Source organism: Tauraco erythrolophus, chromosome 20 (assembly GCF_009769465.1).
Source record: "Tauraco erythrolophus isolate bTauEry1 chromosome 20, bTauEry1.pri, whole genome shotgun sequence".
Lineage (NCBI taxonomy): Eukaryota > Metazoa > Chordata > Aves > Musophagiformes > Musophagidae > Tauraco > Tauraco erythrolophus.
The window spans coordinates 1,198,462-1,305,000 of record NC_141484.1 but is presented as its reverse complement, the minus strand read 5'-3'; the positions used below and the strand labels follow the sequence as shown (position 1 = coordinate 1,305,000).

At 64.3% G+C, this 106,539-nt stretch overlaps 5 protein-coding genes across 7 annotated transcripts; 3 read left to right on the top strand and 2 right to left on the bottom strand.

Moving 5' to 3' along the window:
* Positions 1-3,543: 3,543 nt before the first annotated feature.
* Positions 3,544-27,204, bottom strand: BAHCC1 (BAH domain and coiled-coil containing 1). The gene is made up of 26 exons (XM_086623898.1): positions 27,030-27,204; positions 18,854-19,037; positions 17,712-17,833; positions 15,554-17,275; positions 15,366-15,471; positions 15,035-15,243; positions 14,739-14,897; positions 14,129-14,322; positions 13,415-13,772; positions 12,606-13,331; positions 11,359-11,543; positions 11,099-11,235; positions 10,770-10,871; positions 9,728-9,842; positions 9,397-9,568; positions 8,918-9,082; positions 8,485-8,807; positions 7,997-8,104; positions 7,644-7,912; positions 7,472-7,547; positions 7,283-7,391; positions 7,076-7,198; positions 6,823-6,996; positions 5,172-6,325; positions 3,843-4,079; positions 3,544-3,750 (listed from the first exon to the last, which is right to left on the bottom strand). The coding sequence occupies exons 1-26, from the start codon at positions 27,202-27,204 to the stop codon at positions 3,544-3,546; spliced, it is 7,611 nt and encodes a 2,536-aa protein (XP_086480024.1).
* Positions 27,205-40,849: 13,645 nt separating this feature from the next.
* SLC38A10 (solute carrier family 38 member 10) lies at positions 40,850-74,929 on the top strand. Of its 2 annotated transcripts, none has more exons than XM_086623903.1 (16): positions 40,850-40,951; positions 41,996-42,113; positions 45,224-45,269; positions 47,175-47,268; positions 48,484-48,627; positions 50,290-50,414; positions 53,944-54,046; positions 54,852-55,034; positions 56,974-57,085; positions 57,277-57,383; positions 63,319-63,472; positions 69,752-69,925; positions 70,195-70,674; positions 71,250-71,357; positions 73,244-73,423; positions 73,761-74,929. In XM_086623903.1, the coding sequence occupies exons 1-16, from the start codon at positions 40,850-40,852 to the stop codon at positions 74,927-74,929; spliced, it is 3,399 nt and encodes a 1,132-aa protein (XP_086480029.1). The 2 variants fall into 2 exon arrangements, with proteins under 2 accessions (XP_086480029.1, XP_086480030.1); XM_086623904.1 differs by having other exon boundaries at positions 71,250-71,363; positions 73,247-73,423.
* A 2,513-nt stretch (positions 74,930-77,442) lies between these two features.
* NDUFAF8 (NADH:ubiquinone oxidoreductase complex assembly factor 8) lies at positions 77,443-77,802 on the bottom strand. The gene is made up of 3 exons (XM_086623929.1): positions 77,722-77,802; positions 77,529-77,639; positions 77,443-77,463 (listed from the first exon to the last, which is right to left on the bottom strand). Exons 1-3 carry the CDS (start codon positions 77,800-77,802, stop codon positions 77,443-77,445), a joined length of 213 nt encoding a protein of 70 aa, XP_086480055.1.
* A 520-nt stretch (positions 77,803-78,322) lies between these two features.
* On the top strand, positions 78,323-83,073 carry TEPSIN (TEPSIN adaptor related protein complex 4 accessory protein). 2 transcript variants are annotated; one of them, XM_086623909.1, is made up of 13 exons: positions 78,323-78,364; positions 78,493-78,565; positions 78,761-78,852; positions 78,989-79,082; positions 79,387-79,454; positions 79,610-79,688; positions 80,099-80,170; positions 80,671-80,868; positions 80,980-81,154; positions 81,456-81,569; positions 81,785-81,863; positions 82,007-82,141; positions 82,427-83,073. In XM_086623909.1, exons 1-13 carry the CDS (start codon positions 78,323-78,325, stop codon positions 82,916-82,918), a joined length of 1,713 nt encoding a protein of 570 aa, XP_086480035.1. In that variant the 3' UTR covers positions 82,919-83,073. The 2 variants fall into 2 exon arrangements, with proteins under 2 accessions (XP_086480035.1, XP_086480036.1); XM_086623910.1 differs by having other exon boundaries at positions 81,453-81,569.
* A 1,984-nt stretch (positions 83,074-85,057) lies between these two features.
* CEP131 (centrosomal protein 131) lies at positions 85,058-99,793 on the top strand. The gene is made up of 26 exons (XM_086623905.1): positions 85,058-85,234; positions 86,139-86,224; positions 86,968-87,082; positions 87,465-87,583; positions 87,745-87,858; positions 87,968-88,105; positions 88,425-88,542; positions 89,325-89,441; positions 90,415-90,574; positions 90,709-90,809; positions 90,936-91,118; positions 91,454-91,648; positions 91,754-91,891; positions 92,465-92,590; positions 92,685-92,801; positions 94,254-94,283; positions 95,447-95,549; positions 95,875-96,076; positions 96,386-96,493; positions 96,702-96,819; positions 97,000-97,074; positions 97,161-97,303; positions 97,586-97,763; positions 97,870-98,066; positions 99,496-99,556; positions 99,658-99,793. Exons 1-26 carry the CDS (start codon positions 85,058-85,060, stop codon positions 99,730-99,732), a joined length of 3,294 nt encoding a protein of 1,097 aa, XP_086480031.1. The 3' UTR covers positions 99,733-99,793.
* The last annotated feature ends 6,746 nt before the right edge of the window (positions 99,794-106,539 follow it).

Genomic DNA, 106,539 nt, shown 5'->3' with positions numbered 1-106,539 from the left:
TATGGCACAGCTGAGCATGGGCTCCTGGGTTGCCACATGGTGCTGGTGCCCAGCTGGTTCTCCTGGCTGTGCTCCTCTTGCCCCCTTCCCCAGCACCCTCTGCACAGGTGTCTCCATCAAAGGCTGATGCTCTTCCTCCCCTCCTCTTCACCAGGGCAAAGCAGGCATCAACCAAAGCACCGGGCATGTGTTGTGACTGGGTGCCAGGGCGAGTGGATTTGCTCCAGGGGCACCCGGCTAGTGTCGAAGCCTGTGGGGTGGCCACAGGCTTGTGCAGATCCACACACGCCTGCCCACACTCAGCATCCCCAAGAACGGGTAACTGTGGGCGTGATGGGTGGCAGTGACTGCTGTGGGGCACGATGGCACGTCCGTGGCCTGGGAAGGGGGTGCGCAGCGGGGCCAGGGCCCTCTGCCTGCTCAGGGCAGGTGTCACCATGCCACGAGGACACTGGCTGTGGGACATGCCGTGGGGTCAGAGGTGCTCGGGAAGCCCACAGCGGTGCCCAGTGCCAGCCTGAGGCCCCTGTGCTCACTGGCAAGGGCTGCCATGGTGCTGGCTGTATGGCACCGCAGTGTGGTGAGCTGCAGGGTGCTGTGCCAGGTTGCACTATGCCCGGTTCATGGTGCCAGGTTGTGTTGTGTGCAGGGTCACCATCACCTCCGTGCCAGGGCTGCCGTGTGGCCCCAGATGTTGATTTGGGGGTGCAGGGGAAGGGGTGGGTGTGCCCCCCTCCTGGAGCGGGGCACGGGAGGGGGGTGGGATGGGGTTGTGGCCGGGCACAGCTGCGTGTGCAAGCAAGTGTTCCGTGCTGGGGAGACGCAGCCCAGGCCGGGGTCAGGCCCAGCGCGGGGTGGGGGTCTGGGTGCCCCTTGGCACCATCCCCGGCAGCCTCTGCCCCTGCGGCCCAGCAGAGCCCCGTGCTGGTCCCAGGGGTCCTTCGGGCATCCCAAGGGCCGCTGCAGGATGAGTCCCCGGGGGGGCACCCAACCGGCGGCACCTGCTCTCGCCAACCGGCCGGCACCGCGCCCAGCTGTCTGCCCGTCTGTCTGTCCACCCGCCCAGCCCTCTGGGCACCCATCTGTCTGCGCAGCCTTCCCTGCACCTGTCTGCCCGTCCATCTGTCTGTCCCGCCACCCCTGCACCGCTCTGCCCAGCCTCCGTCTGTCCGTCCGTCTGTCCGTCCCTCCCCGCGTCCGTCCGTCCGTCCGTCCCTCCGTTTCCCCAGCCACCCACCCGCCTGTCCGTCCATCCCGCCGTCCTTTGTCCATCCGTGTCCCCGCCAGGGGGCAGCCCGGCCCCGCGCTCCGCCGCACGACACGACTTTGCGCGGTCTCAGCTCCGCGGGGGCCGGGCCGCGTGTCCCGGAGCCCCCCCGGGCCCGGGGCGGGGGGGGGGGGGGGGGGGGCAGGACGGGCCCCTCCCGCCCACGTTACACCGGCCCCTGCAACCCCCCCCCGCCCACTCGCCCCGTGTATCCTCGCACCGCCCCCGCCCCCCCATACCCCCCCATCCTCACCGCCCCCCCCCCCTGCGGCGGCCAGCGGAACGGAAAGGGTTAACGGCACCCGGGTGGTGAGAACAAAAGGGCTCCCCGCCAGCCAATGGGCGCCGGGCTCCGCATCCCGACACCCTCTGGTTGGCTGCGGTGCAGCCAATGGCGTGCGAGCTCTGCCTGTCCGTCTGTTCCCACGTGGGGTAGGAGAGCTCTGAGCCCCCCCTGTTTCCCCCCCGCTGCTGGGGACGGGTCCGGAGCGCGGCCGGCAGCTTCCTCCTGCCCGCACCCCCCCTGTATGCACCCCCCTGTATGCACCCCCTGCTCGCACCCCCCCCGTATGCACCCCCTGTATGCACCCCCCGCCCGCACCCCCTGTATGCACCCCCTGCTCGCACCCCCCCCCGTATGCACCCCCCTCCCGCACCCCCCTGCCCGCACCCCCCTGCCTGCATCCCTGCTGCCTGCATCCTGCCTGCATCCCTCTTATCTGCAGCTTCCTGCATCCTGCCTGCATCCCTCCTGTAGCATCCTTCCCCCCCGCCCCCGCCGCAGCCTCCCCTCCTCCTCCCTGCCCCCACAGCAGCGCCCTCCTGCCCGCATCCTGCCCGCATCCTGCCCGCATCCTCCTTCCATCCTCCCGCAGGCTCTCGCGTCCTCCCGCCCCTCTCCTGCACCGCTCCTGCAGCCTCTTCCTCTTCCTCCCTCCTGCATCTTTCCCACCCTCCATCTCCCCCAGCCCTACAGCTGCCCTGCCTGAAGCCCCCCCCCGCCCCATCCCCACAGCTCCGGGTCCCTCCCTCCGTCCCTGCCCAGGTCCATCATGCCTGCCTGCACCCCCCACCCCTTCCTGCACCCCCCACCCCTTCCTGCACCCCCCATCCCTGCCTGCACCCCCCCATCCCTGCCTGTACCCCCCACCCCTTCCTGCACCCCCCAGCCCTTCCTGCACCCCCCAGCTCTGCATTCCTGCTCCCCCTGCGAGTCACAGCCCCTCGCCCACCCAGGCCGGGGTGCCCCCCTCACCCCGTTGCCCCCGCACTCTGCATGCACCGAGCTGGGGCGGCGTCTGCAGGTGCCCAGCATGTGGGCACAGGGTCCGGCCGGCGTTGGCCACATCAGGAGGGAAACTGAGGCAGAGCAGCGCCAGCAACGGTTCATATATTTATTCATAAGCCAAGTTATCAATAAAAAAGTTCCATACTAAAAGGCCTTTACATAGAGTTTGCTGTTCATAAAACCTTTGTGTTTTTAATCCTTTTTTCTCTTTTTTTTTTTTTTTTTTTTGTCTCATTTTGTGGTTTTTATTTAGTGTTTACACTGGAAAAGCCCCCGCCGCCGCGCGGCCTGTACACATTTACAGCGGCGGGCAGCGGCGGGCAGCGGCGGGACGGGCCAGCGTCCGCCGGCACCGCGGCCACCCCGCTATTGCACTGGGGCCGGGCAGCGGCGCTGAGCCCCCCCCCGGGGAAGGTGGGGGGGGGGGGGCCGGGAGAGCCGCCCCACCGGCCCCCTGCCCACCTCCGTGCCCGAGCCGTGCCCGGGGGCCGAGCCCCCCGCCCTGCCGCCGCGTCCCCCCTATATACAGAGCTCCCCCGCTGTCCTCGTCCCAGCCAGGCTGGGGGAAACAGTGCACTGAAACGGAAACGCGACCCCCCCCCACACCCCTTCCCGCCCCGTATTATTATTAATTTTTTTTTTGTTTGTTTGTGTTTTTTTTTTTGTTGTTGTTTTTGTTGGTTGGTTTGTTTTCCATAAAACTTCCCGGAAGAAATACAATATTTACACGCAAAATAAATAGAACAACACACCTGATTTCTGCTTTACCTGCTGGCAAACAGTCAGAGGTACTAGGGAAAGTATGGCTTGTAGGGCACCCCCCCGCGCCCCCCCCTGCGTTGACATCCCCCTGGCACCCCCTCCCCGGCCACCCCGGGCTTTGCATAACCGCCGGGAAGGAGCCCCGCAGCGGAGGGGGTGCGTGGCGGAGGGTGGGGGGCTGCCCGTCCCCGTCCCCTTCCCCGTGCCCAGGGTGGGCACAGGGGGGTCAGCAGAGGATGGGCACCCCATCAGCGGTCACCAGCCGGCCTGTGGTGGGGTCGTAGGTGCCCGCCAGGTAGTAGAGGTCCTGCCGGTCCTGGTACTTCTTGCTGCGGGTCATCTGCTCGTAGTGCTCGCGTCCCACCACCTGGCACTTGTGGGAGATGGTCTGCACGTCGTTCTCGTCCTCGTGGCACGACTGGTACAGGGCGTTCTGCGAGGGACCACGCGGCATCACCGGTTGCCCCCTCCTCGCCGGCGTGCCAACTCCTTCCCCCCCAAACCACCCAGCCCCCCCCCCCTCACCTTGCCGTCGCTCTGCCGCTTGCCCAGCTTGGTCTCCTCGGGGTGGTAGAACCACTTGACCTTGACCACCATGTTGCTGCCCCAGGACTCCCACATGCTCTCGATGCGCCCGATGTAGGGCAGGTTGGGCCGCCCGGCCGAGAGGAAGACGGCGCAGTCCCCGATGCGCAGCGTCTCCTTGCCCCGCACGATGGCCTTGTAGAACAGCTTCCGCGCCTTCCCCTTCATGCCCCGCCGCTGCGGGGGCGAGGGGGGTGGGTCAGGGACAGCACATGGACCCCCAACCCCGTACGCGCCCGCCCTGCCAGACCCCGGGCACCAGGGCCAGCAGCGCCGAGCCAGGATGCTCCCACAGCACCCCGCAGGCACCTGCTCCCTGCACCCCAGAGCCACAGCCGCTGTAACTGGCACCCCGTGCCATGCACCCAGGCACCCTGCCCGCTGAACCCGTGCCGATGTCCCGTGCACGCAGGCACCCGGGTGCCATGGCTGGTGCACCCAGGCCCCCTGCCCTGTGCACCCATGCACCCAGGCCCATGCCTCATGCACCTCACTGCATGCACAGAGGCGCCCTATCATGCACCCATGCACCCTCTGCATGCACACAAGCACCCTATCGTGCACCCATGCACCCTCTGCATGAACACAAGCACCCTATCGTGCAACCATGCACCCTGCTGCATGCACACAAGCACCCTATCGTGCAACCATGCACCCTGCTGCATGCACAGAGGCACCCTGTCATGCACCCATGCACCTTCTGCATGCACACAAGCACCCTATCATGCACCCATGCACCCTCTGCATGCACACAAGCACCCTATCGTGCAACCATGCACCCTGCTGCATGCACACAAGCATCCTATCGTGCAACCATGCATCCTGCTGCATGCACAGAGGCACCCTGTCATGCACCCATGCACCCTCTGCATGCACACAAGCACCCTATCATGCACCCATGCACCCTCTGCATGCACACAAGCACCCTATCGTGCAACCATGCACCCTGCTGCATGCACACAAGCATCCTATCGTGCAACCATGCATCCTGCTGCATGCACAGAGGCACCCTGTCATGCACCCATGCACCCTCTGCATGCACACAAGCACCCTATCGTGCACCCATGCACCCTGCCCTGTACCTGCAGGCACTCTGCTGCACCCAGGGACCCTGCCCCATGCACCCGCACCCACGCACCCTCCACTCATGCTCCCAGCACCCACAAACCTGCACCCTGCCATTCACCCATACACCCCGTGCCCCACACACCGTGCCCATTCCTTGCCCCTGACGCCGTGCCGAGTGGCAGGTGCGGGCGCCGGCCATACCTGCGTGGGGTTCCCCGACCACCTCCAGAGCTGGCGCGCGGGCAGGAAGGCGGAGATCTTTGGCCGGTTTTCCACCGAGGGCAGGCGCTGCCTCCGGGAGAACTCTTTGGCTTTGGAGAAGCTGAGGGCCTCCCTGCGCTTGAGCTTGGCCTTGGGGCCGGCGGCGGCGGCCTTGGTGAGGAAGCAGCGCTGCGGCGCGCCGCCCTTGGAGCGCAGGGCCTCCGGCTGCGCCAGCAGCGCCGGCACCGGGTGCGAGAGGCAGGTCTGGAGCAGCAGCGCCGAGTCCTCGTCCTCGGAGCTGTAGGAGGAATCCTCGTTGTCGGAGGAGCAGAGGCTGGAGGTGGAGACGGAGCCGGAGCTGGAGGAGGTGGAGGAGCCCGAGGAAGAGGAGGAAACCGAGAGACGGGTCATAAAGCGCGAGGGCACGTCGGTGCCCAGCGTGCCCGCCTCCTCGTCCTCGTCCATGTCCGAGTAGGAGCTGTGGCAGTCGCTGTCGCAGTTCAGGGTGAACTCGGTCTGGCCCGAGTACTTCCGCAGCGCCAGCCCCACCGGCAGCTGGTGCATGGGTGCCCGCCCCTTCCTATCCTTGCCTGCCAGCGCCGCGTGGGCATAGCCGTGGCCGGCCAGGGGCCGCTCCAGCTTGGCCCCAAAGTCCTTCTCCGCCAGCAGCAGCGCTTTGCAGTTCTTGTTCTTGGGGGACGTCACCCCTTCGTGGTCCAGCTTCACCAGGTACTCGCTGCCCACCCTTCTCCGGCCGCTTTTGCCCATTTCTGCCTCCAGCCGCTCGGCTTTCTTGGAGCGCAGGAGTTTCTGGGCAGCCGGCAGCACCAGCCCGGCGCCGGCGCCGAAGGAAGCGTAGGAGCTGGCGATGCGGCTGAAGGAGTCGGCGCCGAAGCCGTTGCCGAAGACGGGGGCGGCGAGGTGGTGGTGGTGGTGGTGGTGGTGCAGGGGGAAGACGGCCTCCTTGGCCCGCAGCTTCTTGGCGCTGCCGTTCACCTGGAAGAGGTTCTGCAGCGCGGCTGCGCCTTTGCCCGCCGCCTTCCGCTTCGTCTGTGCCACCGCCGCCCAGCCCAGCAGCGGCCCTCCGCGCCGCCCCGACGGCGGCTCGCTTGGCACTGGCGCCCTCCCGCCCGACAGCACCTCCGTGGCTTTGCCTGGTGGGAGACGGGGGTCGGGGTGGGGGACAGTGGCTGTCAGGGAGGACGGACGGAGGCACAGACGCTCCAGGAGCATCTTTGTCCCTGCGCGTCCTGCCTCGCGGCCTGATCTCTGTTGCCCGGCACTGCGGTGCCCTGTGCCGTCCCCCTCCTCCATCCCTGGCCCAGCACCCTTCCCGGTGTCCTGCTGCACCCCACTCCCAGCCCCCTGCACCCCAGCTTGCTCTGCCTCCACTCTCCCTGCCTGCACCCCTGCCTGCATCCCTGCCTCCTATCCTCCCCCACCCCTGCATCCTTGCACCCTTCCCTGCATCCCAGCACCTCTTCCTGCATCTCAGCACCCTTCCCTGCATCCCAGCACCCTTCCCTGCATCCCACCATCCCACCACCCCTCCCCACATCCCGCCATCCCTCCCACCAGTGCTGCCGGTGCCATCCCCCTCGGGCACCCCAGGGGAAGGTGGTCTGCAGGCGGCAGCCCCCCGGCCCCGTACCACTTCTCTCCTTGCCGGCCGCTTTCTTGCCCGAGTTCTTCGGGGGCTCAGGGCCGTCACGGTGGTCCGGGCAGAGGCCGGGGGGCAGCTCGCCCGGGGGGGCCACGTCGCCGCACGACCGCTTTGTCCGCCGGCAGGAGCTGGAGACCAGCAGCGCGGGCGACGGCTCGGTGCCTGCAGGCAGAGCACGGGGTCAGGGCCGGCCCCACTGCCCCCCTGCCCATCCCCTGCCCGCAGCCCCCAGCCCACTCACACTGGATCTTGAAGTCGGGGGGCAGAAGGCGGATGTTGGAGACGGCAATGTGCCCCGTGTCCCCGTCGTCAAACTCCACCATCACCGCCTCGGGGTCATCCTCCTCCTCGTCGCTGGAGGAGCCTGCGGCACGGGGAGGGCCATGGGGCTGGGGTGGGGGTCCCTGACACCCCCCCGCCCCACCAGCTGCCTGCACCCACCCCTCACCTCGCACCACGTTCCCCGGGTAGAGGCAGCGGGATTTCTGGCTCCAGTAGGCGCAGACGCGGGTGCCGGGCGGGAGGCTGCGGCGCGACTGTGGCCGGACATCGAGAACCTGCAAGGACGCGGCGTGCTGGGCTCCGCAGGGTGAGCTGCCCCCCTGGCACCCCCCCGGGACCCCCCCGGCCCACTCACCGCCTCCTGCAGCAGCTGCTCCTGCGAGTAGATGCGCTGCCGGTTCCCCCGCTCGCCCTCGATGATGATGCTGTAGCTGGGGAGGGGGCATGGAGAGGGGGGGCTCAGCGCCCGCCTGGCCGCCCCGGCACCCCCACCCGCCACAGGGACCCCCACCCTGGCCCCCACTCACATGTCGGGGGGCTGGATGGTGCGGACGCTGCCGGCGTAGAGCAGGCTGTCCTCCTTGGGGATGAGGATGTGCAGCCCGTCCCGCAGATCCTCCTTCTGGATGGCGCAGGCGTGGGGCAGGGGGGAGCGGCGTCCCCCCCGTGCCACCCCTGCCAGGCAGCCTCCTCCCTCCTCCTCCTCCTCCTCCGAGAAGCTGCTGTTGTCGTCGAAATCGAAGTCGTCCTCCACGGTGAAGCTCTCCAGCAGTTTGCTGACCGCCCGGCCCTTGCACTGCGGGACGGCGTGGATGGTGGGTGATGGGCACGGGGGGGGTGCGGGGCCGTGCCAGGGCGGAGGTCCGGCCCAGCCTCTCACCTGCTTGGTGCCCACTTTGCTCTTCACCTTGGCCAGCTTCTTGCCCTTGCTCAGGATGGTCTTGGCGCTCCGGGGGGAGAGAGCCAGCGAGAGCGCCCCGTTCTTCCGCTGCGGGAGGGGGCACTCAGCGCTGGCTGACAGCCCCCCCATGGCGACCCCAGCCCTCCAGGGACCACCGCTGCCTCCCAGCCACCCCAGACCCTGCACCCCACGGGCCCATCGCTGTCCCGACAACCAGCCCCAGCCCCTGTGCTCAGCCCTCTGCACCCTGTGGTCTCATTGGAGCCCCCCCCCCCATCCCCTGCACCCCACAGTCCCTTCAGTGCTCCCCCAGCCCCCTCCCCTGCACGCCATTGTCCCAATTGGAGCCCAATCCCCACGGTCCCACCGCTGTCCTGCAACGACCCCAGCATCCCCAGCCCCTGCACCCACCCCTCTGCACCCCACCACCCACGGGTGCCCCCCACTCTCTGCTCCCCCCCACTCACCCTCAGGGCCGACTGCAGCACCTTGCTCTTGCGCGTGGCTTTCTTCAGCCTCTCGCCGGCCAGCCGAGCCCCCTCGTCCCTCGGACCGAAGTGCCGGGGGTCGGTGCCGGCGAAGAGGCTGCCGGGGGGTCCCGGGGCGCTGGGGCTGGGGGCCGGCGGCCGGAGACTCTCCTTGGGCTTCGCCTTCAGCTTCTTCTTGCTGCCCTCCTCACAGCCACCCGCCTTCCGCCGCGCCGGCACCTTCTCCAGCTTGCCAGCCCCCGGCTTCACCGGCCGCCGCTTGATCTTCACCTCACCCTCGGGGCTGCCCAAGCGGCAGGGTCCTGCGGGGGGCACTGGGCTCAGGGCACCCCACGGTGGGACGGGGCTCAGGGCACCCCAGGGGTCCTCGTGCCCTGTGTGCCCCCACATGCTCGCGGGGAGATCCCGTTACCTAGCAGTCCCTGCCTTTCCTTCTTCTTCTTGGCCTTTTCGTTGGCCTCCATCTTCACCACGGAGGACGGGGAGGGTCCGAGCACGGCCACCGGCAGCGAGGGTGGCAGGGACAAGCCCGGCTCATCGTCACCATCCTCGCTGTCCGTGTCCCCGTCGTGGTCATCTGCAAGAGGAGGGGGCAGCTGTCAGGGAGCCTGTGCACCCAGGGGTGGCCCCTGCACCCCCACCATGCCGAGGGAGATGCCGCTTCCCCGTGCAGGACGGGGTGAGCTGGGACTGGTCCCAGCCCCGAGGGACCACCCTGGCACAACTCATCCCCTGCCACCTGCTGCTGGATGCACCCTCCCGTCCCGGCCCCCTGCGACCTGCTCTACACCCCCAGCTCCATTCCAGGCTCTGCACCCCCAGCCCTGTGCAAGGGTCTGCACCCCTGGCCCCGTGCCAGCCTGTGCACCCCCGGCCCCGTGCCAGCCTTGCCTTTGAAGCCCACTGGCTGGTGGGGGTCAGGGTCCTGCGGTTGGTACTTGGCAGCTTTGGAGCTCTTGGGGCGCGACAGCTTCTTCTGGATGCGGCCGCCGGGGTTGGAGTCTTTCCGGCGGAAGGGGCTGATGCCGGCGGGCAGCCCTTTGCTCTTCACCTTCTGCTTCAGCTGCGACACCTTGTGAGCCACCTTGCAGGCCAGCTTGCCCTGCGAGCCGCTCTTCTTGCACCGCACCTTCTCCTGGGGGGCACGGGGAGGCTCGGGAGGGGGCCCACACCCCCCCGCCAGCCCCGGGGTGGCGTTTGCCGGTGGCGGGTGCAGACTCACCGGGGAGCCCTTGAGGCTGCCGAACGCCGCCTCGGCCAGCTTGCTCCTCTTCTTCTTGGGCTCGGGGTCCCCTCGCAGCTCGGCACACAGCAGGGACAGGCTGGTCTTCACCGCCCTGGCAGGGAGTGCGGCGTGGGCATGGTGCCCGCCAGACCCCCTGGTTGGATCCTGAACCCCTCAGATGGATCCTGCACCCCCTGGATGGATCCTGCACCCCCAGATGGATCCTACACCCCTGGATGGATCGTGCACCACCCCAATGGATCCTGCATCCCCTGGATGGATCCTACAGCCCTGGATGGATCCTGCACCCTCAGACAGATCCTACACCCCCCCAGCCACCGCCAGCTGCCCGCCTCCCCCCCTTCTTCCCCCCCCACCCCGTAACCTTCACTCGCTCACTAATGTTTTGTGACATAAAACCTAGAGATTAATTTTTTTTTTCTTCCTCTTTTCCCCCCCTTCCCCTCCGTCTTAATTGAAGGAACCATTTAGCGCAGATTTAACTGTTATTACCGAACCGGGGGGCGGGGGGGGCCGCGCGCGCACACGCGCTCCGAGCGTGTTTGGACTCGCTCGGAGGATTTATGCAAATGGGCCTGTCGGGAGAGGCAATTTGTAGCGGAGAAGGACAATTATACAGGGCCCGGGAGCGGGGAAACGGCTGCGCCGGGCGGCTAATGGGTAATAATAAAGTGCCGGCAGCGCCGAGCGCCGCTGCAGCGTGACCAATGGCTTTATACGGCGCAGATAAAGAGGCTTTTATGCAACGCTGCTCCCGCGGCCGGCGGCGGGCAGAGGGGGGGGGACACGGTGCTGCCGCCCAGCCGAGCCCCTCCGCCGCGAGCGGGGAGAGAGCGGGAACGCGCCGGAGCGAGCGGCTGCACCCCCCCGGAACGCGGTGGCGGACGGAGCGGGGATGCGATGGGGCGGCCCCCGAGCACCGTCGCCCCCGCGGCGGGATGGTTGGGCTCCGCCGCCGGCAGCAGGGCTGGTGGCCCGTCCCCGGGGACACGGAGGGCACGCGGCGCCGGTCACTCACTTGACCTTGCGGCTCTCAGCCCTGCCCAGCGTGCTGGAGTGCTTGCGCTTCCTCGGCCGCCCCGGGCCGCGCCGCGCCGGGCTCCGGGAGCTCTCGTCACGCCTGCAGCCGCGGCAAGACCGGGGGCACCCTGAGCCACGCGGCTGCCGCAGGCAGTGCCCCTCCGCCGAGCCGGGCTGAGGACGGCCCCAAACTCATCGCACCAGTGACCACCACCGCCGCCCCGCTCGGTGGAGGGCTCTCCCTCCCTGGCCTCCCCGCTGTCTCCCCCCAAGTGCCCCCCCCAGCCTCGGGAGCTGACCGGGATGGGGACAGGGACGGGGACGTACTCGTGGTCGTGCCGCCTCTGCAGCTTCACCAGCTCCCGCTGCTTCTCCTTGTAGCGGCGCTGGAGCTCGGCCAGCCGCATCCGCACCTCCACCTCCTGCGTGTTGAGCTGCTCGATGGCCGCCTTCAGGGGACACACCTGGGGGGCCGGGCACGGGACAGGGTGGGCACCACGCAGCGCCAGCAGCCTCGGCCCCGGGGCTGAGACTGGGCACAACTCATGCCACCTCCCGCCCCGGCCACCACGCGAGGAGACACTCACGGCCTTGGTTTTGGGCGTCCAGGTGTACTTGCGGCGGGGCACGCGGGCGCGGGGCGGCGGCGAGGCGGGCAGGGGGCTGAGCGCCGGGGGGCTGCCCTCCCGGCCGGCTGCCTCCACCAGCGACCAGGCGGCTGCCACCGTGGCCAGGTTCTGCAGGTTGAAGGCCAGCAGCTCCTCGTCCTCCCCTGCCGGGACGGGGGGTCAGCGGGGCCGGCGCCAGACACAACCCGGACCCCCGTGCTCCCCGCCATGTGCTCGTGTGCGCCGGTGCGTGCGCACCACGGTGGCACCGGGACCATGGGGAGGGGTGTTGGTGGGGCAGGGGGTGCCGCGGGGCCGTGCCATGGGGTGCCACGTGTGAGCGCGGCAGCCGTGGGGTCGCACGGGGGGGTGGCAGCGGGCAGGGGGATGGCACACAGGGCGCCGCCTGTGCACGGCACGGCCAGCATCCTGGGGCCGGGGGGGCCGAGGGGGGTGGGAGTGGGGCCAACGATGAACTCATCGGCGAGCGTAGCCAAGGCCGGGGCTGGGAGGGACGCGGTGACGTGCCCCATGTGCGGTGAGGGGAGCGGGGCCCCACGGCCACCCCCCCACTCCGCAGGGTCACGGCCTCGCGCCGCGCACGGCCACGGCAGCGCTGAGCACACGGGGCCCCGTCACCACGTGCCCGCGGCGGCGCTGGGGACGCGCCAGCACGAGGCCGTCCCCGCCGGGGCCCCCGGGATTCCCTGGGGAAGCCGAGCCGGGAGGGAATCCCGGCGCCTGCTGGGAGCCAGCGCTGGAGCAGAGCCCCGGAGACGGCTCCGGGCTGCGAGCGGGTCCGGGCACCGCACCGTACCGCCGGCACGCGCCGCGCCGCCAGCGCTCAGCCAACGCCGGCGCAGCCCCCTGCGCCAAAACCCCACGTGCAGCCCCCTGCTCCGCTGCACAACCGCGCGCTGCCCAGCCCTGCTTGTGCAAGAGCTCGTGCAAGAGTTGCATGCGCTGCACAGCCCCTCTTGCACACGCGCTGCACAGACCGTTGCACACGCGCTGCATGACCCCCGTGTCACGCACCCACTGCAAGACCCCTCCGTCGCACACCTCGCACGGCGCACCCACTGTACCCCTGCAGGCAGGGGCACAGCGGGCAGGAGCACCGGGGCACATAACCACAGGAGAGGAGGCACTGGGGGGTGGGCAGAGGGCGGTGGGAGAACAGGGCGCCACAGGGCAGGGGGTGCTGGGGGGCAGCGGGCACCGCTCACCTTCCAAGGCCAGGTCACAGCGGCGCCGGCGCAGCTCCAGGTCGGCGAGCTCGCTGAGCAGGGCGATGCCAGGGATCCCTGAGGCATGGGGGGCGGGCGAGGGGGGGGCCGGGGTGGGCTCCCTGGGAGAACCCAGTGCCGGCAGCTCCCCCAGGTCGATGCCAGCAGCAATCAGCGCCTCCAGCCCACCCGGGCAGCCCTGCTGCCCGCCGGGGCCGTCCTCATCTTCTTCGTCGCAGCTGCCGTCCAGCTCGGAGCCATCGCTGTCACCCTCCTCCTCCTCCTCCTCCTCCTCTTCCTCCTCCACAGCGGGGCGCAGCGGGGAGGCCCCCACCACGGGCACCGGGCGCTGCTGCTCCAGCACGTTCTGCTCCGGCGCTCCCTGAGCCGCCTCCCGGCGCACCCCGAAAGCCACCGGCCCCCGCTCCTCGGTAGCCTCCGCGGCCAGAGCCGGTGCCCGCTCCCCGCAGAGGGGTCCCGGGGTGAGGAGGAGGTGGTGGCGGTGCAGCAGCACCCCGGGACCCTCGGCCATCGTCCCCCCGGCCGGCGGCTCCCGCGGGGGACCCGGCTCTCGCAGCACCTCCCCGGCGGGGCTGAAGGTCCGGGACTGCTCCGGCTCAGCCGGCGGCGAGCCGGCGTGCATAGTGTCGGGGTCGGCCGGCTCGGCGGAGTGCGCCTCGGAGAAGCCCATGCCAGCGGCCGGGTAGCTGTAGCCGGGGGGCAAGTCTGCGGGAAAGCGGGTGATGCTCAGAGGGGACCCCCTGGCACCACGGCCACCCTCCTCCTCCTCCTCGCCGCCCCGGTCCTACCTGGCTCCAGGGGCTTGGGGTAGTCGCGGGGCAGTTGCCCCTCTCCGCGCTTGTCCTCGCCATCGCTGCCCTTGCTCTGGACGGGCAGGGGGCTGTCAGCCGGGGAGCGGGGGGCCACGGCAGAGCTGGCGGTGGGGCAGACGGGTAAAGTGCAGGGGGCCGCGGGGAGGGCCACGGGGCACTTGGCCGGGTGCCGCAGGGCCGGAGAGTGGCAGCAAGGGGACAGCTTGGGGGGCCCGGGGGCCGCCGAGGACAGGCCCTTGGCCGGGGGGTTTAAGGCAACTGCTTTGTGGGAGGGTTTGAGGGGCTTCTCGGGACCCCCGTCCTCCAGCTCCAGGGGCTGCTCCTCCGGCTTCCGCTGCGGGGGACACCCAGGTTGGCACACGCCAGCTCCACCGCCCTGCCCAGCGCCCTACGACCCTGCCCCACATCCCAACCCTGCATCCCACCGCCCTGCCCAGCCCCACAGCCCACCCCCTGCCCTGCCCCACATCCCACACAGCAGCATCTCGCACCTCCGCCCTGCATCTCGTGCCCAGTACCCCATCCCCTGATCCCGCACCCCAACCCCGCGTCTCGTGCCCAGTACCCCATCCCCATCCCCTGATCCCACACCCCAACCCCAAACCAGCCCCACATCCCATCCCAAACCAGCCCCACAACCCCGTGCCTCAGCCCCCCTCACCCCCCCGCCGCCCCTGGCCCCGCGGGCACCTGGACGTGCGCCTGGCGCTGGATCTCGAGGGCCTGGGCTGCCCGCTGCTGCTGCTGCAGGGCATAGAGCTCCTGCTGCCGCAGGAACTGCGAGCGCGAGTACACGGGCAGCTGCCCTGTGTGCTGCAGGTGGGCACCGGGACCCCGGCCCGGGTACATCGGGGGCCACAGTGACGCCTGGTCCATCACGTCGGCTGCCGGTGGTGGAGGGGGGGGGGGTCAACCGGGGACCTGCCTTGTGGTCACCCTGCAGACCCCAGCAGTGCCCACCCCCCACCTCGCAACCCCGGCAGCACCCACAGGGACCCCCTTCTCCCACCCCTTTGCCCTCAAAAGCACCCACAGAGAGCCCATCTCCCACCCTGCACCCCAGAAGCTGCAGGGACCTCATCTCCCACCCCTGCACCACCAAAAGCACCCACAGAGTCCCCCATCTCCCACTCCTACACCCCCAGCAGCACCCACAGGGATCCCACCTCCAATGACTGCACTCAAGGGACCCCATCCCCCCCCCCCCCGCACCCCCATCCCCAAACCCCCCAGCAGTGCCCCCAGGACCCCCCCAGTACAAAGCAGGGGTGCTCGCGGCCATCCCCCATCCCAGCCTCACCCAGCGTGTGGGGGGTGCCGTGGGTGGGGGGTTCGGTGGGCAGGATGACGAGCTGGGCGGGGGGCTCCTGGGAGAGGGGGAAGACGGGCTGCATGGTGCTGGGCATGGAGGCGGGGAAGGTGGGCGGCAGGTTCTGGTGCAGCGCAGGGTGGCCGATGCCTGCGGGGCCAGGGGTGGTCGTCAGCGCCAGGGCTGGGGGGGGGACAGCACCCCACTACCCACAGCAGCGGGGGGGATGGTGCCCAGCCAGCCCTGCTCCCACAGCCCCCCACAGCCCGTCTGCCAGCGGCACTGACCGTAGGAGTGTCCCCCCATCCAGATGGAGGGGCTGCGGGTGCGGGGCAGCCAGTGCGTGTGCGCGGGGTGGGCATGGGCAGCGGGGTCCCCCCCGAGCTGCCCCGCTGGCAGGGACGAGCCCCCGGCGATCATCAGGTGGGGGGTCAGCTCCCCGGGACACCCCCCGGACGGGTGCATCCGGGCAAACTCCACCAGGTCCTTGTTGTCCCTGCGGGGAGAGGGGGGGCACATGGGGTGTGGGGCAGCGTGCTGGCACCGTGCGCCGTGGGGACCAGCCCCGGCAGGCAGGGACCCCCCCGGTCACCCCGCGCCCCCCGACATGGCACTTACTGGAGCAGGAGCTCTCGCCCCGGCAGCCCCAGGCGCTCCTCGCAGAGCCTTCCCCGCTCCTCCTCTGCCTCCAGGTCGATGAGGTGCATGGGCCGTGCGGTGCCCGCTGTGCCGGGGACAGGACGGTGGCATCAGCATGGCACCGCCAGCCCCCTGCCACCTGCCCCAGCTCCCCGCTCGGGACCTACCTTTGATGCCAGCGGCCACCCGGCCCTGCCGCCCGGAGCCGCCGCCGCCGCCGTAGGAGGGTTCGGGTCGCCCGAGCGTGTCCTTCTGCCGCGCCACGGCCACGGCGATGCCAACGGGCGGCTGCCGCACCTCGCCCTCACCGGTGCCCAGCCCGTCATGCTCCCGGCTGCGGGCACAGTCCGGCCGCTCCAGCTCCGGCTGCCCCTTCCCCGGGGGGAACTTGGCATCCTGGTGGGCGCAGCTGCCCTTGACGCCCCCCAGCCCCACGAAGGGGGGGCCCTTCTGCCCCCCCAGCAGCGCCTGGTTGCTGTATTTCAGCAGGTTCTTCATGGCCGACACCTCGTCCGCGGCGGCGGGCACCTCCTGGCCCAGCACCGCGCCCTGAGTCATCAACGCAGCCTGCTGCAGACTCGTGCCAAAGGGGTCCAGGTAGGGCGCCTTCCGCTCCTCCGCCACGGCCAGGGGGGGCCCCTGGCCCTGCACGCCCCAGGGGGGCAGGGGGTGCCCGCCGTAGCCCAGGGCGCTCAGCTCCAGGGGCTTGCGCTTGCCGTCGGGGCCGGCGCCGGCCGCCTCCGCCTCGGGGTGCTGCTGGTGCCGGATCCGTGCCACCTTCTGGGGAGCTGGCACGGGGGGGGCGTCCTTGGGGGGGCCCTTCTCTAAAGTGCAGCAGGAGGGGCCGACCCGGACGCCCAGCGGGTCGGGGCGGGCGGCGCGGGAGCAGTCGGGCGCCGGTGGCACCTCGAAGTAGCCCTTCTCCAGAGCACCCTTGGGTGCCGGGCCCCGGCTGGCGAAGGGGGGCCCCTCGGCCGCCCCCCCGCCCAGGTACTCCAGCCCCTTCAGCCGGGCACCGGCACCCCCCCACTCCAGCCGCCGCTCCGCCGGGCCCTCCGCCTTCAGCGGGTGGTGGAAGGGGCCGCCGTAAGCGGCCGGGGGCTCGGCCCCCGCCTCGGCGTGCCGCTCCTTGCCCTCGGCGCGCTCCAGCCCGCCGGCTTCCGCCGCCACCTGGAAGGAGCGGCTCTTGTCCGTCAGGTGCCCCACCGAGGGCACCAGCGTGGCCCCGCTCAGCTTCAGCTCCCGGCCGGCCGGCTCCGGCAGCGGGCACAGCACCTCGGGGCCGGCGTGCAGCTGCAGGCAGGGGAAGGAGCCGGCGGCGGGGCCGAGCGGGGTCGGTCCGGTGGGCACCGCGTAGGAAACGGCGTGGTGCAGCATCTGCCGTCGCTCCACGCACTCGCCGTAGGGCTGCGGTGCCTCGGGAACGCCCAGCTCCCGCTCGCCCCGGCACGGCTCCTTGGCGGTGCAGCGGCCGGCGCGGGGCAGGGCGCTGCCGGCACAGCTGGGCAGCACGGCGCGGCTGGCATCGCCCTCCAGCCCCTTGGCACCCAGCAGGCATGAGGCCAGGTGCTTGGGGCGGCCGTCGCCGGCCCCCCGCGGGGGCAGCCCCTCTTTGCAGTGCCCCTCCAGCGGCACCGGCAGCACCGCCTTGTGCCGCTCCTTAGGGTCCTCCTCGGGCGGGCGCTCCTTGGGGTCCCCCTTGCCCGCCTTCTCCTTGCCCGCCAGGAAGCGGTCGTAGTCCTTGGGGGTCTTGGGCAGGGGTCCGGCCTCCCGCTCCCGGCTGCAGGAGCCGGCCGGGGGCCCGGGGGCGGCGCGGGCGATGCCAGGGAAGCCGTGGCTGGCGGGCAGCAGGGCGGGCTGGGCAGGCAGGTTGCGCAGGTAGAAGTTATCTGGAGGGGAGGGCGACGGGTGAGCCCCCCGCGCTCCTCCCGCCGAATAACGGCTCAGTCCGGGTGCCCGCGGCCGTGCCAGCGCTGGCTCCCCGCTAACGAGGGGAGGAGCGCGGGCGAAGGCACGGCCTAATTAGCTCCATTTCTCACCCAAACAATGTTCCCCATTAAGGGCCCGCCACAATATTGTGAGAAGCAAGAGCGGCGGCAGCGGCTGGGACGGGTGCCCACCGCCCCGCGCCCCCTGGCCCCGCTCCTCCCCGGGGACGCGGTGCCTGCTGCGCCACGGCCCCCCAACACCCCGCATGGGCACTGGGGACGGGTGCTGAGCCCCCCTACCCGTGCCTGGCTGGGGACATGTGCCCCCCGTGGGGGACATTGGCCATCCCAGAGCTTGCGGTGGCACCGCGGTGAGCACCGGGACCCCGGTACCTGCCTTTCTGGCTCTCGTAGAAGCGGTGCTGGCCGTAGAGGACGTTGCTGTTGCCATGGTGGTCCAGGTGGCTCATGGGCAGGAAGGTGGATGCCAGGCTCCCGGAGAAGCGGGGGTACCCTGGGCTGGTGGCACGGCGGTCAGGGGCACCGCACCGCAGCAGCCCAGCCATGCACCGCGCCGGCTGCCGCTCTGCCGGAGCCCGTCATCTCCTCCCGGCCAGGAACCCCCCCCACCCCTCCGGGAGCTGCCGCTGGGCTGAGACCCCCCAGACTCGTGGCAGCAGTGCCCGTATTGCGGCAGCTCGGCACGACCCTCGCGGGCTCGTCAGCCGGCGCGCTCGGGCGGGCTGTCCGTCAGCGGCAGGCGCTGCGCTGCCGGAGCCGCGTGCGCTGCCCGGCCCCCCCACGCCCCCCCCGGCACGCCGTGCAGGCCCCGGCACACCGGGAGCCAACTGGCAGCCGGTCAAACTACCAGCTGGGCCGGCTGCCAGGGCCCTGCGCCAATACCACCTCCCCGCTCCTTAACTCTGTCGGCCCTCGCTCCGGCCGCTCAGGTGGGGACGGGGACGCCGGCGTGCCGCGGGGCGCCGGGGGTCGTGCCGGGTGGCAGGGAGCCCCCGCTCCCACCGCGCTGGGGTGTCTCTTTCACTGGAGCTGGGCGCGCTGCCCCGGGGGGTCCCCACCCTGCAGCCTGCCCTGGCACGGGGGTCCCTGCCGCAGGAGGGGAGCACGGCCCCTGGCTCATCACCAGTGACACGAGCTGGCCCGGCCTCAGCCCGGCTCCAGGCACGGGGTGGGGGTTGGCAGCCTGGCACGAGCCTCTCTGGGCCCCCGTGAGCCCCAATCGCGGGGGGCTGAGCCTGGTCCCCATGGATGCCCAGGAGGGTCTGCGGGGCACGCTGCCCCCCCCGCTGCCACCCCGAAAGCTTCCTGTGTGCCAACCGCGTGCCCGTGCCGGCCGGCTGCCACGACCACCCCATGTGCCAGTGCTTGGGAGGTCCGAACTCCGTCTGTGTGGGCACTGGCTGGATGTCACCCGCTGCCACCTGGCAGAGCCCCAGACACATCCGGGCCACCCCGTAGAGGCACCCTGCCCCCCCACCACCCCGGGGTGCTGCCACCCGTCCCTGCCCCAGCACCCGCTCACCTTCATGGGAGTGCGAGAACCAAATCTGGGAGGTGCCGGAGTGGGGCCCGCGGAAAGCTGGCTCCGGGGGGGAGGTGGCGGGGCCGGCGGGGTGGCTGGGTGCCCCCGAGCCCAGGCTGCTGCTCAGGAAGCCCCCCATGAAGGAGGAGGCGGGCGCGCTCCCCATCAGGCTGCTGCCAGCTGCGGTGGGAGAGGAGAGAGTCAGGGAGGGCTGCCCGCGCCCCTGCTCGCCCGCCTGCCCCCCACCACGCTCGCTCCTGCACACTCGTGCACACGCACCCGCTGCAGGGCCGTGCACCGCATCTGCGCGTCCCTCGTGCGTGCACACTGCTTTAGCACGCGCGTCCCCCGTGCACACGCGTTCCCCGTGCACGCGCGTCCCTCGTGTGATCGCGCCCCTCGTGCACGCGCACCCCTCCTGTCCCCTCAGCCCCACGGGGCTCGCACGGGCACCGGGGCGCGCGAGGCGCAGCAGAGCTGTGCGAAGGGCACCGGTGCCCTGTCCTGCCCCCACGTGCATGCCCTGGGCACACGCGTGTGCCAGCACGTAGGAGGCTTTGCACAGGCGTGTGGTTCCCCACGCTGCTGCCCTCGCCCTGGCTCCAGCAGCAGCTCTGAGCCGCTGCGGGACCCCGGCTGCTCCCGGCACTGGGACAAGCGTGACCTCCCCGGGGCCCGGGCTGTGCCGTGCCACGCCGGGGCGAGCCGGGTCATCCCGCTCCCAGCACGGGCAGCTGCCAGCCGCCGCAGTGCCCGGGAGGGGGTGGCAGGACAGCTGGGGACACAGGGACAGCCGCCTGCGACTGGGGCAGCAGCTCCCCGGGGCCGGGGCACTACAGGGCAGGGGGTCACGGGGGCAGAGCCACATGTGTGTGTGCACACGTGTGTGCACGCGTGTGCAGGGAGGAGCCGGCGTGCAGGGAGCACACAGCTGGCACGGGAAGCGCAGGGCAGGGGGGCAGCCCCCACCCTGACCCCAGCGGCCTCCTCTGCAGCCCGGGGGCCGTCAGCACCCCCTGGAGACGCCCAGGCGGGTGCTCCCCACCCCGAGCCGTGACATCACGGTGGAAACACCGGAGCCAGTGGCCAGTGGGGGGGGAGGGAGCTGCCCCTTGGTGCACGTCCCTGTGTCCCCGCGTGTGCCAACGTGGGCAGCGGCTGCCTGCCCCCTCCTCGGTGCGGCTCGGCACGGCGTGGCGCGGTGCGGGGGAGCCCGGGCTGGCCGCCCGCCCGGCCGGGGCAGGAAGCACCGCTTTGCTCTCTAAGCCGGCCCACGCTCCCCGGCTAATCCCGCCGGGATGCCTCCGGGATGAGTGTCGGGATGTGGTTTCAGGCAGCTCGCTCCTTCCTGCGCCGGCCGGCCGGGGACCGAGCGCGGGCACGGCCCGCGTGGGCCAGGGGCACGGCCGCACCCTGCCCACGGCCCTGGGAACCGGCCCCGTGCGCCCCCGGTACCGGACACTGCCCGCCCCGGGTCCGGTGGGCACGGCCCGCTTGGCTGGACCAGCCCCGCCAACGCATCCCGGAGGAGCCGTGCCCGCTGCGCCCCGCTGCGCCCCCAGCCCCGGCCGTGCCGGGGGACCCCGCCGCGGGGCGCGGAGCCGGCAGCGAGCCGGGCGGCGGTGCCGGGCAGGAAGCCGAGGTTTCCAGAACGAGCCTTTTCTGGAAGCTGTGAAACAGGCTGTAAAAAAATAAACCGCCCCCCCCGATGGCGGCGGGGCCGTGCTGGCACGGAGCGTCCCGGCGGGGCTGGTGGAGCCGCGGCCGCTGCTCCCCGCGCCGCCCACCGCTGACTCACGCCCATGGGCACGGCCGGATCCCCCCGCGGCCGCGCCGTTCCCACTCGCCTCGCACGCTCGTGCCCCATCCCACGCTGCCACGGTTTGGCATGGCCTGGCACGGCTCGGTATGGCGCAGAGAGAGCAGCCCTCCACCCCCCAGCCGCGGTGCCAGTGAGGGCAGGGAAGGCTGAGACCGTGCACAGCTCATCTCACCCATGAGCAGGCAGTGCCAGGGCGGGCACAGCGTCGTGGGACCAGCTGCCAGCAAGGGGCAGATGGGCAGCGGGGTCCCACCCCGGCCCCCTCGCCACCCCCAGCAGCGTCACCCTGGGAACTCCCTGGCCGGGCTCCCCCGGGCCAGCGCCGTGAGTCAGCCCGCGGGCACAGCTCCAGCACCGGCGGCGAGAAAATGCCCCAAGCCGGGAGCCAGCGGGGAGGGAAGGGGGGTCCCGGCCATGGCCCCCAGCCCCCGGATGCAGTGACTTTGTGGGGGCTGTGGGGGTTTGGCACCTCGCACCCCCGCCAAAAACTCCGACAGCTCCGGCATGGCCACGCAAGCACCGCATTGGCCCCGGTTACCCCACAACCACCCCAGTACAGCCCGGGTCACCCCCCACTTGCCTCCATGCTGAGCTGGACCCCACAGCGTGGCTGCGCAGGGAAACTGAGGCAGGGGAGAGGGTGGGGACGTGCCGGTGGGTTTTGGGGCTCGTGGTGCCTGGGACCCCCCAAACGGGGCTGGGGGTGGCGGCGGCCGCAGGAAGGAGTTAAGAGGGAAGCGAAGCTGCTTCCCCCTCACCACCAGTGCCAAACTGCAGCAGGGGGTGGGTGTGGGGGGGGGGCTTTTTGTCTTGGTCCCAAATCGACAGCGGGTCACGCATGTGATGAGCACGCCAGGTCTCAGCACGCCAGGCCGACAGCACTGCGGGGGGGTACAGGGTGGGACGCTGGGCATTGATGGGACCAGGGCCGGGGTGGCAAGGGGTGCACCCCCCTTCCCCCCTCCCAATCCACTCTTCGCCCCCGCGCCGAGCACGGCACAGATGGAATGTGCTGGGAAGATGGAAAGTTTCGCCCACCAGCAAGCGGGGCCAGGGCAGGCAGGGGGGTCACGGCCGTGGGTGGGGGGTCGCTCCGGCCACGGCTGCTCCAGCCCTGCAGGTTTCTGGGCAGGGGTCCAGCAGCAGGGTCCCCCCTTCCCAGGGCAGCGCTGCCAGGAAAGGGAGGGGTCCCCAGTCCCACTCCCTGGGACACCCCCACCCTGCCCCTCCCCACGGCTCCGGGAAGGTGGGGGCTGCACCCACCAGCCCCCCCTGGGTGGAGGATATTTAGGGGCTCAGTTTCGAGGACGGGGGTGGGGGGCCACAGCCCCCCGGAGCCCCGGGCGAGGCGACGGTGCCCGGGTCCTGCGGTGGCGGGGGACTGTGCGCGGGGCGCAGGGTTGGGTTACTCCCTCGGCTATTTCGGGGCTGGAACATTCCTAGCGGGGCCGGGGCCGCACGCAGACGCCGGGAGCTGGCAGGGACCCTCCCGCACCGCGTCCCCACGGCCCAGCACCCTGGGGAAGGTGCCAGCCCGGTTCCCAGAGCCGGGCAGGGGGCAGGATGTAGCCCCCGGGCCCCTCCCCACATCCCAGCACACTCTTCACAACCCACGCGGCCCCTTTAAATATTTGGCAAATAGGAAAAAAGTGTAATATAATTTCCTCGGTGTTATAATTTAAGATTAATCCATATTGTTATGGCACTAAATAAATGCTGTAATATTGAAATGCAGTTCAAATTAGCTTGACAGAGTGCCAGAAGTGCAATTAAAACGTTACCCGATGGGTAATCACACGGCAGTCGCTCCGCGCTAAGTGCCACTCGCAAGCTGTCGGCTTTCGGCGCAGGGAAGCGCCGAGAGGCTGCGATGCGCGGGGCCGCACGCCTTGCACGCTCGCCGGGGCCCTGCCGGCTCACGCCGCTCGGTGCACGCTGCTTGCACGGGGCTCACGAGGACGGTGCACGCTGCCCGGTGCATGCTTCTTGCACGACTGACGCGCGCTGCTCGCGTGGCTGGCGCGCGCTGCTCGGTGCACGCTGCCTGCGCGGCCAGCACGCACGACTTGCACGCTCGATGTGCGACTTGCACGCTCGATGCACGACTTGCACATGCCACACACGCAGCTTGCAAAGCCCAGAGGCCATTTTGGGAGCAGCCGCGGGCCCAGTACAGGCTGGCACCGTGGGGAAGCCCAGGAGGGTCCCGGTGGTCCTGGTGTCCCACCCCACAGAGCCCCATGGGGGCCTGGCGTCCCACAGATGCCAAGCATGTGGACCCCTCCAGGGAACCCCCCGAAACTCAGGGTCCATGTTGACCCTGTATCACGTGCAACCCCGTGCAAAGCATCGCGCCTGCGGGGTCCTGGGTTGCCTGTGCACACAGCGGGAGGGAGCAACCCCGAGGGGCTGCGAGGATGTGTCCCCTCCTTTCCTCTGGGGCTGGGGGACCCCAGCACCCAGTGGGGTTGGATCCTGCCCAGGGCGATGCTGTGGGGCAGGCAGGGGTGGAGGGTGGCAGGGCAGCAGGCAGGGGGGCAGGCAAGGGGGCAGGTAGGGGGGAAAGCAGGGGGGCAGAGGGGCAGGCAGGGGGGCAGGCAGGGCCACGCTGTGCCCATCTGTTTCGTTTTACGGAGCGGATAAAGAAGAACTCCAAGAATGAGATTATTGGGTGAGTGTTTATTTACCACCGGGGCCGGGGGGGGCACAGCCCGTGTGAATCTCTGCAGAGTCACCGAATCGCCAAATCCTGCTATTTTTATTTTCCACCGTAATTCCCAGCTCGGCTGCTGCGTATCGCTGCCATCAGTGCCAGGAGAGGAACCGAGGCGGGGGGGGATGACACTCCGGGCTGGGGGGTTCCAAGGAGCCAGGGGTGCCTGGAGGGGCACCCAAATGCTCCGTGGAGCCTGTCTGCACCCCCAGTCCCCCCTCGGGGATCAGTCCTGAGCCCACCATGCACGGGGTGTTCGGCCCACGGAGCCTGGTGGCGGCACTGCCCTCAGCCCCCCAGTATGGGACCCCCCCCAGGTCACACAGCCCCAGGGGGGCAGGGATGGGACGCAGCCCGCGGTGCTGAGATCCCCCACACCCCCCCAGTTTGGGGCAATCCCCACATTTGCCAGCGGTGGCTGAGGCTCGCGGCAGCTGTCCGGATCATGCCGTGCGGCTGCTCAGGCTGCCCGTCCCCCCGGGCCCCGGCGCGCAGCGGCGTCTCCGCACGGATCCAGCTAATCGCCAACGAACAGCCGAAACCACGCCAGGGCAATTCCATGGGCTCTGGGGTTCTCCACATCCGCTCTTCCCACCGGACACGCGTGCACGTGCGTGTCCCCTCGGCCGCCCCGGCACAAACGCGGCTAACGAGGAGCAGACGAGTTAATCTCCAAATCTGTTTTAACTTTGACACCTACTTTTTAAAATGCAGCGCATGTGGCGGCGGGGCCGGGCCGGCACGCAGTGCCGAGAGCGGGGAGCAGGGAGCCCCCACGCCACGGCCGTGCCAGGGTTGTGCCGGTGCCGTGCCGCGGCCTCCCAGCCCCTCAACAGACCCCGTCTTCGGTCATTGATGAGGAAGCCACGATGTGGCATGGCTGCAGCGCTGGCACCTGGCCCATGTCGCCACTCCGGCCGGGGGGCACCGTCCCCACCTGCCCCCCGCCGTCCTCTCACTAGCCGCGCCGGGGAACCGCGCAGCGCCGGGCCTGCAACTTAATCCGAGGTGGGGGACAGCTGCGGGGTCCAGCTGGCCGCCAGCGCCACGCCGCCGGCTCACCGCCCCGGCCACCGCCGGGACGCACACCCAGGACGCAAACCAGCACCGGTTTGCGAAGCGGCACCACCGGCATCGAGCTGCACGGCAGCACCGTCGCAGCCGGGCTGCACAGCGGCACTGCCACGGCAGCGGCGGTGCTCCCGGCAGAGCCCGGTGCTGGTGCGAGCCCCCCGGTGCTGCTACACGTTGCAACGCACCGAGGGCTCCGCCGCGGTGACAAACAGCCCGGCACAATCTCAACTATATATTAATCCATAAAAACGTCAGGAGGGCAAAAATCGAGGCCTGGGTGTAAAGCACGCGCTCCGCCGAGCCTCTGCCGAAGTTTCCCACCCCCTTGCCCACGGCAGGGTGTTGGGACCCCGATCCCGCTCAGCGTGGGCGTGCTGGGACGGTGGGACCGCAGCCCTCAGCCGGGTTGTGCCCGCGGCAGCGCCGCGATCGGGGAGCAGCGGCTGCCCCCCAGCCCGGGCTGGGCTCCCAGCAGCTTCGGGGGGGACCCCATCCCCTCCAACCCCCCCCCAGCACCAAGCAGGGCCCCGGTTCCCCACGCTCCAGCCCCCAGTGCCGTCTCGCGCCGTCATTTGCATGGTCCCGGTGCCAAAACCAGACGCCAACCGAAGCATTTGTTTGCAATAACTGCGCAGCCCTGAATTATGGCTTTAATAAAATCAAGCTAAACAGTTTTTATCTCCCCTTCCCGGGGCGGCCTCCGGCCCCCGGCGCTCGGCAAAGGCTCCTGGGAGGTGTAGTCCGGCCCGTGGCCAGGAGCCATTTGGGGGGAGCGTGGCCGGAGCCCCCCCACCCCTCCGCGGCGGGTACGGTGCCCCCGGGGCTGCCGCACGCCGCACCGGCCACGGCAAACCGCGGGCTGGCTTTATATGCTGGGTGGGGTAATTATCAATCATCGGCGTTAATTACCGCTCCGCGTGCTGCCACGGCTCCTGGCCCCGTGGCACAGCCGTGCCGTGGGGACGCCGGGGTGCCAGGCCCGGGGACCCCCCCCCTCCCGCCGGCCCCGGCACCGCGCCGGGCACTAAATTATCGGTTTGATTCGCTCCAGCAACGTTCCCGTATGCGCTGGAGCCTCCGAGCGCGGCTCGCCGGGAACGGCTCCGGCTGTGCCGGCCCTGCCAAAGCCGGGAATATTTTTAGCTCTTTCTGTTGTTGGGTTTGGCTTCTCCTTTTTTTTTTTTTTAAATTTTTTTTCTTTTTTTTTTTTTTTTTAAGGCAAGTTTCTGCCGGGGTATTTTTAGCCTGATCCATGTTATTTTAACAACCGCCGTTGCATTCGGGCTCCCATGTGTCGCCCAGGCCCCGGCGGGCGTGAGGGTCCGGCTGCCGCCGCCGCGGGGACACCGCCACGCCGAGAAGCCAGAGGAAAGCCAGCGGCACCCCCAGCGCCGGTGTCCCCCGGGGATCCCCCCCCCCCCCGGCCACTGCGAGCCGGAGCAGGACCGAGCCCCCACCCTGGACCCCCACCCTGGGGATGGGCACCGAGCCCCCATTCAGGCCTCCCGCATCCCAAAGCCGGGGGGAGGCCAGGGCGGCCCCCCCCCCTCCAGCCCGGCGGTGGACCGGGGGGGGGGTGCCCGGCCGCCGCGCCGGGGCCCCCGGCACAAAGCGAAACCGCCCCGGCCGCGGGCTCGATCTCCGGCGCCGCCTCCCCGGCACCCCCCGGTGCCCCCCGCTTTCCGCCTCCTTCCAGGAGCCGCGGGCCCTCACCCCCTCCCTCCCACCCCGCACCGGCCCGGCCGTGCCCCCCGCCCTAATCCACGCACTAATTGTAATCCCATTAAAGCAGATATAATTTTATTAGTATTCACAGCTCATCAAGGCGGCGACAATAACCGGCGGCGGCGAGGAAAGCCGCCCGCGCCGGCGGGAAGCGGGGCGGGGGGGGGGGCCCCGGGGCAGCGCTGCGCCGAGCCGGCCCGCCGCGCACCGGAGCCGGCCCCGCTCCCGCTTTGGCTGCGGCCCGAAGCCCGGCGGCGGACCGGCTCCCCGCCGCTCGCTGCCCCGGCACCCTCGGAGCCCGCCGCGCATCCCGCACCGAGCCCGCACCGCAGACAAAGCCGAGCGGGTGCGCACGCCGCGGGGGCCGGATCCGACGAGCCCGGTGGCGGCGGCGCGGATGGCCGTGCGGTGCCGTGCTCGGCCGCGCTTTGTCCGTGTCCCCGGCGGGACACCGGCTGCGGCGGCGAACGCCCGCGCGGCGACCCCCTTGTCGCCCCCGACACTCGGGCGCTTTGCCGGCCCTTCCCCGCCGCCGCCGCACCACGGCCCCCGCGCATAACGGCCGCCTTGTTCGCCCGAAAAAGCGCTTCCTTGTTCAGGCACCGGGACCTCGCCGGGCCGGCCCGGGGGTCGCGCTCCAACCGCGCCAGCGGAGCGGGCAGGCGGGGAAATGCCCCCCCCCCCCCGCCCCAAACCCCCCCCACCCCATTAAAGCACCGGGCGCGGTGACAGCGGGATCAGCACAAAGGGGAGGCCGAGCCCCCGGTGCACCGGCCCCCCCCCCCCCCCCCCGGCGCCCCTCCCGGTTCCCCCGCGCCGCCGCCCCGGCCGCTCTGACCTGTGTGCGTGGCCATAGAGATGGGCGCCGGGAAGTACTTGGTGGGCTGGAAGTGTGCGGGGGGCTGCACGGCCCCGTGTGCCGTGCCCGCCACGCGCCCTGCGCCGTGCCGGTGGCCCGGGCCGCCCCGCTCCGACAGCAGCCGCGGCGGGGGCGCGAAGTCGCGGCCGTCCATGCCGGGGGCACCCACCCACCCGCACGCTGCCCGCGGCGGGGCACGGCGGGACCCCGACGCGGCTCCTGGGCACGGCGGGCGATCCTCAGCGCCGCGGCGGGCCGGGCTCGGTGGCGGCGTGCCGCGCTCCGCGCCGGGGCTGCCGGTTCATCCTCCGCTCCTGGCGCAGGGGAGAGAAAGGAGAGCGTGAGAGCGCGGCCAGGCGGGGGGGTACGGCCCTCCCCCCCCCCCCGTGTCCCTAGACCCCCCCGTGCACGACCCCCCACTCCCCCAGGACCCCCAGTTTCCCCAGCACACAGATTCCTTTTTCTCCGGTATCCCCCGGTCCCCCATTTCACCGCCGTCCCCGGAGCGCAGCCCCCATCACCACCCCCCCGCCCCAATTTCCCCAGTACCCCCAGGGCACGGCCCCCCCCCTCCCCGTTTTCCTGGTGCTCCCGGAGCGCGGCCCCGTCCCCGCCGCCCGCCCCGCCCCGGGGCACGGCCGCGCTCCCCCGGCCGCCCGGAGCTCGGGCCCGGCCGCCCCCGGCTCGCCGCGCTCGGGCCCCGCTGCAGCGCTCGCGGCTCTCCCCGCTGCTCCGGCTCTTTTCTCCCCGGTGCATAGGCCCGTATTTCCCCCGCTGCTCGGGCCCCGTTTTCCGCCCGGTGCACCGACCGTATTTCCCCGTTGCTCGGACCCCGCTTTCCCCGGTGCACGGGCCCCGTTCCCCGGTGCACGGCGCCCTCCTCGTCCCCGGCCTCCCCGGTGCACGGGACCCGTTTCCCCGTGTCTCCCCGGTGCACGGCGCCTTCCCCTCCCCGGTTTCCCTCCTCCTCCGGGTTGCACGGCCCCGGTTCCCCGCTTTTTTCCCGGTGCACCGACCCTCCTCTCTCCCGGGCTGCACGGTCGCCGCTCCCGGGTATTTCCCCGGTGCTCGGGCAACCCCCCTGCTCTCCGGTGCACGGTCCCGGTGCTCGGCTCCCGCCCGCCGGAGCCCGCCCAAAGCGGCGCGCAGGCCGCCCGGTGCGCCGGGGCATTGTTCTCGGCAGCGCCGGGGCCGGTGGGCCGATCCGGCGCGGAGATCGCGGCTGCCGGGGCCGGGCCGGGCCGCGGCGAACAAAGGGGCGCGGAGCAGCGAGCGCGGCCGGGGACCCCCGGTGTCCCCCACCCCCGCCGGGCCGGGGCCGTGCGTCCCGGGGGCCGCTGCGGGCGGCGGAGCGAGCGCGGCCGTATTGTCCTGAGGGGCGGCGGAGCGGCGGAGGGCATCCCCGGGAAAAAAAAAAAACAATACACGCGCAGCCGAATAAAAGGTGTTTGTTTGTTTTGTTTTGCCTTTTTTTGTTGTTGTTGTTTTGAAATAAAATTTAAGGAAAGCAATGGAAAAAAGGGAAATTTATTTTTAAGGTAACAAAAAAAAAATGTAACGCAAAAAATTTTAACGGTGAAGAATTTCAGGCGAAAACATTTAATGCAAAAAAAGAATTAATGCAGAAAAGATTCAACGCAAAACAACGTTTTAATGCACAAAATTTTAAAGGCAGAGATTTTTAATGCGAACGGGTTTAGGGGAAAAAATATTTCCATGTGAAAAAAATGAACGTAGAAATATTTAAAGCAAAAAACGAAGGCGAAAAATTATTTTAATGCTGAAAAACACGAATGCGAAAAAAACCCACTTTATTGCAAGAAAACGAACGCAAAAAAAAACCTTCACGCAAAAAAAAATAAAAACGTTAACGCGGAAAAAAAAAAAGATAGTAATACCAAAGCGCAAAAAAAAAAAAAAAAAAAAAAAATTAAAATAAACCCCAAAACAACAACAACAACAACCAAATCAGCCGCACGATCGCAGTTACTTACCGGAGGGGCGTTCCACGCGCGGGGCGAGCGCGGTCCCGCCGGCGCGGGGCGGCCCTGGCGGGGTGCGCAGCGTGCTCCTGCCGGTGCCCGTGCACTGCCCATGCACCGGCTGCTCCTGCAGCAAAGGGAACCGGAGGGGGGGGGGGGGAGGGAGGGGGGGGCGGGAAGGAGGGGGGTGGTGGGGGGGGCCGGGGGGGGGGGACCCCGCCGCGCCTCCCCGCTCACGCCGCGCACTCCGCCGGGCGACGCGCCCCGCATGCTAATGAGCGCGTGCCCCGCGCGCGCGCCCCGTGATTGGCCGCCGCGCGGCGCTCGCGCCCCAGCCGGCTAATCCCCTCCCCTCTCCTCTCCCTCCACCCCCCCCCCTCCCCTCGCGCTAGCCGCGCGTCAGCGCGCCCTCCCAATAGGCTGGCGCCCCGCCAAGGCGCCTGCCAATCAGAGGGCGGCAAGCGTTGCGACGCCGAGCGGCGGCGCCTAATTCAAGCCCGGCGGATGAATGGGAGGGAGGGAGGAGCGCGCATGCGCCGTGCGCCTGGGCGCGGGGCGGGGGCCGCGCTGCAGCGAGGGTTGCAATCGCGCCTTCGGTTGCATTGCAACCCCCCGCTGCAGCGCCGGCCGCGCCCCGCCCCCGGGCGCTGATTGGCTGGCCGCCCGCCAGCCCGCTGTCAATCACGCAGTGTAAACAAGGCGCTGATTGGCCGGCCCCCGCGAGCGGTGGTGACGCGCCCCAAGCGCGGTTTCAAGGCGGCCCCCGGAGGTCGGAGGGGGGGGAAGAGGGGGGGCGGTTTCCAGGCCCCCCGCCCCCCCCCCGCCGCTGGGCGGACCCCGAGGCCCGGGAGCGGCGCGGGGGAGATCAAAGGCGGCGGCGAGAGGGGATCGGGCCGGAGTCACCCACCGGCTCCGCCACGCTGCCGGCAGGTCCGCGGGGAGGGGGCCGGGGGGGTGTGCGGGGCTCGGGGGGCTGCAGTGCTGGGGGCGGTGTGTGCGGTGGGGGGGCTGCAGTGCTGGGGGGGGTGTGTGCAATGCTGGGGGGGTGTGCAGTGCTGGGGGGCAGCACAATTGGGGGAGTGCAGTGCTGGGGGGCTGCAGTGCTGGGGGGCAATGTGTGCAGTGCTGGGGGGGTGTGCAGTGCTGGGGGGGTGTGCAGTGCTGGGGGATTGTGCAATGGGGAGGGTGCGGTGCTGGTGGGGCCATGCTGTGCAATGTTGGGGGGCTGTGGAACGGGGGCTGTGCGATGGTGGGGGGTCGTTGAGGTGCAAGGTGAGGGGATGGATGCAGTTGGGGGGAGTTGTGCAATGTTAGGGGGTCGTGCAACGTTTTGGGGGGTGTGTGCAATACTGGGGGGCTGTGCGGTGCAATGTTGGGGGGCCTCAGCAGTGTGGGAGGGGGAGAATGCAATGCTGGGGGGCCATGCGGTGCAAACTGGGGGGGGAGGGGGGAGGCAGTGCAATACTGGGGGGCTACACAGGATAAGGGGAGCCGGGGGCTGTGCATCCCCGGGGGCCGTGCAGTGGGAAGGGGGGTGAGCAGGCGGCGGAGGGAGAGGAGCAGCGGGGAGGCTGGGGCCGGTACCGGCACCGGGAGCACCTGCCACCGCGGGTCCCCATTGGGGCACTGTAGGGTTGGTTTTTTTTTTCAAAATAAAAGGACGTAATTGATTGAAAATGCTCAAATAAATCCAAATAACTTGTAAAAGATATTAGATTACAGCGGAGCTATTCATTACGCCAGGACGACAATCAAGTTAGGAGGGTGAGCAGCCGGGGGACGCGGCACAGCCCGTGGGGACCCTCCGGCACCGCGGCCGCCCCCGCGCCCCGGCACTGCACGGACAGACCTGCGCACGCCGGGACGCACGGATGCAGCGCGCTCACGCACCCCCGGGGACGGGGCACAAGGACAGACGGCGGGGACAGACGGCTGGGGACAGACGGCCGCACCGCGGGGCACAGCCCCGGCACACGCGCTGGTGCGCAGGGACGTGCAGCTGCAGCGGGGAGCGATGCGCCAGGACACACGGATACACGGACGGAGGGACACGGGATCACACCGCGATCACGGACCTGGCGCGCGGAGGCAGCGCGTACCCAGCCCCCTCCACGGCTGCAGCGCAAAGGCTGCGGTGCCCGGGGTGAGCACGGCAGTGCCGCGGGCCCATCGCCTCCACCCGGGTGAGGACCGGGGCAGGGGCCGGGCTGCGGGAGGGGGGACACGCTGGGAGCCTCTGGGGACAGCCCCTCGCTGTCCTGCCGCCCCGGGACACCCCGTCACTGCGTGCCGCCCCCCAAAAAGCTCTTTTTCTTCCACGATGATTTTCCCTGCGGTGTTTCGAAGCCGCTGCCGGAGCACGGGCTGAGCTCTGCAGCTGGGTCCGGGGCTCCCCCTTTCCCAGGGGCACCCACAGAATCCTGCTGCGGGAAACCGGAGCTGGCCGCGTCCTGTCCGCCCGGGGAGCATCCTGCCATGGATGTGCACGGCAGCGCCGAGCCGCAGCCTACCGTCACTGCCGCACTCCGGGCAACGCGCTAAAACATCCTCCTTGGATCCGTCTCCATCTGGAAAAGCCAGGAAAGGGCTCCGGCCCGGTAAATAACATGACGGGTTAACCCGGCGCAGGGAGTCGTTGCCGAACGGGAGCGCGAGGCAAATCCCGGTGTTGGGGTCCGGTGTGCCGGCCGCCAGCAGCGCGGTGGGACGTTTTTCAGCTGTCGGTGGTGAGGGAGCACTCGGGAACAGTTTCTTACTGAAAAAAAAGAAAACAAAAAAAACGCCAAAAAAGCGGCTCTGAGGCTTTTCCTTCCCCCAGTGAGCAGCAGGGGGGAGTGGGAAGGGGCCAGGGAAACCCCCCAGTGCTGGGTGGGAAGGGGCTGAGCCGGGGGCTTGTGGAGCTGGGAGATGTGCGAGCCTTGAGCCTGCATCCCTGGGTACCGTGGGCAGACACCCTCCGTGGGTATACATCCCCCGTGGGCTTTAGCCCCCCACCATGGGCATAACCCCCCTCCCGTGGCCAGATCCCCCATGGATATGCATCCCTCGTGGGCATTAACCCCCCATCATGGGCATAACCCCCCTCCCGTGGCCAGATCCCCCATGGATATACATCCCCCATGGGCAGACCCCCCCACCATGGGCAGCCCACCCCTGCCTGGGCTCCCCAAGCGAGATTGATCAATGAATCGACCTCATCGTGGGTGCAATTAAAACCAATTTAATGACACCCCCTGCCCACCCCAGCCCTGCAACCGCCTTTGTCCGTGCCCAGGGTGGCTTCACCGGGACGGGAGACAAAGGGCGGCGGGAGGGGCCCATTGTCGGGGTCGTGCCATTGCACGCAGGGCATGGCACTGCGGTGGTGGGACCCCATCGAGGTGGCAACCTGTGCCGAGCCACCGTGGCCAGGCGCGGGGAGCGGGCATCCCGGTGCCCTGCGTGGCCCATCCCGGAGCTCTGCGGCACGGCGTGGCACTGCATGGCGCAACGTGGGCAGCTCGGCCTCCTGGCGCTCGGGGCAGGCGGGTTTCCAGCCGGCCGTGGTTTTGCCGGCGTATCGCGAGGCTACCTGGGACCAAGGGTCGTGTTTGCCGGCGCGGACGGAAAGAGGCGGCTCGGCGTTGCCGTCACCTCCGTGCCCAGCGTGGGGACACCGACCCCCTGCTCCGTGCTCCGGGGAGGATTCTCCAGGCGGGAGGCACGGGGGGGCTCGAGGAAAAAGGAAGGAACTTAACTGCCGTTAACCGTCGCATTGTGTCGGCCGCGGTCATAATCGGGTTTGGTAATGCCATTGCTGCCGCGGTGCGAAAATCCTGCTGGAAAATGTATTAGAGCAATTATCCGCCTCGCTCCGCAGCCGGGCGGAGCGTTAATATTCAATTTTGATGTGGAAGTCCTATTATGTTAATGACTTTGGTGACAAAAGTCGTTAATGGAAGACTTTTTCCTTTCTGGCGCGGCGTTAGCCGGGGTGAATACCGCCGCCGCGCCGGTGCGCGTGGCAGGATGGAATGGTGCGCGCCGTGAGGGTGGCAGGCCGGTGCTGGGGGGAGGGAGCCGGGCCCCCTCCCCTGGCTCCACACAGACCGTCGCCTCTTGGGCCCAGCATGGTGCCCACCGGTGCTGCCGGTGCACGGGGCCAGGCGGGAGGGCTGTGCTGGGGGCACGCCGGCAGCAGGGTGTGCCGGGGCCCCAAGGAGGGCGCGGGGTGGATTAGCTGCGCTGCGGCGCATCCGGCAGCGGCACTCCCTCTGCCGCAGATGCCCTCCTTTGTTCTCTCCCCGAGCCGGGGGAGATGCACCGGTGCTTCCCCGCCTGCCGGAGAGCGCGGCGGTGCCGGCCCCGGCACAGCCGGTATCCCTGCCTCCTGCTGTGACACCGGGGCTGCCCTCTTGCCTGGCTGCTGCAGTGCTGCTGCCCACGGTTTGGGCAACATCACAAGGCAGGCCTGGACGGACAGACGGCTGGCCGGCTCCTCCTCGGGCTGTGCCGGCGATGCGCGGGCAGGCGGCCCCAGAGCCGCGGCCCGAGCCCGGCCCCGCGGCAAAGCCGGCGGTGAGGGCAGCACCCCTCGCTCCAGCCATCGCCGGCCACCGCCGCGGCTCCCGGACGGCAGCGGCAGTGCCGTGGCCAGCATGAGGCTGAGCCCTCGCTGTGATGTGGCAGCATCCTGCCGCGCTGGAGGGGTTGGGACCATCAAACGCCGGAGCCGAGAGCTGCCCACGGTGGTAAAATCGACCATGACCTTCACCTTCCCAGCAAAGGGCTCATCTCGAGCAGCCGCGCTCGCTCCGGCCTGGGAGTGCCTCAACGCACCGGCTTTGCCACAAGCACGGGCCGGCCGCGGGCAGCCGTACGGCATGGGCACGTGGCCGGTCTGGCACTGGGGCGAGCTGGGAAGCGGGAAATTTTCCACCATCAAGGAGGGGCTGGTAGTTCCCAGGCACAACCCGGGGCGGGCTGGGAGGTCTGGGTGGCCCTTTTTGAGCTCCACGAAGGCTCCCGCCCGGCACAGCTCCCTGCACCCTTCCGTGCGGTGGGTGCTTGGCACAGCCGGATCCTGGCACACGGCTGCGAGTGCTGGCGCTGGGGGTCCGTGTGTGGCGCAGCTCCGGCAGTTGGGCTTTGCTGCCCGGACCCCCCCCCGACACGACGGTCCCTCCCGGACCCCGCTGCTGCCATGGCTGCTCCGGGCCAGCCCTGACCCACAGCACCGCCGGGACGGAGCCTGCAGGACCCAGCCGGGGCTGGGGCCGCCCCTCGCCACCGCCCCCCGGGCACCGCGGGCTCTCCGGGCCGGAAGGTGCGGAGCCGGTGCCCGCCGCCAGGGCAGCCTCAGCACACGGGGGCGGCCGGGCCGGGCCGAGCCTGGCTCCTCAGGGCTGCGGGGCACACTGCCGGGTGCCGGGGGTGCCCGGGGCACCGTGCCCCGGGGGCAGCACCCAGCGGCGCTGCGGGGCCCGGGGGTGCCGCGGGAGGCGCGTCACGGCCACACCCCGCCCGCGGGGCGCGGCTCCGCTTCGGTTTTCCCGGGACAGGGGGGCGCGAAGGGAGCGGCGGGGCCGGCACGTCCCGGGGCTGCTCGGTGCCCCCGGGCCCGGCGGCGGCGGCGGCTCCGCGCGCACGTGGCCGGGCCGGGCCATCGGCAGCCGCCCCGCCCCGCCCCTCCTCCCGCGCGCCCATTGGGCCGCCCTTCCCCCTCCCGCGCTCCCATTGGCCCCGGCGCCCTCCACAAACAAAGGCCGGCGCCCGCGGGGGGCTCGGCGCGCCGCCCTGATTGGCGGGGCCGCGGGGAGGGGGCGGGACGAGGTGGGGGCGGGATGAACGCGGCCAGGCCCCGCCCCCCGAGCCGCACCGGATGCCTTATAAGGGGCGGGGCGGGGCGCGCCCATTCATGCGCGCGGGGGAGAGGCGGGTCTACGGTTGGCTCTGCCCCCTCGCGGGGCGCGCCCGGGCGGGCGGGGCTCGGTCCCGCGGTGCGGCGCGGGAGGACCGGCCCGGTACGGTACGATACGGTACGGTAAGCCAAGCCAAGCCGCGGTGCGCGGGATCCGCGCGGCTCGGGCCGCGCCAGGGCTGGCGGGAGCGGAGTCCCCGGTGCCGCGGAGTCCCCGGTGCCGCGGGCACCCCCGTGCGCGTTGCACAGACACGCGTGTGCGGCTCTGCCTCCCGTGCGCGGCCACGCGTGGGTTGTGCTGGGCCGGGGGCGAGGGGCGCGGGGGGGGGGGGTCCCGGGGCTGCCGCCGGATTCGGCCCGTGCAGCCCCGCCACCCCCGGCTCGGGCTCTGCATCGCCGCAGCCCTGCGCCGCCGTGCCCACGGGGGTGGGTCGGCCCTGGGGACACCCGCCGCGCAATCCGCCCCACGGTGGGCACCGGCTGCCCCATGGCTCCTGAGCCGGGACATTGGGGTCTCGCCTCACCCCCTCCCCGGGACGGTTTGTGCGGTTCGACCCGCGCTGCTTCCCTCCTGGATAAATCGCCCGGGTAAATGGGGTCCGTCTCCTGCATTTTCCTAAGAGTGCCCATAAATTTATTTCCATTTCCAATCTGCCAGGTACTCGCATGACACACGGCGGCTTCCAGCCCGCGCCGGAGATATGGATTGAACTTTAGTCTCCGAGCAATTAAGGTGCCTGAAACTGCACTTCATTAATGGTTGTTATGCAATAAAACCGATAAAACTGCCCTTATTTGCAATATAAAAATGCAATTTGTTTTAATTTATGTTTTCAAATACTTGCCGGGTTCTTCCTGGGCTCTGCCAGGCATCTGTCTTCGGGGCAGGCCACGGCGGGGAGCGGAGCAGCCCTGGGCTGCCCCTGCAGGGAGGGGGAATACTGGGTGCTCTGGGTGCTGTGAAGGTGCAGACCCCCAGGTACACCCACCTCTGGGCTGTGGCGTGGGTGGGCTCTGCCCCGGCAGCCTGGGTAGGGGGTTCCTGTTCCTGCAGCCCCCAGGACCCTGTGCTAGGGTCCCCCAGCCTGCTGTGCCCCTCTCGCCGTGGGGAAGGGAGGGCATGGGATGTCCAGGGGCGCTCGTGGTCCTGAGGAAGAGCAGCTCTGTGCCCTGGGTGGTTTGTGGCACAGAGCCCCCAGACCCGAGGCTGCCACCGAGGTGAATTCTTGCAGAAAAACACCCATGAGCAAGGAAGGGGCAGGGGGGAGATGAACTCGGCTCTTTTCCTGGGACAACATCGCCCATGAGAGTTGCAAATCTGCCTCTGCACGGCTCTGCTCAGCACGGTGTGCAGGTGTGTGTGCACGCACAAGCATGTGTGCATGCACAGGCACCTGTGTGCACACACATGCACACCCAGCCCTGGCTGCGGCTGGACCTCCTGGGGGAGTTTTATGCATTTTCCTAAACTGGTGCAGGATCCCCAGCCGGCCCTGAGCCACCTTTTCTAATTACGGTAATTGTGGCTCCGGCAGCCTTCCGGGGCTGGTGCTCCGTGGCTCCAAATCCGGCTGGGAGGAATCTGGGCTGTGGGGCAGGGTTGGGAAGGGCTCTGGGGCTTCCCAGCAGCTCCGCTTCCCTCTCTCATGCTAACAAAATAATTGCGGAGCTGTGATGCCCTGTGCCGTGGGGCTGGAGGGCCCTGGTGCGGCAAACGCTGTCCCTGTCGCCATCCCGGTTGGCATATCCGTGTGCCGGTGGCTGGCCATGCTCTGGGGGTGCAGGGGGCTTCAGCGCTTTTCGGGGAGCTTTGTGGTGGGGAAACAGCTCTGGTGCTGCTGGGGATGGTCTGGCCATGGCCAGGACATGGACAGATGGCTGGACAGAGACCCCCTGCTCACGCTGGAGGCAGGATTTGGCCCTGGGCTGTTAGGATGGCTGAGCGGCTGAAGGCACCTGAGGAGCTGGAGAGAGCCGGGACGGGCACGGATGAGCCCCAGGAGCAGCGGTGCAGGAAAGAGGGGACGGTGCTGGGCAGGAGCTCCTGCTCCTGGGGCTGCTGGCATGGCTAAATAAATAAAACAACCCCGAGGAGGAGGCAGCAGCAAGCACGTGGGCACTGCTGCAATATCGGGCGGTTATTGCAAGCGATAAATGCGCTCGGTGGCTCGCAGGAGCCCGTTGGCCTGGCAGAGATCGCCCTTGGCAGCGCTCCCCCCATCCCGCGCCGCGGCCGGCTCCGCTTTCCTTCGTTCTAGCCCCCCCTGAATTATTTCTTCTCTTTTTCAGCCCGTCTCCTTTCCCGTTTGCCGAGCAGTGGCGGGGTGAGCCCCTGCTGATTATGGGGGGCAGGAGGTGGGTTGGCTGGGACGGGGACCCTCGTCCTCCTGCCGACACGGTGCGTGATGGTGCCGGTGAAGGGGGGTGTTGGGGGATCCCCGTGGCCTGCCCTGGCTGAGCCTGGCGCTCCAGGGGGAGATCGGGGCTCCCTGCAGCTCTGCGCAGCGCCCAGCTCAGGGGCCTGGTTGCATCCCCGCAGGACCACGCGCGGTGCAGATGGTGCCCATCTGAAGAGCGTGGCTGTCCCACGTCGCTGCAAGGGGACGCCGGCAGCTGGGCACCAGGCCACTGCAGGTGCCCGCTGGTGGGATGGGCTATTTTTGGAGGGGATGCATGTACCAACCGTGTTGCCAGGGCCCGGGACTGCGGTGGGATGGAGACCACCTGGCGCGGGCGGGGGCTGCAGGCCATGCCAGCCCCAGGTTTGCCCCAGGAAAGGGCAGCTGCCTGTCCCTGCCCACGGTGCCACGGCGAGCGGGGGCCAGCCGGTGGCACGGGGCCACGTGCGACCCGTTTATTCAGTAGCCGGGAGCTGACGGGTTGCAGGCGAGCGGCCGCAGGTGGTTTGGATTGCAGCGGTGCTGGGGACACGGCGATTGGAAACACATTGTCCTGGCAGTGCCGGCCAGCACCGCGCAGCAGCTGGGCAGCCAGTGCTGTCCCCAGCCCGTCCCAGTGACCCACACTGGTGGCTCCACTGGTGCCGGTGACTCCGTGTTGGTGCTTGTCTCAGCGGTGTGTGCTGGGGCTACCGTGCCCCTGAGATGGCACTCGCTCACCCGTGCTGGTGACAGGGTTGAGGTCCGCAGGGGTGGCAGGAGGGGGGCAGCTCCCCCAGCATCCCGTCCCATGGCACAGGGGCTCGCGGCCGGCCGGCTCTCAGCTCTCACCGGGCTCCTGGCACACAGAGGAGCCACCTGAGCCCTTTTTCTGCCAGCGCTGAGGTAGGGGCCATGTAACGCTAATTGGATCAACATGATTTCCCCTCTAACTCGCTGCAGATGTCTGCTCCGCGCGGGAGCAAGGTGCTCTCCCTTCCTTTCCCAGCCTGGCTGGCATCTGCCGTGGGCGCCCAGCGGCAGCTCTGCCCTCCCCGGCGGGTGCTGGGGCACCCATGAGTGACAGATGCCCAGCCCCAGCCACCCCCAGCCCGTGGCAGCATGCGGGTGCCAGGGCAGGGCTGTGGGGTGCTCCTGGCCCTGGGGCGTGCACATACATGCAGGGGGGTGTGCACGTGTGCACACACGTCCATGGGTTTGCACACGTGTATGGGGGGTGCCTGCACGCATGGGTGTGCGGCTGTTAGCACAGATATGTGGGTGTGCACGTGTGTTTGCACGTGTGTGCGGGGTGAGTGTGTGTGTGTTGCTCCATGCATGGGGCTGCTGGCCCCCCCCCGGCAGTGCTGGCCCCGGGGATGGCCCTGTGCGGGGGCTGGGGCCATGGTGGCTTTTGGGGGACACACGTGGGCCTCGCGACGTGTTCCTGGGGGCGTGAGGGAACCCTCACAGCACACGGGGGGTTCCCTCCTCCCCCGGGTCCTGTGCCTGGGGACTGCACCCCATGTCGGGGTGCCACATCCCATGTCCACGTACAACATCCTATGTCAGAGTGCCACATCCCATGTCCATGTAACACATCCCATGTCGAGGTGCCATATCCTATGCCCATGTACCACATCCCATGTCAGGGTGCCACATCTCATGTCCATGTACCACATCCCATGCCCGAGTGCTGGAGACCCAGACTGGGGCTCCCCCAGACCAGAGCAGTGACAGTCCCAGGGGGACCCCCCATCCCACCCCGGGCACATAAAGGATGCGGGCACATCCCTGGTGCGGGAGGCAGAGAAAAGCCGGTGCTGCAGCCGCCGGCAGCCCCCGAGCCCTGCAGCACCTGGAGGGAATTAGGCAGGCGCGTTCACCTCCCTGCAAACCTTTTGTAGAGCAAATTCCTGCGGTTACCCATTGCGATTGCTGCAAATTATACAAGCGCCCTGTGCTTCGTTCCGACGGCAGCGTGCACGGCGCGCGCCGCTCCGACCTGCCGCAGCGCGTGGCCCCGGGGAGCCGTCCACAGCCCCCCACGTCTTGCCTTTTATTTTTTTCCTTTGCCCAGGGGGCAGGTGGGCAGGTAGCCCCTCAGGCACAGGGTGAGTGGCCACCATGGCCATGCAGGTGCTGGATAGAGTTCGGCACACGCGGTGTGCAGCCACGGCACGGGGCTCAGGGTGCAGCACCCACAGCTGGTTGCCTACACACCACAAGGACCCTGGGGAGAGGAACCTGGGGGTGCTTGGACATCCCCCTGAAAGTAGGCTGATGGGGGGACCCTGCTGCGGACAGACGGACCCACAGCCACAATGGGGACCAGACCTGCTTTGTGCCTTGCGTGTGCACAGCTGGATGCATGCCCAGATGTGCGTACAGGGCTCTGAGCACCCGGGCGGTGCTGCCCCCAGGGCAGCCCATTGCCCAGGGTGCCCTCGTCCCAGTGCCACCGCTGCTGCAAGGGCTGCACGTGTCTGCAGCATGGCTCACGCAGTGCCACAGCCTGCAGAGACTGGGTTTGGTGGGCACTGACAGGGTCTTGGCCAAGCAAACACCGATGCAGAGCGTGGCATGGGCAAGGGGCCTCGGCCCTCTGCAGAGCCTGAGACACGGGGTGCAAGGCTTCGAACAACCCGCTGCTGTGAAGCTGCTGATCCTGCAGGATGTGTGTGCGTGTCTGCATGCAGGCGCATGCACCTGCGTGTGTACATGTGTGTGCACGCATGTGCGTTTACTTGCATGCATGCATGTTTGTATGCAGGCCGTGTACACGTGCATGCATGCACATGCAAGCCTTCACGTGTGTGCATGTGCATGCATCTGCAAGCATGTGGATGTGTGCGTGTGAGTACGTCTGTGCATGTGTGCATGCACGTGAATGCCTTCAAGTGTAGGCATGTGCGTGCATCTGCAAACATGTGGATGTGTGCGTGCATGTATGTCTGTGCACGTGTGCATGCATGTGCTTGCCTTTATGTGCACACACATGCGTGCACCTGCAAGCATGTGCATGTGTGCATGCGTGTGTGCACGTCTGTGCATGTGTGCATGCATGTGCGTGCCTTTACATGCATACATGTGCACGCATCTGCATGCGTGTGCATGCACGTGCATGCCTTCAAGTGTATGCGCGCTCACGCACCTGCAAGCACGTGGATGCGTGCGTGTGTGCACGTCTGTGCACGTGTGCATGCATGTGCTTGCCTTTACGTGCGTGCATCTGCACGCGTGTGCACGCACGTGTGCATCTGTGCACGTGTGTGTGCAAGCCCGCCCGCGCGCGTGCCCGGGGGCCACCCCGCTTCTCCTCCCGCCCCGGCTCTGCCCGGAGCAGCGGGCACGGTCCTCCAGGGCGGCAGGAGCGCCGCTCTGCCCCGCGCGTCTCGCTGCCCGGCCCCTCGCCTTCCCGGAAGCGCCAGCGGAGCAGCGGGACCCGGAAGTGCCGCTGTGGCCGGTACCGGTGGCGGGGGCGGGTCCCGCCATGGCGGGCACGGGCGGCTGAGGAGCCCGCGGGGGTCCGGTCCCGCCATGGCGGCGGCAGCGGCGGGTTCCAACTGGGGCCTCATCATGAACGTGGTGAACAGCATCGTGGGGGTGAGCGTGCTCACCGTGCCCTTCTGCTTCCGCCAGGTGAGCGCGGCACCGGCACCGGCACCGGGACCCCGCCCCGCCCTGCCCCGGGACCGGGGGCGCTCCCCCGGGGCGGCCCGTTCGCCCCGCGGGTACCGGCGGGTCTCGCCGAACCGAGCGGGCACGCAGCGCGGTCCCGCCGGTGCCCCTCGCCGCGCCGGGGTCTGTCTCCGGTGTGTCCCCCCCCCCGCGCTGTCCGCCCCCGGGCCCGGCGCTGGGTGAGGGGCGGGGGGCGGGGGGCCGTGCTGCGGAGGGCGGTTCGGTGTTCGGAGCGGTGCGGGGTGAGGATGGGCGGCGAGGGAAGCGCCAGGGATGGAGATGGGGCGTCTCGGGCACCAAGCTGCGTGTTTCCCTGTGCCACGAGGTCGCCAGGTGGTCGCTTCTGTGGGTAGAAGGGGAAAAATTAGGGAATTATCCATATGCCAAGTGCGGGTTGGCTCGGGGGCGTTTGCTGCCCTGCTGCCATCCCTGCGGCCGCGCCAGGTGGAAATACAGCGGAAAAAAGGGCGCCTGGCATTAAGGCCTGGCATCACTCGTGCCTGTTTGAGGTCACCTGCTTGGAAAGTTTCCGTATTTATCATCCCCGCTGCAGACGCGGGAGGCAGCGAGGCCGGCGGCGCCGGCGGGCACCTCGGGAGGCAGTTCCCATTATCCAGTGGTTCTTGTTAAATCAATTTATAACGGAGTTCGCACCTCGGGACGGGGAGCGGTCTCCGTGTGAGCCCGCCGAGCGCTGGGGGGTGAGCGAGGGGAGCTGTGGGAGTTCTGCTCCGCCAGCAGCTCCCAGTTCACTCTTCGGTGCTTAGACTGGTGCAGCTGGAAGCTGTGGGAAACAGGTGGCTGCTCCGCGTTGTCCTCGGGCTGCGGAGGGAGTAGGATTGAGCTGGTGCGCCACGTTTCTCCCGGCTGCTCCGAAGCAGGCACCGGGAAGCAGGCTGGAAGCGTGCGAGGGAGCCCGGCGGTGCCGCGGGATGCAACGGGGCTGCGGGAACCACCGACTTTCCGTCTCACCCTCGTCTCTTCCCGCCTCCTCTCCCGTTGCAGTGTGGCATTGTCCTGGGAGCTCTGCTGCTGGTTTTCTGTTCTTGGATGACTCATCAATCCTGCATGTTCCTGGTGAAATCGGCCAACCTCAGCAAGCGCAGGACCTACCCCGGCCTGGGTGAGAATTTCCAGCTCGAGGGCTTGTTTTGTTGTTTGTGTTTTGTTTTCTAACTGCGGTTTGACTCTGACCTCTTAATTTACAGCTTTCCTACTGATATTGTTGTAATAGCGACCGGTTCCTTGATGTAGTTCTCAATTTGCTTTGTTTCCCCCTGCCAGCCTCTCCCCCCTGCCCCGTGCCCCCTGGGCAGCGCTGGGGTTGAATTCTGCTCTCGACAGCGAAGTTAATGGGCGCAGAATTGTTTTGACTCCGCGGGGCAGGGGAGGAGACGCAGCGCCGACTGATCGAATCCCAAGTTTTCGGGAGCTGGCGTAGCGGGTGTCTGGTGTAAATTATTGGTCTCGGCACAAAAGCCGCCAGCTTCCCCACCCAGTGTGCTGCCGAGGACATCGGGTTCTGCCAGCGGAGAGCCTGGCACGGAGCTGGGGCTGCCTGGATGCGAGCGGCGTGCGCGTTTGTGGCAGAGCAGGGAGGAAACAGCGCGCCGGGTTCCAAGCGGCCAGGAAAATAAAAACATCTGCAAGATTCATGTGTGGGTTTTTGGCAGAGCCTGCCAGCCCTCTTCCTCAGAGCTCGTTGCCTCTGCGCTGGCGCCAGGGTTGGCCTCTGCTTGTGACCTCTCTTCTGACTCTGACCGGCCTGGAGGGGCAGGAGGAGGTGATCGGGTTCCAGTCCTCTTCCTCTGGCACGTGAAACAGCAGGAAAAGTCGTCTTTTATTCAGTTTTCCTCAGTTCTCTGGGGCAGAGAGAGCTGGGTGGCATCGTCCTTGGTAAAAGAGCTCAAGAAGCACGTGGCTCGCTCGCTGACCGTGGTGTTGGCAGATGAGTCTCCTCCATCCTCAACGTGCTCCAGGTGCTGCTGCTGGGCTGGGCGTGTTGGCATCTGCCAGAACCTGAAAAGATGAAGTTCTGTGGGCTCAGAGGTGGTGCTGGTGGTGCCGGAGGGAGCAGGGAGCCCCCCAGGTAGTGGCTGCTCCCAGCCCAGCTGCCCGGCTCGCCTCTCCGTGCCCCATCACAACACGTCTTTGTGTGCCACTTCCCCGGAGTACAGAGCGTCCCCTCCACCTTGGAGCGTCTCCCGGGAAGGAGGGATCCTCCGCGCTCTCTGAAGCCAAGGGGCTCGGGTACACAGAGGGCCAGTAACGCTTCTAAACTTCCTGGCACTGAAAGAAGTGCCTCTGCCCTGGGAGAGGTGCCACCGGGAGGGCCAGCCCGAGAGGAAAGGCAGCGCTCCTGTAACGCATCCTAATGCTCTGGGGCCGAGCGGCTCCACACAGGCAGCCTTTGTGCCCGGGGGCTCGTGCCCGGGCACATCTGCGTGAGATCCTGGCAGCCCCCGCAGCTGATCCCGTGGGAGGCGTTGGCAGCGCTCAGAGATGTAGGAAAGTTTTGCAGATTCAGCCGGGCAGTCCCTTCCGGAGGAGCACGGAGGGCGATGGCTGCGGCTATGGAAGAGCTGGGGTCGGAGCGGGCTGGTGCCTGAAGGGGCTGAGCTTTGAAAATATTTTGTTGTTCGCTGCTGTTCACCATCGCTGGGTGGAAGGGAAGGGTCTGGACAAGAAAGGAAGTGGGATTCCTGGACAGGCTTTAGCCAGGAGATGAGTTAACCCTTACAGCTGCTGAAGGTGGCCTGGCTCTTCGCAGGCTCCCCGGGCTGGGTACCGGCCCCGTCAGCAGCGCGCTGCGTCCCTGGGAGGCAGCTCGGCTCCGCTCCCCGCAGAGGGACGTGCGGGAACACAGGTTGCTGCTTCTGGTAACCACGCGTGGCTTGAAAAGGCTTCTCTGACTGCTGAGCAGATCAGTCCTGCCCAGCTTGTTAGGCACCTCCAGATCCCGTTCCGACGATGCTCGACCGTACGATTTATTTTGCAGCCATCGTCTCCCTCCTCCTTGAGAAGATATAAGATCTGATTTTTCCAGTGTCCCCCGATGGGGATGTCTGGGTAACATTTGGAGGCTTTTTCTCGTTAGAACATCTCTTCAGAACAGCCAAGGAGACCGATTGTTTCTCACATCTCTGGCCTCGCCGGCAGCCGGAGCTGTTATCCAGTGGCTGTTCCGCCTGCCCTGTCGCTGAGCCGTCGCCTATTTTTGGTGCTACCCCACATAACAGCTCTGGTTTATTTTTCTGCCGTGGCTCTCTTGCCATGCTTTTTTCTCATTCTGTGGGAGAACATCTTGTTTCCTTAATTTTTAGCTCAAGCAGAGTCCAAAGAAGTCAGAGTTTGAAATGTTGGAAGATGCTTCCAGAAGCGAACAAGATTTGTTTCCTGGCCCTCAGGAACGTGTGCTGTACCTGAGACAGGGCAAAGCAGGATCCAGGGGGGTGGTTTTCCTGTTGGACCACTGCAATTAGAGACTGGGAGAGTTGGGCAGTATGGTCTGTGTTTGGAACTGGAGGTCTCAATTCCCACTCTGCCCAGTAAGATCTAAAAATACAAGCGGAGTTTTCTTGGCATTTTCTTTTTAAGAAAAAACACCATGATTTGAAGACTACTGATCGTTTTCTGCTACAAGCTACAACCCAAGTATGAGAAGGGGAAAAAAAAAAAAAAAAAGAGCTCTTGGCAGCAGCCCTTTGGTGTGGGTTGTGAGCACTGGGTATTCTGGGTATGGGATTGAACGTTCTGGGCACCATCTCAGATCTCCCATCCAGCAACGTCAGGCGGTTCAGTTGTAGTGGGAAGATAAAAATAAAAACGAGAGTTTGGTTGGAATTTTGCACTGCAGTAACTTTTTGCCACACAGCATCTCACACATGCGTGTTTTCTCTGCCGCGCTGACTTTCTTTTAATGGTTGCCATGTGTGACTGCTACTTCGCACCACTTTTTTTTTTTTTTTTTAAATAGAAAAAAAAAAAAAAAGAACCTGCTTTCTGTCTTTCCATCATCTTTGCTCCTGTCTCATGTGGTTTCCAAGTTTCGGGGGATGTGTCTGAAACAGAAAGTGGGAGGGAGGGCGAGGGAGGCAGCCCCAAAACGCGACACCGGTGGGTTCCCGTGGCACTGCCCTTCGTCGCTGCTGTTGTTTAATTTTGAACTGATGCACGTGTTGCATTCTGGACTTTCCTTTGACTAACCACAACTCTTTTTTTTTTTCCTGCCAGCATTTCATGCCTATGGAAAAGCAGGAAAAATGTTGGTGGAGACAAGGTAAAATGCTGCTTAATTAAAACTGGGATAGTTTGGTTTTCTTTAATGAAAAATATTGCTCTGTAGCTTTCCGTGCCACGCGCTCGTTCCGTACCCTTCTGCCTTTCCCCGGGCCCAGGAGCCATCCCTGCCACCTCGGATTGGAACAGGAGCACAAGTGAGATTCCCCCAGCGCAGGTGTTGCCTTCAGCGCATCCCACCCGTTCCGGAGCGCAGACAGAAGCGCTTTCCAGACAGTGGGAGAGCAGGAGTCAGGGAGTGAACTCATCTCCTGCTCTGCTGTGAAATCATGGGCATGGCACTTGGGGCTGTTTTCCAGGGGCGAGATCCCTGCCAGGATTGCCGTGGGTTAGTGGGAGGGAGGGCGCTTGGCACCTCGGATCCACCCGTTAGCTGCTCTGGCCCTGCCCGCGCCTCGCGGCGGGCACCACTCTGCCCTGCGAGATGCCAGGCGTTAGGAGATGCCGTGTGGTGGGATCCTGTCTCCGTGTCAGGACAGACTCCGGTTCCTCAGGTGACCCCAGTGCAAGCAGAAGCTCCCTCGCAGGTCTCGTTGAGCAGTTGTGATGGGCGATGGGACGTTGTTACGGCGCTGCTTTTCCGGCAGAGACTCTTTGGTGGAGGCGTCTCGAGGCCAGGCCAGTCAGTGGTGCTGGCTTCGTCCCTCTTCCCAGCTGCAAACTGCTGCAGAACACCAAAAATACATGAAATATTTCTCAGATCTTGCTTGTCCATGCAAGCAATTGCTGTGATTGCCACAGGGATGTTATATAATTGGAACGGGGAGGGAAAGTGGTCCGTGCAATCATGACTGGGAGGAGAAGCAGTTCATAAGACAATCTTCTCATTAAAGTGTGGTCCCTTTTGTGGAAAGAAGCTTGGGAGCCGATTTGGTATTGAGACTGTCGTGGTGGGCCCCTGCTGCAGGAGGTGGGGCTGAGAGAACCTCTTGCTGGTTCTTCTAGACGTTTTTCTGAGAAATGAAGGAGCCCTCGCCGCCTCCGAGGTCTGGTTTTAATGTGGCTCCCAAGAGCCGTTAAACCCACGCACGCGTTCTTACCAGAGCTGCGTCTCTAGCCAAGACGCGAGGTGTGGACGGAAGTTTTCTGGTTTTTATTTTGCTGGGATTGAATGCAGAACTGGTGGCCTGTCCTTCACAAGCCCGAGGATAGCAGCGCCGTGCTCCAGCAGTGATGCGCAGCCCGCTCGTACGGCCGTGGGAGCGAGCTCGGAGCCTGCTGCATCCCTGTGGATACAAAACCTGGTTGCCAAACGTGTTTTCAGTGCGGGTTCAGCAAAGTCTGGGGCTCGTCCCCACCGTGGCAGACCAGGGAGCCGTGTTGGGTTGGAGGGTGGGTGTGTGCTGGGGCTGCTCTGCCTCTGAACACCAGCGAGTGGCTGTGCCAGATTTTCGACGTACCTGGTAGCTGTTTCTGTTCCAGTTCCACTCCTCTGCCTGTTCCGGGGTAAACGGGGATGCGGCAGGATCCTACACAGCCTTCAGCCGCTGTGGTTGGGTGCAGGATGGATGGAGACCCTGAGCCCTTGTTGGTGGTACCCCTCTGTCTTCGTGCTTCACCAGCTGTGTGTGTAGGGTGTCTCTTGCTCCCAGCGTATGGACCGTAGCGGTGTTCTCGCTGCTCACGTGCCATCGAGGGGGGTCCCACTGCCGCGAGGTGCCGTTGCTGTGGGGTCCCATCGCCACAGGCTCAGTCACGGCAGTCCCCAGCAGCATCTTCAGGTGTCTCTGCAGCAACCTTAGTAGTAACGAAGCCTTGTCCTCTCACGAGGGCTGTGTGGAGCACAGATCCACTGGGAACGTGGCCGCTGGCACCCACTTGCCCAGGAGCAGGAGCTGCATTCCGGGGTTCCTCCTAACCCGTGTGTGTTCCGTTGTTTCCGCAGCATGATCGGGCTGATGCTGGGAACTTGCATTGCTTTCTATGTGGTCATCGGGGATTTGGGGGCCAACTTCTTTGCCCGGCTGCTTGGATTTCAGGTAAATAAATCCCCACTGGATCACATCTGCGATGCAGACAGTGGTCCCAGTTCTTCTTGCATCCAGTCATGTTGTGCCTTGGATACAGCAAAGAGCGTCCGACCTCAGCAGGGCGCTCAGCAGCCCACAAGGTGTGGGGTCATCTCATGGTGGGCTTTCATGGCATGCCTTGTGCACAGAGTGCTTAGCTCTCTGAAGTCCTGGAAGCCCAGACGTGTGGCGAACAATCGGATGTGTCAAACCTCCAATAAGGCACTTCCAACAAAAGAATTCCTTTTAATTTGGTCTCTGTTCATTCTGGAGCAGATGATGCTTCCTGTCTCAATTCTTGCCCCGAACGAGTGGTGACAGACGGTTCTTCTGTCTGAGCTCTCACCTCCTTGCAGCCCTCTGCTTCAAGAGGGTTTTTTGGCCTGTCCCTTGCTCTTTTGGTGGCCAAAGTTACCATGTGCCTGCATCCCTTGCATCCCTTTTCAGGTAAAATAAGCCGTGGGATGACCCTGGGGTTGGCTGGTGGCAAGAGGTGCTCCCCGTGGGCAGGGGGGGTCTCGCTGCTCTTTCTGGAGAGCTGTGAGCCGGGATGGGAGCAGCAGTGCCTGGCGCGGGGGCGTGCAGGGAAGCGGAGTGGGCACGTGGAAGGATTTCTGGCGAGGCTGTTATCTGCTCTGCCCGATGCTGCTAAGCTCCGATTAGGGGACAGTGAAGTTTAAAAGATGCGTTGTGGCTGCAGCCAAATTAGGTATTAAGTTTTTCCAAGTATTTCAGAGTGTTCTCCTATAATAAATACCAGTGTGAGGTTTTGATTAATTTTCTGGATCTGGATTTTCAAGACCTCAATCTCTCATTTCCCAAGTAAGTTCAGTTTTTATTTAATTGCAAGAAAATACTGAAATAGCTTGTGCTGGAATAGCATTTAAACACTGCTCCCCCCCCACCCAGTACTTCCAGTTCAGGAGGGACCTGTCACACACTGTGCAGAGCAACAGTGGCACCCAGTGACTGTGCAAGCTCATCACAGACCCAGCTGAAGGGATGGCAAGCCTTCAGCATCAGGTCCTTAAATCCGTACGGAGGCAGAGTCTCCCATTTGAAATCCATCCTGGCTTTGCATTGTTCCTCACTCTGGAAAAATCAACCACGTTGGTGTTTGCCAGTTTGGTGGGATGTTTTGAGTATCCTCCGTGTTCCAGATCTTTATGCAGGTCCCTTTTCCAGGTGTCGGGCAGTTTCCGGATAGTCCTGCTCTTTGCGGTCTCCCTGTGCATCGTGCTTCCGTTGAGCCTCCAGAGGAACATGATGGCCTCCATACAGTCATTCAGTGCCATGGCTCTGATCTTCTACACCGTGTTCATGTTCGTGGTGAGTGTCAATGCTGGGAATGCTGTTTTCCAGTTGTTTCAACGCAGATGTCCCTGCTGAGACAGCCTGCAGGTCCAGCCTCACGTTTAAAACATCCTTCCTGATAATTGGTGCCGCTAGTGCCGGGCATAAGGAATGATATGGGTGCCCGTGCTCTTGAGCTGGTGAGGTGCGGACTGGGGAAACTGGCCAGCGAGTCTGTAAGCTGTTAGAAACACTGGGGACTGTGGTGGCACAAATAAGAATAGCCCACAAATTGGGTTGTGGTTTATTCTGCTTGTTGGCGTCTTATAATTTAAGACTCTGAACTTTAAATCAAAGGGTGGGAGATGTGGGGAGGAGTGCCTGGGAGCAGAAGGACTTTCATCATGCGTTAGTGTTTTGCCTTGAAAACCTCAATGCCCCTAATCCGCAGGGGGAAGGCAGTTCTTGGGCAGAACTCATGCACTTTGGGTGCTTTTTGCAGCTGATGGTTACTGCCTTCCAGGCTGCAAGTAGCTTTATTTGTTAGACACCAGCACTTCTATTTTTGAGCACTGAAAGCTTCCGTAAATCTGGAGTCTGGTGTGTGGCGTGTACTTGTTGTTAGACATTTCTAGAGAAGTTTCTCTTGTCTGAGGTGAGTGGCTTCTTGACCGTTTAGCTGAAGCAGGGTAGGATGAGAGTTACCTAAGGCTGGCCCCGTTTGGCTTGGCCAAGGGGACCTTCACGTGCTTTTTAACGACTTCAAGTTTCACCTCGCGAGTGCTCCTGTGGTTTGCTCGTGGAGCCCCAGCCCTGTCTCTCCCGAATTTTGGGACTGGAAGAGCTAGAAGAAAAGGGAGGTGTGGAAATTCTTTCCACTTTTTTTTTTTTTTTTTGGATAGGTCGTGCTGGGTCATGCTTCTGAGCTTGCCTCTGTAAGGAGGCTGGAAAGGGTCAATGAGTGTTTTCCAGGAGCTGTGCCTTTAAGGAAACCACAACATTTCGTGAGAGTTGGCTGCACTAGAACATAATCTCTGGGGATTAGAAAACTCCCATTCAGGCAATATTATAAACAGGCATTCAGACATATTTACCTTCTGTTTCCTGTGCAACCCAATGCCTGCCAGTTTCCCCATCAATGGCCTAAGAGCTCCCCTGGCCCCCTCTGGGTGCCTCGCTCCCCCCTTTCCCTGAAGTTTGTCATTGTCTTTAGTGAATGGGTGGTGTTAAATGGCTCTGGAGTAGTGGCGTGCAGGTGGGCTCCTGTTTTGGGAACCTTTGTCTCTCTCCACTGAGCAGGATTCTCCAAGGCAAGCGCAGCTTCCCGATGGGATTTAAGAACGTGTTTTAAAAAGTGCAGAAGAAATTACTGCGAACAGTAATTCTCCCAGTTAAATGCGTCGGTGGAAATGGTTCCACCCTGGTGCGTGCTGTGATGTCTGGTGGCATCAGGCAAGGGGGGGATGTCATAGATCTTGTAAAATATACCCCAGGATCCTCGGTGGCAAGGGGCCCTCGGAGGTTGCTGGGAGCTTCAGGAAAGCGCGTGGGTGGGGAGCTGGGGGGTTTGACTGGCAGAGCCCGGGCTGTGCCTCGCAGAGCCGCCAGGCGCTGCCTTTTATCCCAGCACCGGCGCTACTGGTACGGTGAAGTTGGTTTGGGTTGGGTCTTAACCCCTCTTCTTTCTCTTGGCTACAGATTGTGCTGTCGTCCTTCAAGCACGGCCTCTTCAGCGGGCAGTGGCTGCAGCGAGTCAGTTACACTCGCTGGGAGGGCATTTTTCGCTGCATCCCCATCTTTGGCATGTCTTTTGCCTGCCAGTCGTAAGTACCTGCCGTTCCCACTTCTGGCACTGGTGGTGTGCAATGGGGGCAGAGGGTCACGGCGATCTGCAAGGGATAGATACCAGCTGGTTTCCTATTCTGTTGTAATCAAAATATTTTACAGCCCACTGAAGTACAGCATCTCATTCAGTCGTGACCCTTTTGTTACCTAGGTGGGGGAGGGAGTTATATTTCACTTGGGAGTTGTTGTACTGGAGCAACACCAGATCCTCTGGGCCAAACAGATCCTCAGTGTAGCCCACGTTGCTGCTGGTACAGCTGCAGGAGTGATGAATTTCCCCTGTTTCTTGGAGGGAATGATTGAGTACCAGGAAAGGCAGCGGGGCCGTGTCGCCGAATGGCCGCAGGGCCCCCGTGGGGTGGCGTGTGCTCGAGGCTGCTCTGTGCTTCCCTGGATTTCTTTGGGAAGGCTCAGAAGGACACACAGGCGTTGTCTGTGGAGAGGTGTTGGCGCGTTGGCAGTTACCTGCTCTGAACGAGGGGTTCCGTTGGCGCGTGGAAGGACGCAGCGGCGGAGCGGGCGCTTTTCACCTTCCCAGCAGCGTTACCTTCTGCACCAAAACGGCAAGTGAGCGGTACGTGCCCGGCCAGAACAGCAGCAGACTGCAAACAGGAGTGTAAATCCAAATCATAGAATCATAGAATGGTTTGGGTTGGAAGGGACCTCAAAGATCATCTAGTTCCAACCCCCCTGCCATGGACAGGGAAATCCTCCACTACACCAGGTTGCCCAAAGCCTCATCCAACCTGGCCTTGAACACTGCCAGGGATGGGGCAGCCACAGCTTCTCTGGGCAACCTGTTCCAGTACCTGACCACCCTCAATGTAAAGAATTTCTTTCTTATATCTAACCTAAATCTGCCCTCTTTCAGTTTAAATCCGTTGCCCCTTGTCCTATCACTACACACCCTTGTAAAAAGTCCCATGGAAAAGACCATCCTCGCTTGGAAGGCTGGCAGGGTCGGGCTTTCCCCCCCTGTAGTTCCAGCAAGTGGGTAGCATGCCAACAGCAAATGAATGTGACAGATAAAATTTGCTCAGGCTGCTGTGTTACACCCACACGCAAGATCCAAATCATCATTTTCCACTTATCGGCTCTCTTGGCAGCTCGGTTCCTACTCGAACACGCTCCAGTCTTGCTGTTTAATGTCTCCATTACAACTGGCGAAGGGAATTGTGTTCTTTTACAGCTTTACCTTGTTAACATTTTAGAGTTTTTAAATTCCGGTATTTTTTTTTTCTTTCGGTAGCTGCACAATACCCAGCACAATTTTACTGGGAGGGAAATGGTTTGGTCTTGGACCAGTGTGCTCGTACCTAAATATAGGCTCCATTACAGCACTTATGTGGCAAGCCCAACCTAAAGCTGGGTGTTTTTTTTTTCCAAGCATCAGGGCAATATGCTGTCCCCAGCCCAGGCGGTCCTTATAAGCATGTTGTTCTCAGCTAGGTAGGTTTAATTTTGCGAACCCCTGAATCACAGTTTTAAAAATTAAGTAATTCTCACGTAAAGCAGAAATCCTTTTCCTGCAGCACACAGTAAAGACAAGTAAACACACGATTATTCCAGCTTGAAAAACCTGACCCTGCTTCACTCGCGAGTCCCACCGCGCTGCGAAAGCTCTCCTGGTGTTGCTCAAGTTGCAAAGTAGGTCACTCCTTCGCAGTTCCGTGGCGTGGAAATTCGCTGCGGAGCGGAGCCTGGGAGCGCGAGGGCTCCAGAGTCACCTCTGCCACGGCTTCCCCCAGCGACCTTGGCCAAGTCACTGAGCCCTCTAATTCCAGAGGATTCAGTAGGGTTTTCCAGGAGAAAACTTCTCATTTCTGGAGATGGCTGTTCTGGTGCAGATGGGTGCAAAAATGCTGAATTCACAGGGACGGGAAAAGCCAGGATGTTCGTTGCCTCTGTGAGGGTCGGGTGGCCGCAGGCTGGGGCGGTGCCGTGCACGGTGGTCCCTGCGGCGAAGGTGAAGAGCAGATGCTCCGAGGTGGCTCTGGCCGTCTCTGAAGCAAGGCTCCTTTCTCCGAGGCTGCTCCCAGTGCTCGTGCTGCCCTGCCTGCCCTCTGCTCGGAAGGAACCGTCCGCTCGCGCCCTCTTCGAGGCGCAGCGTCACGGGTAGCAGGGGACAGGCTCCCCGATCCTTCGCTGCCTTCGGGGCAGTCGTTTCGCCTGAAAATAAACCCCAGGCGTGTCGGGACGTGCTCCCTGTTCCATGCTGCTTGTCCTCTTGCTCTGCCTTGAGAGCTGGTGGTGGTCAGGAGGGCGCAGCGGTGTGTCGGGGGTTTCGAGAGATGCTGGGCTGGTCCTCCCAATCCAAGTTGCCCAAATGGGTGCTGCTAGGTGATCACAGGAGACCTGGGTGCAACTGGACTTCTCATGGCACTTTTTCCCGTGTTGCTGCTGCTGCTCCTGCACTGACACAAACGCGGTCCGGCCGTGCCATCCCACGCGCTGCAGAGCCTCTCTGCTTCCCTCCTTTCCTCTCCTTCCCGAGCCCGGATGTTTGGCTGGCCCCCTTTCCCCCGTGGGGCTGGGGCCATGGTTAATCTAGCGGGGGTCACTGTGTTGAGGGCAGGGGGGGATCCGAAACGGAGACTCCTGGGGAAGCCGATCTCGCTCCCGGCTGTCATGGTGCTGTGTTCGCAGATCCCGCGCGCGTCTCGTGGGTTCCTGCTCAGCTCCCTGTGTGCAGAACCGTTGGATGTTCAGGGATTAAGGGTCAGGGACTTTTCTGCTTGGCCTCAGCTTGACACACTTTCTGTTTAACGGCTTTGTGCCCACTGGAGCTGGGGACACCCCCTTCCCATCTAAGGGGATGCCTCCCCCTTCTTGTGAGAGTTACTTTGGTAACATGAAACCAGGGTGTAGCCACTTGAATTAAAGTAACAAGAGGTTAATGAGTTGCTAAAATATGCACCTGATGTCAAAAAGTGCATTCCACGTGCTTTCCAAGCCTGTAAATACCCCAAATCCTGCGTAATTGGCGCTCCCAGCTTTCTATGAAGTGAGCTCGAGCAGCAGCGCCGAAATACGACAGGCGCTGCATTTGGGTTGGTTTGTTTAACTTCTCTTTTAGACAGTGTGATGCTCTAACCTTCTTCCTGCTTTTGCTCTGTAAACACTGCGTTGCTTTAATTATCAGCATGGAGAGCTCCAAGAACAATAATCTCCCATGCGCCGCCTGGCCTGGTGCCACTGGTGTTCCACTGGAACAAACGGTCATTCATTTTGCAACACTTTTGAACCAAAATGTTTACATCACACGTTCAGCTCCACGTGGTGGGGTGGGGAGAGCAGGAATATTTTTGCAACACTTAAAGTTATGAGTGTTCTGAAATCTCTTGGCATTAGCAATATAAATTGTGGAATAGCAGCGAGTGTTTATGCTCCGTAGGGGGAAGGTGTCAGGGATTCTTTGCTGCTGGGCCGAGGCAGGGAACGTGCTGGAGTTGGGTTTTTCTCTCTTTCTGCAGAAGGTTTCCTGAAATAATTTACCCTTTTCTACAGTCAGGTCTTGCCTACCTATGATAGCTTGGATGAACCGTCTGTTAAAATCATGAGCTCCATATTTGCTTCTTCCCTAAACGTGGTCACCACCTTTTACATCACGGTAAGAAACTTCCCCTTCCCTTTCCTTGCCAGAAGTCAAGCTCCGGAGGGGCAACAGGGATGGTGATTTATCTTCACATGGGGCTGGTTTCTGCTTATCTATGTTTATTCTGAAAGATAAGTTGTTTTGCTGAAAGCAAAATTAGATGGGAGGCGATGACCCAAACAGTGCAGGAGGCAGTTGGAAAGTCCAAATTTTCAGCATGGCATGTTTCCTCGGGCGGAGGCAGAGAGGAGACCCAGCTCTGCCATGCTCGTCTGCCTTCCAGGGCCCAGCCTGGAGCTGGAGATGCTGCCCAGGGTGGAGAAGAGAGCTTCTTTCAGCCTGTTGCAGTTGGAAAGATGTGAAGGAAGTTGTGCCTTGTAAAGCACCGGTTGATAAAATCGGGTTAATAATTCCTGGGAAGAGCCTTGCCCTGTGAGCTAGGCTGCTGCATGGAATCGTTACGGCCCCTCCTTTGTCGGAGAGGGCCGGTCCGTGGGCCTGGCAGCAAGCAGAGTGTCACTGCTGTGTGTCACGGGCAGTGTCCCCTCGCTGCAGGGTCCTCCGTGAAAGCCCCCCTCGTATTTACAGAGAAACCTGCCCCTGCTTTTGGGAAGGTCCCGCTCCTCATTAACTGCCTGTCTCAGCTTTTGGGGGTGCTGCAGCTGGGGCCGCTGGCAGGTTGCCCATGGAGGTGGCCCCATGCTCCCTCCTTGGCTGGCCCTGACTCCTGGGAGGTCGCTGACCCCCAGGTCGTAAAGAGCAGACGTGGACGTGCTTTGGAGTCCAAGCCCAGCCGCTCACCTCCCCTCCTGCCGGACAGGTGGGCTTCTTTGGCTACGTGAGTTACACCGAAGCCATTGCTGGGAACGTCCTCATGAACTTCCCTTCCAACCTGGTGACGGAGATGATTCGAGTGGGATTCATGATGTCGGTAGCCGTGGGGTTTCCGATGATGATCCTCCCGTGCAGACAGGCGCTGAACACCCTTCTCTTTGAGCAGCAGGTAAGACCCTCTTGCGTGGCCAGGAGCGGCTGGCCGCCTTGGTGTGCACCTCTGAAACTTCCTTTTCGAAGGGCTACTGTGACTCTTTGGCTTCTGCTGCTGGCTGCTGACCTGGGCTACAAACATGCCTTGGTTCTGTGAGGCTCCGTTGGCAGCTGCATGTTTCTGACCCGTGGTAGGTACTCGCTGTCCGGAGGCACAAACCCTCGGCCGACAGGGAAATCGTAAGTGCCTGGTGCGTGGTGGCGGTGCAGGAGGAGGCTCACTGCAGTCTGTGAATCCTGCTCTGCAGAGTGGTGAATCTCTGGTACTTCGAGGCTCTTGTCCTCTCTGCGGAGGAATGTGGTGGGCAGAAGTGCTGCAGTTGTGAGCCCGAAGCCTGCTGATGCCCCGCCGTGCCCCACGGCTGCTGCTTCCCTGCTCCGCCGGGGATTTCGGCTCCCGCGCAGAACCGTCGCGTGGTTCAGAGCCGAGCTGGTTCTCCCCCTCAGAAAGAGGGAGAAATGTGCTTTTGGAAACAGAGGAGCCTCCTTATTTCCTGCTGCTCCAGCTGGCATCCTTTTGCTGGCCAACTCGGTCTTGCTTTGCATTTAGCTCAAGCTTCTGTTCCTGGCCTCAGAGCCCAGCCCAGCCTCGTTTCTTCTTGCTTCCGTGTGTGCCTTCTCATCTCTGCTCTTTTATTATTATTCTCATCCTTGCACCTCCGTCAGCAGCCCCCTGAGCCCAGCCTTCCCCCGCCCGGGTTCGGATGTCCCCTTCCTCCAGTGCCTCCCCTGGCTGCTCGGTGCTGGCCTGGTGCAGAAGCGTGGGGTGGAATACGGCCCCCATCCCACACGTTCACCTTTCCCAGGGTCAGATCTTCAGACAGCCTTTGTGACTATAGTTGGTCTGTCTGATTTAGACTGTAAGTCCCTTGTGGCGGTAGCGTGTTCTCCTCTGTGTATTGTACGGCACTAAGCATGCCGATGGTATTCAGTAAATAACAGTAAGAGATTGTGGGAATGTTCTGAGGCCTTTGTGTATCTGCATAAATAGAAACCTCTTAGGGCAGGAAATAAAACTTGAGCAATTTATAGCTCTAAATCCTGCCACTTCTGCCTGTGAGAAGCCCCCGGCTCTTTTCTCACGTCAGGAGGGCCTGAGGATGGCGGATGACGATCGGCGAAAGCCAGCGGGTGCACTGGAAGCGTTTGGGAAGACCGTGGCTCTCGCCTGGGCTCTGCTCGTTGCTCTTTGGGCTCTGAACCTGTCACTTTGCTTTCCTCTCCCACCCGTGCAGCCAGGAGAGCAGGGACCCGCTGGCTCTCCAGGGCATGTGGGCTCACTGGGTCCTCTGCTTTCCACATTCCTGCTCGGAGGGTGGGGATGGGGTGGGAAACGGAGGGCGTCTGGAAACCCTCCGGTGTCAGCAGCTCCCCAGCAGCACTGGTCATCCTCTCTGCTGACCAGCCAGGGTGTCTGTTGTCAAGTCGAAGGAGCTGGTACACGTGTTGTAATGCAGTGGGAACAGCCCTGCTGCTGGAGGTGTTGGGAGACACCTCGCTGTAGCAAAACCAGAGCTCTTCCCCCTGGGACTGTTCTCCCTCCTACCTTCTCAGCTGTGCCTCTTTCTCATGCCCTTGGCCTTGGGGCCGCTCGCCGAGGCTGGGCGGCTGCAGCGCTGGCACAGGGACTGGCACACAGCTGCACGGTTCACATCTGGGGCAGGATGGAAGCAGCAGGTTTGGCTCGGTGCCCCCCGTCTCTCTTGTTCCGATGGTTCCGATGCAGTTGCATGTTAAAACTGCTGAACCGTGTCTGACTGCCCCCCCCCAGCACTCCCCGCTGCGGAGACCGCAGCGAGGAGGTGCCGGAGCCTGCTGGGGTCATTGCTTAGGAACTGTGGGGTTCTCATGCAGGAGCTAAACTCGTTCTCCCTCTCCCACCCTTTCTCTTCCAGCAAAAAGACGGCACCTTCGCTGCTGGGGGTTACATGCCCCCGCTTCGGTTCAAAGCCCTGACGCTGGCTGTGGTGTTTGGAACCATGGTAGGAGGCATCATGATCCCAAACGGTGAGTGAGGAGCTGGGGGCCAGGGCTGGTTGCCTGACTGTCTTCTCTGCTCTCTTTTATTCACATTTCTGGGTGGGATGGCCAGGGTCGTGCCCCAGCCTGCCCGGGGGCTCGGACAGCCGCCACGTGCTGCTGCTCTGGCTGTCCTAGAAGAGGGGCCTTTGCTGACTTCTCTTCTCCTTCTTTGCCAGTGGAAACAGTCCTGGGCCTGACAGGTGCTACCATGGGAAGCCTCATTTGTTTTATTTGCCCGGCCCTTATTTACAAGAAGATCCACAAGAATGCACTTTGTTCACAGGTCAGTGCTGATGCCGCTCGACATCCCCCTAAGCCCTCTGCAGAGCCTGGGAGCGTAGTTAATTTGGCTGCAGCAGAGAAACTGCTCAGCACCTCCTCCAGCCTCCCCCTCCAGTCTGCCCAGTACAGGTGGGAGCCGTTCTGGTCGGCCGCTCTGAGCGGCGTCGCTTATGGGCGTGCAGGCAGCAGCCGAGGAGGTGCTGGCCCAGCGCTCGCCCCGCGCTGGAACACCGGCTCTTTTCATCCCTCTGGCAGCAAGTGAAGTATTAATTTAGTGCATAAAGTGCTGCTTCCAGTCCGCCTTCTGGTGGGCTTCAGGTTCTGTATCCGCAGAATGGGAAATCCAGGCAGCCTATAAAACCTTAACGGGCCTTACATCCCAACCTGCCTGGGCTGGGTAAAACAAACACGGTTTCTCAGCGATGCGGTTCTTGCTGCTGACCCTCAGCTTTCTGGTTTCAACCAAAATAATAATAAAAAGGAACACACACATAGAGGTGTTGCTTCAGGAACTGATTTTTTAAAAATTGGGGTCGTTCAGAGGCTGTTAGAACTTTAGCTTTTCCTTTTGCTCCAGTTTGAACTGGCCTCCTCAGGGACTGAAGCAAAGTGGCTCTTTGCTGGGCTCGATCTCTCTGGTTCTACAAATACTTGTACTTTTGTGGGGCTGAAGTTAACATGTTTGGGGTTTTTTCTAACAATAACTTAATCCAATGCTTTTCAGCAGGCCACTGCCCCAGCGTTACCAGTCACGACAGTGCTGGGCTGGGAATAAGGTTTTCGGCAAACTGCGGAGTCAGCAGGGGCAGAGCACGACATTTTTGTGGGTCCTACAGAACTAATGGCTTTTTCTGTGTTTAATGACTTGTGGGTTTGCAAATGTACGTGAAGTTTTTAAGCAAGGCGCATTTTTTTTTCCCCTTTCCCCTTACTTTCTCTGACACAAGGAAATGGTCCAACTTTCCAACTTTAACTCTGAATTCTGACACTTTGGTCCTAACTTCTTTGACTGAAACCCCAAGTGGGAGCCTGAATGCCAGCCTGGATTTTTCAGGGAGACAAAGAGCGCTTTCAAGAATTACTTTCTATTCCGGCCAAGCCAGAACGTTTCTCTGCAGTGCCTCGAAACTGCACTTAGGATGTGCTGAGCTCTTGGACTGGCTGCCCAGAGGCGACTGTCAGCTGCCCGGGGTTGAGCACTGGGGCCCTCACAATGCTTGACCTGAATCGCTGGTCACAAGGCTGGTGAAGATGTTTGTCCTGCAGAAATCTCCACAAAGGAATAAGGGCTTATCGAAAGCATCAGCCCCCAGGTTACCCTGGCATTTCAAGGGGCTGGTAACAAGCTCTCTAGCCTGCTCTTGAATGATCCATCACCTGTCAAGTTTGCATACTTGCTTTGACCGATGCTCTGAAGCGCTGCAGCAAGGGCACACTTGCCTTCAGGAACACGCTAGGCTATGGAGCACCTCCCTGCCTCCACTCCGGAGCCAAATTCTGAGCCCACCCTTTCCTCATTCCTCCAGGTCTTCTGCAGAGATTCATTTATTCTTTCCCCGAAGCTCTGTCTTTGGTCTCCTCCTTCATTCCTGCTTTTTCTTTGATCAGGCGCTCCACTCCATCAAAACATGCTCCTGTGAAAAGCGGCAGTCAAGGGGGAGAAGGAGCCAGCCCTGGGCATAGCTGCCCTTCCCTGCTTTTCCCTGTCTAAACACTGTACACACACGTTCTCCCTCCGTCCATCATCTCCAACTTTCTTCCGAAGCAGCAGACCTCAACGCCAGCTCTGACGCTTCCTTGAATCATCTTGACTCTTGCGGTGCTGCTGAGATCTGGCCGCTTTTGTCGGCCACCTCTGGCATCCAGCAGAGTCCCGCGTCGGGCAGCTTCTGGGGCTGGTGAGACACGAGGTTTGGGTTTACCAAGCTGGGAAGATGGTGCAAAGCGAGGCTTTACGTGTTCCCGTAAGGGTGCCGGGCCGTGTCCTGCTGCCCTCCGGCAGCCCGGCGCGGGGCACGGAGCGAGGTTTGGCAGGGTGCTGCTGAAGGTCGCGTTGAGGTCTGTAAACAGGGCGTTCAGCTTCCAGCAGGAAGGTGTTGGCTTCCTGGTGTTGACACAAGGCTGTCCGAGAGGCCCCTCCTAGGGCGGCCGGAGGTGCTGTTGTCCCGGTTGGGGAAGAGGAGCTGCGGAGAGGCTGCTGGAGGCCAGGAAATGACCCCTGGGTCTCGCTCCTGTGCGGATGGAAAAGAGATTCCCCTCTGCCCTCCCCTGGCAGCGCGGCGGCCGGCACACCTTCGCCGCAGGCGCTTTCGGTCAGGACAGCCCTTCGAGCAGCGCGGCGTCTCCGTCGGAGAAACCCGGCGCTGACCGGGGCTCTGCATTCCTTCGCCATGACTCTGTCCCTCCAAACGCTCCGTGTCCAAACCAGCACGGGTTGGAGCATGTCGTCACTCTGCACAAATGCAGCTTTTTTTGCTCCCCGCTGATGGCTCAGGCGTGGTTCGAGGAGATGATCTGAGCTGATGACACTTCTGTACTAAGTTCTAGTTGTCTTCTGGGAGGAAGGACGGCCGAGGGAAAGCGACCAGCAGAGGAAACGGCCGCGTAAACTTCCTCTCCTGAATTCCCGTCCGTGCTCGGAGAGCTGCTCTCGGGAGACAGGCCCTTGCCTTGCTGACCTGCCGGTTGGAAGAGGCTGCAGCCAGAGGGGTTGGCACGTCCTCTCGCCGCGTCCGCGTTGAGAGGTGCTTCTGGAGAAGGGTCTCTGCTCTCAGCGGGTTTGCCTTTCAGCGGTGTGGGGGTGATCCTTCCTGCGGGACCGCCTGCTGGCTTCGAACTGCTCTGCAGCATTGTCCCTCTCCTTGGAGTCTCCTTCTCTGGAGATGTTCCAAACCCGCCTGGCTGTGTTCTTGTGTGATCTGATCTAGGTGGTCCTGCTCCGGCAGGGGGATTGGACTAGATGATCCTTTGAGGTCCCTTCTTAATCCCTCACATTCTGGGATTCTGGGATTCATTGCTCCGGGTTCTCAGCTCTTTGTCTGGATGCTTTGGGGGTAGGTGGCTCCTCTGCCTGTGTTTGGTTCTTCAAGCCACCAAGTCCTTGCACCCCACGTTCCTCTTCCTTCGATTGCGAGATCAGCCTCGGTGGTCCCTTGAGTACACACTGCCTGGTTTTCCATGTCATAAGTATCTCCGTGGGATTAAGCCGAACTGTGGACCTCTTTATTCTGGTCTCCAGTTGCTTATGGGGTAGGTGAGGGGTGGCTACTGTTTCATGGGCAGCCCAGCCCCTGCAGTGCCACGTGTGCCCGTACCCACTGCTCTGGGAAGCTCACAGATGAACTCTGAACCATCAAAGAGGTTTGAATCCAAGGCATTCGAGTGTGTGGTTCCCCACTGAGATAAGAAACAACACAAATCCTTTTAACACGTTTAGTGTTTTCAGCCGTTTCCTACAGTTCCCTTCTCTCCCACGTTGCTACTAGTTCCTGTGGCACCAGAATAGATCCTCTTTGTGGCAACGCTCTTCCTCTCTGCTGTTGTTTCTGGAAGGTGCCAGAACAGCCTTCCAGTAGCAAAGTGCATTTCTGCCGGGGTTGTAGATCGTGCGATGGGGGGAAGCGGACGAGCTCGCAGCAGTGGCAGGGACCTGCTGACTCCGCGTCTGGCCCGAGCGGGATGGCAGGATATCTGCTCTTTGTGCGCCACACGGCAAGGCGGGGAGCAGATTCCACTTCTGTTTCCTTTGCAACGTCTCTAAGGTCCGGCCTCTGCCCCCTGGCCACGCTGCCCGTCCTTCGTCCCGAGCTGTCTCACATCCCGCCAGCCTTTTCCTTCTGCAGGCGTCTGTCTGTCTGCAGGGGTGGGTTGGGAATGGGGTCTCCGGGGCCCGAGGCACTGACGGCCCTGGCCCACGTTTCTGGGCGATCTCCCGCAGCGTGGAGGAGGGGAGGAAAGCCTTGGCCTCTCCTCCCTGCCCCGGGGATGCCAATGTTTTAGCTGCTTCTTTCAGTTTCACTTCTCCCCTTTATTTTCGGTTTTCTCCCTCCAGCAGCTCCCAGTTGTAGCGATGGTCCCCTGTTCCTGGTGTTTCTCATGCTGAAGTAGCATCCTTTTGTTTTGCTTTTTGCAAACTGGGATGTAAATGCTGCAGGAGGAGGATTCCGGGGGAAGAGGACGAGTCCCGTGGGATGCGGTCCTCTCGTGAGCTGGTATCACAGCCCAAGCCAGAACCACCAGTGCTCTGGGTGTTTCACCCACCTCTCTGTGTGGTTCCTACGGGACAGCAGCAGGATCGTGCCCCAGAGCAGGAGGTTTTCTCTGCAGACAGACATTTATACGGTTGGCTCATGAAACATGCCTAGCGAGTTGTTCTCGTCGGACGCGTGGTGGAAAAAGGGATGTCCTCTCCCTGGCAGCCGCAGTCAGCACGTAGGGAGCAGGGCTGGGGCTGGGAACTGGCAGAGAGCAGAGGGGGAGCAGCGGCACGCTGCCTGCAAGCTCTGGGCATCACCAGGGCGGCCGTGAGGAGCAAACAGAAGATGCAGTTTGCAGAATTGCCCCGGATCCTCCGCTGCCGTCTGCGGAGCTGCAGAAATAAGCCGGATCTCTGGCATTTCAGAGAGCAGAGTGTACTTAAGAAAAAGAAAAAAAAAAGGTGAGGGGGGAATTGCTGCATCATAAATACCAATTTGCTGCAAACTTTCAGCTTCCCAGCGTTGCAGAGGTGGTTTCTGTTCTGTGTGTGGTGGTTCCTGTTGCTTTCATGGTCTGTTGTGACAAGGGAGTTTGTGGGGAGACCGTTCCTAGCGGGGGGTGCCGCTTCTTTGCCCGCTCCCTTCAGCCCAAACTCTGGCAGACTTTCTCCTGCCAGTCATCCAGTGCCGTTGACGCGTTGACATGCAAACCGGGTTCCTCGAGAAGGCCCTTCCTGTGGCAATTGCAATGATTAACTAGGTAAAAATAATATATTAGAGTTTAATTAACCCCCCCCAGCCAGTGTTGTCAGCCAGCAGTCCATCCGCTCGGCTCTGCGCTGGGACCGCTCTCGTCTGGAGGAGCTGGCAGGCGTTGGGCAGCCCTGACACCGGGCACGGCAGATGCTGCTGCCGCGCGTCGTCTCGCTTCTCCTTCTCGAGTTACCCCGTGAATTGCCAGCGCTCCCAGAGATTTTTTTTTTTTTTTTTTTTGTGCAGTCAAAGGCAGAGAGTGTTTTATTCTTTCTTACGGCTCACGTGGAATTAGATCCTTTTAGATCAATTTATGTAGAAATAAATGTTCTTTTTGGTGGTGGTCACTTTCTCCTTTTTGGGTTAGAGAAATTCGTGGAGCCCTTCCCTCCACAGCATCCAGATTGTGTCTTTCTAGTTTTATTCTATTTGGTCTCAGGTTTCTGGAAATCAGTGAGGATTCTTGTCAGCTGCTTGAGCACTGGCCACCAGGACTCATGTGTGGACATCTTAATCTTGCTCTCAAAAATCAGAATTTTTAAGGGCTCCCTAGAAACCTTTCTGGGCTGTAGACAGGTCGGGCACCTCTGTTCTCAGCCAGACCTGATTTCATGGTGTTGCTGGAAATACCAGAGAATGAGTCTTTGCAGCTGGACTCTTGTCTGCCACATGCATTTTTCTGTCCTTACATCCTGTCCACTTGCCTTTGAGCCCTCCTGGTGCAGGAGTCGCCTTTTCAACAGCTTCCAGCATCAGAAACTCTCGTTCTTACATCTCTACATCCAAACACGAACCTCAGCCAAGAGCTTCTGTTTTTTCTTTTTTTTTTTTTCCTCTTAAATTTCTCTCCTCTTCTCTCCCTCTTATTGATATGTGTAATTGCACTGAGCTTTGAATTGTTTGGAGACACTGTTTGCGTGAAGAATGCCGTACGGAGCGGCCCCGTTTGTTTTGCTGTGCTAACTGAAGCTCTGGCATGTTGTGCAGATTATCCTGTGGATCGGCCTGGGAATACTGGTGATCAGTACATATACCACCTTGTCTGCAACGGAGGATGCCCCTGTGAAGACAGAAGTGGTGGGCTTGGAGCACCTGGATGGAGAGGAGACCAGAATTGACCAGGATTCAGTCAAAATCCCAGGTATGTGTCTGCTTGAGTTGTGATTCTCAGCCCTGCTCCCAGCTTCACCTCTTTAAAAAAAAAAAAAAAAAAAAAGTATTTTTTTAAAATAAGTGTAGTGGAAGCAGGGTCTTTTCCAGGCAGCTCCGTGCACCTTCACAGCATCCTGGGGGTTTTTCCCAAGAAAGGCTGCAGTTTTGCCTGGTGTGCGCTCCAGGGGTACCTTGTGGGAGCTGTTCTTTCGGGAAGGGAAAGGAGAGGTGGGGTGCAGGGGCTGGGGTCCCCTGTAAGGACCGTTCAGGGTAATGAAAGCAGCTCTGTGAGCGCAGCGCAGCGCCGGCTCCGCGCTGGCCACCTGTAGGGGGGTGCCAGTGGCCAAACAGGGCTGCTTTCACCATCGCTGCCAGCGCATTGTCCGCCGTTCCAATAACGAGCCATTCATCGCGCTCCAAGGTATGTAAATTTATGGGCGCTGACTTTTTTTGGTTGTGAGGGTATAAATTTGGGTTTGGTTCCCGCTCTGACAAAGCCCGTGATTATGCCTCAGCTTTGTTTACTGGTTCACGTTATTTATTATTTGTTTACTGTGGCCGTTGATGGAATTACGGCCGATCCCTCCCTTCCCCAGCTGCAGGCTTGCCTCGCAAGGCCATCGCTAGCAGGTGTCGCCTGACCCCGCGCTGCCCCTCATCTCTGGCTGCGTCCTGTTCCTTTATTTTATGTTTGTTTGGTTCTGCTCGTGCTGGTGGGTTGTTTTTTTTTTTGGTGTGTGGTTTTTTTTTTGCGTTCTTCGGAGGGCCTTGAAATATCCTCGCAGAGATTGAGAACGGAAGCGAGAAAGGGGCTTGTCTCTTCGGGAGATTATCCTCCCTCCCGGTTGTTGGCTCTTTTCCTGCTGAGCAGCTTTGAGTGTCTCCGAGACACCGGTGCTGCCGCCGATAACATTCACTCCCGGGTTGCTCCGTCCCTGGCAGCGATGGGGTTTTATGCGTTGGTGCTCGCGGTTCACCCGAGGCACACGTGCCTTCTCAGGCCCTGGCTTGCCCGTGAACTCGGAGCAAAAGATGCTCTCGATGCCATAATGGAGCACACTCAGCAGGGCTGGGAGGAGGGATGCGATTGAATTCTTCCGTCTTGGTTAATTTTGGAGCAGTAATGGCCAAAGAACAGCTGCTCGTTTCAGGAGGAGTCGCTAATGACACGTGTTCTTGTGACTGGGAAAATAAAAAAAGTCCCATAAAAGATGGTGTCCGCTGGAGTTTGCTAAATCTCTTCTCCACTTCTTCTCCGCGTGAACCGGGGCGGCAGAGCAGGACGCCTGCGGCTAATCATCGCGTGGCACAGCGACTCGTCGGTCGCCCTGCCGTACCCACCGCATGTGCCCGCAGCTCATCGGGCTTATTGCCTGGCACTTGCTGCTGGATTAAATAATCCTACCTGGGAGGAAGGCTGCTTTAGTGCTGTTGGTTCGTAAACTTCCCGGGGAGGAGCCGTGCAGCTCCCAACGCGCTGGTGAGCGTCTGCCCAGGGAGAGCTCAGCTGCCCTCCGAGTCCAGCGTGGTCCCTTTTGTAGCCAGGGGGCTGCTGGCTCTTCCCTGGGGAGCAGAGTCTGGCCTGGGCGCTCCATCCCCTGGGAGGAGGAAGAGGGATGGCCCAGGGGGGGAGACGGAGCTGGGCAGAGGAAGGGGGACAAGGACCTCGCTGGGTCGAGGGGAGGTGGCGGGTGGACGCCGGGCTGCCCCGGGAGAGCCGCTGCCGCGAACCGCCCCGCGCCTTGGATCCGTGCCTCCCTGAGCCTCGGCAGGATGTCGGCTTGACTAGCAATGAGAGGCGTTAAATGGTGCCCTTCTTCCCACCTCCGCGGCTCCCCCCTCATCCTCTCCCAGCTTGTTTTGCAGAGGCAGGAGCCTGCAGCCTGGAAAACACTGCAGCAGCTGCATCCTGTCATTCAGGGGGCGCGCAGGATGCGGGCTGCCCCGCAGCACCTGGGTGCCCTCGTCGGGCACATCTGCTTCGTATTCCTCGCGCGGGGCTTCGGCAGAAACACACGGCTCCTCCTTGGGCACCGGTGGTGGGTGCTCGGCCCCTTCCCCGGGCGCAGGGTGCCTCCGTGCCCCTTCCTCGTGCCCCCCAGCCCGGAGCTGCCTGGCTGAGGCAGACCTGGGGGCTGCACGGGGCCGTTTCCCAGCGCTGCCTTCACCGTCTGACTTTGGCCTTTCAGCATGTGCGAGGAGTTTTATTGGCCTCTTTGATGTTGCCGAGACCAAACTGTACAGACTTTCATTAAAACCCTGCCCCGTGGACCCCGGGATTATGAATATTAGAACATTGCCCTTTTATGTGAGCACGTATTGACCAGCAAACTCCGACTGGTGTTTTTACTAACGACACCCAAGTGCCCATTACAGCCCCTGCCTGTGTTGCGTGAGGTTTACTGTCAGCAGCTCTTCGGGAAAGGTATAAAACCCCTTTCAGAAACGTTCCGCCGCTCCGTGCCGCGTGCGCGTGTGTTAAAAGGTTGCTAAGCTGCCTGTGAAAGCTCATGAAGGCAATTATCCATTTAAAAAAAAAAAAAAAAAGCTAATTAGGCAATTTCTCTCTGTATTTGAAAGCACCCTAGAGGGTCTCATGGGGTGGATTAAGATTTTGTAATATTTTTCAGCTCCTTACTTGATCGTTGCTGCTTCATTTTCTTTTCTCCGGCGTTGTGCAATATCGGGTAACAAAGACCCGATTCACGCTCCTTGTGCAAGAGCGCCCTTTCCCCGAGAGCCCGCGTGCTGGGGACCCTTCTCCGTCCGTCCATCCGTCCTACTGGACGTGCTGGTCAGTGCTACAGGGACTGGGGTGAAATCGGGGTCTGCGTTTGGCTTCTCCGGGCGCGATGCCGAGGGCTCCTCCATCCCTGTGCTGCATCTGCGTGTTGGCCCCCGAAGGAGAGACCTGCCCGGCCGCGGGCTGCGTCCCCGCCGGCGTTACTGGCCAGAGCAGCCCCAACACGTGCGAGCCGTGGATTATGCACAGCTCCTCGGAGCTGCAGGAACAGCTTGGCTCCGCTGCGGCTCTCCCCGGTGCTTTGTGCGAGCGAGCTTTTAATAGTGCCTGTGACACAGAAAAGGAGCCTCTTGTAATTTGGGTTCGTTTTTTTCTGCTGCTGCGCCAGGAGACAACTGTGAACTAATTTCAGTGATGCCATTCGATAACCTTGTGAAATCTGTAGCCGTTTTGGGGCGGGGGGGGTGGCTCCTGGAGGCACAGCTGGGCCCGGGGGGCTGCGCGGGGCTCCCCGGGGAGGGCTGGTCACTGCCCGGCTCGGGGCGGGGGGGGTGAGGCTGCTCGGCACATTCGAGGGCAGTGGTTTGCCCCCATCCCTCTGGCCTGCCTCTTCCTCGTTTTCCTTGGCGTGAGCTCGAGGATCTCGCTCCATTTCACTGCGCCGAAGCAATTCAGGTGAGCCCGGAGCTGGATGGCCACGAGCAGGTCCTGAACCCCGTGTCCCTCGTCAGCCCTCGGACGATGCTCCGGGCATCGCTCAGCAGCAGGGTGAGAGTGGAGCCCCCCGAGCTCCCTGTGCTGTTCCCAGACCCTCCCAGTGCCTTTACTGGATCACCTTGGCTCAGGGGGAGCGCGGCGGGGCCGTCTCGCTGTCTCTGCCGACAGCAGGGTGTGCGGACGCGGCGTTTGGCTCCGGCCGTCGCTGCGGTGGACGAGAGCGATAGGAAAACCATGTGAGGAGGGATTTAATGCCTTTCTGGGACCATTGCTACTATCCGAAGCAGGAGCGGAGGGGGAAGGGAAGCTTTTAGGTTGCTAATCATGAAATTTTATTGCAGCCTGGAGAGGCTGTTGGCAAACCACAACACACACACGCACGCACGCACAAATCGGTCGCAGAAAGCCCCGGCTTCCCTGCGCCGCCCGGCGAGCGCGGGAGAGGAGCTGCCGAGGAGCACGGCGAGCCGGGGGGGGGCACCCCCTGGGCAGAGCCAAACCCTCCTGGTGCTGCCCGGTGCCCATTGCTGTAAGCCAAAAAGCTTTCACAGCATCTCAGCCCTCGCCCGTGAGGTCCAGCGCCGCTCGTAAAACACGAAGGGGCGCAGCGTTGCTGGGACGCTCTCCGCAGGGACCTGGAGGGCGGCGGGGCAGCCGGAGCGATTATTGCACATCCTGAGCAAAAATCCTGCTCTGCAAACCACACATAGCCCCGTACAGATTTCCCTGCAGCATGAGAGGTCGTTAACTCACGCCCTGATGATGAACTTAATTTTGTTTCCTGCTGAGCAAATGACGGCTTAGAGGCAGCTTTGTCTTATTATGGTGTGGAGACTTTTATTTTTGTTTGTGTTTTGGTCGTTTCGTGCATTGTTTGCAGAACGCCTAACGTGTGCCTGCTTCTTGATTTATGATCCACGTTTTTTTTCGGCAGCGGGGCCTCCGGTCGGGTCCCGGACCCGCGGCGGGTTTCACCTGCCGCAGGGTCCTCCGGCCAAGCCCTGCCATGCTCCTGGGGGGGCACTTGTGGGTTTAACTCCTCCGTTTCCCGCTTGCACGGAGAGCTTCCCCCTCTCCTTCCTTTTTGTTTCCCCTCCCGAACACCATCTCGCTGCCTCGGGTCGTCGCTCCCTTCGCCGTGGGAACGGCTCTGCCCGCGCTGCGATTCTCTGGATCCTCCGCTTTCAGCCGCGCCGCGCTCTCCTGCGAAGGCAGCCATCTCCCGGCTTCATGAACCAATTAACGAGAAACTTTTCCTCCAATAGAGTAAATAACTTTTTGCTGCGAGGCCAGAATTTAGCTGGGAACATCCGCAGCCGTGCCGAGCGCTCCCCTCGGCGGCCTCAGCCTCCTGCTTCCCAGGGCCCCCGTCCAGGGCTGGGCACTGGTTCCTGCAGCCCGTTTTTTCCTGAAAGAAGGAGTGTCCTGCCGTGACTTGCTGAACCCTGGGAAGTCCCTCAATGGAGAGTGGGACCCTTGGGTACTAGACTTGAATTTCTCAGAAAATCCGAGTCCGTTTCCCCTCCCACCGTCATTCCCAAACCAAAGAAGCTTGGAACGCCGGCCAGCCCCAGCGCACGTCCCTTCGACTGGGTGCGGAGCTCTGGGCCAGAGAGTCCAGGTTTCTGGAAAGGCGCTGGCTCCTTCTGGCACGGATCCCTCTGGGCCAGGATTTTGTACTTATTTTGTTGGTTTTTTTTTTTCTTTTTTTTTTCTCCCCCCATCTTGGGTAAGGCCCACGCAGCTGAAATTGTGGCAATCTCTGCTTTCCCATGAGTTCATCTTGTAATAAATCGCACCAGCCCTGCGGAGGGGGAGGAGAAAATTGAAAGATGTTTATAGAATTAATTCCCCAAAGGAAATCGCATAGGGGAGGGTAAAGGGGGGGAAGAGTTGAGAATTTTTTTTTTTTGTTACAGAAGATAGATTTTTTTTTTTTGTTGTTATTATTTTTTTCAGAGTTTGTTGGATGGAAAAAAATCTGCAGAACAACTTCAGTGCTGGGAAACAATTAGATTTCCTCCTCTGCTGCTCTTCTAAGGAAGAGTTCACTCCCTTTTCGTGCTGTGTGGGTTGTCTCCTGCCACCCTGGGGTGGGAAGGACCGTTCCCATCCCATGGGACGTGCCAAAAACTCCACGTGGTTACTCCAGCACTGAACCCAGTAACTGGTTTGACTGGGATGCGTCTCCCAGAAATATCCTGTCTCTTTGAGGGAGAGATGGAGGGATTCCCCCATCTCCCTTGGGAGTTTCCCCTAATGCCTAATGTTAAATCTCAGTCCTCAAACCTTGGTGCCTCCTGCGGGGTCACCCAGCTTTCCTCCCTCCCTCCCACCCGTCTTCCTTGCGCCGTTTGAAGGGCTGAGGAACCGCTCGTGTGCAAAAAGGAGGAAAAAAAAAAAAATTATCGGGCTTTTTGAGCTACTTTGCAGTGGGTGGGAGCAGGAGGGCGATGGTGGGGGGCTGCGGCTGGACCCCTCCTGGGTTTCTCCCGGTGCTCGGGGGTCCGGCGCAGGGAGCCGGGGGGATGCTACCATCTGGCGGCGTGGGCTGGCAGCGGCAGCCGGCGCTGTGCCTGCCTGCCTGGCCTGGGCTTCCGCGCTGGCAGCTCCATACAAAGCCACTGTAGGGAAAACAGACAGGCGACCCCAGAACAAAAGCCTCAGCCCCTCCGTACCAGCGCTGGGGGGAAAGTAGCTGCTGGGCTTGCGCTGGTGAAAGGGGGCTGCCGCGGACAAAGCCATTGCCTTGGTCCTGCCGGCGCAGCCGTGCGGAACCGGGTGCCATTAACTGCCGTGCATTTGCAGAGCAGAACCCGGCGGCAGAGGAGGCGGAGGATGACCGCGATAAACCGAAGCTGCTGGATGAGAAGGAGGAGATGGAGCAGCCGCAAATCAAGGTGCCCATGGAGGTACCCAAGAGAGAGGAGAAGGAGGGAGGAAAGCCGGAGGAGAAAGTGCAGCTTGACCGACCCGATCAAGGTAAGGAGGAAGCTGGGGGAAGGGTGGCGGCTTCGGAGCTGGGAGGTGTGCGTTAGAGGACTATTTCCCATAAAGATCCTGGTCTCTCCTTGTGGACTGAAGGTTTTTTAGTCTTTGATGCTCTCGAGGCTCGTGAGGAACGCAGCCTCCCGATGAGAAGGGCAGGGCTGAGAAGGAGCAGCAGGTAGCTGGGTGCTGGGTGTGCTGCGAACCTGCTGCTTTCTCCCACCGGTCTGGAGCCCCCTGACCCTGCCTGTCACCCACCCTAGGGATTGCCCTGCCCGTGGGGGAAGCGCACCGCCACGAGCCACCCGTCCCGCACGACGAAGTGGTCGTGGACATGGGGCGAGAGCGGGAGGAGTCCGACGAGAACAAGCTGGTGCCCGGAGGAGCCAGCGATCGTCTGCTTAAGCCTGCGCTGGAGGAACCAGCTGTGCCCAGTCCCCAGAAAGAGGCACTTGGCCCAAAACGAGGGAAGGAAGCGATTGCTGAGCACCAGCCACGGGGAGGGACTGACGAGCCCGCTAAGAATCCGAAGGACGTCCTGGAGGTGATGGTGCCGGAGGATGGCAGGCCGCCACTCAAAGAGCTGGAGCCAGGCAAACAAGTGCCGGAAGCCAAGGCGCGAGCTGCTGTGCCGGACGGGGAGAGGAAAGCTGAGGCTGCAGGTGACAGGGAGAAATCAAAGCTCCTGCTCCCCAGGAAGGCAGAGGAGGCTGCGAAGTCCGTGGAGAAGGAAGCCGACCCTGGTAAGCTCCCTCCGCGGTGGCTTGTCTGAACAAACTCTCCTTTTGACCTCTAATCCCCGCTGGAGACTGGGCAATTTGGTTATTCCTACCTACTTCCCAGTGTTTCCTTTTAATTTCATGAGATTAGCACGTGAGCGTGCACGGCCCCTTCGGCAGCTGTTGGGGAAAGGAGGAATCTGGTGGCTTTGACAGCCACTGTAATGTCTGTCAGACAGTTGTTTGCCAGCCTACTAAATGTCAGGTGCCGTGCTGTTCCCGTGCGTCTCCGAACTCACTGGGGACACGGAGCCGGGAGATCTTGACAGGTAACACATTGCTAAGTGCCCGTCTAAAAGCTCGTTAGGACCGTTCTTGCATTTTAATTGGCCGAGGTAGTTAGCGCTGGCGCGCTGCCACGAGTCTAGAAGATTGTGAAATATTTTTTTTTTTTATTACTTCCCGTGCAGTCATCGGGTTGAACGTAAACGGTGCCGGCTCAGGCAGGGAGGGACGACGCGATGTAGAGTCGTTTTAGGGAACATCTGCTGCCGGAGTGTCCTTCCTGACAGCAGAGGTGTCCGTGTGTTGGTCTGCAGGGGAAAAGCAGGAGCTGCCCCTCCCGGACAGAGCAGATCAGCCGGAGCCGAGGGAGAGCCGAAACATCGAGGAGAAGCAACAGGAGAACATGGAGAGCAAGCTGGAGGGTGAGTGTGCGTCCCCGGGGTGCGTGGCGAGGGGAAGGTGCTGAGCTCTTCCCGGGAGCCGGGGCTGCGCTGGCAGGATTTCTCCCTGCGGGAGGACGGTGCCAGCCAGCGCTGTTCCCGGCTCTCGCCAGCACATAGCTTTGGGATGGAGTCACCTCCGCCACGGCAGCAACTGGCGCCTGTCTCCAGCGGGCTGACGCCTGCGGCATAGGCTGGATGCTCGGTGCAGGCTGGACGTTCAATGGGTGGCACAACCCCCAGCAGGGCTCCCCGAGGACGCTGGCACCCGGGCCCGGCCACTCCCCGGCTTTGGTGGCTCCAGCACAGGCGGTGCTGCCCCGGCAAGAGCGCGGCTGGAGTGAAACCATCTGGGGGAGCCGGCAGCTCGGTGGGGAGGTGGGTGGGCATCGCCCTGCAGCCTGGCAGCGTGGGGCAGACGCAGGCTTTAGTGCCTGGGGAGACCTGGGCACGTAGGTGTGCCGGGGAGTGGTGGCAAAGCCCCGTTGGCTCCTTCCACGGACCGTCGGTGCCGGTACCCTGCGGTGTGCCCTTCCTCGGGCTGAGCTCGCTGCCTTCGCCATCTGCCTTGCGAGGCAGGTTGGACCCCAGCCCTGTGCTGGGGTCCCAGGGCGCTGCGCCTGCATCCTGGTCTGCAGGTGATGGGCGTTCGGTCCGATGAGTGCAGGCAGCGAGCGGGCTCCGCTCCTGGGGAGCGTGTCGCCCTCCTCTCTGTTTGGAGGCTACAGCTTGGGTTTCCGATTCGTTTCGTTCCGTTCTCCGTTGCAATGGGACTTGAAAAACCGGGCGTAAAAAGCCAGCGGTGGGTAAGGAGTGTGAGGACTCTTCATGCTTCAAGGCAGGACGAGAGGGAATGGCCTCAAGTTACGCCAGGGGAAATTTAGGTTAGATATTGGGAAAAATTTCTTTCCAGAGAGGGTTGTGAAGTATTGGAACAGGCTGCCCAGGGAGGTGGCGGAGTCCCCATCCCTGAAGGTGTTTAAAAACCGTGTGGATTTGGTGTTGAGGAACATGTTTTCCTGCCATGGGCCAGGCTAGACATTCATGTGGCTGAGCCAGGAGAAGAGACACCAGTGGCTTCTTGTCACTCTGGCTATAACCCAGGACTTGCCCTCTGAAAAGACCCAGCTCAGCATCTGTAGCTCATGTGTCGGGTCGATGTTTCCGTGTTGGTTTGTCGCACCACGTGGGTAGTTTCCCTCCGAGGGCAGCTCCCAGCACTGCACCTTAGCTGTTCCAGTTCCTCCTGAGACCACATTTGCTCTGTGTGGGCTTCTCAGGCTCGATTTAGCGGGGCTGAAGTCTTTGCAGCGCGCTCAAAGAGATGGGCCGTGTTCGAGAAGCCTGGCTGGTGCAGAGAGCTGAGCTGCAGCAGCACTGGCGCTTCCCCCGGCACCGCAGGCAGCTTTAAAAGCAGCTTGTCTCGCTCGGGCAGCCGAGTCCCTGGCTCTCGACCGACTTCTGCCAGTCCTGTCCTCTTCCAGCTCCTGTGCCAAGCAGCTGCTGGGACCCCAGCAGACCTGCTCCCCTGTACCTCTCCTTCACGGCACTTCTCCCTCAGCAGTTAAGGAAAGCTTGGTTTTGATCCCTCCACCGGAATCTTCTTGGGAGGGCAGCATCCTGTGTTAATGACCAGCCAGTCTGGGCTTTTGGCTGCCATCCTCCGTGGAGGTGTGCCGGAGCGGTGCCGCTGGCAGCAGAGCTGTGCTGCGTCTGTCCCTCCCTCCTGGCGAGCGGGCAGGGTTTGCAGAGTGGGACCTTCCTGCTGGGGAAAGCCCCTGCAGCCCCTCCAGCGCTGAGAGAGGATTAGTGAGGGGTTTGGGTCATGGATTTATTTTTTTTCTTCTTTCTTTTTTGCCCTTTTCTAGAAGCGGAGCAGGCGAAACTGCTTGATCACGCTGTGCTGCTGCAGGTGATCAAAGAACAGCAGGTACAGCAGAAGCAGCTACTTGACCAGCAAGCAAAACTGCTGGCTGTCATTGAAGAGCAGCACAAGGAGATCCACCAGCAAAGGCAGGAGGAGGGAGGAGAGGAGAAGCCGAAGCAAGGTAAGGACGTGGCGGAAGAGCGTGACCCCTCCGTGGGCTGATCACGGCTCAAAGCAGCTTTAGAAGCGGACTGGGAGAGATCCGAGTCCCTTGGGCACACGGCAGGGTCCGCTCCGCAGAGCCATGTCTGTGCCTCACCCTGGCCTCCGAGGTGGGGATCCCCGGCCCCTGATCGCAGGGATCACTCCCTGCCCCACGGCTCTCCTTATCTCCCACCTGGCTGTCGGTGGTGTGATCTCCTCTCCTGTCCCCTGTTGTGCAGAACGTGGTGGTGGGAGAAGGGGATCTGTCACTCGTCGTCAGAAACAGCTTTTACGTGTCGGTTTTTGTTCTGCAGCGGAAACGCAGCCGGAGCCCGCCGTGCCCCTCGCCAAGAGCAGGGAGGACGAGGCCCTCGGAGCTCAGCAAGAGGTTGCTGCGAAGCTGCTCAGCAAAGAGCTGCTGGAGCACCCTGCGCAGGGCCCGGGCAGGCAGCCCGCCGACCCCGCGGAGCAGCGCAGGGGGACCGCAGGAAAGCTGGAAGAGGCTGGGCACAGGCGTGAGATTCCTGGGGCTCCTCCCAAGGTGCCGCTACAGGAGAATGAGAGAGCTGTTAAAAACCCTGCGGAGAACTGGGATCCCCTTCACGGGGATGCCCAGCACATTCCAGCGGCCAGAAACCACCTAGAAAAGAAGCCCTTGGCGGAGGATTTGGGAGGAGATCGCGAAGCCAAAGCTGGAAGAGACGTCCACGAGAAGAAAAATTCCCTGAAAGCTGTGGAAGTAGCTACAGCTCCCATCCAAAGAGAACAGCTGGGGGCTGCCAAAGTTCAGGGAGTAGCAGGAAAGAGTCTGGAAAGAGACTCGGGAATAGACCTGAAAGCCAAAGCACTGAGTCAGGTGGAGCCCAAAGACCTGGCAGTTGTGCTGGACTCCTCCAGTAACAGGAACGTGGCAGAGAGCGAGCAGCACCTACGGGAGCACCGGAGAGGCGCGGGTGCCGAGGGAGCCGAGGGCGCTGGCGGGCGGCCGCAGGGCTCGCAGAGGGACCTGGCGGGCAGAGGGGAGGGCAAGGAGGAAGCTCCTCGGGCGAAGGTGGTGGACGTGGCCCAGGAGCCGCAGGGAGGTGTGCGGAGCAAGCAGAGGCACGGGGATGGGGGCATCGCAGACGATGCTGGGAAGAAGCCAGGCCCTGAGAACGCTCCTGCCCAAACGCCGGAGAAAGGAGCAGCTGCCCAGGGGGACCAGAAGCTGGACCACGATGTCAAACCGAACCGGGACCTGAAACTGCAGGCGGACCTGGACCTCCGCCGGAGGAGACGGGACCTGCTGCCTCCCGAGGAGGAGGAGGAGGAGGCTGCACAGGGGGCGGGGGTCTTCATTGGCCTGAACCCCCTTCCAGATGTGAAAGTGAACGACCTCCGGAGCGCTCTGGAGACACGATTGCACCAAGTTGCCGAGGGGGCTCAGCAGGTGGTCCGCAGCCGGCAGATCAAGCAGATGACGCCGGCGGACGGCAGCGTGTGAGCGGGGTGGTCGCGCTCGGTGGGTGGCTGCGGGTGTTGGCCACAGGCACGAGGCTGAGGAGCTCCGTGGGGAAGGCTCACATTAACCAGCTGGTTTTTTGGCTGCTGTTGCTCGGGCGGGGGTTGGTCTAAGCCAGCAGCACTTCGCTTGATCCCATGGGATCTCCTTGGACCCTCGAGCACCATCCGGGGAACCGTGAGCATCCCAAGGCTCTGCTGCGGTCGCACCTCCCTGCGTGGGCCTGCAGGTGGCTGAGGAGATGGCAACCATGAAAGATCCTCTGGCTTTCAGAGGTTGCCATCTGCCTCGGCTCCCTGCCAGGCCAGCTTCCGAGGACCTTGTCCGACATCTCGTTCGTACCGAATCGCCTTCTCCATCCGGCTCTCGACTCCCCTTTCAGAACCGAGGTCCGTGATCCCCCTGCCTGCTCCGAAAGGCTTCCCAGGTGCCCGCCCTGGCTTCCTTCGCCCAGGCTGCGCGGGGCATCTGGGGCTGCGGGAGGAGGGGAAGCCGGGCTCGCACATCTCCGGGCAAGGCTTTGCTCTGGAGCAGCATCAGAGCATGAGCTGAGGACCAGCATCACCAACTCCTTTGGTGTTCCTCTTGGAATGGGAGCCGTTAGTCTTGCATGTTTAGGAGATAGTTGTGGTTTAGGAGCCTAGTTTGGTAGAAACGCTGCCTTAAACGGGCACAACTGCTGCTGTTGTGCCGCCTCTACTCCCAGGGATTCCGTCGGTTGGCCGCACGCTAGCAATAACGCGGAGCTTTGCTCTCGCCGCCCTCCCCGGACACTCAGCTCCCAGCCGTGCTGTCAGGCTTGACTTCTCCTGTCCCAAGTGCATTATGAAGCTCAACCTGGGGGCTGCAGACCTCCCCCCCCAGCTCGATTTTTCTGCAAGAGGCAACTAATTTGGGAACAAAAGACGTGGCTTCAAAGGGTGGATGGGGGGTTGGCTCCAGCACACCTACCTCTGCTCTCTGGAACACGGCGGAGCGTTCGTTTTGTGCGTTCTCCCCAGCTCCCCTCCGTGCTGCGTTTCACATCCATGGATGTCAGTACTCCGCCCCTGGAAATGCATTTTTTGGGCAAGGAAGGGAAGAGCTTCCATGAGAGCCCTGGTTCGTTTCAAGCTCCCAGACAGTGATTCATCCCTCTGTTTTTTGGAGGTTTTTTTGGTTTTTTTACATCCTGACTTGCGAATGTAAGAAACTGAATCCCAAAGCGCTCACTAGAACGGCTGACATTTCCCAGCCTGGAGTCTACAGACCTCATCACTGTGGTGGTTTTTATATCCGTGTATCAAAGTGTCTTTGGCAAACTGGCCTTGCCGAGTTCGCGTCCGACGGGACCTCGTGGGTGGTTATCGGACACATGGGGCTGTCCCCCGGTTCTCTGCTCTAGTTCCTGCCTGGACCGTGAGCCTGTTGCTTGAAGGATGTCATCTTAATTTCTCATTAAAATGGCACAGAGCCGCAGGGCAACAGCCGTGGACCCCGGCGGGCTTCTTCAGGACAACCATCCCTGCCGCTTCCCGGTGGCTGCCATGGCCTTAACCCTCAGGATTCCCCCGTAGTCCAAGTGAGCTTCCCCGTTATGCTGCACAAGCACAAGCACCGTGCCAGGAGCCCGGAGCCGCTCCGCAGCCGGCCCGTGTCCGCGCCCATCGGGGCAGGGACAGCAGCGGGTGCTGGAGGGAGTCTGCAGGGGGGAGCCAGGTCCAGGCTATGTCCCCTGTGGCACCACCCAGCCTTTCCAAAGCCTTTCCAAAGCAGAGGGAGACGGAGTGGGAGCTGGATCTGCCCCTTCTTGCCCGCTGCTGCCCGCCAGGTGCGGCCTGGGCAGTGAGGGCAGGGCGAGGGCAGGCTCCTGCGCCACGGGGCCGGACCTGCCTGTGTCCGTGACGTGTGTTTGTTGGATTCGATGCTCCAGGACCAAAGATGCTCCCGCCATTCCACAGCAGCTGGGAACGGTGTGGGCTGGGAGCCGGCAGGAGCTGCGTGGCCTCTGCCTGCCCGGGACTGCGCGTTTTGGGACTGAGTGCTTGGCGGGAGAGAGCGGAGGGGAGGCTGAGCTGATCAATAAAATAAGCTGAAGCATTTTGATCCGGATTCTCATTTTTATTAATTAAAAAAAAAAAGAGATCAGTTCACCTTGCTCAGCCACGGGGTCGCGGCTGCTCTGCTTGACGTGTCGCCGGAGGAAAAGAGGATTTTGGGCTTTCTCCGGGATTTGCTGCCCTCGGACCCAGCCTTGGGGCGGGAAACGCCTCGTTTGCCGTTCGGGAGCAGCGGAGCCCGGTGGCGACGGTGCTGCCGTCCCGCACCCGCCCCTGCCTCCAGCAGCCCCGGAGCCCGGCGGTGACCGCGGCGCCGGTGCCGCCGGGCGGTGGCGGGGGGGGGAGCTCCGGGGGCTGCTCGGCGATGGAAGCTCAAACCGTGTCGGCTCCGAGAGGGTTTATTTTCCTGCAGCGTCTCCAGCCCGGTGCGCGGGCCGGGGGCCGCCGGCGCCGCCGTCACTTCGGCGTCGCCTTCGCCTGCAAAGAGCCGCGGTTCAGCGCGGGCCGGGGCGCCGCTCCCGCCCGCCGGCCCCGGTACGCACCGCCCGGGCGAAGCAGTCCTGCAGCGCGCGGAACTCCTCCAGGCAAACGTCCCGCCGCAGCTCCGCCGGCCCCGCCGCCGCCGCCGCCACGCACCGGCCGTAGGCGGCCGCCTGCGGGAACGACAGGGAACCGGGGCTCGCCGCGCTCCCCCCGCCCATCCCCTGCCATCCCGCTCCCGGTCCCCGCCCGCACCTGCTCCCCGCAGCCCGCCAGCAGCGCGGGGAAGCGCCGCAGCCGCGCCCGCGCCCGCAGCCACACGCCCCGGCCCGACATCGCCGCCGCCGCCGCCTCCTCACGGCCCCGGCGTCGCCATGGCGGGACTGCGGCGATTGGCCGCCCGCACCGCCCATCAAAGAGCCGGGCCCTGGTATTGGGGGGCCGGCGGACGGCCGCCCCCTCGTGCTTGTCGATAGGTGAATCGGGACGCCTATCAAAGCGCGGTGGGTCTCTGATTGGGTGGCGGCGGAAGGGCGTCCCCTCGGCCTATCGCGGGTTGGCCGGATTGGCCTGCTGGAGACGTGGATTGGTCGCACGCGGCTGCGGAGCCCCTAGTGATTGGTCGCTCGTCGCGGGCAGCTCTGATTGGCGGAGGTGCCGGATGTTTACTTCCTATTTCCCGCCCTTTTGCCGCCGGCGTCAGTCTCGAGGGTCACTTCCGCCCGGAGCTCCGCCCTTCCTCGCCTATGACTGGCCGAGCAGCAGCACCTCGTGCTCTCATTGGTGCGAGGCCCCTTCCGGGGGGCGGAGCCGCGAGGCCGCTCTCGGGCCGGGCAGGGCCGGTGCTGGCAGTGTCATGGCGGTGCCGCTGCGAGACCGGTTGAGTTTCCTGAGCCGGGTACGGGCCGGGCGGGGAGGGGAGGGGGCGAGGGGCTGCCCGGGGCCGTGACGTTGCTTCCCCCCCCCCCGTGATGTCACGGCGGTGACGTGGGTCGCCCCTCGCTCTCACCGCGCCTCCTCCCGCAGCTGCCGCTGCTGCTGCGCGGGACGGCGGACGACGGCGCCGCGTGCCCCGGGCACGTGCTGGAGGAGATCGCCGGTATCCTTCGGCGGGGGGGGGGATCGGGGGGGGGGGGGGGAGGAACCGGGGGGGACGGCGGAGGGCCCCGGGGGGGGGGGGCGGGACACCGGGGAACCGGGGTGGGCGGCAGGGGGCCCCGGGGGGAGCGGGGCGGGGGGGGGTGGCGCTGCCCCCGGTGCCCCCGAGCAGCACGGACCCTGAGCGCCGCCGCAGAGCTGTCCCGCGAGTCGCCGGGCCGCAGCCAGTGCCTGCTGGAGTACCTGCTGCGGCGGCTGCAGAGCCGCTCCGGCCGCGTCAAGCTGAAGGTGGGTCGGGGGCGGCTGCCGCGGGGCTCCCCCCCCCCCCGCCGCGGAGGGGCCCCCGGGGCCGGGCTGGCACCGCTGGGGGTGGGCACCGCGGCGGAGCCCGGGGGCTGTCTCAGTCTCGGAGCTTCGCCCGCAGGTGCTGAAGATCCTCCTGCACACGTGCGCCCGGGGCTCCCCCCAGTTCGTGCTACAGCTGCAGCGGAACGCGGGCTTCGTGCGGGAGGCAGCAGGTACCGGGGTGAGGGGGGGAGCGGGGATGGAGAGTGGGATGAGAGTGGGGAGCTGGGATGCAGAGCGGGATGGGGACGGGGGAGCTGGGATGCAGAGCGGGATGGGGACGGGGGAGCTGGGATGGAGAGCAGGATGAGGACGGGGAGCTGGGATGGAAAGCAGGGGGCAGCCCTGCGCATGCCGGAGAGCCCAGCCTGGCTGTGGGGGGAGCCCGGGGCAGCTCCTGCCCGCAGGGTGCTGCGCTATCCTGCCCCGTGCTGGGGAGCCAGGAGCCCCTCAGCCTCCCTGCCCTCCGCCTTGCAGTGTTCTCTGGGCCCCCAGACCCGCTCCACGGAAACAGCTTGAACCAGAAGGTCCGGACAGCGGCGCAGGTGAGTGCCAGCCCTCTTCTCCCCGTGCCAGGCAGCCTGCCCAGGCCGTGCCTGGAGCAGCAGGGCAGCTCTGCCTCCCAGACCCTGTCTTGGGGCCCGGCCGGGGTGCTTGGTGCTCCCCAGCTCTCGGCCCACACCCACGTCTCTCCGGGCAGGACTTGGCCAGTGTTCTTTTTTTGGATGCGCCGCTCCCGCAGCCCGCCGTGCCGCCTGCCCCTCCTCTGCCTCCCGCAGGTAAGCGTGGGCCCCTCACAGCCCACCCGCCTCCCGTGGGCCACACTGGCAGCACTGGTCTGGCCCCTCCAGCTGGAGCTGTGGGTGCACAGAGGGCCCCGGCCAGGGAAGCTGCTGGGGTGAGGGCAGGGTGCTGCAGGCCCCAGTGATGGGTGCCTGGGTGCTTCCTCTGTCCCACCGTGGGCCCTGGCACTGCTTGCTGGGGGATGTCCCACAGCCGTGGCCAGAGCTGCTGCAGGGTGCTGTGTCAGAGGGAGAAGCGTCCCTGGGGGAGCAGGGGGACGCTGCCCTCGTCCCAGCTCCTCCCAGCTGCCCCGGGCACTCCCCATGCTTGCGAGGGGCAGGAGCAGCAGTGGGGGGTGACCCCGGGCACCTGCATTCCGTCTGAACGTGCCCTGTGCCTCCCCCAGGCATGGGCTCCAGCCCCAGTCCCAGCGGCTCCTTGCAAGGATTTGGCTTCAGCAGCGAGAAGAGCGGCTCTGGTAAGTCCTGGCTGTGCCCACGCCTGGTGCCCCCTCACCCTGCGTGTCCTGCCAGGGGTTAGACCCGGCTCCCCGCCTTCGGAGGCATAACCTGGTTGCCGGCTCTCGGCAAGCGTTCCCGGCTGGCTCGGAGCCCCTTCATGCTGCGCCCCCTGCTTTGTGCAGCTCTCCCCTTCCCCGAGCCGTCCAACGGGCGCTGGGGATGGCGGCGTGGCCGTGGCACTGGTGGTGGGAGGCTGCACCGGGTCCTTCCCTGCTGGGAGGTGTGACAGGGACGTGGGAGGCCGGCTTGTGCCCCGTGGCCTGTCCCAGAAGCTCCCGGGTGTTCCTCGCCCCCCTTGCCCAGCCAGAAGCCCCTCACAGCCCGGCGGTGCCTGGAGCCCGGCTCCTCACTGCGGGCAGGTCCCCACTGCCCCCTTGTGACACTCTGCGAGGCAGTGGGTGCGTGGGGGCCGGGGTGGGCTCCCTGGGAAGCCCCTGACGCCCTGGCCTCTGCCCAGCTTCCACGGGGGAAGCCCTGCTCAGCACCATCCAGCGAGCGGCCGAAGCGGTGGCCCAGGCTGTGCTCCCGTCCCCGGAGGGGCCCCGGCATCGCCGCGGGGAGCTCCCCGAGGACACCTACCAGCCCGTGAGAGCCCCCTCTCCCGCCAGGAGCCCTGTGAAGCCACCAGCAGCCACCACAGCGCACAGCACCCGAGGTAGGTGACCCCTGCTGCAGGGCTGGGGCAGCCCCCAGGTCCTGGGGGTGGTCCCCACGAGGGACTGGGGCTGGTTTGGGGGTCAGCAACTCACTGCTGCCGTCCCCGCAGTGAGCCACCAGCCGGGGCTGGCCGGGGGAGGCTGGGAGGAGGCGGACAGCGGGCACAGCTCCCAGGACTCCTCGCAGGGGAACAGCGCGTTGAGCCGCACGTCGGATTCCTGCAGCAAGTCGGGCAGTGACAGCCACTCCGGGGCCAGCCGGGAGCTGACCCACACGGCCGAGAGGTGCGAACGGGGCCGCGGGGAGCTCCCCTTGCCCTGGAACCGTCTGAGATGCTTCCCTCGTCCCCAGGAACAGTTCCCTTGTTTTCCACACTGTTAATCCGAAGTCCCCTGGCACTGCTGGCTGGATTCCTCCTGGGATGTTTGGCCTCCCAGCCTGGGCAGCCCATGGGTGGGCAGAGCCACAGGCAGGGGAGCTGCTGGAGGGGGACTCTGCCCGCTGGAGGGTGGTGGGGTCTGTGCTGGGGTCTCCAGGAGGGAGCCGGGCTGGCCCCTGTCCCCACCGAGGCATCTCCCCCAGCAGGGTGGACGCCGACAGCCTGGGCGACTGCGTGCGGGAGGTGAGCCTGGTGTCAGCGCTGACCCGCGGTGCCAGAGTCTTCCTCACCAGGGAGGAAGCACAGCACTTCGTCAAGGAGTAAGTGTCCGAGGCGGACGCTCCCCGGGACTGTGGTTGCTGCAGGGCTGGGCAGGGGGTGCTGTGGGGGCTTTGAGGGGCAGCCCGAGCCCTTCTTGCTCCCCCGCCTGCCTTGGCCCGGACCTCTGGGGCTGAAATGCTGCCAGGCAGGAGGGCTGCCCGTGCCCGGCCAGCTCTGGGGGCTCGGGGTGCTGTAACCGCTGCCCCTTCGCCAGGTGCGGGCTGCTCAACTGCGAGGTGGTGCTGGAGCTGCTCAGCCGCGCGCTGGAGGACCCCGGGGACTGCGTCCGCATGGTGAGCGCGGGGCAGTGCCCGTTGGCGTGTGCCCGCGGCACTGCCCGCCCTGGGTGGAGGGGTGAGGGAAGGGAAGGAGCTGAGCCAAGCCGGGGCGTTGCGGGGTCTGCCCGCCGGGCTCAGCTGCGCTCTCCTGCCCGCAGAGGTCCATGTGTGCCATCTCCTCCCTTGCGTGCTCCGATCTGCTCTCCCTGGAGCAGATCTCCACTGGGACGCGGCAGCGCTTGCAGCAGCTCAGCCAGGGCAGCCCCGGCCCTGTCGCCAACCGAGCAACAAAGGTGACTCCTGGCATGTCCCCGTGCTCTCTCCTGGGGCGGGGGGCTCCCGGGAACTGGCCTGCCCGTCCTCAGGGACGCCCAGCTCTTGCGAGGGGTTCCGTGCATGTCCCAGAGGGGAGGGAATCATCCGCCTCCCCCGGGAGTGGGGAGCCTGGTCCCCAGGAGACAAGGCTGAGCCCTGGGACGGGGCACCGGGGCTGATCCCCACCACTGGGAAAAGGTCCTGGTGCCGATGCCCCTCCCCGACGCTGCTCTCACCCTCTCTCCGTCCCTTTCTCCTCCCAGATCCTGCGGCAGTTCGAGGCTCTCTGCCGCGGCCAGCCCTCCCCGAAGGGCACGTGCCCGGACTCGGACCCCTCCGCCCTCGCCGTGGGCTCAGCCCCGTGTGCCCGGGACCTGCTGACGGACATCCCGCCCCTGGCAGGCGAGAGCATCCTCACCCCCCTGAGCGCAGCCCCCCTGCCTGTGGCCACGCCGGCCCCCGGCGAGGACCAAGGGGTGGAAGCGGAGACCCACGGGCAGCCCGGTGCCACGGCGCCAGCCTGTCCGTGTGAGCAGGAGGTAGCGAGCAGGCTAGCAGGGGACACGGCAGATGCCACTGTGCCCTCCCCCAGCCTGTCCCTCTTCGCTGGCATGGAGCTGGTGGCCCGTCCTGCCGCTGTGCTCTGCCCGGGCTCTCCGCTGGCAGAGCCGTGGACGCTGCCGCAGCCAGAGGACAGGCAGACGGGCACAGAGGGCAGTCAGCAGCCGTCAGCCTTCGCCTTTCTCAACATGTAGCTGCTGTCAGGCTCCCGGGGGGCTGCGGGGGCTTCGCCCTCCCTCCCTGCGGGGCCTGCCATGCCATGGCCCCCCGGGGGCTCCTCTGCGGGCGGCCAGCTGCGCCCACATGGGCAGGGGTGAGGACGGGGGCCAAACCCCTGGCTTCCCCTGCGGCATCCGACTGCTCCGTGCCCCATCCCACAGGGACAAGGGAAGGGGGCTGCCGGGGGGACACGGGGTGTGAAATGGCCACGGGTGCCAAGGCTTTGGTAATGTTACGGCTTTTTTTGCCAGAAGTACCCAGTTTGCCGGGGCCAGTGGCAGGACGTGGCTGCTGGCACCCCCCCCTCTTGGCCAGGGTGTGAGGGGTGCGGGGGAGATGGGGGTTTAGGGACACCTCGACACGGCCATGGGGGCTCCTGGGTGCCCCCCTGCCTCCAGCCCCCCCTGCTATGGGGCTGGACAGGGAGAAGGTGCTGTCCCAGTGGGGCCCACCAATAAACCCCACGTTTGGGTCTGGGAACTTGTGGCGTCTTCTTGTGCCCTTGCTGGAGCCCCACAGCTCCCCCCCCCCCCGCCCCACAGCTCCCCCCCCCTGCCCCACAGCTCCCCCCCCCCTGCCCCACAGCTCCTCCCCCCCTGCCCCACAGCTTCCCCCCCCTGCCCCACAGCTCCCCCCCCCGCCCCACAGCTCCTCCCCCCCGCCCCACAGCTCCCCCCAGCCCCGGCGGGGCAAGCCCCGCCCCTCTCCCCGCCCTCCTCAACAAGCCCCGCCCCCTCCCCGTAAGCCCCGCCCCTCTCCCCGCCCAATCAATCTCTCCTTCCCCGGCTCCGCCCATCTCCCCGCCCTCCCCTTCCCATTGGCAGCCGCCACCCCTCGCCCCGCCCAACGGCCGAGGCGGGGCGGGGCGCGCGGAGGCGGTAGGCTGCGCGCGAGCGGGCATGGCGGGGTGGGGGGGGGGCGGGCGGCGAGCAACGACCCCCGGGGCTCGGCGAGGGCAGCGCCAGGGCCTCGGGTGAGGCCGGGGGCCGAGGCCGGGGCTGACGCGCCCCGGCCTCGCCCTCGGTGCGGTCCCCGCTGGGCTTGAGACTGGGGGGTCTGGGGCGTGAGACTGGGGGGGTTCTGGGGCTTGAAACTGGGGGGCCTGGGGCTTGAGACTGGGGGGGACTGGGGTTTGAGACTGGGGGGGCCTGGGGCTTGAGACTGGGAGCCCTGGGGCTTTAGACCTGGGAGGCCTGGGGAGACTGGGCCTTGGGAGCCTGGGGGCATTGGCGACTCGAGCCGGGGTGTTCCGGGGCCGGACTCTGGTCCTGAGCCATTGTCCTGGTGCCAGCCCGGCGTTTCCGGCCCGAGCCGTTGGTTTCGGCGTTGTCGGACACGTTGCCGAGGTCGCCAAGGGGGGGTGAAACAGGAGCTGCTGGGGGAAGGTGGTTTGGGGGCGATTTGGGGAGCAGTACGGAAAGGGATGAAGTGGCATCGTGGTGCTGTTTGGCTGCGGGCAGCACTGGCACTGGGCTCTGGGGGCCATGGTGGGACGGGGTGTAAAGGCCTAAAGCAGGGAGCGGGCCGCCTCCTGAGCTGGGAGTGGGGCTCAGCTCTCCCTGTGCCCGCGGAGAGGGCACAGCCGCTTCTGGACAGCTGCTTGGCAGAGGTGGGCAGCGCCTGGGGGGGAAGGATCCCTTGGGAGGTGCCTGTTCAGCATCGCTTCCCGGGGAGCGGGACAGAGGGGCTGTTCCGGGCTCACACGATCCTCTCTCCGCCACGGTCCGTACGGAATGGGGATCCCAGGGTGGGGAGAGGGTTTTTTCCCCTCTTGGTCGCCTGCTGGCCCCGAAGTGGGCATCGCCGCCTGCAAATGGGGCCGCAGGATATGGCATGGCCGGAACATTGGCTCAGAGACAGGAGGAGGTGACCGCTGGTGTCGGGCACCACGAGGGGTTCACCCGGCGCCTCTCCAGGCCTCGTGCCCAGGGTTCTTTGGCACGTGGAAACAACAGAGGAGGGTGTTTTGTCCCGTTGGAAAACGGTTCCGTCTCTGTGTGCCGTTGGCAGGAGACAGCTGGGAGCAGAGCCCGCGGTTTCCTCGCTGCTCAGGACTGGATGCGCTCCCGGTGCCCTCGCTCCTCCGTCTGCCCTGTGCTTCCAGGGGGGCCGCCATGAAGAGCACCCGCAGCGGCTCCTCCTTCCCGGGCCCCGGTTCCGGCAGCGCCGACCTGAGCCTGACGGGCCTCCCCGCCCCGGTCTCGCGGCGCCCCGGCAGCGCCGCTCCCGCCAGGCACGTGGCACGCTCCGTCTCGGTCAGCGCCGACGGCAAACCGAAGAGGAACGCTGTGGTGAGCGCTGGGCAGGAGGGTCCTTCGCCCCCCTGCTGCCCGGGGCAGGGAGACGTGCGGGCACGGGCGATGGGATGCCTGGGTGCACGCCCGCTCTCCCGGCTGCGCTGATCCTGCAGGATGAGCTCAGAGGCGCTGCCAGGGACAGGAGTTGGCACCGGGGAGGGCCCCGGTTCCCCCTGGAGCGTGTGGCACGGCTGCACATTTACGGAGAGCAGCCGTACCAGCTTCAGGAGGGGAGAATCAGGCTGGAGGGGCGAGCAGGGAAGCACGAGGCTTCACCCTTTTCCCTTCCTTGCCCTTCACCTCCCTGTGCCGATTTCCTTCTGGAAACTCCCCAGTTCAGAGTTCTGCCGGATGCTTTCAGGCCCAGCCTGTTCCTTGCCAAGCACCCCCCGTTCCTGGCAGGGCTGGCAGGAGCCGGGGACTCGGCGTCTCGCTGAGCAGGGGCTGCTGTGGGTGTTTTCTCAGCAGTGAGTGAGCCCCAGGGCCTTACTGGGCTCCATTAAGATCCAGCAGTGGTGAGTCTCTGTGCTCTTTGCTGAGCGATCCCTGCTGCCCTGGCAGTTCCTTTGTGCCCGTTCCCAGGGCGGGTAAGGGGCACGGCCCTTCTCGGCTGGGGAGCTCACGCAAACACGTTCCTGCTGGCTTGGCAGCAGCGCTGGAGCCCAAGAGGGAGCGAGGTGGTGGTGTGCTCTGCCTCCAGGAGAGGCTGGCAGCTGTGGGGATGTCGGAAACGTCGTGTCGGGGCTGTGTGGAAGGAGGTGGGAAGGGGAGCGCCGCCAGCAGTGCTATTCTGGGATGGCTGACTCACAGGGGGAGTCTGCCTGGGCCAGGCAGCCCCGCTCCACCTGCCCGTGCCTCCCTGTAACATCGCTGCTGAACGTGGCGCTCTGCTCCGCAGGAGGACGCGGGGTCCCGGGCGATGAACAACCTGCGGAGGTCCAACAGCACCACCCAGGTTAACCAGCGGGTGAACAGCGGGCGCAGGTACGGCTCCAGCCCCTGGCACGTGTCCGTCTGTCCCGTGGAGGCAGCTGTGAGACCCCCACCCTCTGTCCCACCTCTCGTCCCGTGGGGGAACCAGAGCCTTTCACAAAGGGACATTGAGCCCTGTCACACGCGTCGGGGGTCGCAGCCTGGCTGTGGAAAGCAGAAGTCTGTTATTTTGTTGGGAGTGTTTTTTTGGAAGGAAGGTCACTTGATCAGGATTTGGGGAAAGGGAGGGGATTTCTGTGGCTGGGAAGCCTCTGACACAAAAGACGCTCAATTTAATTCCAAGGGACAGCACTGGTGACTTCCAGCAGCCCCTCGTGGACCTTCCAGGCTGTAGCTGGGCTGCGTTAGGAGACAAAACTTCTCCTTCCGTCTCCAGTGACCTCCTAGGGCTGTCTCCGAGTCGTGATTTTCCGTTCTCTTGTTGCCCTGTGCCCATCCCTTTAACATACTCTCCACACGTCATGCTGAAATTTAAAGCTTTATATAAAACCAAATCACTCATGGATTTCCTGACTGCACAAGGATTCACCGTCCCTTTTCTCCTCCGTGTCACGCTGGCAGGCGTGCGGCGGGTTGTCAGAGTGCCCTGCTGCCATCGGAGCGTGCTTCTGGAGCAGCCCGTGTGGGATGGGATCCCTGCTATCGCTGTCTTGCTGCCACGTGTCTCCATGCAATATTAACTGCAGAACATGTGTTCTCTCCTCCTCCCTGCCCTCCCTGGGTTCGGGCTAAAGCTCGGAGCAGATGGGAGACTTCCTGACCTTCTTCGAGAGCGGTTCTGGGGTGAGAAAGAAGCTGGCAAGTCTGAGCAAAACCTCCCCGGAAAAGAAAACCACGTGGAACATCTTGGTGAGGACGGTGGGCTGGCAGCTCTGCTTGCCCGAGGAGCTGGCTGGGTTTGGTGGAGGGCTGGGAGGGTTTCCCTAGACCCGAGGATGGGGCGGTAGGTCTGCGATGGTCAGGCTGGTCCTTCCTCACCCGCAGTCAAAGCTGGTGTGGTTTGAATGGCTGACGTGCCCGGCCAGTCCTCCAGCCTGCCTCGGCCTTGCTCTGCCCAGGGCTTTGGTCCCATCACCTCCGTGCTCCTGGTGAGGCAGGCAGAGCCTGGAGGCCGCGGTGATGGAACAGGTTTCCTGTGTTGAGGAGAAACTGGCTTGTGAGGGCAGAGGGTGGTGCTGGAGGACGTGGGTTTGGCGCTTGGCCGCGCTTACGCCTGTGGACCCCGTGGCAGGACGACCAGCCGCGAGTGTTCCCGGGCCCCGCCGGCTCCCGCGGTGCCCAGCCGCCAGCGGGCATGAGGAGGAAAGAAGCCACCGTGCTCCTGGCAGCCAACTTCACCGCCAACAACAGGTGAGAGGGGCAGTGCTGAACCGGAGCCGGTCTGGTGCTGGGAGGAACTGCTCCGCGTGCTGGCGGTCGGGTGGAGGGTTGCAGCGCAGGGGGTGTGCGTGGTGCATGCTGTCCCCTGCGGATCCAGCGGCTCCTAATACCGCGTCTTCTCTCCGCAAAAGGAGCAACAAGGGCGCGATGGGCAACTGTGTGACCACCATGGTGCACAACAACTACTCCACCACCGAGAAGGGCCCTGCGCCCAAAAGCTCCAACCAGGCGCCCAGCTCCCTCAAGTAAGTGCGGTGAGGTCCTGGCGTGGAGGCTGTGCCCACCCCGTGTTTGTGTGCTGGTGTGGCACAGGAAGGGCAGGATGGTGCCAAGTAGCTTCATCTTCTTCCTTAGCAACGTTGTCAAAGCGACCTCGAATGAGGATGGTGAAGGCAGCAGCTTTGTGAAGTCTCAGAAGAATTTCTCCAGCAATAACATCGTGACCCGCAACAACAACAGGAGGACGGAGGTGACCGAGGAGGAGGCAGAGAGGTGAGGCAGGGCCGGTGGGAAGAGGCAGGAGGACGGTGCCAGGTGGAGGGGTGAGCTCCAGGGGAGCTGGTGCTGGTTTGTTCTTGTCCTGTGGGGCTCCGGATTTGGGAAGGGCCCTTCCTGGTGCACCCGCAGCAGCTGATTCACCCTCCCCGAGACTTGGCTCTGCGCTTCCAGTTGTGCTCATCAGAGGCACAAGTTCCTCCCACCTTGAATGGTCGGTGAGGAGGGGTGTGAGGGGACAGGAGGAGTCCCGGTGCCGCAGGATGGGGTGGTGCTGCCCGGCCGGTGGTCACGCCGACCCTCCCTCTCCCCGCAGGTTCATCCAGCGGGTCAGCCTGGCCGCCGTCACCATCCAGCGCTGGTACCGACGCCACTCGCAGCGGCACCGGGCGGCAGCAGCGGCTCTGGGGCGCTTGCTGGCTTCCAAAAGGGAGGTCAGTCCCGTCCGCCGCCTCCTGCCACGGACCTCTGACCCCGTGTCCCGCTCCCCTCGCTGCGGGGGGAGTTTGAGTCCCATTAGTCGCCAGACCCTCCAGCCCCGACCTGAGCTGTCGGGGGTGACGGGGCTTTGGCTTCCATCTCGCCAGCCCCGTGCAGTCCGGAGAGCTGAGGAGGGTCCCGTCCCGCAGAAAGGTGGGGGGAAGCACGGGTTTGGTTCCAGGGAGCGTTCAGGCTGGGAGCCGCCGGGCTCAGCACCGCACGGCTCCGCTCCACCAGCACCCTTCAGCTGCCAGCAGCTTGGCAGTCGCAGCACAAGTCCTGCTGGATTCTCATTGTCGCGGGCACGCTGGTGGCCGGAGGAGGGATGCCCCTCTCATGCCCTGTCTCAGCTCGTCACAGGGAATCAGTAACGAGTCGGCTCGTTAGAGAGCGACGACTCATCCGCAGCTATTTGTGTTTCTTTGTGTTGAATTATTTATCCCAGTAACGAAGAGTACCACAGCTCTGGCACGTGGGAGTCTATTTTTAAGCCTTGTCTCCTTGGTGGTTTCAGACCCAGATGACTAATAATTACGTTTAGTATCCAAAGAAAATAAGCAGCTCCAAAGTGAAGCTTTTCTCAGGGCTCCTCACCTGCATGGAGGGAAGGTTTGGGGGGATGGAAAGCCGGGATATGGGGTGACCTCAGGTGCGCTGTGCCCTTTCCCACTTGTCTGCTGTGGGTGGTGGGTGCTGGAGAGCTCTCAGTAACATTTCTGACCCTCCCCTCTGGAAGGAAAGGCAGCAGCGGATGGAGGAAGGGAATATTCTGGATTTGCATGAGAGGAAGGATGAGGAACGCCGGAAGATCCGAGAGGAGAAGGCGCGCCTGGCACGACGCGCCGCCATCCAGGTAGGGACAAGGCAAGGGCGTCGTGGTCTGCATGAGACCAGTTAGTTGGCATCTTCTCGCAAGGCAGCGAGAGGGCCTCTCGCCTGCATCTCTGGGGGCTTTGCACGAAGCAGAATTAGAGCCAGCCTTGGAAACGGAGCGCTCCCTACGGAGATGGAGGTGCCGTAGAGCAGTTTCCCGTTGCGCTCCTGCCAAGCCTTGGCAGCTCGTTCGGAGCGTGTGAAGACAGTGCTGGTTTCGATCCGGTTCTTGGGGAAAGGGTGACCATGTTGAAACAGAAAGACCGTAACTGCAGCTCCTCGGAGCGGCCGGGGATGAGAGTGCCCTGGGAAGGGGGCCGCCCTCGGGAAGGGGGTCCCGCCAGGGTGGGCTGAACGCTGCTCTGTGCCTGCTGGCAGGAGGCACCTCGTTGTCTTCGCCCCATTCTTGCTGCAGGAAAGGGCTGGTGCTCCTGGGGCGCAGACGAGGGACTGGCCCGGACTATGGGGAGTTGCCTATTGGCTTGCTGGATAGCTGAAAATTTAAAAAAAACCCTTAATTTCTCTTTGCCCTAAATGGAGTCGTGTTTCGTCAGGGGAGGGTCAGGGTAGACACAGCAGCGAGCGGCAGGAGGACAGCAAAATGCTGCAGCAGCCTCAGCGAACACGTGCTGGTGCCTCCCCAAACCCCCTGGGCTCCGCGGCGGCGCGGCGCTGGGTGGCACGTGGCCCTCGGGACGCGGAGGCCCTTTACAGAGCAGCACAGGACACTGTGAACAGCCTGGCAAGACCCTGGCCACCACCTCCCTTCTGCTCAGAGCTGTTGTTGTGTGCTGTCCCTTTCTCTAAGCAGAGTTGTCCTCGTTAACCCTTTAGCAGCAAGGGTGTGGGTTGTGGCTGTCTCCCAGGCCCTCGCTGGCACGTAAAGCAGCGCAGGTGTGTGTCAGAGCACAGCCTGTGCTGGGCAGGACGCCGATGGCTCGTCTGTCCCTAAGGAACTGCACCAGAAAAGGGCCCAAAAGGCCTTGGACGCAAAGCACTTGGCAGAAGAAGAGCTCGCGCTGGTGAAGGAGAGCAGAAGGGTGGCGAAGAAGAAGCCTGCCCCTGCGAGGAACGTCAGCCCGGCCGGCAGCGGCGCCAAAGCCAATAACGCTGGTGAGCCCCTTCCGTGGGTCTGCGATGCTTTTGGAGCGGCTGAGGGAGGAGGGTGGGGGGTGGTTCTCACTCTGGGGAGCTGCTTTGAAGGGGCTGGTTGGCTCAAGTGCCTGAGAACAGTCTGGTTCCTGCAGAGGCCAACTTCCACTCCGTAGCTGCAGAGCCAGAGGAAAGGGGCCTCACAGAGCTTGGCTCCGTGCCCTCGCGGGAGCCTGGAGCAGAGGACAAGCTGCAGGTGGGTCTGGCTTTGCCTCATGGGGCTCCTGGCACCAGCTGTTCTGCTGAGGTGGCTTTGGAGCCTTCGTTGACTTCTGGGGAGACCCAGCAAACTCTTGTACTGCAAAGTGCGTCTTGTCCCTAGGATGTGAGCTCCAGAGAGACGGGTGGCGAGGATCTGGAGACGGTGGTGACTGCTGTCAGCAGGGCTCAGTCCAAGGTCACGCTCAGCGAGCTGCTGGACACGCTCAGGCTGTTGGAGGAAGAGCCAGAGCTCCTGCCCCCACCGAAGGTCTTCAAGAAGGACAGATGTGCCTGGATGGATGGGGTAGGCAGTGGGCAGAGGCTGATCTCATCCACCCACAGGCAGTGATGGCTGCCCAGTGGGAGCGGGTTCCCTGTGGGCTGCCCTCTCCCAGTGCTTGCTGGGTGGTGGGGGGTGAGAAACGCAGCTGGTTCACTGCTGGAGAAGGCAGCAGAGATGTTTGGTGCAGCCAGTGCTTGGGCAGCTGAACGGAGGAGCCAAATCGTGGGAGGGCTGTGGCGGGAGCGGGGTGAGCCCAGAGGATAAGGCTGGTCACTGGGGTGCAGCGATGGAGAAGAGCCAGCACCTCTTCTCCCGAGCCTTCCCCTGGGCGCCCATCCACAGCTGTGTCTGCTCAGCAGGAGCCCAGTTCCAATTCCCTGACTGCCGATAACTTGGAGAAGTTTGGGAAGCTGAACCACTCCCCGGGGGTCCCCGAGGACGGGGCCCTGCTCTCGGAGGCCAAGCTCCAAAGCATCATCAGCTTCCTGGATGAGATGGAGAAGTCGGAACAGGAGAGGCCCAGGTCGGCCGCCTCGGCCACGCAGCGGGAGGTGAGTGCTGAAGCAAGACCCCATCTCTGTTGGTCCCCCGTCTCCTTGTCCTGGTTCCAGGTGGTGCCTACCACCTTTTAATCCGTTTTTTTCCCTCTGTTGCAGGGTCTCCTCTCGGAAGAGGAGCTGGCTCACTTGGAGCAGGCGTCGGCTGTTGCCACAGAGGTCACGAGCTCCATCATGAGGCTGAAGCTGGAAGTGGAGGAGAAGAAGCGAGCCATCAGCCTGCTGCAGACAGCCCTGGTGCGTGGGCCAGATGTGCTTGGTGGGGAGCGAAGGCCGAGAGCCCTCAGCAGATGTTTCTCGGGGCCGTGGCTTTGAAGCACGAGGTCAGGGCTCTGTGAATAGGGCTTCCCATCCATGTTCCCAGCGAAGTACTGCAGCCTTCCCGGAGCCAGTGCCGAGGAGCCGGAGGGCCCGAGGGCATGCCTTGGTCCCGGTCACTGTTAGCGTGGGAAAGATCTGCGAGGTCCTTCCCGGCCTGGCGTGGGCTTCTCTCCGATTTCTCCTTGCTGCCCGCCCTGATTTGAAAACCTTCCCCAAACTCCGCTCCCTGTCAGGGGCCTGACGAGTCCCGAAGCCCTCGGTCAGGACCTGGGCTGAACTCTTGTCCTGTGTCCCATGGGGGTTTGGGCGTTCTTGCCTACAGCGGGGTGGGAGGTGAGGCCCTGTGAGTACCAGGACTCTGAGTCAGCTCTGGTCCTCCGTGCTCCAGCCTGGCAGTGCCTTCCAGGCTCGGTAGTTATCTGCTGTGCACATGCTGGGGCTGCTGTAACTTCTCACGTCTTGTGGCTGTTTCTCCCCTGCATCCCAAAGGCTCAGCAGAGGGAACTGACTGTCCGGCACGTCAAACAGACCGAGGAGGAGCTCAGCCATCAGCTCAGGCTGCAGCGGGAACAGTACGAGGCAGCTATCCAGAGGCATCTGGCCTTCATTGACCAGGTAATCCCTCCTCCCAACTCGGACTCGTGCTTCTGAGGCCAGAAGCAGAGGTGGCTGTACCCTCTGCCTGATGCCCCTTCTCCGCCCTGCCCAGCTCCTTGATGATAAGAAGGTGCTGAGTGAGAAGTGCGAGGCTGTGGTAGCTGAGCTGAAACAAGTGGACCAGAAGTACGGCAAGAAGATCAGCCAGATGCAGGAGCAGCATGAGCTGGTGAGGGGGCAGGGAGAGCAGACGTGCCATGGCCAGTGTTGGTTGGTTTTGCTTAAATGAGGCCTTTGTCCAGAGCAGTACGGTCTCCCTCACCTCCGGCCGTTCTGGGGAGCCCTTCTCTGTGCACAGAAGGTCCGTGTCACCCGCGGAGCTTTGCCCTGGCTCCCCAAGAGGCTGCCGTCCTCTGCTGCCCAAAGCCAGGTGCGTGGGACTGAGCAAGAGACAGTGCCAGGTGCCAGGGAGTCTGCTCAGAAAGACCCTTCCCACACCTGCTGCTGTGGACAGAGCTCTCCCCTGGCTGGGGGGCGACTGGGGGATCTCGCTGCGGCAGAGGGGAAAGCACGTGCTGGCACAAACCTGATGCCACAGAGGAATTTGTACCTGTGGCCATATCCTCCCAAGCTGGGTGACCTCCATTCCCTTTGTGGGAGCGGGGCTGCTCTCGGAGCTCAGTGGGGATAAGATTGTAAAGGAACATGGAGTATATGAGCAATAGTACCCCAGGCCTCCGTGGCTTTTGCTGGGCTGTTGCCCTGACCACCACCCAAACACATGGAGAGCTGTTTTCCCCGGCGAGGATGTGCTGCCGGCTCGTGGGAGCGGCTGGCAGCTTCCCTCGGGACCATGCAGAGCTCCCTCACCCGCAAACCCGGCCAGCTCGGCTTGCCCTGTGCCAGGCCTGGCAGGAGGGCAGCTCTGCGGGCTCGCTGCTCTGCCACGGGGCTGATCCCGGCCCCGCTCCCCTTTGGCCTCATGGCCGAGCTCGAGCCCGTGGCTCTGGAGCGGGGCAGGCGTTGGCAGGGATGCCCTCACCAAACGGAGCGCAGGCTCGCTTTGCCGTGCTGTTTGAGGGTGAGTTTGGAGCCCAGCCGTGAGGAAGAAGCCAAGAGGAAGAAGCCAGCGCCATGTTGCTGTGCTTGGTGCCCCTTCCCTTGGAGGGACGGGGCTGGGTTGGCCGCTGCAGCCTGCGCAGGGCAGAGGAGATGCTCCATGGTGCCTCGCTCTTTGCTCGCAGCAGGGCAGCTGCAGTGGGAACAGCCCAGGAACCCTCCTGTGTTTGCTCTGTGCCCTCTGTGTTGGCCGTGCTCCCGGTGAGCCGGGCTCCCGGCTCTGCCCTATGGCTCCCTGCTTCCTCCGCGTGGTGGAGGGCAGCCACGGAGTAACGTTTGTCCCCGTGGGCATCCCCTGGTCGCCAGAGCAGGCTCCCGGCCACGCGGCACGCTCCCTGGCCCTGCCCTTGCCCCAGAGCCGCCGTCACCAGCGGTGCTGCCGGGCTTTCCTGTGACCGCCGGAATCGGCTGTGCCCCCCCCACTCCTGCGGGACCCCCGCCTGCCCTGCCCGCAGCGCTTGCCTACGGCTGTTTGGCTTTGCCCCTCTCCTCTCCCGCCGCCCCTCTCCCCTGTGACTGCGGTTCCCCTTCTCTCTCCATCCCCTCCTTTCTTTCTCCCCAGGTCTGGCGCACTTTGGGCCCCTTTTGCGAGGTAAATGTGGTCTTTGCTCTTTTTTGTGCCTTGCCCTGCTGCTCTTGTGCCCGCTCCGGCCCCGTTGGCACCTGCAGGCAGCGGGGCTGGGCTGGGAGCTCCCCGCTCCGCAGCAGGGTCGGCCCCGCGATGGAGCCCCTTTGCCCCGGGCTGCGTGCTCCGCTGCTGCCTGCAGGCTGTCCCTGTCTCCCCGTGCCCGTTTTCCTGCTCTTTTTTCCCTAAGAGCGAGTCCCGGGCTGCGCGGGCAGCCCCCTGCTGTTCCCCGCACGATGACCAGGGAACGAGCTCCTGGGTGCCCAGCCGCACGCTCGTCCTGCGGAGCTGTGCCGCGTCCCACGTCCTGCGTGCAGACCTCATCTGCCCGTGCCCAAACGGAGCCCGTTTGGCCAGGCTGGGCCTTCCGTCGGCCCGTGCCTTTCTCGCCAGAAACCCCAGCACAGAAGTACATGGCCGAGTGCGTCGAGCAGCTTTTTCCGACGGGAGTGCTGGGGAAGAGCTCCGTGGGCAGCAGAACGTGGGTGTTTCTCCAGCCCTTTTGCTGGAGAGGAGAGCGAGGAGATAGACACAGGCAGAGGAAGCGAGAGCCGGGGCTGTACCAGGGCTGTGCCACGGCTGCACTGGGGCTGTGCAGCCTTCGTGGCTTTGAAGAGTTTTGGGGTGCTGCAGGAGATCGGTGCCGCAGTGCTGGGAGCTGTGCCTGTCCGTCTGTCTGCCCTCCTGCCGGAGACTCTTCCATGTCAGGGAGAGGGAAGGTGGGAGAAGGTGGCATCCTGGCACACAACCACGTATCTGCTGGCAGCTGGGCTGCCTGGCACGTGAGGACCGTTGGCAGCCCCACGTTCCCCTCTCCCCTCTGTAGGTGCTCTCGTGTCTCAGCCACAGCCGGCAAGTGCTTTCCCAAGGGTTTTGCTCTTTCCCCTGTGCTCAAGGTCTGGGGGGTGGCAGCAGCCCCCTCCCATGAGAGAGAGAAGGCACTGGGAAAGCCTCGGGCTGCTTCTCCGGACTGGGAGAACGTGCCTGGCTGGGGCTGTGCGAGTCGTCTGCACGTAGCTCGGGCCGTCTGCTCCTGCCTGCGACTTCGCTCTCAACAGCCGGGCTCCCATGCTCTCGGGGATTTCCTCCCCTGGCTTATCCCTGAAGGTTTCCCGTTTGCTTCCAAACAGGAGATCAAGAAACTGAAGGAACTGATGAGCGCAACCGAGAAAATCAAGCGGGAGAAGTGGATCGATGAGAAGACCAAAAAGATCAAGGAAATCACTGTGAAAGGTGCGGGCACGTTCCCTTGGCAGCGGCTGGAGCTGGGCCGGTGTGGGGGTCACTGCTGGTCCGGGCGAGGGGCCGCGTCTGCAGGAGCTGCTGGTGGCTCAGGGAAGAGCTGCTCAGCGCGGGCAGTCTCTGCTCCCTGTGAGGGGTAGGGGCAGATGCCAGAGGGCAAGAAAGCCTGTGCGTGCTCGCCCCCCCTTTTTACCAGTCCCTCTTTGCCAGTCGAGGTGTTCGCAGCCTCCTCGCCAGCTGGCAGGGCCGAGGGCACCGGTGTTGGTGTCTGGACAGCCCCGAGGCCGAGCAGTAACTGTCCTTCCCGCTGCCCCAGGGCTGGAGCCGGAGATCCAGAAGCTCATCGCCAAGCACAGGCAGGACATCAGGAAGCTGAAGATGCTGCATGAAGCCGAGCTGCTGCAGTCGGACGAGCGGGCGGCCCGGCACTACAGCCGGCAGGCGGAGGAGCTGCGGGGCCTGCTGGAGCGGGAGAAGGAGGAGCAGAGCCAGCGGGAGAGGGAGCTGGCCCGGCAGAGGTACGTCATTGCAGTGGGGGGCTCAGCAGTGGGGTGGGGCTCACAGCATGGGGGTGGCGTCCAGCACCCTTGTGCCAGTGGGTTCCCAATATTTGCAGCAGTTAAAATCCGCAGGGAGCAGCCCCTTTCTCTCCAGCAGCCTGAGGTGGGAGATGCCAGTGAACCAGGGGCATCCTCTGGAGTTGGGCCAGCCCTTGGTCAACTGTGGATGGGATGGGATGGGATGGGATGGGATGGGATGGGATGGGGCAGGGTGGGGAGGTGGACGAATGCCCAAAGGCACATCCCTGAGGCTGCTCTGCCCCGCAGATGTGAGCAGCAGCTGGAGCAGGAGGAGCAGGCGCTGCAGCAGCAGCGGCGCCGGCTCTACGCAGAGGTGGCCGAGGAGAAGGAGCGGCTCAGCCAGCAAGCGGCCAGGTGAGAGGGCTGGCAGCAGGGCTGGCAGCAGGGCTGGCACCAGTGTCCGCACTGCAGCCGAGGGCTGGAGCAGCCCCGAGCTCGGGAGCAGTGGGTCTAGTTTCTGCTGATGGGAGGAGGGCTGGTGCTTGAGGGGGGCCAAGCCCGAGGAGGGGGTGGCGAGGCTGGGCCAGCGTGGACGTTGGGAGCTGGGTCCGTGTGCGGGCAGGCAGAGAGCGGAGGCAGAGGAGCTGCGGCAGCAGCTGGAAGCGAGCAGCTCGGCCGTCACCAGGGCGCTGAAGGAGGAGTACGCGAAGGAGAAGGAGGAGCAGGAGCGGCGGCATCAGGTCTGCTTTTCCTCTTGTCTCTGGGGCCTGGGTTGCTGTTCTGGGGTGCCAACGGTCTGGGCCCCAGCACATGGCTGTGGTGACGCATGCTGGCACCGCTGAGCCCCGTAGCCCCACCGGGGCGGTGCCAGGGTGCCGCGGCTGCCGGAGCTGAGCGATTGTCTTCTTGTCTCTCTGCAGGCAGAAGTGAAGTTGCTGAAAGACCGACTGGAGATGGAGAAGCAGGCCTGGGAGGCGAACTATGTGAAGAAAGAGGTGACGGCGAGGGCTGCCCTTCTCCAGAGGTGCCACCCTCGGGCTCCGAGAGGGATTGAGGCAGCGTTTGCCGTCTCTGTCCCCAGGAAGCCTGGCTGCTCTCCCGGGAGCGGGAGCTGCGCGAGGAGGTGAGGAAGGAGCGGGACAAAGAGATCGAGTTGGTGATCCAGCGCCTGGAGACCGACATGTCCTTGGCCAAGGAGGAGTGCGAGAGGGCAGCAGAGAACAGGTAGGGGGGCGAGGGAGGAAGGATCCTGCAAGTCCCAGCTCCTTGTGGCTCGTCCCCTTCCCAGAGCCCTTCTGAGCTCTGGACACTGGAGCTCGCGGGTGTGAGCAGGGTTAGCACTGTCAGGAGCGGCCGGTGGGGCCAAGTTTACCTCTTGCTTGAGGAAACAGCCCTGGATCTCCCGTGGGACAGATCCCCCTCTCCTCACCACTGTGTCGCGGTCCATCCTGCAGCGAGAAGGTGGCTTGGGATGGTCCCTGCCACCCTGTCCTTTCCTCCCATTAGGATTAAGAGGATCAGAGACAAGTATGAGGTGGAGCTCCAGGAGCTGGAGAGGTCTGAGCGGAAGCTGCAGGAGCGCTGCAATGAGCTGAAGGGGCGGCTGGCAGAGCTGGAGGGGGAGAGCATTCGTCTGCAGGGCCTGCTGAAGCACAGGGAGCAGGAGGTGGAGGAGATCCGGAAGGTGGGTGAGGAGCAGAGCCTGGGGCTCCTCTCCCTGCCCCGTGCCCTGCCTGGCTCCGTCGCCCTGTGCCCATCAGCGCCTCCATGTCATCTCTGCCCCGCTGCAGATGAGGGACCAGCTGGCCCAGGAGCGGAGCAGCCTGGCAGAAGTGATCCGGCAGGAGTTTGCGGAGAGGCTGGTGGGGACAGAGGAGGAGAACAAGCGGCTAAAGGCGGAGATGGCAGAGATGAGAGCCCGGCAGCGCCTGGAGCTCGACAGAGTGCTGCGGGAGAAGGACGAAGAGCTGGAGGAGGTTCACAGGAGGTGAGGCTGCCTGGGCTTCGCTGCCCCAGGCTGGGCTCATAGCTGGGGCTGTGGGTGCAGAGCTGGCCCGGGCTGCGTTGCAGGAGCGTGTCCGCAGTGCTGCATCCTCGGGCATGGCTTCCAGTCCTGTTGGGGCAAAACGGCAGCAGAATCCCCCGAGCTGGCTGCCTGCTCAGCCATCGTGAATCCTCTGGCCCTTGGGACTTCTAGCCTGCTCCGTGTCATCCTGTCCCCTCCCCTTGGGCGCCTGGAGGACGCGAGTGTCAGGCCGGGTGGCCGGAGCAGCATGAGGGCTCCTGCCAGGAGAAGCCAGTGGTGCACGGCTCCGTCTGCGGTTCCTCCCTGGCAGGAGCACGGCGAGCCGGCCGGGCTCACGGCCAGCTCCTGGAGGGCTCCGCTGTAGGGAGTGTGCCATACCTGTGATCACAACCACGGCACCTGCTGTGCAGATCTGCCGCTCTGGAGGGGCCAGGCAACCCGTTTCCCCCCACTGAGCATCGGGGAGGGAGCAGCCCACTGCTGGCTCTGGGCTTGGAGGTTGAGGGCAGCTGCGCCATCCCCAAAAAGCTCTGGGGACCCCGGCTGTCGGCTGCACAGCACCCCAAGACCTGGTTGGCAGGGGGCAGGGGCTGTGCATGCCCGCAGGGCTCTGGGCTGTGCCGTGGTGTTCGGCTCCCGGTGCTGGGAGCGGGGCTCAGCCTTGGGCAGCACCGTGGGGCTTCTTCTCCCCTGGAGTCTGCCTGCGGGGAGGCATTTTGCAAGTGCAGGGAGAATCGGAAGGGGAAGCACCTTGCCTCCCTCGGGAGCTCTTTCTGCGTGGGGCAGAGCCGTCCCTCCTGTCGGGGTCTGTATGGAGCTGCTCACCCCCAGCTGCAACGAGAGGCTGTTGGATCTGGGAAAGCACATGGAGCTCGTCCAGCTTTCCCAGATCCTGCCAAGTGATTCCTGCTCCTAGAGCCAGGGTCCTACCTTGAGTATGAGATAACAGCGCTCCCCTTTGCACTTCCATCCCTCACGTACAGCCTGGCAAAGGCTGAAACGCAAAGTCTGGTGCTCTGAGAGCCGCGGGGAAGAGTCCAGCCAGGAGGCAGCAACCGTGGGCTTGAGCAATGGGAAGAACCCAGGGAAAAACCCTCCCTGGGTCCTGTTAATTAATTAACTCCTGTGGAGCTGATGTCTCCTCCTTCCTCTGGCTGACTTGATCCGAACTATGTAACGCTCGCCAAGGGAACACAGGCACTTCTAGCGTGGAATGGCACCTCGGGCGCAGAGCTGCTGCTTTTTGGCCCGCTGCAGCGTGCTGGGGCGGGGGGAGAGGGGCTGCACTCCCCCAGTGCTGGAATCGCCCTCCTGGGGCACGGGGCCAGGCTGGTTTTGGGGCTGGGCACTGGGGACGGGGTCCTCAGCCCCTCTGTGTCCGTGCGCTCAGGGTGAAGACAGCGGTGGTGAGGAAGGAGGAGAGCGTGAGCAGCCTTCGGAAGCAGTACGAAGTGAGTGAGGGGGTGGCCAGCCCCGACCCCCCCCTGCCCCCCCGGGCCGCGGCTCTGCCCCGGGGCGCAGCGAGCTCTCCCTGTCCTGTGCTCTCTTGCAGGCAGCTGTGCAGAGAGCCGACCGCCTGGAAGCCCTCCTGGAGCAACAGCGGAAGCAGCTGCTGGGCACCGCATGAGCACCGCGCCGGGCAGGGCTGGGGGTGCTCCAGGGTGCCCGCCGCACCCACGCTTGGGGCAGCAGACAGTGATGGATGTGTGGGACTGGGTTTAGGCTCTCCCTTCCCTCCCCTCCATCCTTGTTTTCCACAGCCTGCTCCCGGTGCCGTGGGCAGCCTTCCGGTGCTGGGTGGTTGTGTTTTAACAATAAACCTGCGCTGGTTTCTACTCTGTTTCTGTTTGTCCTGTCCCCGGGGGATGGGGGGGCCTCAGCCCCACGGGCATCCGCCGCTTCTTTGTTGGTGTGTTTGTCCCTCCCTGCACATATCGGTGCCAGGGCATGAGCGGGCAGCAGACCCTCCCTACCCCCTGTTCCTGCGTCCCAAGACCTTCCCCAGGGTGGGATGTGTGGGAGCTGCGAGCCAGGGCCGAGCTGGGGGACGGGAGCTTCCTCTTGAGAGCAGCTGGAAATTTTCAGGTCAGAACTCGTGTTCTCCACTGTTCCCACCAGCTGGCGAGGGATGGGTAGAGGTGGGAGCCATCACCCCGCAGCCCAAGCCTGCGCGTGCTGGCTCTGAGGGTGCCCAGCTCCCTGATCTGTGCCGTCCTTCCCCTCCTAAAACGAAATATCCGGGATGATGCGGGGAGGCACGGCCGGGGCAGGATGTGGTCCCGCAGCCTTGGCTACCTGCAAATCTGTCGGCACCCGTGACAGCGACGGGAAATGCCTGGGCCGGGCCAGCGGCATCTGTTTCCTCTCGGCGGGAGTGTGCGACCGCTCCTCGGCAGCCTCTTCCCTCCCCGGAGGCCGGGGCTCGGGACAGGGGCCAGCAGATTTTTGGTCATCGGAGTCCCAGTGGGTTTCCCATTGCTCCTGCCAGCCGGGACTCCCGCTGCCAGAGCACCCCTTCCTCCCGGGGAAAAACAGCGGGGTGACCCCACGGCAATGTGGAGCTGCAGGGTGAGGGGCGGAGGGGCCCCTGGTCGCCCCGGGAAGCTGCAGAGGAGCTCACCCGCTTCCCAGCGCTGGCGTTTGTCCTGGCGCGGGCTCCCGGTTGCAGCTCCCAGGGGTGACATGGTCCTGAGGCGCCCAGGGGTGCCAGCAGCCCACGGACACCCCTTACGCTGGCTCCTCCAGCCCCGGGGTGCTGCTGGCAGAGGGTGCCCGGGTCCTGCCCCGCTCCTTTCCCCTCTGGGCTGGTGGAGCCACCGGCCATGCCCGTGCCCACTTCCCCCTCGCCGAGCGACTGCTCTTGGCCACCCGGATGAGCAGCGAGGCCGGGGAGGAGAAGGCGGCCCCGCTGGGCACGGTGCTTGTTTTCACTGTTGCTGCTTTTCTGACGCCTGTTTCCTGAGCGTCGCTTCCGTCCTCTGCTCCTCCGCAGCCTCCGCTTGGGCCACCCAGAGCCTTTCGCCGGCGCCTCCTGCCCCGGCTGGGCGCTGCTCTGGTTAAATCCGTTAATCACATGAAATCTGGCACGGGAGCAGAAGAGGGAACCAGACCCTGTGCTGCCAGTCCCGGCCCCGTTGGCCCTGGGTAGGATGGCAGCACCCTGTGCCCCTGTCTGGCATTGCCAACTGTGGGGTGAGCACCCGTGCACGGTCCCCTGGGTGCCCCACGTGCCCACCCGTGCTCCCGCAGCCTCCCTGGCGGCTCAGCCCTCCCCCGGGGCTCCCCCAGCATCTCCCCAGCCCTGCCCCTCCCCAGCACCGCCGAGGCTCATTTCTAGGCCAGTGCCCGGTTCAGGCATGAATAAATCAGCGACGTTGCATAACCGGGGATGCAGGTTTTCGCCGGATCGCTGCCTGCGCCCTGCCGCTGCACCAGCACCCGACGCCCACCTCCCCACCCCCCCAGGGGTCTGCTGGGACTGGGGCTATTGGCCACGTGGCACAAGCTCTGTCCCTGCCGGCCAGCGGCACGGCGGGCGGTTAGCGAGGCTCTCGGTGGCGGTGCGGCCGTCGCCGGCTCTGCCAAAGATCCCCAATTAAGGAGCCCTTCTGCCCCCAGCCCGGGATTAGGTGGGATGAGCGGAGCCCGTTGGCTGCCGGCGGCCCCGACCGCGGCGCCGGGAAGGAGGTCAGGAGCGCAGGGTGCTTTTGGCAGCCGCCGCGCAGAGATCGCGGCTCAATCTGGTGTCTGCCCGGGAGGGGATTAACCGCGGCCCAGACAAATCAGCCGGGAAGACGGAGCAAGTCGGCAGGATCCGTGCGGGGTAATCTCCCCTGCTAATTGGGGCGAGCGTGCTGCTCGCCTGCCCGAGACACGGCAGCACTGCCCGGCCAAGGAGGTGACACCGGTTGGGCTGAGCACCAGGGCTGTCACTGGGTGAGGAGGGTGCCCGGGCATGGGACTGCCATGCGCAGGGTCCTGGCTGAGCTGAGGGTCCCAGGTCTCCCCAGGGAGGGCAGGGCAGTGCAGCCGGGCTGGGCAGGCACCGTCCCCGCCTGACCGCATCCTCACCCCCCATCCCCATCCCTATCCCAGCCCCAGTCCACCCCTGTCCTTGTCCTCTTCCCTATCCCATCCTCATCTCCATCCCACTCCCATCCTCATCCTCATTCCCATCCCATCCTGCCCCAGACACAGGCTGTGTTGGGCTCCTTCATGCCGGGAGGGCAGGGACGCCAGGCACCGGGGCTGCCTCTGCAGGGAGCTGCCCCGTCACCCCCGAACATGATGCCCAGGTGATTTCATCCCCTCCCACTCGCTGAAGCCACCACTGCTCCTGCCCAGCGATGGGAAGGCCTCGAGCTCGTCCCCCTGCCGCCCCGCCATCGGGACCATCTGCATGTGCTCCAGGCACTGGGATGGATGGGCACCCAGCACAGGCTGTGGGACGAGCTGGTGGGTGCTGGTGGGGGCTCTGCGCAGCCACCCACCCCCACCTGCATCCAGGCTCACCGTGACTCAGCCGGTGCCAGCTCAGCCACGCAGGAGCGGGTCTGGCTGTGCAAACCGCCCCGGCAGAGCGTGGCCACCTGCTCCCCATGAAACCACGGCTGCTCCAGTGGGCGCAGATGCCACCGCAGCTCCAAGAACGCCCAAATTCCCCCCCGAGGGTGCCGGGCACTGTGTGTGGGGGGGCAGCACAGGGTTTGCTCAGCTGCTCTGAGGCCCGGGAAGGCAAATGGGGCAGCTCGGGGGGCTCCCAGGCTGCGCTGAGCAGGCACGCAGGGACGTGGCCCTTTGCACGGACAGGAGGGATCAGGGACCTGTGGGGTGGCTTGCGGGGCAGTGGGGAGCAGTGGGATGCCATGGGCTGTGCCCCAGCCAGGGTGCACCAAAAGCAAAATGCATGATGAGGGGGTCAGCGGTGCCCTGCTACCCCTCGTAGAGAGACCTCGTGGCTGCGCGGGTCGGAGCCGCTCCGGAGCAGCGGAACGCGGAGGCTCGGGAGAAGCGAGCTGGCTCCGGCTGATGGGAGCGTGTTTATTCTCCCAGCAGTCTGTAATTTTTCCAGCCCCGTATCTATTTGTGGCGACGTGACATGTGCGGCGTGGTGTTCTTTGCAAGCTTGAAGCCTTGTAAAAAATTAATCGTGGACGCAAAATTTGGTTTTAAATATTAAACCCGACTGTGGTGAAGCGCGAGCCCCGTGCCAAGAGCTGAGCCCCGTGCGGGGTGGGCCGATGTCCCGCAGCGGCGGCTCCCAGACGGGGGCTCCCAGGGATGGGACCATCCCACCATGACCCCGAAGCGAAGTCCAGCCTGGGTCCCAGCTGCTCTCCGGGGCTGGGTGGGCTCGGGGACCTGTGGCACCCGCAGCTTTGCTGGGGAGCTGGTTAAGGGCCGCGGGTGAAGCCGGGGGCTGTTCCCTGCCAGGCGGTTTTTAGAGGATCCCACATTTGGAGGGCACAGTCCCATGTGCCAGGGCTGCGGCGTCGAGCACACGAGGCCGAGCCATGCGGCCCCGCAGCGGGGCAGCCCCCCGGCCCGACAGGGACCCCGCACCGCGGGGCTGGCCCGGCAGCTTCGTGCGGTGCTGCCGGAGGGGCTTTGGCCGCCGTCCTGGGCTGGGTCTGGGGGCTGCGGGGCCGCGGTGATGCGGTGCGCGGGGCTGCGGGGGGATGCGTGGGGCTGGCTGGGGGGCGAGGGACCGGCTGGAGGGCACAGCCGCCTGTCCCGTCCCTGATCCCCATCCCTGGTCCCGTCCCCGGTCCCGGGAAGCCGGCAGTGCCCGGGGCGGGTCAGCACCGGAACAGCTCCGCGGGGCTTGGGGGGCGGTGGCTGCCCCTCGGGGGATCCCGGCTCCGCTCCCGGGGGGGGTCCCGGCGGGCCCCGTCCGCCCCGTCCGGGCCGCGCGGGGGCGGCGGTGGCGCGTCCCGGGGGAGCGGCGGGTCCCGGTGCGGGCCCGGGGCTGCGGCTCCGCCACCTGCCGCCCCCGCCCGCCGGAGCCCGCTGCTCGGCGGCGGCGGCGGCGGCGGCGCGGCCCCTCCCCGGGGCACGGGGCGCGGGGCCGCGGCGGCCGCCATGGAGGAGGAGCCGCCGCCGCCGCCGCCGCCGCCGCCGCCGTGCCCAGCGCGGGGCCAGCGGCAGCCGGCGGCCGTGAGGCTCCCGCCGCCGCCGCGCCATGGGCCGCCTCGCCGCCGCCGCCGCCGCTGCCATGTCGGCCGCTTTCCTCAGCCCCAGCCTCGCCTTCAGCTCCCACTTCGACCCCGGTGAGTGCCGCAGCCCCGGGGCCGCCCGGCACCGCACCCCCCGCCGTGCCCCCGCTCCCTCCCCGCTTCTCCCAAGCCCCCCGCGGTGCCCTCGGGGGTCCCTCCCGGGCAGCCCCCCGCGCTCTGCCGCCGCGGTCCCCGCTCGGCTCCGGCTCAGCCCCGCACCGGCTGCCCGTGCCGGCGCACCGAGCGAAGCATCCCCTCGTTACCGGGAAGTGCCACTCGATGGGCTCCCGGCTCCGCCAGCCCGGCCCGACCCGACCCGTTTGCCCGCGCTGAGCCGTCCGGGCGCGGGGGTCGAGGCGCTGCCGCAGCCGGGCGGCATTTTGTCGGAGTGCGGAGGAATCCGGGGGGCTGCGCTGGCTCCGGGGGCATCGCTGGGATGGACACGGAATGGTAACAACAGGAATAATGGGGATGGGCAGAGAGGGGAAGACGGTGGCGAGGGCTGAGCACCCCCCGCTGCCTGGGCCGCCTGCCCGGGGGACTGGGGGCCCCTTGGGCTGGGAGAGCCGGTGGGGCTCGGCGAGGTGGCGGGGCGCGGGGAGCGGGTGTTTCGGGGCGCAGGCTGTTATGTAAGGCGCCGTGTTACGGCCTCGGCCGCGGCGCAGCTGCAGGGAGATGCTGCAGACGCGGGAGCGGAGCAGGGCTGGCTTTTGTGTGCGCGTGTTTTGGGGCTGCTGCAGCAGCAGCCTCCCCCTCTCCTCTGCCTCGCGCTCCGGCGGCCGCCGCTCGCCTCGCCACGCATCCCTCCCGGTGCGGGGATCGCACCGTGCTGGGCGGCGGGAACCCCTCGTGTGCGGGATGGGGACCCCTCATGTGCGGGATGGGAGCCCCTCGTGTGCGGGATGGGAGCCCCTCGTGTGCGGGATGGGATCCCCTCGTGTGCAGGACCCGCTGCCCACGGAGCAGCCACCGAGGCGGGAAGCCCTGGCGAGGCGCGGGGATGTCCGGCGGGGCTGGTGGCACGCTCGGTGCTGGCCCTTTGTTTACCAAACCGGGGAAAACGCGTGTCAGGGTCCGGCAGCCAAGCGGCGATGCCGTGGCTCCCGGGCCTCTCCTGTCGCCTCCTCCATCACCGCGAAGGAGACGAAGCGTTGCCTGTGCCGATGTGGTGGCAGCGGAGGCTCTGGCTGTGGGTGCCAGGCTCCTGGTCCACCAGTTTGCCTGGCCCTGGGTCTGGCGGCTGCGGATGGTCTGAATCCGTGGAGGGATTTAAAAACGAACCACACCAGGACTCACCAAACTGCGTCCCTGTTGCCAGAGACTTTATCCCCAGCCCGGTATTGATTTCCGTTCGGGAGGAAACCTCTTTATTTGCATCCAAAATGCGGTAGCGCTGGGAACGGAGCCGGGTTTTCTGCCCTCCACCTCCAGTGGGATTTTTCTTTGGGTTTTCCTGAGGCGCCCCATTTCCCATCCTAATCCCATCAACCTGGGGATTTGCAGGGCACGTTTCATTTAAAAATCCTTCTGCAAGGAGGTTTCCGTCGCTGCCCGTTGCCGTGTGCCCGGGCCCAGGGCTCAGCCGCTGCCGTACGGCTGCCACCCACGGTTACCAGCAGGGCGAGAAATCGAGGTGGGGAACAAGCTGTATTCTCTGTTTCACGGCTTTGTGGATTTTGCCCGTTTGGCAGCACCTCCTGCCTGCACGGCGTCACCAGCCACCTGCACCAGCCCGGTTTCCCCAGGCTTGGCTTGTGCCGGTGTGGAAGCGGGGGAAGTGCTTTGCGGGGCTCGGTGGCACCGTGGCACCGTGACCAGGGGACAGGACAGCCCTGGAGACTCTGGCTACACAAGGGGAGCAGAGACGCTCCTGGCCCCCTGTCCCCACGTCCCCTGGGGAGGGATGGTGGGAAGCCACAGCCACTGGGACTGGGCTATGGGCTAAGCCAGCAGCAGGGAACGGTGACAGTGGTGTCACCGGGGATGCCAAAGGGATGCGCCGACTGCAGCAGCCCATCCTCCGGCCTCAGCTTGTGTTTTTGGTGAAGCTACTTGGCTCAGCCATCAGATGTGCCCATGCCAGGCTGTGCCGGCTGCCCAGGCCAGTGTGCACCACCCGAGGGGATGCACTCGCCCCCGGTGCCAGGGGCTCCAGGGAGGGGTCCCAGCCTGGCAGCCTCGTGGTTCCCATCTTGCTGTGCCCATCCACAGGCCGGACC

Excerpts from the sequence above, each read along its gene's own strand:
- BAHCC1 (XM_086623898.1), bottom strand. The coding sequence starts at position 27,204 with ATGGACGGCCGCGACTTCGCGCCCCCGCCGCGGCTGCTGTCGGAGCGG. Across the intron at positions 17,834-18,853 it reads TCGCACTCCCATGAAGGTGA|CCCAGGGTACCCCCGCTTCT; the intron begins GCGGGTGCTGGG and ends CCGTGCCACCAG. Across the intron at positions 6,997-7,075 it reads CCCCGACTTCAAGATCCAGT|GCACCGAGCCGTCGCCCGCG; the intron begins GTGAGTGGGCTG and ends CTCTGCCTGCAG.
- SLC38A10 (XM_086623904.1), top strand. The coding sequence starts at position 40,850 with ATGGCGGCGGCAGCGGCGGGTTCCAACTGGGGCCTCATCATGAACGTG. Across the intron at positions 57,384-63,318 it reads AGAATGCACTTTGTTCACAG|ATTATCCTGTGGATCGGCCT; the intron begins GTCAGTGCTGAT and ends CATGTTGTGCAG. Across the intron at positions 63,473-69,751 it reads GGATTCAGTCAAAATCCCAG|AGCAGAACCCGGCGGCAGAG; the intron begins GTATGTGTCTGC and ends GTGCATTTGCAG.
- NDUFAF8 (XM_086623929.1), bottom strand. The coding sequence starts at position 77,802 with ATGTCGGGCCGGGGCGTGTGGCTGCGGGCGCGGGCGCGGCTGCGGCGC. Across the intron at positions 77,640-77,721 it reads TGGCGGGCTGCGGGGAGCAG|GCGGCCGCCTACGGCCGGTG; the intron begins GTGCGGGCGGGG and ends TCGTTCCCGCAG. Across the intron at positions 77,464-77,528 it reads AGGACTGCTTCGCCCGGGCG|GCGAAGGCGACGCCGAAGTG; the intron begins GTGCGTACCGGG and ends GGCTCTTTGCAG.
- TEPSIN (XM_086623910.1), top strand. The coding sequence starts at position 78,323 with ATGGCGGTGCCGCTGCGAGACCGGTTGAGTTTCCTGAGCCGG. Across the intron at positions 79,689-80,098 it reads CCCTCCTCTGCCTCCCGCAG|GCATGGGCTCCAGCCCCAGT; the intron begins GTAAGCGTGGGC and ends TGCCTCCCCCAG. Across the intron at positions 80,869-80,979 it reads CACAGCGCACAGCACCCGAG|TGAGCCACCAGCCGGGGCTG; the intron begins GTAGGTGACCCC and ends CCGTCCCCGCAG.
- CEP131 (XM_086623905.1), top strand. The coding sequence starts at position 85,058 with ATGAAGAGCACCCGCAGCGGCTCCTCCTTCCCGGGCCCCGGTTCCGGC. Across the intron at positions 92,802-94,253 it reads TGCAGGAGCAGCATGAGCTG|GTCTGGCGCACTTTGGGCCC; the intron begins GTGAGGGGGCAG and ends CTTTCTCCCCAG. Across the intron at positions 94,284-95,446 it reads CTTTGGGCCCCTTTTGCGAG|GAGATCAAGAAACTGAAGGA; the intron begins GTAAATGTGGTC and ends GCTTCCAAACAG.